Source organism: Physcomitrium patens, chromosome 3 (genome assembly GCF_059467195.1).
Source record: "Physcomitrium patens ecotype Gransden chromosome 3, ASM5946719v1, whole genome shotgun sequence".
NCBI classification, from domain to species: Eukaryota; Viridiplantae; Streptophyta; class Bryopsida; order Funariales; family Funariaceae; genus Physcomitrium; species Physcomitrium patens.
Window position 1 is genome coordinate 7067225 of NC_143412.1, and position 140409 is coordinate 7207633.

Genomic DNA, 140409 nt, shown 5'->3' on the forward strand with positions numbered 1-140409 from the left:
CGTACCCTTTGATTAAGCTCTTGACCGTGGTTTGTATTATCAGCAACATGCAAGCAAAAATAAATAACTTCTACAACCCAATATTTTAAATCCCTTGTGATCTGAAATGGTCGTTTGTTAGTGCCCTGAATTGTTGCACATGTGATGGACATTGTCGTCAAAACCCTTGCAACGTTGCAGTATTGTGGATTCCATATTGATTGCATGAATCTCAGTAACATGTAAAATGAATAATCGTTGTTGTATCAAACTATTAGGTGCAAACAGATGCAGTTCAAAAAAAGAAAGAAAAAAGAAGCTTACATTCTTTAAAAAATACAGCATGTTGGATGAGCCGTACATGTATTTTTAGAAATTGTTTTTTAAGTGTTCTGTTATAGGGTGTCGAGACAAGAAAAGGAGATTTACAAAAGCATGGTCAAGCTGCAGTCCAGTCTTGCCACGCCGAGCTCCGAATCCTCACCACCCAAGAATAAAACTATAAAACACGTTGGAGCAGCGAAACCATGACCAGTTTTTCTGTGTACAAGGGGACAGACAGCCTCGTGTTGGACTAGAAGAACTTCATTCAGTCAGCTGAGAATGGGACGAAGTTTATCTATATGAGAGAAGCGTCATAGAAGTCGCTAAAACGAGGCCCTGTAAAAAGGACCTTGAGCAGCTGATGACACGGCACCAGAGCTTGCTGACGACGATGACGAAAGCAGAGCAAGAGGCCATGTTCCTTTGACCATCCATGGCGCGGGATTCGTGCTGTTGCACCTACCGACTACAGTATTCTAGTTTTGCAGTGATCCACCACAATCTCAAGGTCCTAGACCATGCCGTGTTGTTGAAGATGTGGGTTAGGGCCGATGGATTCTTCCATGCGGTCCTCGTTGTGTAACTTTACCGCCTGGTGTAACCGAGCTTTGCACTTTGAGTAGAAGGGATATTAAAAGGCCCTAATATGCATCACAGGATGTCTTGTTCAAACAAGGCACATGTGTGTTGCTGAGAGCAATCTCACTCAACGAAGAAGATGTCTGCAGTCATCGGGCAGCTAACGAATCCAGCGTCACCCACCCTCCACAATCTGGAGAAGCAAAATTCCATAGCTAGAAACATCCACCCACAAACTAATTGGGAAACATGTTGAAGAGTAATCCGGATTTGAATCACTCCTGTGCTGCTCAAAATCAGTAACAACAACTGGGGTCATTCCTCTGGTGACTTACGCATATGACGAAACTTAAAAAAAAAACGTAATTTGGCAACAGTTCACTCTACTACGCCGAAGTGAGTCAATCCAGACACACGTTCGAAAATGCAACACCAGCCTTCACGCAACATGCATTATGTCTAGGATCTGAGATGTGACGTATTCATAATTGGTATTCTAATGTATAATCCTAGTCTTGTTTGACGAGCGAGATCAAACCTTGAACAGTGAAGTAGGACACTACGCTAAAGAACAAAGGGTCATAATATCGATACTCTAAAGATTACCCTGTCCTTGAATTTGAGAAAACCCTGAATCTGATCAGGTGCTAACGAAATAGCAAGCTTTTCGAGGAGATGTACAACATTTTCCATAAACGCAGGCAGAGGCTCCTGTTCTCATGTACCCGGAATGCTCAAGATGGACTAGATTATTTTGGGGCACCAGTGATAAGAATTCCATCTCATTTTTAAGTGGCCGTTCGAATAAGTGACCGTTCGATGAGGTACTTTGTTCTATTGCTTTCACTGCAACCATCGCACCTGCTATCGTTAAGTAGCCATTGTGTACTTGCTCAAACACAAAGAATCTAACAGTTGGTATGAATTTCGCTAATGTTTCCATACAAGCCTGTAAATCAGGGACTAGCTTGGTAGTCGACGTCCGTAGAAATCAACATGTATATCCACTTATAAATTCATGGCGTCCGAGTATTTACAAACTGCGGTTCAAAACTTGTACGATTCTTCATTACATCCCGCAATTCTTAGTTGGAAAAGAACGGGCAAATTTGACTTCTTACAAATCAGTCACGAGCGCAATTTGTGTCGCACTGTACTGTGAGCTGTCTCTCTGGTCGCAACTACTCGTCATTCTTGTGATGCGGGGACTGTTGAAACAATGAACTGCATAACTGCGCATGAATCCACTCGTAGTTGAAATTTTTGCGCAACTTCGATGGAGTGTTTAGTATCAATCGTCAAATGTTTTTTTTTTTTTTTTTTTTTTTTTTTGTGCTCAACATGAATGTCTCTTCCGACTGGATTCAGAGCTTGTTAACATATTTAATGAAACTCCTGGACTGGTCATGAATTTGCCAAGTCTTCGAAAATGATCTGTTGAGATTGTGTGAATGCAGAAGATGGCCCAAGAATGATCTTAATCAAGATCTCATCGCGAGAGTCATGCTGCTGCTCATAAGCAACCCTCTACAATCAACTATCCATTCATCTGCCGAGCTCTGAAATCTGAGCACGTTAGTTGCTTCAAAAGTAGGTGGAATTTTATAGCGCTGCTCAGCGAAGGTTGCTGTTTCATGCCCTCGACCTGACAACTATTCCTATGAGGATAGAGTTTTGTGCCATTAACACAGTCCCTAACTGGAATTAGGCCAGAATATTCAAGCAAAAGTTTGAATTCAATAATCAATGATCAAGGACAGTTGTTTTCCAGATCCTCAAGAAACGGATTTTTGATGTAACTGTAAATCCCTTATACCATTTGCAAGCATCAAAATCAAAATAGCGTAAGGGGTGAGATGAGATTTGGAATCTGCTGAGCACGTTTGCGAAAGTGCTAGCCACCTGAAACGTGATATTTAGCAGAAGAGCTTAGAATCAGTATGCAGCAAAGTCCAAGTACAACGTCCCGTTTGTTGAGTGTGTAGATGTGCCAACTGCATCCGGATGTTGGAAAGGGTAGGTCGATGAGCAGGGACCTCGTGTATGCAGGATACCGAAAGACCTCTTGACAAATGAGGGCATGCAGAATGTTATCTTGACGATCCACTTCATTTCTGCAACATTGTAAGTTGCTCCAGGCAGAGTACCAGACACAACTGTATCAACACAATTGTTCCTCTCTAGAATTATTAGCCTTGATCCAGCTTAAACACGGGAGAGAGATGTTTGCAGAATGAACTGTATACTCCAAAGCTGTATACTCCAAATCTTCAATTTGTTGCAAATAATGAGATATTTTCTTGATCTCTTACTAATGCAAAACATATGGGTATGTCATGTATTGAGCAAAGTGTTGATAAGCAAATGCAATGTTGTATCTTGTAATATATGTTGTATCTTGTAATATTTACAAGCTACAATAACAAATCTAAAGCTTTTTTATAAAGCTTTATAACTTATGTATCAAAAAAATTGTCATTTTCATGTTTAGTAAGATGACCTTATACCATTGGTGTGGCAATTGTTTTTGCATCTTTCATCCCAAATTCTTCTAATTTTTAATAAATATACTTAATTTAGCTCAAATTAATAGTAGATTTTTTTTTTCTTGCAAAAAATCAATGCAAAAGAAATAACTAGGTTCATTAAGATCTTTCATCTTGTAGAACTTTCACAATTTATTCTTGCATTTCATAAAGATCTCAAAGTTCTTGTAACTAATGAATATATTATTGACATAAATAATCAGTGTAAGGACTATCTTTTCAATGCATATTGAGTATAAACAAGGATCTAATTTTGAGCGTTTTCAATTAAGATTCAATAAATATCTATCTAAATTTTTATTCCATCTATGTCTAAATTGCTTCAAATCATACAAAGTTTTTAGAAATGACAACACCTTGTCTTTGTATTCAAATAGAAGTTTTGAACTTTTTGAAAACTTCATATAGATGTCTATTTCTTTAAGTTCACCATTCAAATAAGCTAAAATAATATTAAGTTATAACATATTCCAATCAAAGATAGTAGCAATTATAACAAATATGAATCTTTTTGCAAGATGGACAAATAATGCAAAATTCTCTTGTTAATCAAGATCCTTCACTTAAGTAAAATCCTTTGCAACTAATTATGCTTTGAAATACTCAATAGAACCATCGCTAGCAAACTTCTTTTTAAAAATTTATTTTGAATCTACAACCTTTCTATCATTTGGTAAAAATAAAAACTCCTATGTATTATGACCTTTTAAAGAATTAAGTTCTTATTTTATGGCATAAGTCTATTTCTTACAAAGAAGCAAGTTCATGGCTTGCTCAAGGGTTTTTAGTTTTGTATGTTTATTAATATAAATACCATCTATTATTTCAATTAGTAAGTCATAATTTTTTCAAAAAAAATTGTTGTCATTTTCTTAAGATATGCAATGCATCCTATTACTAATGATATTTTTTTAGTCAATTCCACCTATATAACAACATCTTAGTAGTAGAGCTTGAATAATTGCCTCCACTTTTAGTTGATAGAACTCTTTTATTTTTATTAGTATAGAATTTATTTTCTGGTCAACTATTTATCTACCAAATATATTATATATATGTGATCTCAAGACTTGAGGTTTGGATATTTTTAATTCACTTAGATATTAGAGATTAAGTAAATCAAGTTTTTTTTATAATTCTTATCATTTCTACTTTTTTCTTGAGAAGCAACTCATTCTTGTCATTAAAGTAAGTCATATCTCAACTAAGACTCAACTTTTTCTCTTTAGGTAGGAAAATCTCATATCTTTTTGCCACATCTAGATATCCAATATATATATATATATATATATATATATTTTTATCTTTGTATTAAGCTTTTGATGCCTTTCTTTTGGTATGTGATACCAAGCAAGATAACCAAAACAATGAACATATTGAACAAAAGGTTTCTTACTATAAAAAATCTTAAGTGATGTCTTACTACTAAATCTTATAAATGGAAGGCAATTGCAAGTCCAAATCACAAACTTAGCATCAAACATCCAATACTTATAATCTAGGTTGATATTTTTTTAAGAGTGTTTATACTCCTTCAAAGCTAGTTTATATCATATGCCCTATCATGTTGACAATCTCATATATATATATATATATATATATATAAGAGTAATCACGTGTCAAATACCTTCAATCTTAAAGTAAGAACCAAGACTATAATTCAAGAATTTAGTGTATTGATTACTAATAAAAAAAATTCACCTTTCTTTTGATTCTTCTTTGTGCTTCTACTTCCCAAGTCTTGTTAACAACATATATCTAATATTTACTTTGAAGAAATTCAAGGCTACAATAAACAAAGTATTTATCAATCTACACAACTAATTATTTGGCACCACCAAAACTAATTATTTTAGAATAACCAAGATTAAACATTATTACATTTAAAACACTATTGGCATGCTTGTATTTATTTAGAAAAGGTTGCCTATGGGTCTTACTAATAATACACAATTCACATGCTGGTATCTTATCTTTTCCACCTTTGATCTTTAAATCTTCAATATTATTCATTTGCTTCACTTCTTGTATCATATGTATTGAAGTATGTATTAATATTTAATATCATTCAATCAGTGTATGACAACAAAATAGATGAACTATCAATTGTGAGAACTTCTTCAATTTCACAAGGCATAAAGTAAGCTTTATTGTTGAGCGTACCTCCTAATATTAAGTTACCAAAAAGAAGAATCCAATTGACTTTATAGTCATCCAAACTAAATTTGAAAACATTCATACATAAGATTGCGGCTACTAAGAGAATATCATGTACTTAAAGAATTTAATGTACATTCCTAAGAACCATAATAATGTGTTTTTTTTTTTAATCTAAAATTGGAAGATGTATTTTTCTTGAGCCTTGTAATTTGCTAATGGCACCATTGTAGCCTTAGAATTAGATAGTCTCATTTTTATTAAAATTCAAAAACTTACTCTTGTTTCTTTGTATGTGTATATTTGCTATATTATCAATACAAACATAATGATGTGATTGAATAAATGGTATAATTATTATTTGTAAGTTACATGATGCCTCTTAGATTGAAAAAATAATATCAACTCCAACATTTATTATATCACTATTGTTCATTCTAGGATACTTTGCATCACCTTGCTAATGTTTTTTTTGTTTAGTAATCCTATAATTTCTTTTAAACTTATCAATATTAGACTTCTACTTTTATCATAGATGGTACTTCTTCAATAAATATAAGAAATGATATGCTTTGTTTGCCCATTTCACTACTAGATTGTATGCATTAATTCCTAAAATAAAAAATCTCTTAAAAAAATTCTCCATAGATTCTCTATTAATATATCAAAGATTGTAAAGTATCTTCATCAAAACTATTTAAATAATAATTCTCAAGGGCTTGTAGATTCTAGTTAAAATATCCCACATCTTCTTTTCACTCTTATATTTGCATGTATAAGTCAATTGCAAAAGCTTAACATTAATGTCTTGTCTAGATAAATGTAGAATTTACAAATACACATCAAATGCTTCATAATAAATACCCATGTCTCATAGTTTTTCTCATACAACCAATCAATGCAATGGTCAATTGAAAATAATACCATTGCCAAAAAAACAAATGCAATATCAACAAATAATAAGATCATTCAATAATAATAAATCTTATAGTAGCTATAGAATAGCAATTAATAATTATTGTATAAAATACAATAATGGAGGGTAGTGATAGTAAGATATGATGGAATAAAACAACATTTCTTTGACACCAACAATAGATCAATTCTAGTAAAAGTTAAAATTGACAACAATAGCAAAGCAAGGCTCTAATGGCAATGCAACTATAAGGCTCCGACAACAACATGAAGAGAGTACTTTATTCCACAAAAAAATTATCCAAAAATATTATTCATAAAATTCATCCAAAAATTTTATCCAACAATTTTCATCTACAATACTTATTCATCCATGACTTTGATACCATGTTATAAAAATGGAACTTAATTCTTATTACAAACATTAATGTGTCGGAACAAAGGGAGAGGTGGCACTTAGTGGAACTTATTATATACTAGATAAGTACCAGCTTGCAATACAAATAATATGATATCATTCAACAAAAACAAACACACACAAAACTATTCAACTACTCTTGTTTTATTTCTCATGTACCTAAAATATTCAACTTTTGGCATATTTCTTCTTCAATCAATTTCTTCCGCTTTAATCTTTACTATTCTAGTACCTTGAAAGGTGAAGTTACAAGATCATCTATATCAACATCAAATGAATAAATTAAATGCCATACATTGTGGAAATGCAGGAAATAACCATAACAATGCGAGGAATATTGAACTTGTGGTGTTTGCATGGGAGAAAATAAAAAATAAAAAGAAAAATAAAATCTATTCTAGAAATTAGAAGAATGAGCACTAAAGAGCCGCATTATAGAAACTCAAGAATTAGGTGTCATTGACTTTGCAATTATCGGTGAGAAAGCCAATAGTGAATGATCTTGAATTTGTACCTGTCCATGTGGCTGTCCATTAGAATCTCATTTTGTACTCTAGAGGATGTTCTCAGATCTTACCAATAAACTAGACTATGGAAAATTATAATAATAATAGAAATAATATAGAAAAAAATTCAACAACAACAAAGTAGGATTTTCATTATGAGTGAATAATTATATAAGTCTTAAAAAATAAATAAAAAATAAAAAGTAGAAGTTGTTAGGTAGACATTTTCTTTTTACTACATAGACACATTCCACATAAATATTTTTATGAACAATAAATATTTTAAAATTAAATATATTTTTTAGTTATATATATAACATTAAAAAAATAAAAATAGGAATAAAATATAATTTTTTATTTTTCAAAAATTAATTTCACCAAGATTTATAAGGACAAAAAATTAAAAATTAAGATAATACAAAGGCATAGAATATGTATGAATAAGAGAGTATCAAATTTTATTATTAAATTAATTAACATAATATGAATCATGATTTTAAATCACAATTAATTATTTTTTGTATGGGTGTGTATGAGGGGACTATCTACAAAGTAAAAGATGGGTGTCTATCTAGCAAGTTTGGTTCCTTATTTTTTCAATGACATATATTATGCATACTCTTTACATTGTTCTCTTTTATTAAAGATATGAAAAAGGGTTTATGATTTTGAAAAGAAATAGCACTTAAACCGTTTTTTTGCAAATTTTCAAATTTTCATATTTCTATTTGTGATAATGATTTTGATTTGTTACAGTGTAATGATTTGTGATAATTTGAATTTCTATTGTATTTATAAAATCAGCTAGAGTATTGATTTTGTATGTGTTTATTTTCTTTTGAAGATCTAAGTCATATTTATAGTTTTGATATTTAAAAAAAAAAAAAGAAAGAAAGAAAGAAAGAAAGAAAGATAGTCAACTTGAATAAATTAAGTTGAAGATTAGTTTTTATTTAAACGTGATTACTATTTAAGGCATCCGAATGTTGAGATTTTTAAGTTTTAAAAATATTCATAAAAAAAAATTAAAAAATTCTTAAACAATAATTTTATAATAAAAAATGAAAAAAGAAAAAAGAAAAAAACATTCAAAATAATAATATTCTTATTTTTATTTTTAAAATATATACATAAAGCTGAAAGCAAACTAATATATTTTATTTTATTTATTTTATTTTTTGAAATAGCTTTATGAACAACAACTCAATTTATTGTCAAGATATCAATTGTATTGTTGACATTAGCCCATGCAAGTTAATGGTGTAATAGCACCATTGTAAAACTTGTAAAACCAAAAATAAGTCAAATTATTTTAAACATACATGAAGTCTTTTAAATCTCCATCTACTTTTCAAAAAGGTTGGGAAAAACCTCTTCTAAACTTGTATTAAAGATGTATACAATGTAACAAACCAATCTTTATAAAGAGTCTTATGTAGTCTATTATCCACTTGTTGGCTTTAAATAGTATGTTAGTTATACTTATTTTTCTAATAAACATGGTAAAATTTTAAGGTCCTTTCATCAATTGTACTTAGTCATTCACTTTTAATGACCACAATCTAAAGCTTTAACAAGAATCCTTGCTTGGTAAATAAAATTATACTTTTTAAGATTTTTAAAAAGTATAATATTATTTTATTTTAGCAAGTTTTGACACTACTGCTTGAATTTTGCTAAAAACCACCACTTGACAAGGACCCAATGGACTTTCTAGGAGATAATACTATTCGCACCACGTAAGAAAAGAAAAGAAAAAAAGTACATGCTACCTCATCTTTTCCTTTTAGGACCTTCACATTGACTTTGCCAACTACAAAGCCAACTAAATGAGGCTTCTTGATTTCAAGCAATCAAAGGATTTAAAAAAATACAAACCTCTCACCTTGTGTCTTAGATATAAAGACCCCCATAGTAACACTTTGTCTTCTCTTTCTTTCAATTTCCTTAAATCCCTATTTACTTTTTCCTCAACAAATTTCCATCTTCAAGTCTGCAAAACCAGTTTTTATTTTCATTTATTAATGAAACCTACTCCCATGAGATTTTGCAAAAATAGGAGGAGCCATCCATCATTTCGGGCAAAGGATAGAGCTGGGTAGTTGGTCCAGGGCCATGAAATGAGGAAAGGGAGAGGTCCAGTTGTTGTTGAGGCTACAACAAGGGGCAAAAACACATACAAAATGGGGAACACTTGTCTTAGAGGGAGGGAGGGAGGGCAGGATACTCATGGAATTTGCAGGGGGAGCTTGGGGTTCCGTTTCCACCTACCCTTGTTTAGCCCAGCTTATTACTGCTACCCCTACCCAAGCCAGCATTTTCATCACCAGCATCTCCTATATAATCTTACACCCTCACGCCAATAGGCTACCCCACACGGCAACAGCTACTACAGCTCGGGTGAGCGTGGAAGACGGTAATAGACCAGCAGTGCAGAACTCTGCGTGACGAGACCTGGCGCGACGACAGCAACCGTTGGCGCCGTCCGGGACGGAAGCGCGCGCAAGGACGGTGGGTGACGTGGCATGACGGTCACAGTCCACGTCAGAACGGCCTAAGCTGTGCTAGTCATGAGGCGAGGGTGACAACCAATTGTGAACGGAGGATGAGAAGCTCCACGTAGGAATATATATATATATATAGATGTATATAAGTAGCCAGGGAAGGGGTTGCTATGGGAGATGTGGCTTTCGAGTACGAGCTCGCTCGCTCGCTCTTTGTTTCGCTCTCTCTCTCGCTCTCGTCACTACCTTCGCCGTAGAATTCTCGCTCGGATTTATTTACAAGTGCCTTGAAACCATGGTGTGGATAGAGACGGCGTCTCGGTAAAAGGAAGAAAGGCAGGCGCAGCGGAGTGATCGTTCCATGATCAGGTGACCGGAGTGTTAAATCGTGTGCTTTGGTGCGAAGGGGACGACTGGCTAAATGATATAAACATGAATGATGCATGATTTTGATGCATACGCGTTTTCTGGACCTTGTGTGTTGTGGAGGCATCGATACGCCGATGTGCTCGACACTCTTTCTATGTCTGATTTATGATAATGGCTGGTGTACAGTATTGGAAGATTGAGAGGTGCTGGAGGAGTGAGTAGGAATTTTAGGAGGTTTGTTGTTGATCGTTTACTGGCGGTCTTGGTTCAATTGCAGGATTTTTGAGGAAGAAGTGAGGCGGTTGGAGAGGTGGATTTGACGGAAAGGTTGATGATCCAGGTATCTGGTGCGGGCTTTAGTTGTTGTGTGAGTCAAGCCCACGGTGAGGGGAGTTGATTGCTGCAGGTTGTTGCAAGATATTAAGTCTCATTCGAGTTTAGTTGGCGTAAATTTTTTTATTTTTTAAAATTTTCTTTGTCGGCTGCGTTTTCATGGACTGAGACTATTTGCTTCGATGACATTGTCAATCCAGTCCATGAGACGTTTCTGCAGGATAAAGAACGGGGTGAACGGCATGGGCATTACCATTGAATTTTCGCGACTTATCTACTCGCCAGCCTACAGAAGTTGCAATGTAGTGTGCCATGTCCTAGTCCTGCAAATGGCTATCTCAGCAACAGCGGCGCTACAGCGTGCTCATCCTCCTGTCGTTGATGTGAGCGTATTTTCACACGTACTTGAGGTAAATTCGTCAAAGAAGGCACAGTTTGTTCCTATGTTTGGAGAGCCTGGAGATATTGACAGCTCTGTCAATGATGGGAGTGAGATACGTTTGCGTTTGGAAGGCCACTCAGGTACGGCTCTTGTGACTGATGAACTTTACATAGGAATGTCACGTTTGTTTAGATCACTATGCTAAGAACAAGTGGTTAATTTCTTGTGCTTCCGCCTACACTGGGTGATAAAGAGAAACCATTCACAGCCAACATCCTTAAATTCCGCTTCATGAATGGTTAGGATATTCAGGATTCTACTAACTAAAGATACACATCAGGTGCCAAGAAGGATCTCTTGGATGTCTCCTCTGTCCTTAAAATCCCAGTGCACCGTGGAATTTAAAGTCTCTAAATTTCATATGCTCCATGCATACAACTACGATTGCTGCAGGCTCAGGAATAAAGTCACAGAACTCTGTTTTCCGTGGATTCTTCAGTGCGGGAATTAAACTACCATGCGGTTTCGGCGGCAATTCAGCTGGCATTGTTTCAGCCTTCTACGTGAGTATCTTGACCCGATTCACTAAAGAAGTGATTGTCGATGTCACTAATCCGTTCCACTTGCACTCCTCCTAAATAGTCAATGCCCAGCTGCTTCGTGGTGGAAAATCGCATCCATCGTTGAATACATTCTACAAGATATGTGTTGACGACAGGGCAACACAACAGTGTAATGAAATTAATCTGTTCGTCATAATTAGGCGGTCGTTATGGTGTTCAATACCGTATGAATCTCTTCTTGGTCGTCATTTTATTTGTGAAGAAATGGTCAGTTTTAGTCGCTTACAGAGTTCACTCCGGGTAGTACAACCAAATAATTGTTCTGATTGGTTCTTGGTACACAGTGGCCGCTTTTGTCGACATTTTTAGTGCAAACTGAATTTCAAAATGATTTTTTGCAGGCTTCAAATGGAGGGTCTTATCCTTCCAATCATGACGAAATTGATTTGGAGTTTCTCGGAGTTCGACCAGGCCATCCATATGTAATCCAGACCAACATCTATGCGGACGGCAGCACTGGAACGGGCCGGGAGGAGCGCTTCAACCTTTGGTTTGACCCCACAGTCGGTTTCCATAATTACAGTATTCTTTGGACTTATCACCACATTGTGTGAGTTTCATTCGGCCGATGTACAGAACACACCGAATGTTGCTTTCGGAATCAAACAAGCTTGTCTCTATATCTGAAATTGTTGCTATCCATGATGGTGCCTTGGTCTAAATCTTAGCATGTGCATGGAGTTGTCGCTCATATCTTCCATGTTGAAGATCTGCAGATTTTTCGTTGATGATATCCCAATTCGAAGGTACGTCTCTCGTCCAGAGCTAGGGGTGCCGTACCCAACGAAGCCAATGAACGCATTTGCAACAATCTGGGATGGTTCAACATGGGCCACAGAGGGTGGGCAGTATCATGTAAATTACACTCAGGGCCCATTTGACGCAACGTTTACGAACTTGAAACTGGAGGGCTGTGTCTGGGACCCGAGGCTGCAAATCGCTGCCCCTGAATGCGCATTGCATACTTATAAGGCGTGGTTTAACGACAATGCAATGCAAGAGATGTCTGCCAAGCAAATGATTGCTTTGGAGTGGGCGCGATCAAATTTTATGTGGTATAGTTATTGTGATGATCTAGAACGGTGGCCTGTACAGCCTCCGCCGGAATGTCCTAAAAAATTAGGTTGGTCACTTCCCCTACTTTAATTTACAGTATCGTTCCTGCATACAACTGCACTTTCTTTTTTCCTTTTTTTAATTTTTTTTTTTGTTTTATTTGAGAATATGGGGAGGCGCACGTGCCACAAATGATTGGCGTTCGCTTGTCACCAATCAACCCTGTGGTGAGGATTTTGTGATTGTTCTGTAGTGATTGAACTTCACAATTATATCTGCGATGATTCAGTGAGTTTGGCACCTGCAACAGGGAATTTGAACAACCTAGTCACCAGCGGAACGCCACCATCACCGAGGAAAGGACCATGGCGAAAGACTCCGAAGTCCAAACCTTTTGCTAGGCATCAGCCGCCAACCCTTCCTCGGGTCCCAGGGCAGAAGCACAAGAGAAAAATTGGCTCCAGGACGAAGTTGGATGCTTTTCACCAACTCCCATTCTCTCTATGGAAGACGAAGTGAAGTAAAGTTGCTGGAGGAAAAAATAAAACATTGATTAAAACTTTCAACTTTTATCTTGGTGATTCCGGTAAGAAAATACAACATTATATTCCGCCAGTGCCATTGCACAAAATTGTAGTCTTTTTTCTTTTACAGATAATTGCTTGACTGCTCAGAGTGACGCGAAGGCACCGGATCAAGATCGCATGCTCAATTGGTCGTTTACGCAATCATCTGATACTGGAGGTGCTTCGTCTAATTTTAAGAATCTTAAACCATAGATAACATTTACATGTGAAAAAATCTTCTCGATTAGCAAACAGGAGATTCGTAAGTGCAGTGTTTATGACAGATATTCAGATGTGATCGCCTCATTCCTGTACCATCGCTTAAGAATCTACAATTGGCTGTATTCTGGACGACTTCGGGGCAGCAAGTATAACCAATGCCCTAATCCGACATGCCACGCATATCTATTGCGATGTATTTAAATTTGGAGAGCATCAAATAATACAACTCCTGATCAATCCTGTCAATTTCGTAAACAGAGGTTCTGTGCCGTTGTCTCAACTGCAACCCACTCCTTGTCTACAATCCTGCATAATCGCATGTGTCAAGGTTTTCCACATGATTTTTTTTTATTTGCTTTGGTAATCCATCCAAAGCTAAATGAGAATTGTGAGTTTTTAAACAAGTCAATTATTTCATTCGTCATATTAAGGTGGAAATATCTAAGAATTTTTGTAGATCATCACTCACACAGATTGGTTATAATATCAACTTTGAGTTCCTTTCAGCACATTGGGGAAGCCTATCTTAATTTCTTCCTCTAATATATCACAGCCACTAACCAACTGAAAAATTGTACCCAAAATGTCAGAGTAAGAACAATAGATGCTGCCATTAGATCAGAAGATTTTGGCCAACAAGACCTCGGTAACAACCCAGGAAGAAAACTACCTCTAAGAATCTCATGAATACCATCTACAGAGCCTCAGTTACCATTAGTACGAAAACTTTACAAAGCAGGGACTTTCTGTGATCAACTTAAGCAACCTTGTTGGAATTCCACGTGGAATAAAGCCACGGAATCTGGATCAATTGCATGGCCAAGTAGAATGTCCATACAATCGTCAGAGCCTTAATTATGAACGTTAATGGAGCTCCTCCTCCCATTACCATCACAAGCTCCGCAGCTCTTGCTAATTGCTTGAACCTGAACATTGTGTACACGATCGGGACGAGAGGATAGGCTGGCACCCTGTCGTTAATGAGTAGCTTCTCATATGCCACCTGCAATAGCCACCTCGCTCGTTAAGTCATAATCCTTGGTGAACGTGTTTCAAAATTGGGTGCGTTATTTTGGTGTGGGGAGGGAAAAAAACAAAAAACAAAAAACAAAAAAATAAACAAAAAAAAAAAGAAAAGAAAAAGGTGAGGCTAAACTATGTTAATCACATGTATTGCCCTAGATGAAGTACTACTATCCGCACGGTTGAAACCGTACGCGACCAAGTTAATCCATAGGCATAGATCCATGATATAGTGGTGTTACAGCAAAAGATATGGATTACATATTACAAAAAAAGTTGACCCCATCTACTGCTGTGGGCACATTGAACCGAGAGGTGATAGAAGGGTTTCCACTTTACAGAAATTTTAACAATTGAAAAGACATCCTCATAGAACCGATCAAACCAAAAGATAGTGATTTAAATACACCTCAACATATCAGAATACGCAATCACATAATCAATTCGGTGAGAGAATTTATAGAGTAGACCCGTATCACACCGTAATCGATCTCATACTCCAGCAAGATTCTGGGAAGAAAAAATTACCTGAATAAAAATCAAGGCCAAGTAGGAACCAAAAGCTGGTAGGCCCACTGCTAGTTTGCCAAGGAAAAAAGACAGGATCACCCCAATGACACCAATTGCCACCCCAGCGTAAGCAACGACTTTGGTGAGCACGGGCTCGCCCTTCGGGTACCCAGTGTACTCCCATGGGCCAATCCAGGGAGGAGACCCGCCGGAATTTGTCTGATGGTGGCCAGCTTTATCCGCCAACACGAAGAATAAATCTGCTGCAAAAACGAAGAGGGCATCCAGACCAAAGGTGGCCAAGAGACCAACCAAGAAATTTTTCTGCAAGAGTAAGATCAAAGGGATGGTGGCTGGTGGAATGAAAACTGCAGCTGTAGCCACGATTGGTCCACCAAGCCACAAGTAGCCCCAGTACTTGTCTATGAAGTTGTTAAGCTTTTCTCGCAAAGTTGCTACATCCTGTTTGGCACGCGTCTTTGGCTTGGCTTTCTCACCCTCCGAGCTGCCATTTGGGCTCCCTGAAGCAGCCGCAGCGACTGTCAAGCTCTTGGCTCTTAATGGTTTTCCATATAAAGTTTGTTTAGTGATGCCATCTCGGAGTGGGTTGAACTGCAGTGAGCTCCAGCTACGGACATCTCTACGCCACAAAGTAAGAGCTCCGGAGGACGTATGGGAATGTGAGAGACCAACAATGTGAGGTAGTGTGCGCCCTTGATTTTTCAATGAGGGAACACGTGTCGAGGCTGCTACATCGGGCGGTTTGGCCTGATAATCTGCGAAGCGCGTACCTTTCAAAATTGATATCACAGAGCAAATAACTAGTCATGTAATGTGGATTACATATTACAAAAGAATGGAAAACAAAACGTCGCTCTGGGTCAGGATTGACTACCCTAAACTTGAACAATATCCTTTTCAAAATTGAAAACATAGCATCAATACGTGCTGTAAGGTTTGTATTAGATGTACTCTGCGAGCCCTAAACACTACTCAGCACACCATGTGAGCTATACAAGCTCTGTGCAGCCTCGGGTATGTGATAAAGGATTTGACATCTCCAACACATTCCGCAAAAACTTCCCCACACCAAAATTAGAACCACCATGTCCACTGACGCACAAAACAACACCAGATCACGGCAAAATTCCAAGCATATCATCCACCAAAATTTCACGAGCGGAACGCGGGACTCACTGTAAGGACCAGCGCCAGGAAGAGAGCGATGCAACAAATCTTTTACTCCCATAGTCATAGTCACTTTGACAGAACAGCTCACTACTCCGCAAAATTGACAACCCAAAATTCTTTCCCCAACCAAACTGATATCTTCAAAGCCTCCCCGAAAAGCCTAAAAAACTCGACAGATTCAAGACCACCAAGGCCACTATATCTTGGTTTACGTATGCCCGCCAACCCAACTATTAGAAACAGTTCCTTCTCCAAATGTAGAATTGTCAACCTGCATGTTCAAGCTCCCCAATGCTCTGGTGGAGAGTGAAGCTTCGTCAGGGGGTTATGCAGAGCCGTCCGAGCATTTGCCACGTGGTAGATTCCACTTGGCCAAGGGAAGCTTACAGGCGGACGCGTGTCAAAAAACGCTGACGTGGGTTGAGCTCAAAACCATGCATTACGTGTGCAGTCTCCATATGTATGCTCTTGCATCGTCGACTTGGGCCGCGATCAGGCAAATTTGCAAATCAGCTTTTGATTGTCGATGAGACCCATCCATCTGCTGGGCCACAGGAAGATAAAGAGTAGTAGGATGCGCTCTAAGATGGATCGATATGTCGATGAACACCACATAATCCTGGAACACTCTGCAGGGGTCCATCACGGGACCGAGAATTCCTTTGCCTTCTTCTACAAATCGTTTAACTCGCGGTTTCGGAGAGTACTTTCCTGCCAGGTTGTAACAAAGCTTTCTCCTATTCCGGAGGCAAACCAGAGCCCACGCTCTTAGAATGCACTATCATGATTCCATATAATATACAGGTCGAAATGGAAGAGTCTGGACTTCTGTAACATCTTCGTAAGTCTATTACAGCTCGTTGTTTACTTTATTTGGTAATAAAGCTTGGATACACTGATGGTAGACAGATGAACATATAAGAGTTTCTATTATGTATCACTACGCTGTAACATGATCACGATATTTTAGGAGTTCAAATCCTCATTGAGCATGTATAATTTCGGCTCTGGAGCAAAATTGATAACATATTACTGATGTTGGAAGCTCTCTTTGGACATGCTAAGAAAAGAAAGGATTACTTTCAAAAGATACTAAATTAGAATGTCACCATGGAAATTGCTGGTGAAAAATTGATAGACCATACAAATCTGGTGCTAGTCACTCGAAGAAATCACAAGAGCACTTTGCCGTGCTTCAACTACATAAGTTAATGCTAAAATGTATGAATGAACAAGGTGCTCATGAAGAATTTCAAGAGGGCGCGTAACTAAGTGCACCTCTTCTCAGAGACCCTGCAGACAGCGCACACAACCACTGTTATATATTTGCGACTGTAGTGCCATCTGTATTTTGCAGTGTCTTACTGGTAAATACAGAAAACCACTCACCAAAGACATTCATGACAATCAAAAGTGTACACAGAAGATGCGTACCAAGAGGGTTGGGAGTTTCATGGCCAGCTGAGCCACTACATACAGGCTAATACATACAATTGCCCCAGCTGTAGCCATCTGGTACAGTCGTGCATTGTCTTTGTGAGGAACAAATGCATTTTTCAACTGATTCGTCAACTCAAAAAATCGGTAAGATACCTGTAACATATTGGCATCCAGATATCAGGTGATAAAAAGATGATTACAAAAAGCTCACACAATTCAATCACATGTCGAACGTCAAATCAGCTTGTAAGATAATTACCAACACATAGATAGCAGATGTTGCCATGAAGTTAAGAAGTGGATAGTCCGGAATAAGGGACAGCAGCAGTTTAGGTTGTCCGTTAGACACGCCAGTCCTAAAGGAGAAAAAACATACACGAACTCAGAACGCGGGTACATTAGCATAATCTATGCAACAGAGTACAGAAAATGGCAAAAACCCCTGCAACAACAATAGGTGCACTCCCAAATGTAAAGATGTAGACGAATATACTTGAAAAGATGCTTGCCTGAGCCATATGTGAAATTGAGAGATATATGTCTCCAGCGTAATTTTTCCTAACCACCTGTAATGGCAGAATTAGTAAAGCAGCTGGAGACCAAGCCCATTTAAGATATTTCAGTACGGACAAGCATCACAATCTCTCTTATGAACATGAAACACATACTAACATTTAAATCTGATGCAGAAAATAGGACAAAACGAAGTATCTAACATCTCCAAGAGATACTTACGCAAAAAGAGTAAGAGAGTAGTTGCGGAGAGACTGTGAAAGATTGCGGAGGATAATGTATACCCTGCGTTCAGTTCAGAAGTCAAGATAATACAATCAATTTTTTCGTCTTGAATTCTGAACGAAAGAATTTTGATCCTCAATTACATTTGAAAATAATTTTGAAGGCCTACTGAAAAAGAAACATCATTGAGGTTAGAAATAGAAAAACAAGATACCAGTAACCATGAGGCTCAATCGTGACGATTCAAGTGAAATCAAATAGAAAAACTTACGTAATAGGAATCCATGATGTGTAAGGGTGAAGCTTATTGTACGAAATCTTATCGAGGGTATAAATGTGAACATACCACAAATAACCCATCTGCGGTAATTAGCGCACGATATCAAAATTTAATAATGACACATCATTTCAACACTTTTTGCGAATAAAAACCAAAAACGAGTAGGACTGCAACAACTTCATAATAATCTTTTGACCGTAAATTACACAAACATACCAGCACTGCAGCAGAGACAACTGCAAATTTCACGACAGACTTGATTTTATATTCCATCTCTTCAAGCTTCTCAAGCCACGTTTCCACCTGGAAACATGTAGTTCACAAATAAAGATGTTCAATCATGCGAAACTTACAAACTTTTGCAATAAATACAATTCTGTAGTAAGTCACAGCGGAAAGGCAACACTCACTCTTACGGGATCTAACCAAACCATTTTTCTACGGTTAGAAGGTGGTCAAAACGACATACCGTAGGATGAAAATAGGCATAGAGCATGCCAATAATCCAGATATATCGGTCGAGCCCAGATCTGAAATGCCATTCGTGAAGCAAAGGCGCAGGGCTCTTTGCCAAAGGATCTTGATATGCTGCACAAGTAACCAAAATCCTGCGTAAGCTAAATAATACCCTAATGGGATTGTACTGGCATCATATAGACAACCTCGATTTCTGAAGTACCAAGCTCTGTAAAACTGAAAACTAACTAAAACTACTGAGCTGCGACGATGTAAGAAAATACAATAAGTACTCCACAAAAAGAATCGATATACAGCACTTGGACTTCAGTCTAGGAGGTCTACCAAGAAGAAAAGTAAGAGGACTCCAGAGGAGATCAAACACGCCCGGAATCTCCCAGACGATTACCACCACCAGAAATGAGAGGATCATTTTTATAGTCATCACAGCTGGCACTTCATTATACTTGGAATAGATGCCAAGGCACCCATACACCATGAGTGTGAAGAGAGTATGCATTGGACAGATGTAGTAAAGCATGTAATCATTGTTCAGCACTATGCAGCAAAAAAAGACCAGGAAATTGAGTCGCCACATCATCTGTCATGGCACTAAAAACCGTTAACGTGTGCTAACAATTCCTTAAAAACAAAACAAGAAACAATGTATGATGAATTAACACACATCCTCATAACTGGTTTGCAGTACACCTCATAGACCAAGATAATCAACTGGTACAGATAAAGCGAACTGAACAAACCTGTGCAAAACGACCCAAGCTAAAATCTTTTCGAACGTAATAGTACGAAAAGTTGCCAAAACCCGTCATCCAAACGTAGGCAGCAATGAACACCCGAATAGCATTGTAAAACTCCTTTGCTTCGAAGTAGTGATACATAAGGAAAAGGACCTGAAATTTTAGACAAGTAAATAATACATTATAAATTCAGTGAACAGGTTAAATCATCGAACTAACGATAAACTTTCTTCTTAACAATTCACAAGTCGCAAACAACCTGGATTTGGTACCGAAACTTAGGTGATGATCGCGAGCTGTAATCTAACAAACTGTAGCGAAGGTAACATTAGAAACACAAAGTAAGTCCTCTGGATGAAGTGAAGAAGGCTAGTAAAATATCGCACTGATTCAGTCAAAAGTCCAGATTTTCATGAACTAGGCACACCTGCATCCAGCCCTTCCATTCTTCTGTTTGATGACGATTTAAGTAGAAAATAGATTTTCCAGCTGCAGCTGATTTATCAGCATGCTTCTTCAAGGAAGTAAGAGCTGACGCTAGAACCAACAAGAGATACAAAAATAGAAACAAGTCCCTGCTATAATGCTGCACAACAAAGTTAAAATTCGGTTTAATCTTGTCCCAGAAACAGTAAGAGAACTTCGGTGAAATAAAATTCAAACCCTGATAAACGACCAGAAGCACTTCCCCTCCGCAATCCCATTGGATAAACGCCGCCAAAAATAGAATCATAAATTATATGAGACGAATCAGTAATTACCTTTCTAGATGCAGAGAAGGTGTTGGTTCGATCGCAAAGGTAAAGGAAGCAGAGAAGGCCCAAAAATTCAGCACTGCAAACAAAAGAAAGTAAAACAGCTTCTTCTTCAGGAAAACTAAAAAATTGACGAACGTGTGCTCAAATCATCAACATAGCACAATGGAATTCGACAAAGAGTTGATTGGTCACCCACTATGGTCACTAGTGGTTGGTTACAAGAAAATCTCATAAAAGTTGGTTCGACTCAGGATGAGAAAGACTTGAAGCAATATTTAGCTAATTATTATGGCAGAAGAAGAAAAGCTTTCAATAAAGCATAAAGCAAATTTTGAATGCTAACTAGTGTGAGGACCAAAAGAAGACACCACATGCAAAATACATCTGACTAAATGGCACATTCCTCTCTGAATGTAAGAACCCTTACATAGCTCTCAAAGTGAGGCGGTTCTCCACCAGAAAGGTTTCATTCAAAGTCAAAAACCTGCACATACATCGATAAATTTAACTTCATAAGATCAGATCTTAAGAATTTTAGTATCCGAATTCAAGACCTCATTCTGACTATATATCAGAAAAGTGAGCCACATATTCAAGTATGCAACTAATATCGATATGGTTTCCGAGTGTTATACTTAATTAAAGATGCTCGTACTGAAGCGGCTTCAGCTCTACCAGTTCCACTTATAGGAAGACCAGCTTCAAGTAGAGCGGCTTTCTCCTCATCTTTGGAGGATCCATCTTTCAACACCTCCAGTTTTATGTCATCATGTCTTTGACAAACAAGTGCTAAATTAGATAGTTACCAAAAACGTTTTTGCACAAAAGTTCAGAAATTGAATATTTTAAACCTAACCTTCACATTTACTCAGAATGTGAGTACACACAAAAGCAAAGGAAAAATCAGCGGCAATCACAAAAAACTACAGCTAACATAAAAGTATGAATCCTACATGACGCAATTGCAAAACATTTAAGCTAATATGCATCAGGACCATCTAGGATGATCTCTACGTGGTCTTGATGCCAAAACCCAGGCTGAAATGTGACGATAGTGTGGAACTTACACTTTGATCAGAGGTGGATGTTTCTTATAGTCCAGTATTTCAGCATAGATCCATGAAATTATCAAGGGCATCAATCCAAGAAAGAACGCCACCTGGTCGATTCAGCAGACAACGATCACAAGCGAAGAATTAATCAGCACAATGAACCCTCACCATACAGGCATCCGATCAACAACTGTAAAATCATTTGACACATAAAACTCAATTTCTTGGGATCTGAATTTGACATCTTCAAAATCTCTATGAGAGAAGTTAACATCGACCAGTCACATCATAGAAAAAAAAAATATACTCTCATCTAACCATATCCAAATGTAAAATACAACAAAGATGCATTCTACATGCTCACGGCGATGAACGTCATGGCCACAATGTACAGCCATCACGCACTGTCTAGAAGAACTGCTGATAAGAGTTATACTATAACAACTCAACGAATGGACTGCGTAATTCACAGAGGCACATTACGAAGCCACATTTCCTATTCTTTCGTTTAGAAGAAATAAACCTATGATCAGTGTCTCTCAAACATTTGCTAAGAGTGTAATCCCAAATTGTAAAAGTAGTGACCGAGGTCTCTGGACAAATAAGAAATATCGGAAAATCCTACTCCCCTTGTAGAGATAATGAAACCTCCAATATGTCACTAGAAAAAAATATATACAGAGAATAAAAAATATCAGATCGGAAGTGGCCTGAGCACATTCAGATGCTGATCCTAAATATTCGAAATCGTTCACCCGAAACATCAATAGGTTAGACGCCGAAATAGCAGCTTCACAGTCTAGCATCCGTATCAGCGACTCAAGTTCCATGTCCTGAGGCCGTTGTGATTATGAACGAATTATCACTCAGACTACAGAGGTACTACAATCTTGCCGATACGGCGAAAGGTACTCTTTCGAGAGTTCACTCAAATCCGATCCACTTCACAAGTCGAAAAACGCGTACTAATTCAGAATTTTATGCTAACTCAAAATACGAGGCTAATTCGGCAACCTGTCCGCCTTCACAGGAGAAGGAAAAAATGACAGGGGAGATGCCCTTCGAAGATTAGTCTCTTTCGTCGCACTGCTGACGTCCAATTGAATTGCACAAATAGGACCTCTATAATTCGCGATTTCTGAGAGCATATATACATGACGGCCTAAACATCCCTTCGGAATAGTACACTACGTTAAGCTCACTCCAGCCCAGAGAAGATACAAGGTCCAACAACACAACGCAGAAGCACAAACCTGGCAAGCTTTAATATCTTCCATTGTGACTCCCTCCACGGGAACACGTTCGAGGGCGTCCATTTTGCCAAGCGCTCTTATCAGTAAACTTAAAAGCGCAGTCAAATCTTTCTCAGATCCACCTCTTACGGCTCCACCAAAGTCACGAGCACTACAATGCTGCTGACGCCACTCCGACTGGCTGTATCAAACGCGCTACTCTAACCAAACATTCCGAAGTGGCATTCCTCCCTGCGCCAAATCCAAAAGCGCGCACAGACATCGCCAGACAGCTGCTGCAGGGTCTCCATGCCCACACCACTCCATACACAACAACTCCGCATCATTCCTTGACACGACGCATCACCATCTCTCCTTGCCAATCCCAAACACTACCAAAATAGGTCAAGCGAGGGAGGTGAGAGGCACCAAAAACATGGCCAAGCAGCAAATTGATGTACACTAACTGACTCGTGATAGCGTCTATACTCTCGTGGAAGGTCGCTCACATTGCTGTCATGGCAAATTCCCCCTACCGCTCTTCGTCGCCTCTCTCTCTCTCTTCCTCCCATCTCCTGTTCACAAATAATTGCGTCGAACGATCACGTATTCCCTCCTCAAACATCCCCGATCGTCCGAGACGACGGAACGACGACGACGACGACGACGACGGATCCGAAAGCACGCTGCGGATTGTTCACGGCTGAGGAACGAGTTTAATAAGACGTCGTCTGCAAAATAAAAATAATAATAAATTAGAAGCCGATGGATGAGATCTTCCATGATGTGCGCATGTTCCCAATTAATAGATGAAGACGTTCATCTTGTCGTCGTCAATTTTGGTGCAAGGGATAAAGGAAACATTTAATTCCCCTCTAAGCTAACTGTTCATTGGCAGCAGGATAAGCCACTTCTTGAGCTTGTTGTGGCAGAGGAAGGTGGATAACAAAAGGATCACATGTTCTCTTTCACTAATGTGAGTTATTTTGAGACCTCCATTGTGCTGATTTTAGAACCCACACAATCCAAATAAAAGCCAAACTTGAGTGCCATAGAGTTACAATTATTGGGAGTGTATTTTTAGGGGGAGAGTACAATGAATGACAGTTAAATGATTGGGATTGTATGAAGTAAGAGAGAGAGGTGGGTTGGTCAGTGAGTGAGTCAGTCAGAAAATGTGCTGAGCTAGGCATGTTTTTGCTCATTGACTAGGGCAAGCAATTGGGCCTTTTGGGTTGTACAATAGCTTTGCTGGAATGATTTGGTGGGCCTGATGCATAATTCATGTAGCTGATGGGCACTTCACACCAGGGAATAACAATAGGAATGAAAATGAAAGTATTTCTGGCAAGTTCAAAATACCCAACTTTAGGGTGCCTGTCTGTATGAGACTTGGCCTTTTCGACCACATCCTCTCTCTCTCTCTCTCTCTCTCTCTTTTCCCCCATTCCAACAGGTTTTTGTACTTGTATGTGTGGTGCACTGTCTGTGAGATAAATAATAATAATAATAATACAACCGTCCATCTATCAGTTAGTAATTCATTCATTCGTTTTGCATCCAAGGGGGGAGAAAAGGGTGTCAAAGGTGAAATAAGATTGTAATAGACATGGCCACTCCCTCACCCCCCCCCCCCTCCACCATACGTACAAAACCACCTCCTTATCTTTTTGTCCATTTTGTTATTGTTGCTTTCAAGGAGTGGGAGGGGTCAAGTACTACAGACCAATTAAAAATAACAATAATAATAATAATACTAATAACAGAAATCTGCATGAACATGGGTTCCTACAACAACAACAACAACAATGCATGGTATAGTTATACTCCCACACATTCATGTGACAGTTACTTTGTAGTCAAACAAAAACATGTGTTTGTGTTTTTATATAAAAATACCTTTACCTGCTTGCCCTACATTGTGCAAATTTCAGGTAAATTTGAAACTCTGAAGCAAGGTTTAAATAATAATAATAAAAAAAAACATTTAAATTTTGACAATTATTTTCTGAATCTAATGCAGCTAACTAGCCCATTTTTTCGAAAAACTCTAATGTAAGAGGAGCTTCAAGGGACAACCTTGATTGGTATATTCTACAAATTAGAAAAATCACAATGAAAAATAAATGCAATATATATATATATATATATAATTTTTTGAAAAAAAATATAACTTTGAATACCAATAAATATTTTTTTTTTCAAGAAATTGTATTATATTGCCTCAGACATTCCTTCTCAGACCAATTTTTTGAATTTTGTTTCCAAAAACTTAAAGAAAAACTCTAATTTGCAGTAAATATATATATATATATATATATATATATATATATTACAAATTTATTCTAAATATTTATCTAATAAAATTTTATTTATTTATTTATAATAAGCACATGTCAAAATCTATGAATATAGAGTTGTATGGCAAGCTTAACTTTGTTGATAAGAATTAGACTTACAAGGTTTGTATGGACTGAGAGCCTATTTATCACAATTTATGCAAATGTGCTTTTTCCTAAGACTTTTATTTTGTTTAAGGAGCCATATGACACAATGTTTCAACTTTTTTGAAAAGCTCTTTATAGTTGATGAAAGTAGTTTGAAATAAGAAGACATTGTAAATCCAAGAAGAAGCTTTTTCTTTATATACAATCAAATATATGTAGATAATTGTAAGTCTTATATCTAAAGTAGACTTATTTGGTGATGTTGCATTGAATGGAGGTTTAAAATGCTTCTAAAATAACAAATTTTCTTACATCTATATTTAAGTTTTTTATAACATAATTTCAAAGCATGATTAAACTTTATTTTTTACTATACATATTTAATTTTTACGTTGGTTTGGTATTATAATTCCAAAAGTGTAAATTTTTTATAATTTTAATATAAGTTTATTATTGCATTTATTTTTGAATGAAAGGAGTTATATCACATATGATTTTATAGTAAAGTACTTTTATATTTTCTAAAAATTTAGAGGTATATAAGTGTGAAGGACATGAATCTCAAATAACCAAAAGCAATAAACTATTGCATTACTCAAAAAGATTGAAGAATCATTCAAAGATGGTATATTATTAAACTAGAATGGCTATTGCAAAAGACAAGAAGACTAGAAAGACTTGAAACAAGACTAAGGATTAGAAGTACATTACCAACTCTTGTCTCCATATATACTATCTAACTAAGAGCTATATCAAAATGTTCTATAGAATCTCCAATATGTGTTGACTTTACAAGATACATATTTTATCTTGTAAGATAAATTTTCTAAATATGTACTACATAATTAGTTTATTCCACAAGCAACCAACATGTGTGATATGTGGTTAACTTTTTGACCAAGCTTTAACCTACCAATCAACTATAAACATGTATAAAGTCAAAATTGCACCTATAAAGCTTTTAAGAAGCTTTTCTAAAAGATATTATGAAATTAATTTATTTTTATCTACTTCTACTTAATAATATAGATAATTATTGAAGTAAATATTTATGTCCATGATAGAAAGTAATATATTATTTATTATCTAAGACTAATATCTTGAGATTGGAAGTGAATCAAATAGGTTAAGCATGATATTTTTTATAAGTTTATGATTAAATTCTCATATAAACTTGATGAAGCAATGTCTAAATGATTTGTTGAAATATTAAAAATTTATAAAGAAAAATATATATAAATAATAAAAATATATTATTTTAAATATAAAGGTTTCTATTTAGTATCTTAGAAATTATTAAATCAAAAAATATATAGACATGCATCTATAGTAGATATAAATTACACGATTCTATTCTTACAACAATAGTAGGATTTAATTTGGTTCAACAAGTAGCAAATATAGATGTTCAATAATCCACTTTAATTATAATATTATGATACAAGTAGTATTAATCTAAGAAATATTGTATAAAATATGAATAAATATAATAAAATTAAAAAAATAGATAATGATTTTTTAAAAAATATTTTAATATTATAATTAAAATGATAGATAGTTTTATATTGAATCAAGTCTTAAAATAATCCAATAAGCTCCAACATCCTCTTTCAACAAAAAAAATAGAGATATTTTGTAAGAAAAGAATTTAAATCCTTAAATAAATATATAATCTAGAAATTTATAATTTTATTCCATGATAACAAAGTAATTGATTTGAAGTGAGTTCTTTAAAAAAGACTTGTATGTAATTAATATATTTATTTTAATAAGATACAAATTATTAAAAAATTATTTTTTAATAACAGATATAAATTATTATAAGATATTTCTATATTTAGTTTAATTTTTTATAAATTAAATATTTATTATAATTATTATTAGCTTTTTTAAGAATATAGAATAATTTGATAATGCTTCAACTTACTTGAATGGTCAATTGATGGAAAAATACATATGCATGAAGATTTTTAAAGAACTTGAATTCAATTAGAATGCAAAGGAAAGAAATTGTAGTTGTAAAAAACCTTATATGGTTTAAAGCAAGATTATAGAAAATAGATAAAAACTTAAGTAATTTTTTCTTATTCTTTAATTAAAAATATTTAATTTTTAATCTTTACCTTATTCATAAAGCTTACTAATGAATTAGTCTTTGTATCTATTATATATATCAGTGATATATTGATTAATTGCAAGAGCTTTAAGATTTTTATAACATGCATGGAAGAATTGTTGAAAGACTATAAGATGAATGACATTCGTGAACTAAGCTATTGTCAAGCATATGAATCTTGAAGAAAGAAAATCCTCAATACACTCTTGTGTTATAAAAAAAAATAGAAAGTCACTCAAAGATGATATAATATTGCACTAGAATAGCTATTGCCAAAAACAAGAAGGTTAGAAAGTCTTGAAATAAGACTAAAGACTAAAAAGACATTGATAAGAATAAAGAAGGCTTCACTCTTGTCTCTATATATACTCTTAATTAGAAGCTACATGGCAATGTCCTATAGGACATCCAAAACATGTTGAATTTGTAAGACATGTATCTTAACTTGCAAGGCAAGTTTTTTATATGTATACCACATACTTAGCTTGTTCTACAAGCTATCAATACATGGTTAACTTGTTGAACAAGTTTCTAGCCTACCAATCAATTATAAATACATGTAAAGTCAAAACAACATCTATGAAGCTTTTAGAAAGCTTTTCTAGAAGATATTATAAAATTAATCTATTTTTATCTATTTTTACTTACTTCTACTTAATCATATAGATATTTATTAGAGTATGTATATATATCCGTGACATTACTTCTCTTTTTAAAGATGACTTCTACAAAGTGTAATCATCATGTATTAATAAATTCTAAGATGTTGCAAATTGTATTTGCCACATAGTTTGATCTTTGTTCTCTTTTACAATGGTTGATAGGTCCTCTCAGCCATTGATAATTTCCTAAAGCAAGGCTAAAAGACCACCTTGTTATTTGGTCATTGTTGAAGCATTTGTAACTTTGTTCAAATAAAACATTTGAAACACTGTCATGAGTTGTTCCTGTCTCTAATAAAATCACCAAATATTTGGAGTCCCTTCTAAGGTTGTAATATCAAAGATGTTGTATCTTGCCATCTATTTGTGGAAGGACATGTTGTTCTTAAGGATCTTCATCTTGATTTTGTCATCTTTAAGGTTGTAATAATTGCTATGCTTCATTTGATAAATCCACAAATAAAAGTTCTTGTGTAATAAGATATAGATAAGATGATTATATAGATAATTAGAACTATGGAATTTTTTAGAATTGGAGTTAGGTTAGTAGACTAAATAAGATCCATTGTAGAAAATTCTAGAAAGAATTTAAGGTGATTATTTAGATGGCACTCACTATAAAATCTTTTAGAAAAAAACTTAGGGTGGTTATTTAAGTGGAGCCTATCACTTAAGAACATTCTAGAAAGTCTAAGGTGGTAGGACTAGGTATAAATAGGACTAGCTTGGGCCTTTTGAGGCATCTGATTAAGTATGGCTTCAGACCTTTTCTCTTAGTAAAGTTTGATTCTACATCTTTCTGTTCAGATCTATTTTGTTATGTTTTAGTTTGCTCCATTTTATCTTTCATATCTTCTTTCATTTAGTTCCATTCAATTTTGTTCTAATCTATTTTGTCCTATTTTGTGAGGATGCCTTATGTTATTATAGACTGGAAGGATTTTGAGTTTTTGAGATAGTTTAGTCTAATTTCATTCATATCACAGTGAGTATTAGATTGTTTACTTTTGGTAGCATGTCAATAGTCATCATTTAGTTCAAGGTCAATTGTTATGGTTATATTGGATATTATGTTGAGGCTATCATAAGTTATTCTTAAAAACTCAATTCGAAAGTGAACAAACGTTACAATAGTAGAGTCCAGTAGAAAAATTATAATATGGGAGATATGACAGAATAATCCCAGATAGAGGCTCAAATACAACACCTCTTAGGCCAGATAGCTACTTTGCAAGGGCAAATAGAAGCTTTGACGACAAGAGAGTCAACATTTGCTAAATTGAAATTGAATAAGCCCAGTATATACTCTGGAACTTCAAGACAAGAAGATGTATGTCAATGGCTCTTCAATATGCAACAATACATCAAACTATTTGAAGCAAATACTAGTGAAAGAATTATATATGCAGCCAGCTATTTGAAAGATGTGGCAACTGTTTGGTGGCGACATCGAGTTCAAAGTTATGGAACTTAAGGTAGATTTTGTGACTGAGAGGAGTTTGAGACTGAGTTTAGGAATCAATTTTGGTCTATCAATACAAAAAAGATAGCACACAATTACTTAGCAAATCTTATACAAGCTAAGTTGCTGCAAGATTATGTCTCTTGATTCAAGTCCATAAGTCTCTAAATTGATAATATTTCAAAGGTGGAGATGATGGATCAATTCTTACAAGGTTTGAAACCTAGAGTCTAGAGAGAAGTAGAGCTAAGGGATCCACAAACATTCAAAGAGGCAATTTAGATTGCAAAGAGGATTGATGTTATAGATTTCAGAAATTGTGGAGCACAACCTATAGTACAAAGTCCTATGTTGCTATCTCATATTATGATACAACAACCAACACTAATGGAGATTGATGCCTTACAAAGATCATTGAGACTACAAAGACAAAAAATATTGGTGCAAAAAAGATTGTGTTTCTATTGTCGAGAGTAAGGCCATCAGATTGGAGGTTGTCCAAAATGTCAAAGTGCAAGTATCAACAAGATAAGGCTAGTTCACAAACTCCAAATTCACCAAGTTGATAATGAATTAGAACAGGAAACGAGACTTTCTAATAAAGGCATCAGAAGCTAGTACTAGAGATAGCTATTATCTCTCAAAGACAAATGACATAGCTTCAGATAACTATAAAAAAAAGTCGACTGATGCTTCTTATGGGACTATTAAGAGGATAACCATGTCAAGTGCTTATAGATTGTAGCTCTATAGAAAATTATATCTCTACTAAAATTGTTGACTGACTTGGAATTAAAACCAACAAATTCAAAGGAAGAAGTATATACCTTACAAATGACCAATAGAACATATTAAGTGAGACATGTGAAAAAAAAACTTTAAGATTTACAAACACCTATGTCTTAAGAGAGAATTTTAAGGTAACAAAGCTAAGATATGATATTATTCTTAGTATGCCATGGCTGGAGATGGAAAATAAGTAAGTTGATTGGGTAGCAAAGACAAATTTTTTTAAAGATAGAAGATGCAAGGTGATTCTTTGCACCTCTACATTAAATAAAGAAAAAAGACAATTTGCAATCAAAGACTTATTTGAAGGGACAATTGTTATGAAGAAACAACTATAACATTAGCAACCATTATATATGGTGGTTCCAAATCTTGCGTTCGTGGTGGAAAAGAGATTCAAAGGGGCAGAATAAGCAAAGCAACTTATATGGGAATATCGGGATGTCTTTCCAACTGACCAATCTAGTGGCATACGTCTTGATTGAAGTGCCATCTTTCATATAGAACTATTGCTTAGAGCCAAATTAGCAAGTTGACTAATTTATTACCTAGTACCAAAAGAACTTCAAGAGCTATAGAAGACATTGGATAAAATCTTATAGTAAGGCGTCATTTGAAAGAGAAATCACTATGGAAAGAACATGTACTCTAGCACCTAAGAAAGATGGTACACTTTGCTTTTATATCAACTATCAAGGTCTCAATAAGAAGATTGTTAAAAATACATATCTACTTTCATGCGTAGATGATCTTCTTGACCAACTTTGAGATATAATTATCTTTGGTAAATTAAATCTTTGGAGCGGCTATTAGCAAACACCTATTACAAGAGAGGATGTAAAAAAGACAACATTTTGTATATGCTATGGATATTTTGTATTTGCAAATGGCTGGTTTTATCCTTTGGCCTCACCAATGCTCCAATATCTTTTATGGGTAATATGAACAGATTATTTTAAGACCTTTTGGACAAGTATATAGTCCTTTTCATTGATGATATCCTTGTATATAATAAAATCTCTAAAAAATATGAGCAACACCTATGAGAGGTGTTGTATCAATTACAAGATAGTTGATTTTATTGCAAGCAATCAAAATGTGAACTTTGAAAGTTGAAAGTCATCTTTTTGGAGCATGTGGTATCCTTCGTAGGTATGCATATGGAGCAAGATAAGGTGAAAGTAGTAGAAGATTGGCCAACCTTCAAAGATGCTTTTGAAGTTCGCTCATTTTTAGGCCTTGCTAGATACTATCGCCATTTTATTCAATGATTTTCTTACATTGCTACATCATTGACAAACCTATTGGAGAAAGATGCTTCATTTGAATGAAAATTGGAGCAGTAAAATGCCTTTAATAAGTTAAAAGAGGCACTTATTATTGCTCCAATATTGCAATTGTATGATCCTAATTTCCCTTGTATACTTGACATTGATGCTTCCAACTTTGATATTGAAGTGGTCCTTCAATAAGACTTTGGTAGAAGCCTTCAACCTGTGGTGTATAAATCATGCAAGCTCAAAAGAACATGACACAATTATTCTACACATGATCGAGAGCAATTAGCAATTGTACATGCTACAAAGATGTGGCAATGCTAACTATTAGAGAATACCAATGGTTGTTTGGATTGACCATCGACCCTTGCTATATGATTTGCATCCCAACAATATAAAATTGTGGCATTATCATTGGAAAGAACAGTTGCAGCTTTTTGATATTCAGCTTAAGTATAAACGAGGAAAATAACATAGTGTGCTAGACAGTTTATCAAGGAGACCAGATTTGAAGGACAAATTGAAAGATAAGACAAAAGTTACTACCATTAGTAGTAACATTTCAGATTTAATCAAAGAGGCAAAATAAAAAAAAGCTATGCAATAAGATGCTTATTTTAAGATGGTTAGCGATCGATTGAAGGTGGACAATATACAATATCAAGATTACATTCTTAGTGAAGGCTTGTTCTATTTCAAGAAGCAAATTTATGTACCCGACAATGCTAAACTCTAGAGGTGTATACTTCAAGAAGAATATGACATTCTAATATGTGGATATTAGGGACAAGAAAAGATCCTAGAACGAATCTTAAGAACATGCTTTTGGACATGTTTGGTTTATGATGTTTGAGCCTTTGTATGCTACTATGAGTCATGCCAATGTAACAAAGTACACAATGCATCGTTTCTTAGATTATTATATCAATTTTCATATCCATGATATATTGAGAGTAGGTGGCTATGGATTTCATTACATGTTTGTTACAAACGCTTCATAATCATATTGTAATTGTTATCTTTGTGCATCGACGTTTGAAGCAACTTCACTTGGCCGCGGGTGTGCTTGAATATCAATGTCTCAATGCTTGCACGAGTCTTCTTTGATATCGTCTTTTGTCACCATGGATTATCCTATGTCATCATTTTAGATAAAGATCCATGCTTCAGAAGAAGTTTTTGGCAAGCCTTATTCAAGCTACTAGTTACATGACTTACCATATCTACAACTTTCTATCGTCAAACAGATAGGCAAATAGAGCATGCAAATTGAACCTTGGAGGATATACCGGAGGTATCTATGGCAATTCATCATAATGATTGGAATGAATACTTGACACCCTTGGAATTTACCTATAATGATAGTATTCAAGCAAGTACCAATCATTTATCTTTTTTCCTTAATATTAGTGAGTAATTGATTATATTAACAACTCTCTATTGTGCCATCAATACTAACAATCCGACAATGAAGGAATTTATATAACGACTTACAATGGCCTTACAAGAGGCACAATACCACCTCTTTATTGCATAAAATTGACAAAAGTAGTATGTGGATAACCATTGGTAATACAAGACCTTTAAAAATGGTGATTAGGTATTGCTCTCTAATGTTGTCGTATTATATGGCATTTGGCTTGAGAATGCATTAGGTACTTTGTTGTGGAAGATAAAAGAAAAATTACAACAATATGTCCTAAAAACTCTAATAGATTCTTAAATAAATTATAATTAAAAATTAGCAAATATAATCAAACATTAATCAAATTCAATTTAAATTTCAAAGAAATTATATAAGAAACACAATGAATTCCTAGAGATCTTTTAAAAAAATCATAAAAGAATAATATAGAAATTCAAAAAAAATATTAAAATAAAATTTTTAATAAAATATTAAAATAAAAACCTTAATTAGATTTCAGTCAAATCTAATCAAATCTTTGTCAAACTTTAGTCAAATCCTTGTCAAATCTTAGTCAATTCCCAAATAAATCTTAACTAAATCCTAAACAAATCCTAGTGAAATCCTAATCAAATTCTAATCAAATCTTAAATAAATCTTAACTAAATTCTAATCAAATCTTAAATAAATCCTAATCAAATCTTAATAAAATCCTACTCAAATCCTAGTCAAACTCTAATCAAATCTTAATCAAAATCTAATCAAATCCTAAACAAATCTTAATAAAATCCTAATAAAATCCTAGATAAATCTTGAATAAGTCCCAACTAAATCCTAGACAAATCCTAGTCAAACTCTAGTGAAATTCTAATAAAATCTTAAACAAATTCTAACCATATTCCAAATAAATCCTAGTCAAACCCTAGACAAATCCTAAATAAGTCCTAACCAAATTCTAAACAAATCCTAATCAAATCCTAACCTAAACCAAATCCTAATCCTAACCAAACTTTAAATCAAATCGAAAATTCTAATTGAAATCTTAAATCAAATTCTAATCAATCTCAAGTAATTCCTACAACAAATTTAAACATCAATAACTAATGAATGAACCATTGATTTTAACTCAAATTTTGTACACTTCTTAACAATTAAGTTGACAATAAATAAAAAAATTAAAATTAAAATTAAAATTAAAAATGATCAAAATTACCAAATAGACAATAACCTCAAAAATGTGCTTGAGTCTAAGCCGACCTCCTTTTCCGACCTTGATGCCAATCTTTCAAAGCCAATTATTCCTGATTGAACTATTAATTTGCTTCCAAACTTTATACACATATTAGAAATGAAACTGACTACCTTTGTGAAAAAACTTTGCTTCAATCTAACTAGCAAATTGATAGATATGTAAGAAAATCTCACTGGTCTTCAAAATCCTAAATTTTGATATCATAACCTACAAAAACCTTCATACCTTTCAATCTAATTGTTCAATCAAATCCAAATTCATAGCACACATGAAATACAAATATATCTACAAATTCGGAAAATTTTACTTATCAATGTCTAAAGAAATTCCATCAAGTTAGCTCTTAGATTTTATTCTCTAATTTCCAAAAAAATCCAAAAATTATTATCGAGGCTTGGTTTTGTGCCTCAAGGTCTGATCTAACTCTGATTGATAAACAATCTTCTTTAAGTATCAACCCTTTGATTTTTAAGGTAATTTTTACTATAAACTATTCTTAATTTCTTTTAAAAGGTATTTATATTGTTTATTTTTCTATTCTATCTTATTTTGCTCTATTTGTGGTCTTACAAAGTGAATAGAAGCTTATTTTGTAAAAAAAACAACATTAGCACCTTTAATTTTTCTATTCCTTGATTATTATCTATTTTTTCAAGATAATTTGTTACAATATATTTAAAAGAAGATCTTAAAAAATATGATATTTTCTTCACTTTTTCACATATTAGCCAATTTACATCATGACAATGCCAACTTACCACTTGCAACATCAATCCAAATCTGTAAACTAACACCTTGGTAGCTTGGACCTTTCTGCATTTCTGCAATGATATCTGATGTCGCATATCACATTAAACTCCCGCCACATGTTTGAGTCCATCTAGTCTTTCATGTTTTGCAACTGAAAGAATTTCATACCAAGCCAAAGTGCTTTTCAAATCGATATCAACTACCATCACTACCAATTGTAGTTGATGACTAATAAGAATATTAAATGGATAGTATTTTGGAGCATTGCTACCTCTGTCATGGTAGTGGATATCCACAACTTTAGTACAAAGTTCTTTGAAAAGGTTATCCCATTCATGATGCAACATGGAAATCTCTACAAAATCTCATCCATTACCAAGAGATAATTTAGAGATGCCATTGAGAACAAAACAAAGACGTTTCGCATTAATATTTTTTCTTAATTAAGTTTGATTCTGTATCTTTCTGTTCAAATCTATTTTGTTATGTTTTTGTTTACTCAATTTTGTCTTTCATGTCTTATTCTATTTAGTTCTGTTCAAATTTTTTCTAATCTATTTTGTCCTATTTTGTGAAAAGACCTTATATTGTTCTAGATTAGAAGAATCTTGGGTTTTTGAGATAGTTTAGTTATGTTTCATCTTAAGTTGAATGTGATGGTTATTGATTCTCTATCTTCTGAGCATTATAAATACATAGATGCTATAAAGAAGGATAGAAAGTAGAGTATTATTTTCCTTTGATCTTGTTTCTTTTATAGCAAAGATTTGCTATTCTTCATCTTGATTTTGATAGATGTCATCAATAAAAAGTTTCAACTCTCTTTGTTGCATTTGCATGATTCTTTACTAGCACCCATGTATGTTCACTATTATTATATCCATACTAATGAACATGATATTGTAATCTATTTCGATGTTGCCTTAAATTTAAAACTTCTTCTATCTCAAACTCTTGATTATTTTTTACTTCTATAAGAGGAGGTAGCATTTTTCTTCTTTTTAAGATATTAACTATCTTATATGGTTCAAGAAAGGATACATGAAATACGGGGTGGATCTTCATAAACTTTGGTGGATATAATCGATATGCAACAAGATTGACTTATTTATTAATAGGAAAAGATCCAAGCCTATGATAGTCTAACTTTTCACAAAGATGAATAGTCTTGATGTTGCGACAAAGTAGTCATACCATATCATCCACATTGAAATATAGTTATTCCTTACAATAGGCATTCACATTAATTTTTTGTTATTCTTGAGCTTCCTTCAAATGTGCATTTAATGTTGCATATAGCTTTAACAAACGATTTGCCACATCTTCCATTGCGAGATTATGAACTTTTGAAAAATCAAAAGTATCAAATTGTGGATAAAAACCATAATTGGCAAAGAAAGATATTTATTGTATGGAAGAATATACCAAATTATTATACGTAAATTCTACCAATAGTAAAATAATTATCCAATCATCTTGATGATAATTAATGGTATACCTCAAGTATTACTTCAAAACTTCATTCATTCGTTCTGTTTATCCATTAGTGTCAAGATGAAAAGCAAAAAAAGGCTTTATATCCACCTTTAAAATTTTAAAAAGGATTCTCCAAAATATTGACATAAATTGAGTCTCCTTAATCAATATAATATCTTTAAGCAATCTATGATAGCGATAGATATTGTTAAAAAAAAGCTTAGCCTTTTCTTCACTTGTAATACATTTTATACATAGTATAAAATGTACTATCTTAGTAAATCAATCAACTACTACAAATATAAAATCATACAAATCTGAGACTAAAAGATTAGTAATAAAATCTATAGAAATAGAAGACCATAATTGTTTTGGAATAGGTAATAGTTGAAGAAGTCTATAAAGTCAATGTCAAGGAGTTTTAGATCTTGAATAAATATTACATGATTGTATAAAGTCTTTGACTGCCTTTCACATACAAGACAACCTGAAATCTCTTAATATTAGCTCCAAAGTCTTATTATATCTAAAATACCCAGCAATTAGAAAGTCATGACGAGTTTGAAGAACACGTAATTGTGTCCTACCTTCTAGAATGTATAATGGTCCCTTCAAATAGAGTAGGTTGTTCTTGAACTTGAACTTAGAAGTATTATGAGACTTAAAAGAATTATTCTTAATATCATAGATAAGAGGATCAAAAAACATACTTGATTGAATTTTCTTGACAAAGGTTGAATCAACAATGAATATTGATTTTAGTGCTCAAAGGTGAAAATGCTCTAGCTTCAAGAGAATCATTTTTTATTGATCAAAAGAAGCATCTCCTTCTTTTGATATAAGATAAGAATATTTAGAATGGACATCTGATAAATCTTGTTTTTTATCAAGTCAATAAGTGATCTTGATAATGACATGCTCTGACAAGTTTTGCAATGTTCAAAATATACCTTGACATAAAATACTTGAGGTTCTTGTAATCTATATATATAATGATTAGACTCAAGAGGCTTTCTAAATAATGATGCTATTCTCAAAATGAATCTATAATTGTAAGAAACTATTTATCATAAATCTCATAATAAATCTCAACTGTTGAAATTTTTTTGGAATAAAAAGCTATTAGATGGACTTCATCATTTGCTCTCTTATGTGATAATATTACATCTAAGACAAAATTTGATGCATTTTTTTTAATAAAAAATACCTTAAATAAGTCAATATGATATAAGATTCATGTAGAAGTAAATTCCTTTTTTTATGGCATCAAATGATGCTTCGGCTTCTTTATTCCATTCAAGTTTGTCTTTATAAGTCAAATATATAAGTAGAGCTACAACTTGAGAAAAATTCTTAATGAGGATTCAATAGTAATTAGCAAAGCTTAAAAACGATAGCACGTCTCATATTATTCTTAGAATCTATTAATCTATGATAGTTTGGATCTTCTTTGGATTCATGTCATGGACATACCCATATAAAATCAATAATTATTTGTATGATTTAAATAATAGTAGATAAAAGTAGGTCAATTCAATACTATCTTCTATAAAAGCTTCTTAAAAGCTTCAAATATATTACTTTCACTTTATAGGTGTCTTTAATTGACTTTTTAGATTAGAAACGTGGTCAACAAGTTGGCCATGTACCACACATGTTGATAGCTTGAAGAACAAGCTAACTATATGGCTCACACATAGAAAACTTGTCTTATAAGCTAAGGCATGTGTCCTACAAAGTCAACACATATTAGAGGTCCTATAGAACATCACCATATAGTTCCAAGTTAGATAGTATATATAAGGGCAAGAGTGAAGCCCTCTTTACTCTTGTCAATTCTTTTCTTGTTTCTAGTCTAGTTTCAAGAGTCTCAAATTTTCTTGTCTTTTGGCAATAAGCCATTCTATTTTTTTTTTAATATAAGTACTCTTTTATTTCTATTTTGTTGTTTTTTCTTTGATACCAATTGCATTGATTTATGCATCATCTTCTAGTTTATTTTCTTAATAGATTGATAAGACTACACTTACAATAGCAGAGCTTTTTTTTAGCTTAATTTAGAGTAAACTATCTCTTTCTTATGATAAGACATAAATATATTAGAAGTTGCAGATAATCCTCTTTTAAATTGATATTATTCTTAGTATTTTCTTTGTCCTCAAGTCCTTTCTTTTACTTGTCTAGAGTGGTATTAGATATTTTTTTTAAGTGTTATTATGGTAGAGCTTGTTAAAATGAATAAAGTAATGGTACAAATGCAAGACCAAGTAAGAGAGTTGATGCTTGCGATGCATCAACTTAGCTTACCACCATAAGGATCAACAAAAATAGTACAAAGTGAGGATATAGAAATGATTAGAATTGCTTCAACATCTGTACCAAATCATATCCCTCCACCCATAGTGGAACATCTTTCAAGTGTTAGAAAACTAGTGATTGCTCTATTTGAAAAATTTGATGGTATAAAATCCAAATTTTGAGGATTTATCAATCAAGTACAATTTGTGATTGAACTTCAACCTCAAAGCTATCCAATTCTAAGATCACAAGTTAGTTTTATTAATACACTTCTTTCAAATTCAGCACTATCGTGGTTTTTATCTTTTTTTGAACAATAAGATTTAATATTGGATAATTTGGAGGCATTTTTGGCAAAATTTTAGTCTAAGTATAGAAAACATGATGCAACACATATTACAACCAACAAGATCCATATTTTATGATAAGGCTATTGATTTGTAATATTATATGCTTCGCAATTTTGACAACTTGTAACTGATATCAAGTGTGATGATGTTGTACTTATTAGCCAATTTTTCTATAGATTATAATATAAAATAAAGAAATTAATGCTTAATTTATCTAATCTTCAAATATTGAGTCAAGTAAATAACTTTGCTGTGAAGTGCAATAATTGACTTTTTGAATTTTGATTTGAGAGTTGCACAAATGGGCCTCAACGTTATTACAATTCAATGGCAATACCAACATCTCCTCAACACATACATTCAAAATTAGAGGATATGTAAGTTGATGTGATATGGTTTAAACCTCTTACCAAGCAAGAAAAGACTCATTGCCATCAAGAAGGATTGTGCTTATATTGTGAAGAACCTAAATACACTAGTCAACATTGTTCAAAGGAGCAATGAAACTACAAAATGAGGAGCACAACTGACAAAGAAGACAATGGGTTGGAAAACAAATTTGTTCACCTATAATAAAGAATCTTGTATAATTTCTAATAAAGATCCTATCTTCTCCTCAAAATCCTCTCCTTATTTTACAATAGATATGTATTTAGGATCTATTAATTATAAAGTCTTTATCTTGATAGATTCAAGAGCCTTAGCTTGTTTCTTAGATGTAAAATTTATTAAGTCATAAAATATCGTTAGTACAAAAAACTAAACTTGTTCATGTAGAAGTCATAAATGGTCATCCATTGTCTTTCAGAGATATAACTCATGAAATACTTCCTATAGATGTAGCAATAAATAGTCATAGTAGTTGCATAATCTTTAATATTATTAGATCTCCCTCTGTCAAGGACATGAATCTTGAAGAAAGAGAATCCTCAATATACTCTTCTATCATTGAAGAGAACTAGAAAGTCACTCAAAAAATAACGTAATATTAACTAGAATGGCTATTGTCAAAAACAACAAGACTAGAAAGTCTTGAAACAAGACTAAGATTAGAAAGATATTGACAAAAGTGAAGAAGGCTTCATTCTTGCTTCTATATATACTATCTAATTAAGAGCTACGTGGTGATGTCCTATTGGACCTCCAACATGTATTGACTTTGCTAGACACATGTCTTATCTTGCAGGTCAAGTTATCTATGTATGTGCCACATAGTTGCCTTGTTCATAAGCTATCAATACATAGTTAGCTTTTTAGCTAAGTTTCTAACTTACAAACATATCTAAAGTCAAAACCGCATCCATAAAGCTTCTAGAAAGCTTTTCTAGAAGACTTTATGAAATTATTTTATATTTATCTACTTCTACTTAATCATATAAGTAACTATTGAGGTAAATGTATATAACTGTGGCACCCTCTCATCCAATCATTTTAGGTTTATTATGATTAGAAAAGTATAATCCTTACATAGATTGGATTTTTTGTACTCTTGATTTCTCTAAAAGTATAATTAAGAGTAAAATTAATCCAATACAAAGTCATAAATCTAACACAATAAAACTTGTGTTTATAGGTACTAGAACTTTCTTTCATGCTACAAAAGAAGGATCACCTTGTGTTATTTATACCACACTTATTTCTAATGATGTAAAGACTTCAAGTGGCATTCCAAGCCAATATCAAGAGTTTCAAGTTATATTTAAAAAAAAGAATGTGGATACTCTTCTAAAAACATCGTTCTTATGACAGCTCAATTGATCTTCAAAAAAGAACACAAGCACCATTTGGACCAATCTATAATTATCACAAAATGAATTGGTTGAACTCAAGGAATATATTGAAGTAAATTAGGCCAAGAATTTTATACACCATTTCAAATCACCAATAGGAGCTCGAATCTTATTTGTGAAGAAGAAAGATGGATCATTGCGGATGTGTGTTGATTATCAATGACTCAACAAGATCACCATCAAGAATAGGTACCCTCTATCTTTGATATCCAAACTTCTCGATCAATTGAATCAAGCTAAGTTCTATACAAAAATATATCTACATAGAGCATACAATGTAGTACGTATTAAAGAAAGTAATTAATGGAAGACCACGTTTTGAACTAGGTATGGATATTTTGAATACAACCTCATGCCTTTTAGACTTACAAATGCACCGGTAACTTTTCAACATCTTATGAATGATATTTTTTGAGAGATTTTGGACGATTTTATTGTTTATTATCTAGATGACATCTTGATCTATTCTAAGAACATAGATGAACATGAACTTCATGTTTGTCATGTGTTACAAAAATTAAGAGATGTGGAAATCTACACAAAGAAAGAAAAGTATGTATTCTACACTACTCAAGTTAACTTCTTAATTTACATCATTTCCAATAATGGACTTATGATGGATCCTAAAAAAATTCAAACTATTATGGATTCAAAGTTTCTAAAAACAGTAAGAGATGTCCAATGCTTTTTGAGCTTTGCCAACTATTATCAAATCTTCATCAAAGACTTTTCTCGAGTTGTAGCCTCACTTATATATTTGACTTGTAAAGAAAAACTTGAGAGGAACAGAGAAACTAAAGCATCTTTTAAAGCTTTGAAGTCAGCTTTTATTTCTACACTAATATTAAATCACATCAATTTTTCTAAGGCATTTTTATGGAAACAAATACATTAGACTTGCTTTACATGCTATATTATCACAAATAGAAATATATGATAAACTTCACTTAGTACTTTTTATTTCAAAAAAATTTCAATCACCAAGATTAATAATGAAATCCACAATAAAGAGCTTTTTACAATTGTGGATTTATTTCAAGAATGGCATCATCATCTAGAAGGCACTTTCAATCTAATCTCTAAATATACAAACCACAAGAATCTCGAGTATTTCATGTCAGCATGTAATTTGAACTGTTATCAAGCCCATTGGAGCATGTCTTTATCAAGATTTGATTTTAAGATCACATATCGATCCAAAAAACAATAAGGTTTGTCAGATGCTCTTTTTAGATGTTCTTATCTTACACCAAAAGAAGAAAATGCATCTTTTCATCAACAAAGAATGATTTTCTTGAAACAAGAGTATTTTTATTTTTGAGTAATGAAATCAACATTGACTGTTGATTCCACCTTTGTAAAACAAATCCAATCTAATATGTCTTCTAATCTTCTTATTTATAATATCAAAAATCATTCTTTTAAGTCCCAAGATACTTCTAAGTTTGAGTTCAAAAACAACCTATTCTATTTTGAAGGTCGATTATATGTTCCAAAAGAAGAAGCACAATTACATGTTCTTCAAGCACATCACGACTTTCTAATAGCAGGATATTTTAAATACAACAAGTCTTTGGACCTTATATTTAGAGATTTTTGATAGCCACAAATGTGAAAGGATATGAAAGACTTTTTTCAATCATGTGACATTTGTTTAAGATCAAAAACTCCCTGTCATCGACGTTATGGGCTTCTTCAACCATTATCTATTCCAAAACAACCATGGTCTTCTGTTTCTATGGATTTCATCATGGATCTTCTAATCTTAGGTTCTTATGATTCTATATTTGTGATAGAAGATTGTTTTACCAAGATGGTATATTTTATATCATGTACAAAATCTATCACAAGTGAAGAAATAACTAAACTCTTTCTTAACAACATCTATTACTATCATGGATTATCCAAGGATATCATATCAAATAGGAGAACTCAGTTTGTATCAAGATTTTGGCAGACTCTTTTTAAGATTCTAAAAGTAGATATAAAATTGTCTCTGATATTCCATCCTTACATTGATGGACAAATGGAGCATATTAATCAAGTTTTGGAGCAGTATTTAAGATGTATCATTAACTGCCAACAAGATGATTCGACAACTCTTTTGCCATTGGTAGAGTTTGCTTATAATAACATAGTACATTCTTCTAGAAACCTTTCTTTGCCAATTATGGTTATCATCTACAATTTGATACTTTTGACTTTTCAAAAGCTAATAATCTTATGGTGGAAGATTTGCCAAATCATTTATTAGAGCTACATGCAACAATGAAGGCATAATTAAAAGAAGCTTAAGAACAACAAAAGATCAATGCAGATGTTTATTAAAAAGAACAATCACTATTCCATGTGCATGACAAGATATAGTTACTTCATTATAATATTAAGACTAATCATCCTTATGACAAGTTGGACTATCATAGGCTTGGACTATTTCATATTTCTGCACAAATCAATCTAATTGCATATCGTTTATACCTACCACAGTCAATGAAAATCCATCCAGTATTCTATATGTCTCTTCTTGAACTATATAAGACAGTGGACATATCAAGAAGAAGATAAGTGCCACTTTCTCTTGTAAAAGTGGATAATAATGAAGAATTTGAAGTGGAAGAAGTCTTAGACTTAAGGTGATACCAATATAAGTTGAAATATCTTGTCGATTGGTACAAATACAATATTAGTGAACGCACAAAGAAGCCAGCAAAGAAGGTAGAGGCTTTTCATCAATGACATCCATCAAAATCAAGATGAAAACCTTCTCTATAAAAAAAATATAAGATCTACGCAAGATAACATTTTACTTTCAATCCTTGTTTGCAGCTTCTTTATATTTGTGATACTAAAGAACTAGAGAATCAATAAATAGTGGATTTGACTAAAGAGCCTTCATTTGCTGATCTACTAGATGAGACATTGCAATTGTCACAACCTTCAAGATGACGCAATTGAAATGAAGATCCTCAAGAACGACATGTTCTTTCTTGAATAAATAGTCAGATACTATGTATTTGGTATCACAACCTTGGAAGGGACTCCCGATGTTTGGCAATTTTATTAGAAGTAAAGACAACTCCTAACGGTGTTCCAAATATTTTTTTTGAAGGAAGTTATGAAGGCCTCAAAAACTATCAAATAACAAAGTTATCTTCCTACCCTAGTATGGGATACTATCAATGGCTGAGAGGGCCTATCAACTATATTTGAAGAGAACAAAAATTGAAGTATGTAACAAATATAATTAGCTGCATCTTAGATTTCCTCAATATATAAAGACCGCTCCTCATAGAACTCGTCTTTTGAAGGGAAGGTAATATTACAAACATACACATATAAAATCAATAATTATTTATATGATTTTGATAATATTAGATAAAAGTAGGTCAATTCAATACTATCTTCTATAGAAGCTTCTTAAAAGCTTCATATATATTGCTTTTACTTTATAGGTATCTTTAATTGATATTTTAGCTTAAAAACGTGGTCAACAAGTTGACCATGTACCACACATGTTGATAGCTTGAAGAACAAGCTAACTATATCGCCCACACATAGAAAACTTGCCTTGTAAGCTAAGGCATGTGTCCTACAAAGTCAACACATATTAGAGGTCTTAGAGAACATCACCATATAGTTCTAAGTTAGATAGTATATATGGAGGCAAGAGTGAAGCCCTCTTTACTCTTGTCAATTCTTTTCTTGCTTCTAGTCTAGTTTCAAGAGTTTCAAATTTTCTTGTCTTTTAGCAATAAGCCATTCCAGTTTTTTTTTTTTAATATATGTACTTTCTTATTTCTGTTTGTCACTTTTTTTTTGACATCAATTTCATTGGTTTATATATCATCTTTTTGATTATGTCCTTGACAATCCATCATTAATAAGTCATTAGAAATAATGTATTGTCAAGGATAAGAACTCGATGAAAAAATAATTCAGACAAATGAGCCTTCACTCAAAGAGAGGTAACAAAATATATATAAACAAGGATATATATTGAAAGAGAAACTAGAATAGCTATTGCCAAAAGACAAGAAAACTAGAAATCCTTGAAACTAGATTAGAAGCAAGAAAGGAGTTGACAAGAGTGAAGAAGCCTTCACTCTTGTCTCTATATATACTATCTAATAAGAGGCTACGTGGCGACGTTCTATAGGACCTCCAATATGTGTTGACTTTGTAGGACACATGCCTTGACTTACAAAGCAAGTTCTTCTATGTGTAGGCCACATAGTTAGCTTGATCTTCAAGCTAACAACATGTGTGGCACATGGTCAACTTGTTGACCACGTTTCTAATCCAAAAAGTCAATTAAAGACACCTATGAAGTCAAAGCAGCATCTATGAAGCTTCTAGGAAGCTGCTATATTAAATACTATAGAATTTACTTACTTTTATCTACTTTTATTTACTTCTACCTATTTGTATATGTAATTACTAGCTTACATGATTATGTCCGTGACATTATCCTCCTTTCTAGGGACGAGTTCTACGAGGGGCGGTCATCATATGTCGAGAAAATCTATGATGCGACGAATTCTATTCGCCACATACTCTGATCTTTGTTCTCTTTGAAGATAATTGATAGGGCCTCTCAACCATCGGTAGTGTCTCATACCAAGGTGGAAAGAGTACCCAGTTATTTGATCATTGTTGAGGCCTTCGTAACTTCCTTCGAATAAAATATTTGGAACACCATCAGGAGTTGTTCCTACCTCTAGCATAATCACCAAACATTGGGAGTTCCTTCCCAAATCGTAATACCAAACGCGTTGTATCTCACCATCTATTCGAGGAAGAACATGTCGTTCTTGAAGATCTTCATCTCGATTGCGTCATCTTGAAGGTTGTGATAATCGTAATGTCTCATCCGGCAGGTCAGAAAATAAAGGCTCTTGAGTTGAATCCACTGGTTGTTGGTTCTCCATCTCCTGAGCGTCACTACTACAAAGAAGCTACGAACAAGAATTGAAAGTAGAATGTTATCTTGCCTACATATTGTTTCTTTTATAAAGAAGATTTTCATCTTGATTTTGATGGATGTCATGGATGAAAAGCCTCCACCGCCTTTGCTGCATTTGCAAGATTCTTTATTAGCTCCCATGTGCGTTCACTAATACCATATCCGCGCCAATGGACAAGATATTCTAATTTATTTCGACGCCGCCTTGAATCTAAGACTTCTTCTACTTCAAATTCTTCATTATTGTCCACTTCTATAGGAGGAGGTGGAGCTTGTCATCTTCTTAGTATGTCCACTATCTTGTATGGTTCAAGAAGAGACATGTGGAATACTAGATGGATTTTCATTGACTCCGATAGATGTAAACGATATGCAACTGGATTGATTTGTGCAGAAATAGAAAATGGTCCCAGCCTTCGATAGTCCAACTTGTCACAAGGACAAGTGGCCTTGATATTACGACAAAGTAGCCATACCTTATCACCCAAGACGAATGATGGTTGTTCCTTTCGATAGACATCCGTATTGATCTTTTGTTGTTCTTGAGCCTCTTTTAACTGCGCCTTCATCGTTGCATGTAGCTCTGATAAATGAATTGCCAAATCTTTCGAAGCAAGATTATCAACTTTTGAAAAGTCAAAAGTATCAAGTCGTGGATGATAACCATAATTAGCAAAGAAAGGTGTTTGTTTTGTAGAAGAATGTAACGTGTTATTGTAAGCAAACTCTACCAATGGCAAAAGAATTGTCCAATCATCTTGTTGGTAATTAATGGTACATCTTAAATATTGCTCCAAAACTTGATTAACACGCTCCGTTTGTCCATCAGTTTGAAGATGGAATGCCGAAGATAGTTTTATATCCACTTTAAGAATCTTGAAAAGAGTCCGCAAAATCTTGATACAAATTGAGTTCCCCTATCTGATATAATATCTTTAAGTAATCCATGATAGCGATAGATATTGTCAAGAAAGAGCTTAGCTGTTTCTTCACTTGTGATAGATTTTATACATGGTACAAAATGTGCCATCTTGGTAAAACGATCTACTATCACGAATATAGAATCATAAGAACCTGAGATTGGAAGATCCGTGATGAAGTCCATAGAAACAAAAGACCATGGTTGTTCTGGAATGGGTAATGGCTGAAGAAGTCCAAAACGTCAATGACAAGGAGTTTTCGATCTTGAGCAAACATCACATGATTGTACAAATTCTTTAACTGCCTTCTTCATTTGACGCCACCAAAAATCCCTAGATATCAGCTCTAAAGTCTTATTATATCCAAAATATCCTGCTGCTGCGAAGTCGTGACGAGCTTGAAGAACACGTAAATGTGCTTCTCCTTCTGGAACATATTAGCATCCTTGGAAATAGAGTAAGTTGTTCTTGAATTCAAATTTAGAGGGATCATGAGATTTAGAAGAATTATTCTTGATATCATGAACAAGAGGGTCTGAAGACATACTTAACTGGACTTGCATAAAAAAAGTTAAATCAACAGTCAATGTTGATTTTATTGCTCAAAGATGAAATTACTCTGGCTTCAAGAGAACCGTTCTTTGTTGCTCAAAAGCTGCATCTCCTTCTATTGGTGCAAGATAAGAACGTCTAGACAAGGCATCAGACAAACCTTGTTATTTTCTTGGCCGATAAGTGATGATGAACTCGAATCTTAATACAGACATGCTCCAACGAGCTGGGCGATGATTTAATATGCATGCTGACATAAAATATTTGAGGTTCTTGTGATCCATATACACGATGACTGGACTGGAAGCGCCTTCTAGATAATGACGCCATTCTTAAAAAGAATCCACAATTGCAAGAAGTTCTTTGTCGTGGATCTCATAATTGATTTCTGCTGCTGAGAATTTTCTTGAATGAAAGGCTACTGGATGAAGTTTATCATCTGTTCCCATTTGTGATAACACCGCACCCAGAGTAAAGTCCGATGCATCTGTTTCCATAAAGAATGCTTTGAAAAAATCAACACGATACAAGATTGGTGCAGAAACAAATGCTGTCTTCAAAGATTCAAAAGCAACTTCCGCTTCTTGATTCCATTGGAGTTTGTCTTTACAAGTCAAACGTGTAAGTAGAGCTGCAACTCGAGAGAAGTCTTTGATGAAGATCCGATTGTAGTTGGCAAATCCCAAAAAACATTGGACATCTCTTACCTTTTTTGGGATATTCCAGTCTATAATAGTTTGAACTTTCTTAGGATCCATCATAAGTCCATCATTTGAAATGATGTAACCTAAGAAATCGACTTGAGTAGTGAGGAACACACACTTTTCTATCTTGGCATAGAGTCCTACATCTCTTAATTTTTGTAACACATGATGAACATGAAGTTCATATTCTTCTGGATTCTTAGAATAGATCAAGATGTCGTCTAGATAACAGACCACAAAATCATCCAAAAATTCTCGAAAAACATCATTCATTAGATGTTGAAAAGTTGCTGGTGCATTTGTAAGTCCAAAAGGCATGACGTTGTATTCAAAATGTCCATACTTAGTTCGAAATACAGTCTTCCATTCATCTCTTTCTTTGATGCGTACTAGATTGTATGCTCCCCGAAGATCTATTTTTGTATAGATCTTAGCTTGATTCAGCTGATCAAGAAGTCCAGATATTAAAGGTAGTGGATACTTGTTCTTCATGGTAATCTTGTTGAGTCCTCGATAATCAACACACATCGGCAATGATCCATCTTTTTTCTTCACAAATAGAATTAGAGCTCCTGCCGGAGATTTAGAATGGCACATGAAATTCTTGGCTAGATTTTCTTCAATATACTCCTTGAGTTCAGCCAACTCATTTTGTGATAAACTGTAGATTGGTCCGAATGGCAGTTGTGCTCCTTGAAGGTCAATTGAGCAATCATAGAGACGATGTTTCGGGAGTGTATCTGCATTCTTTTTTTCAAATACATCTTGAAATTCTTGATATTGGCTTGGAATGCCACTTGAAGTCTTTTCACCAGTAGAAATGGGTGTGGCATAAATAATATATGGTGATTCTTTCATAGCAGCATGCAAGAAAGCTTTTGCACCTATAAATACGGATTTAATTGAACTGGATTTATGACTCTCTACTTGATTAACTACACTGTTAGTTATACTTTTAGAGAAAGTAAGAGTTTGGAAAATCCAATCTATTTGAGGGTTGTATTTTTCTAACCACGATAAACCTAAAATGAGTGGATTAGAAGGAGATCTAATGATATTAAATACTACAAAACTATTATGACCATTGATTATTACTTCTATAGGAAGGGTTTCATGAGTAATATCTCCAGAAGACAATGGACGATCATCTATGACTTCTACATGAACAGGTTTAGTTTTCTTTACTAAAGATATATTATGTCTTTTAGTAAATTCTTTATCTAAAAAACACGCTGAGGCTCCCAAATCTAACAAGGCAGAGACTTTTCAAAAAGGCAATTGTCACACTTCACAGCAAAGTTAATTGCTTGACTCAATGTTTGAGGACCAGGTAAGTTGAGCATTAATTTTTTTACCTCATATTGTAATCCGTAGAGAAATTCGCTAATAAGTGCAGCATCATCCCACTTGATATCAGTTGCAAGTTGTCGAAATTGTGAAGCATATAACGTTATTGATTGATTGCTTTGTCATAAAATACGGATCTTATTGGTTGCAACACGAATTGCATCATGTTTTCTATACATGGATCGAAACTCCGCCAAAAAAGTCTCTAGATTATCCAATATTGGATCTCGTCATTCAAGAAAAGATGAAAACCACGATAGTGCTGAACTTAAAAGAAGCGTACTAATGAATCTAACTTGCTATCCTGGAGTTGGATAACTTTGGAGTTGAAGTTCAGTCACAAGTTGCACTTGATTCATAATTCCTCGAAACTTGGATCTGGTACCATCAAACTTCTCGGGTAGGACAATTCTTGATTCTCTAACATGTGAAGGGCATTCTATCATAGGAGAAAGGACATAGTTTGGTGCAGATGTTGAAGCAGCTCCAACCATTTCTATATCTTCACTTTCTGCCAATCTTGTTGCTCCTTGTCGTGGTAAATTGAGTTGATGCATCGCAAGCATTAACTCCCTCAATTGCTCTTGCATTTGTGCCATTGCATTCTTCATTTCAACAAGTTCTGCTATGATAACACTTAGAAGAGAGAAGATGTCTAATATCGCTCAAGACAAATAGAAGAGAGGACTTGAAAATAAAGAAAATACTAAGGACAATATCACTTTAGAAGAGGGTAATCCGCAACTTCTAATATGCTTATATCTTATCAAGAAAAAGGGGTAATCCACTCTTAATCAAGATTAGACAAAGCTCTAATATTGTAGGTGTACTCTTATCAATCTGTCTAGGACAAGAACTCGATGAAAAAATAATTCAGACAAATGAGCCTTCACTCAAAGAGAGGTAACAAAATATATATAAACAAGGATATATATTGAAAGAGAAACTGGAATAGTTATTGCCAAAAGACAAGAAAACTAGAGACCCTTGAAACTAGACTAGAAGTAAGAAAGGAGTTGACAAGAGTGAAGAAGCCTTCACTCTTGTCTCTATATATACTATCTAATAAGAGGCTACGTGGCGACGTTCTATAGGACCTCCAATATGTGTTGACTTTGTAGGACACATGCCTTGACTTACAAAGCAAGTTCTTCTACGTGTAGGCCACATAGTTAGCTTGATCTTCAAGCTAACAACATGTGTGTCACATGACCAACTTGTTAACCACGTTTCTAATCCAAAAAGTCAATTAAAGATACCTATGAAGTCAAAGCAGCGTCTATGAAGCTTCTAAGAAGCTGCTATATTAAATACTATAGAATTTACTTACTTTTACTTATTTTTACTTACTTCTACCTATTTGTATATGTAATTACTAGCTTACATGATTATGTCTATGACATGTATCCTAGGAAGTTAACTTGAGTACTATAAAATACATATTTTTTTAATTTGGCATATAATCTTACAACTCTAAATTTTTGTAACACATGATGAACAAGAACTTCATATTCTTTTATATTCTTAAAATAGATTAAGATGTCATCTATATAACAGATGATAAAATCATCAAAAAATTCACAAAAAATATTATTTATTAGATGTTAAAAGCAAGTGGAGCATTTGTGAATCCAAAAGGCATGACGTTATATTCAAAATGCCCATACTTGATTCAAAACATAGTTTTCTATATATATCTTTTTTTTAATGCATATAAAATTATATGCTCTTCGTAGATCTATTTTTTTATAGATCTTTGCTTGATTCAATTGATCAAGAAGTCCTAAAATCTAAAATAGAAGATACCTATTTTTTATGGTAATCTTGTTGAGTCCTCAATAGTCCACACTCATTTATAGAGATCCATCTTTTTTCTTCACAAATAAGATAGGAGCCCCAATTAAAGATTTAAAATAATGTATGAAATTTTTAGCTAAGTCCTTTTTTTGCGGCATGCATTAAAGCTCTTGCACCTACCAGTAAAGATTTGGATATACTAGACTTATGTATTTTTACTTAACTAATGGAATTTTGAGTTAAATTATCATAAAAATTAAGGTTACAAGAAATCCAATCTATATGAAGATTATACTTTTTTAACTAAAATAATCCTAAAATAACTTGATTGAATGGAGATCTTATTATATTAAATATTACTATGCTATTATAGGCTTTAATTGCTACATCTAAAGAAACAGTCTCATTTATAATATATCCAAAAGATAGTGAACGACCATCTATGATTTTTACATATATATGTTTAGTTTTTTTGATGAATAATATTTCTTATTTTTTGACAAAATCTTTATCTATAAAAGAGGTTGAAGTTATTGAATCTAATAAAGCTAAGACTTTGTGATTTTTTGGTCCTAAATAAACTTCTATTGTAAAACAAGATGAGAGATTTGAGGAGAGAATAGGACCTTCACCATGAGTAACATAAGATTCGAGCCGCATGGTCTTTATTATAGTTAGAGAAACTAGTTTTCTGATACATTGTCTTCTTTGGCAACCATGCTTCTTATTTTGTGGTTGCGTTGTTTCTTTGGAAAATGTTGAGTAGTGTCTTAAGCTTCTCTACAATATAAGCATAAGTCCTCTTAATGTTGTCAAGTCTTTTCTTATTCTATGAGGGATTTAAAACATATTGTATCAATTTGCATTGGTTCTGGCATTGATGAATAAGTGATTGAAAATTTAGAAGTTTTCGTCATTATTTGATTTGTTCCTCTCCAGCCAAGTCTTTATTCTTGACATCTTTCAAATAATTGATTGTCACATCCAATTGCTTAAGCAATAAATTGTTCCAAAGATTTTGACTTTGGTATTGTTAATGACAAATCTTTGACATTATCCTTCAATCTCTATCAAAATTGATTGATAAAGGCTTTACTATTCTAATCCATGTCGCAAGAAAGGTTTTAGAATTCAGCAGCATATATAGTGGCTGACTATGATCCTTGCTGTAAAGATAAGAGTTTGGTCTCCACTATTCTTTTTCAATTACTTTTTTTAAATGTAGCCATAAACACTTCTAGGAATGAATTTAAATCATAAATGATTCACAAATCCTTTTCCATTAAACATGCAAACCAAAAGAAAACACTTCTTGATAAAAGTACACCTTTGAATTTGACTTGAGTAAATCCATTGAGATATTGGAAGAGATACAACCTTAGATAGAACTTGACTTGTTGCAGAAATCCTCAAAATTTTGATCTTATTCCATCAAAATTCTCAAGCATGCTCATTCTTGTCCCCGTCATACTTGTAGAAGTAAAACTCCTTAGATTTAGTTGTGAGGTCGATCTATTTGCTTCCTTCAACTACACAACTTGTTGCTCTAGACTTTGAACTTCTTCCATAGGTGTAGACATAGTACCTCTATGATTCATGTTGGAAATACATGAGATTTTTATTCTTAGAATGTTGACAAGCTCATGAAGATTTGTAATAGTTGCAAATCTATTCTTCTGAGAGTAGCATCTATAATCTTTTCTTCTATAGACAATTCAAACAAATTTAAAAAGTTAAATTAGAGGAAGATAATCCATAATGTCTAATATCAAATAAAAATTTCTACAAAGAGTGATAATCCACTCTCTTTTATGAAAAGATCAGTGTTAAAAAACAAGATTGTTTGTTTAAAAGTAGGTAGTTTGTAACCTTTAAAATACAACAATAGAAGTGGAGTAATCCACTCACTTCTAAAATAAGACAAAAACAGTAAGTAAGCACTCTTATCAAATTGTCGAGGACATGAATCTCAAAGAAAGAAAATCCTCAATAAATTCTTGTGTCATTGAAAAGAAGTAGAAAGTCACTCAAAGATGATATAATATTGAACTAGAATGGCTATTATCAAAAACAAGAAGACTAGAATATCTTGAAATAAGACTAAGGACTAAAAAGGTCTTGACAAGAATAAAGAAAGCTTCACTCTTACATCCATATATATTCTTAACTAAAAGCTATGTAGCGATGTCCTATAGGACTTCCAAAACGTTGACTTTGCAAGATACATAACTTGCAAGGCAAGTTTTCTATATGTATGCCACATAGTTAGCTTGTTCTACAAGCTACTAATACGTGGTTAAGTTGTTGACCAAGTTTCTAGCCTACTAATCAACTACAAACACATGTAAAGTCAAAACAGCATCTATAAAGCTTTTAGAAAGTTTCTCTAGAAGTATTATGAAATTAATCTATTTTTATATATTTTTACTTACTTCTACTTAATTATATAGGTATTTATTAGAATACATATGTATATTTGTGACAATTTCTTGCCATCAACTTTTTATGAGAAAATTCAATATATATATATATATATATATATATATAATTTAAGTAAAAATAAATACATTTCTTAGAAATTATAAGAATTTGTATTGAAATATTTATAAAATCAATAAAACTTGGTCATTGTACCAAACAAAGCAACAACAAATAATGTGATGTAGATATAATTAAGCTTTTTATATACATATATTAAATTTTAAAAAAACTATATATTTATTAATATATCTTTTAATTTATATAAGATCTTATATCACTTTTTTATATAATTTATTCAACATGTGATACAACTTTATGTTTTATATGAACAAGTAATGACAAAATAAGTTATTAATTTCAAGGAATAAAAAAATAAAAAAATATTAAATTGATCTAAAGCTCCTTCCAGCTATTGTGAATAATCTCAAAAGAATTGATTCTCTAACCAACAAGCCAACAAGGTTTGAATACTTAGTATAACACTTGTATTTTATAATTTTAGCATATACAAAGAGCTCTAAATTATATTGGTGTGTATTGAACAAACAATTGATAGAAAGAAAGATTTGAGTATTTTTGTGTATTGAGTTCACAATTTTTTTTTTTTTTTTTCCTCCAAATCCAAAAAGTAGTCACAAAGATTAAACTCACCATTAAAATAAGATGGATTAATTTAAAATTAAAATGGATTGGTTTAATACTCCTCTATAAAAATTGGTATTGTAATATAGTGACAAAGTTGGAATATTATGCTAGAAAATAGATAGTTGTAGATATCTCTGCCAAATTACTAGCTAGATCTGAATTTGTTACTCCTAGAAATATGTTACAATTTGTTCTAGCAAGAATATGAGCAGTAAATCTCGTATGTTTGAGCAGGCAGCAAACAGAAACCACTTCAGGTTCATTGAAGCAGAAGTGAATCTCATGATAGGCAAAATAAGCTGCACAAGCAGCCCTATTGAATCGTTTAGCCTGCTGTTACAAGGTCACAAGTGCGTTGAGTACCGCATCACATGAATCTTTTCATGAGAAAAATTATCAAGAACTACGGCGAATTTTGTAAGATTCTAAAAAAGGTGCGCTGCACTGAATGTCAACTATGCTTAAATCTCTACGAAGGTGAGGTCATTAATATTAAAATAAAAATAAAAATAGACATCGGGACTATTTCTTGGTCTTAGACTTCTTGGATATTACAGGAACTGGCTTCAGAGATTTCTCGAGTTTACTTGGTTTACTTGTCTTCCTCGCGTTACTCCTCTTTGTGGTTTCTGCCTTGATCCCCTTATCCGTCTTCTTCAACTTGATTGCCTTCCTCGCTAAGTATGTATTAAGCAGCTCAATACGAGCAGTAACTCTGCTATGCTCTTTTCTCAACAGTTCGTTCTCCCTAAAGTTTCTCAAAGTTCGAAAATCTTTCGCTAGACGTTTACGAATTTCCACTGATTCCGGCTCAGAAATTACGCTGATTTTAGCCTCCTCTAAATCGATACGTCCACCAGGCATAGCTAGATCGTCAAATGATGATACTGAGATGGGTCCTACATTCTTGAATGCTTTCCTCTTTGCCAACTTCGGAGGAGGCTGCACTGGAGGTCTGAAACCACCCTCCCTGGTTGAATATATATCGATGACATCTGATGGAGACAAAGACACAATAGAGGTAGTATCCGTCATCGCCGACATACTTGAAATCTCTGTTGCAATCTTTGCCACTCCAGGGTGCGTATGCTTCCGCAGAAGAGTCACATCCCACAACACAGATGATAGAGCACCACTGACGTCTGGATCATCCCCATCTGGTTCATAGTTCTGCATGTCACAATCCACGTATTCATCAACAAATAACGTAACATCCACCCTCCAAAAATCACCGCTTTATGTCAATGCAACATTTTGAACTTCACGCCTATAACGACAAATTTCAAGTGTTTATTCTTTCATTTAGAATCACATCAAAAGTCGCAACAAAAACAACTTTATGTTCATTATTGAGGATGATTCATGGGAATGATACATTCAACCGTTAAAAAAAGTGATTCATAGCATATTACACACAATTATTGTTTGTAAAGCTAAATACGTGAAAGTTCACTAATGGATCAATAAGTAAGTTCACTTGAGGATAGTTACCGCCAAATTCCCGCCAACAGCTCCGCCACCTCCATCATTATCAAGTAGGTTTCGACATTTCTTGTACCGTTGAAGTAAGTATTGAACGGTGACAAGCGCTGCAAAACCAAAAGATTAATTCTCAACACTACATCGCAAAGAACTATCCTAGTTACACTAAAAGATTCGAACAGGTGCAACAGCACATAGGCATAGGCCTACTTTGCTTAACTGGATGACCTGATATAACCTTACAGCAACAACTGGGAAGTTAGAAAACTGTAACCCAGCGCTAGCTTTGAAATACGATCATGTTAATAGTCGTTTATAAACATTAATCACACTAGGAGACAATCTTGGGTTGGTTCATCCAGCATAAATCTTCAAAAGCACATGTTAGCATCAAAGCCAAGAAGTAGTCTGCAGCGTTACGTACCAGACATAGCCTCAGCAGGTGCAAGGTGAAGTGCAAGCGTGGCAAGCCGCTTCAAAAAACCAGCTGCACGTTGCATGTCATGTTGCCGACTGTCCCAAAGCATCACTTGAAGGGCTTCAGCGAATACCTTCGAGTACTTCATATCCTGTCTGAAAAGCACGAGGCACATATGATCCTTCTGTTAGTAACATGCTCTTCAATCAAAGTAATGCATGCTTTCAGAGCCTAAATTTCAGAGAGTAATATATTTGAACATTGAACTATTCTCCGAGCCAAATACATATTGCTCTCGTAATTTTGAATCATTGCAAATAACAAGTCGGCATACTCACCTAACAGAGTTGAATTCAAAGAGAAGATTATAAAGCTGAACGTAAAACTCTCTCAAATCGATTGTCAGAGCGTCCAAGTTGCTGCGAACAATCTTGAATGCCACCATACAACACTGCAACCGTTCACCAACTGAAAGCAGATCCTCAGCAGGCCTTGTCTCGGCATTCTTGCCTCCAGCTGCCGCTACACCAAGGGTACTCAGGAGATCAGCCATGAAATCAACGTTTATCAAATATGAGAATTTGCCAAGGCCATCGAGAGAAGGACCCAGGAGTGGTCGCAAGCCAAGCGATTCGTGACCCTCATCAATCTCTCGTGAAACTGCAGCAAGTATCCTGCACAGCCGTCGTAAAAGTTCAATGTTGTGATCTATATTACGAGAAAGCGCCCAGAAAAGCTAGTCCACTGCAAAAACACAAGACTGCCCATATTACGAGGCTTACTTATCATCAGGGGGCTCCAAGCTAGATTTTAGAACGCCGAAATATGTTTCAAACATGGCAGCCAAGGTCTGCGTTTGGAGCTTCTTGCGCAGTATAACATCGGGTGCACTTGACGCTTCTTTAAAATCATCTTTCACCTACACACAATAAACTGCCACTTCAGCAATGCTAAATCTGCAAGATATAAAAATTTAACCAAAAATATATTATACTAATTAGCATGAAGTCTAAATAAGAATCAATTCACCGATGCTTGGAAGCAGAGACATTCACAACTTGTATGTCTCTCGAATCGACATTCAGGCAAACCCTGAACAGATGGACATCAATCTGCTCTTCAAAGTCAAACCAACAGGTTCTCCTATGGGAAATTCTAACAACGAATTGACAGGTTCCTCAACGCTCACCTCCTTTCTCAACTGCTTGGCAAGTTCTCGTTTTTTTTCTTTTTTGTCTTTTTTCTGTTCGCGCTTCGACTTCTTAACATTGGCTTTCTCGGCCATCTTCGTAGTAGTGCTTGACTTTTCTATGTTATCATCGAAAGATAGATCCATGAATACCTGAAATAATACATCAGAAAGTTGGGAGGTATTGAAATGCAAATTAACTGCAAGGTCGAATGAAGAAAGTCGAGACATAGACAACAATATTTTTGGAGATGTTAACTGAAGTTCATATGCCGGGATCAACACACCTCTACAACACATGGGCGTACTCGATAGCGGCGCGATTTCACAAGCTCAGCAATCAACTGAACAGCTTCCACAGTGGCTTCTCCTCCATGCTTGGCCTCGTTTTTAAACAGGGACCTCACAGCATCACAAGCCAATCGACTGTATAGAGATTCGAGTCAGAACATCTAATATTTACGGTTGGTTCAACATGGAAGTAGCTCCAAATATTATGATGGGATCACAGACCTGATATCGTCATCGAAAGACATCGTGCGCGGAACCACAGCCTTAAGCATGCTGTCACGATAATTAAAATGGGGCGCGGCTTCTAGAAGTGCGCACATACACTTGAGAGACGTAATGCGCCGTGCTGGTGACTTTGCTGCTCGTATCAAAGTTTGAACGTATTTCTGTGTCACATGATAAAACAATATCAAAACGGAGTTAAACATAGATTATCAACAATGGACGTAAATTCCAGCCACAAGAAGCAGCAGCAACATACGAGGGAATACAGAATCGGCAAAAAGAAACCACCTGGTAATGCTTCAGAAGAGCAGTTTCGAAATCTCGTAACTTGCGGACATCCTTGGACACAACCACCTCCAATTCCTTCTCTGTGGGCAACCTTATGCGATACCTGCAAAAAGAGACATAGGGCAGCATTTAACCATCAAGCTAAGGAAATGGCACAGTCATTCACTTACGATGCAGAAAATTTACAAAAGTAACCCATGAGAAGCTAATAGTGGCTAAATGCCACATTTCTGTTCAGTTACATTGATACAAACGCTTCCATAATCAAATCGCAGAAAGAAGTAGAGTTAACTGACCCAGGTAGAATATCTTTGAAAACAGCCATTGAAGATAGGAGTGCCAAACTGGCAACTCTGTCATCACGATCTTCACACATTTCCTGAAGTTCCTTCAAGGATCCTATATTGGTTTCAGGATTTGCAAGCAGCCCCATGCCCAACTCAGCCATGTGCGACTTGAGTTCTATCCGTCTTTGTTGCACCGATATGTAATTTACCTCCACAGGCTATAACACGTGAAGTAAGGACAGTCATCAATTTACGTGAAGATACATCACGCTAAAGACAAAATCTCGCGACAATCAGACACAGGTCCGATTACCACTGCTACTACATGTCCCAATGTGAGGTCCCTTGCCACCATTTAGAAAAAATGTTCCCAATCCCATGCATTTACAGTATGTAACAATAAATACCAATGACGCCTAAAACAAACCTCCTCTTTGCTGGCGTCCGCTCGCTCAGCTCTTTCTGCTTTTTCCGCATCTTTTTCCTTCTTTCTTTCTTCCTTCTTTAGTTTCTTGCGTTCTTGCTTAGTAAGTTTAATTTTCTCTTGCTTCTCTACTGGAAGTGCTTCTTTTGCAGGAGCATCTACATGACTCTCACTTGGTTTTTCTTTGATTGTACCATTTGCTTTTTGTTTACGCTCCTCCAGCAGAGCATTTCCATCTACAGACCAATAGAATCGACAAAGAGTTTCAAAGAAGATCTCAGTTGAGTGGCTCAAAATTTAATTTTCGGCATACATACATCAGTAACTCAATACCATCAATTAATGAATTAAGCATAAACTAGATATGTAGAATGAAGGCACCGTACGAGGCATACATACCAGAGGCTTTCTTGGGTGCAGAGAGATAGCGAAGCTCGCCCGTTAGCGACTTCACCGGCAATGCGTCCATCTCTTCGACGTCCATAGCATCCTCCTTCTCATCAAGCCTTGCTGCATTGCGTTCCGCCCTTTCCTCATACCGGCTTTCAATGTCTTCTCTCGGTTTGTCAGCCTTCTTCGGTGGCTTTTTAGGCCCCTCAAAAGCTCTGTTCACAACACAGATGTCACTAATCCGAACGATTGCCTGCCTAATTACAGTCACGCAAGAACACACTCCAACACTTAAGAGCGATTGAGGAAGAAAAGGTAGACATTGCTTGCAAAAAAATCAATAACCAACCCCGAACTTCAAGTGATTAAAATTAACAAAAGAGGCCAGCTCTAGAAAGATGCAAAACCAATCAATCTAGAGGTTGATTTGGACATCCTTTATAGATAAATACTCGTCCAATTCATCAATTCCCCGTACGTCATTACGAAAATACAACGTGAGAGCATCTTCGAGATCGCATGCAACTGTCATCTAACAAGTACGCGAATCATCAAAATAACAAGGTTTCTCTGTATACAATACACAAGCGTGTAATTTTGAATACCACTTCCAAACGCATTTGCACTACAACTTCTACCTACGACAAGGAGTAGCAATCAATGAACCAATGGTTTTCATTGATCTCGAGTAAAAGTGCAATTGAGTACATGTATTAACAAACGAACAAATCAAAAGAAGCTCCTGCAAACTTCTGCCGTTTGTAAGCAAGGGAAACGACTCACTTATTTATAGTGGCTGTGTCCAAGTTAGCCATGAACCCAGCATACAGCGCGTGATTCTTAATAAACTGCAAATCTTCATCGGAAACGTACAAGTCCTCTTCATTGACTTCCGGCGGTAATGCGGCAACACCAGGAACTCCTTTCTGTAATAGCTAAAAAATCGTCAGATATCTCGACATGTTTGCCAAGGGTTTAGACAAGGAGAATATAAATATATATATATATATATATATATACCCTAAGATAAGGCCATCTAGAAAAATTGTGCACACACAAAAAAAAAAAAAAAAAAAAAAAAAAAGGTGAAAGCAAGGATATCGCACCTGTTTGCGCTTGCGCTTCCCCCCTGACGACATGGTTTTCGAATTGACAGACACTCCAGGCATTCGAAAATAAACTACAAACGACCGACAACGAACAACAAAAGTTGTGCGCCCGAATATGCTACGAATGGCTGAGCGATTTGAAGTTGACTATAGCTCCCTGGAAATTGAGATGATGGATCTAAGATGCACAAATTCCTCATAGCTCTCACGGCTCAGCGAGTAGTAACCAATCCGACTTAAACCCTAAACCCTAAAGGCTTCACGACGCTGCTGCACTTGCACTTGTAACTCCGCTGGAATCGTTACCGCGGTCCCTTATTCCGCGCGCTTGGCTTCGGCCTAAGACAATGTCCAATTATCATAACACCCGGATAAGAACCGTTATGCCCTTTCTCGGATTTCTCTAGCTTCTGGGCGATACCCTGCAGGGAAAATAACTGGGACCACCCAATGTAGATACCCGGTGCTTTATAAAATGTTTTGGAGGAAAAAGTCATAAATAAACACCTATAAATCACCCATCATTATAAAAAAATACATAATACTGAGTATGTTTTTGTGTATGTCATTTTATCTTATTAGTTAGTATATTTTGTGCGAATATCTTCCTATATGTGATTATTGCATGAATTTCTTCTCTTAACTTTAGAATTTGGAATGTTCAAATAAAGAAATAAACACTTAGTACTAATTTCTTTCATGTACTACTAACTACTTTTATAAAATTGATTACATCAAGATATTTATATCTTTATAGATTGTGATGGAATCAATTCAGCTTTTTAAAATAAATAAATAAATAGTTGTTCAAAATCATAGTTTAAAAATAAATAAATAAATAAAGAAGTTTCTGCTTGAGAAATGTCTCTTATTGTATTAATGTCTCAACCTAAAAGCAGTGTTTTGTTACTGTTGTTTTACATAAAATTACTCAACCATTCTAACTATAATAAAAGGTCAATTGTGTCAATCTTAATCTAATAAAAACCAATTAAAGCACTGTTTAATTAAAAAATATCAACCTAAGAAACTTTTTTTTTTTTTAATCTAATGTCTTCTAAGTATAATATATTATTATCAATTCATCTATCTAATTATACCAAGTCTAATTTCCAACGATAAAATAGGAACATAGCATGCATAACCAAAACATTAAATCAAAAAGAACAAAAAAAAAAATGATGGTTATGATAGGATTGGCAAAAGTTAAAACTATATATGTATACTTTTTAGAAATTATATGTTTTAAAATCTTAGTTAAATATTCATATTACAAAAATGTTTAAAAATGTTGCGTTTTTTAATTTTTTTATTCCTAGGAATATAAATAAGAAATTCTTTAAATTAAGCTGTATAACTTAAATTAAACTTGATTAATTTCGTGTATTCATTAATTTATGTATTTAGTGTATAGTAAGCTAAGAAAATTAAACTAATAATTAATAAAGTAACCAAAAATCATTCTAAAATAAATTAACACTATAATATTTGATTGATTTATATTTATTAGTAATGCTGTAAGTATATCTACCTATCTGTCAGTTACAACATTTATAAAAGCAATAACAAGATATAACAAATTTATATAAAATGTTTTGTGAAGTAAAGTTCTTATTATCTAAAACTTAAAAACTATGATATTTTAACCATTTTTATATTGAAGTTATTTAAATTTTTGCACAAAAATATTTAAATTATTGAAAGTTATACTCATTTAATTTTTTAATTTATCAAAACTACTTGAGTGCTGAAGTTATTCTATTAAGTAAACTACTTGTGACATTATTATTTTAGCAATTGTGTGAAGTGCACACACACACACACACACACACATATATATATATATATATATATATATAAACATATATACATATGTATTGAATACTTTTAAAACTCTTGTATTTTTCTTGATTTTTCAAATTATGGTATCAATTTTCTGGTAATATATTAGATCCAACATTAAAAACACTTGTTTGCATTTGGTATCAATTTACAAAAATAAGATTAGTAATCTTGTAAACAAATAACTATTTTATTTTATTGCAAACAAAAACAGCTGCACAATGCATTGTAAATTCATGTAACAGATGTTGTATGATCCAAAGATATTAATATTTCGTGATTTATTTAGTGTTTCTTTTTCAAAATTATTTGGTAATGTCTTCTAATGTTAAAGTAGGCAATTTCAAACATGAAGAAAAAAAATCAGAAAATATCCCATGCTTCAGTAAAAATAATTATTTAATAGGACATATATATATATATATATATATATATATATAAAATAGAAAAATTAAAAACAAGAATTTAAAATTATTTTAATTATTTTCCAAGATTTCTTGAAATTTTAAGCCCAATTAGAAATTTTAATAACTTAATTTGTGAGCTCAAAAAGTTTATATTGTGGATTCACAGAATGATTACAATGTAGAAATTTATTGAAAACACGATTTCCACCATTTCACGTTTCCATAGTGTTTTGACCCATGTCGTTATTTATTTTTTGGTATAATACTTGCAACTTGAATGAATGAATTTATTTGGTTAACTCTCTGTCCATACGAATTTCCTGGGTTCTTTCATTAAAGCTGCCCAACGTCGGCGGCGAGTGCCGCCAGTTTGGACGCATGTAGCCGCAGGGAGACGCCGAAGGAGCGTCAGCGTCGGAGGCCGCTACATTCGACACCGCAAGAGGGGTTGCGGGGGGGAGGCTTAGAGAGACAATGGCTTCTGTCATCGTTCTCGTCAGGATTCTTCCCTCTTGTTGCTTCAAGTGAGTGTGGACGAATTTTGAAGGCTTTCACGGTGCGTATGAGAGAGTGAAAGAACTTAATCGAGAAGGTCTTAGATTGTTCGTGCAATGCCAAGTTAAGTCAGTCGTTGGTTCTTGAGCTTGAATGATAGGCTCAACTGTTGATGGTACGCAATCACGGTGTGTGTGTGTGAGAGAGAGAGAGAGAGAGAGAGAGCAGGAGAGATTGATTGTAAGAGTTTCTTTCACGGGCGTGAATTATTGCTCGTTCCATGTTTCTGGCCATAGCTCCCGCGTCTATGCCCTGACGTAGTTTGCTTTCAAGCAGCTTAGAAACCATTGTGTCGCGTTGGGGGCGGCGTGGAATGGTTTTCTAGGGCGATCGCGGAATTTTGAAGGCAGAGGATTGGGGGATTGTACAGTGATGAAGTGGGGCGTGGCATGGCGGAATATTAAGCGCTATGTCAAGCACGACTTGAAGGAGATCGCTTTCCCCTCGTCTTTGCCTGACCCTCCTCACCTCAAGGCTAAACCTAAGACCAGGAAGCTGACAATTAAAGATTATGTATATGTACGTCTTATTCACCTTTTTTCTTTCTTACTGTCTTGACTTCAATAGCTCTCAGTAATTGACTTATCTTTTTTGTTTTGTTTTGTTTTGTTTTGTGGCGAGATCTTCAAATCTGTATGACCTCAAGTACACCAGAGAGAAGAGGGATTTAGAGGAATAATTTTTCTTTTCAAAAAATGAAATCAGTATTAGTAGAAGAAGAAGGAACAAGAAAGTGTGGTAAGAGCCAATCCTGTTTTTCGTCTGACTTTGCAAATTAAGCACTCGTGAGAATTCGTATCAAAATGTGTTTCTTCTTGCAGATAGTGAGAACAGCGGCCAGCCTTCATGCAAAGAGCTTTACGAGAGAAGGACTGACAAAGGAGGATTGGAAGAAAGCTGGCCTTGATGAACAGGAAGATCCAGAAGTTGCAGAGAGGAAGGAACCAGCTGAGCCATCTTCAGTAGAGGAACTTGGTATGCGATTGCTAGCCTTACAGAGTTCAAATGTGTACGAGCTTGGAGTTAGGTACTTAGAATGCGACTGTAGCACGTGCAGTTGGAGTACGAGATATGAGTTGTAGGGTCTATTATTGGAACTTATCACCTCGGATTTTCATTCGCATCTTCTCTGATCGTAGAATTTTCTCACTTCTTAAGATCGACCATAACAAGATGATTAATTGTAACTCACATTTTCAGGGGCTCCGTAGTGTTGATATGCACTGTTCAGCTGGGTCAAATAACCTTTTACATATGACAGTCTAGAAGATTTGATGAAAATCCTACTGGATTGTGCAGCATTGGCAGCTCGAGCGGGTGTAGAGCATATAAAACCTGCCCTGCAACGTATCTACATGACACGTGCAAGCGCCTACAGAGATGCACTTAAGAGCTTCGTAGAAGGATATCAAGAGGGGGTTGCTGAAGTGGTGGCGAAGAACTCTCAGGAAGAATCTGGAGGTGGTGGGCGAAGATCCAATGAAGAAGATATTGGGCAGTCAACACGGCCATCGTTTGTCGAGGATCCCAAGAAGGAGAAAAGTCCGTTCTAGTAGCTAATAATATGGGACGGTTCAAGCACTCTCCGATATGTAGCTCGGTTACTAGATTTACATAGTTAAGGGCAAAACATTCCAGAGTTTATGGAGTTAATGATCATTTCTTCATTCAACACTATCTAATAATAATGGCAGAGCTTCAGTTCGCTAGCCATGTTCTCAAGTTGTACATTGTTGAGCTGATTTTCGCATTCTACTCATGTACTGATTTTTTTGCCTTTGAGGGCTGGGGTAGTGACTACTTTTCAGAAAAATGACGCTTGTATCTGCTCTGGTATATACAAAGAACTAGATGATTTGTACTACTGGTTCAACAATAACAATGACCAACTTATCTGATTAATGTGATCCAACGTTCAAAATTATAAACGTCTCCTTTCAATGACATTGTAATTTGAAAGATCTTCAAACAGCACAGTGCACATACTGACAGAGCTGTAGACGCATTCTTTCGTCACAAGACTAGAGTACTCATCAGTCTCGGCAATTCTAGCCGCATGGGCTCCAAAGCCTGCTTTCGGAGCAGGTCGATAAAACTACAGTGCAGTTCTCCTCCGAGGGTATATTTCAGGTGAAATATCTTATTATTTATGGGTCACTGCAACGACCAAGGAGTGTTCTGCCAACCACACACCATTAACAAATGCTGACAGTGTCAGCCAGGAGGTTACATGTCATTAGTAGCATTTCCAGGACTTGAATGCATCTTCAGGTACTCACTGGGAGCAGTTGCAGACTGGCATTTGGCTGGTTTCACGATGGATTTAATTTGAAATGGATATTTAGAAACATTCTGAGTGGTCATTCCAAATGTATTTTTACACGAACTCAACCGCAGTAAGCTGCATAGACTCATGCGACATAATTGTGGAGTTGTGCTGGTCAACTACCACACCGATTTACTGGTGAACGTATGGACTTGACCGAGAGTGGAGAATGATACGATTTGCTAAACAGACCAAGTGTCATTAAATAGGTCGGGAGCTTAAGCATGCAGGTTACAAGTGGGTCTTCGTTTCTAGGATTGTCAGAGTACTTGCGGAGCTCTCTCGACAATATTGCAGCGCCAACTTCTGCAGGTCACATGCATCCGTTTCCTGAGAATCCGTACTTGCTGAGAGGGTTGTGGCTTTTTAGAATGAAATATTGGCAGCAGTCCATTCACTGCCATCTTGGTCTTAACATAGTTGTGCGAGCTGGGAAATGGAGGTTGATACATGCATTGTACATAGCTTTCGAGCATGCTTTGGTACAGACGAAGATTATGCTGAGGTGTTGGAATCTGTTTCTCAGGAGAGACGTAGTTCTGGTGTTGACTAGCTCTGTTTGCACGTTTTTAGTGTGCATCTGATTTCCTGCGACATGCCCTTCGTTGTAGCTCCGATCGATCGCTGGAATCTGTGCAGTCTCTGAGTGCTAGTTAAAAATCTTGACGTTATGTGGCTCGAAGCCCTTATCGGATGATCACCACTGAATTGGGTTCACCACTGATTGGGATGGATGATGGGTGGACATCTTGTGCAATTGCATCAACGCTGGAATCAAATTGGCACTAGGCGCCTCTTGCATCATTTACCGTAAGTCACATAGATATCGTGCGAGCCAGCAACTCTGTTGTAGTGTCAAATTATCAAATCCCTTTAGCAGCCGCTGTTTGCGGCGCCGCAGCTCTCTCGCATCACCTCGCATCGTCACTTAGGTGGTTGTAACCTATCCTGAATTTAAGATGTCGACAAAAGTGCATGATGAGGATGATGATATATTTGATCAGGTTGACGCGATTTTAGAGAATGCCAGGGCTGGACTTCATGCTAAGAGAAGCTTGGAGAGAAAGTCTAGACGCAACATCAATCTCTCCGACATACCCGAGAACTTCGCCCACGTTCCTGCCTCCAGCAGGAACATCGATCACATTAACACACCGTCGTCTTCCACAGCTATAGAGACACCTCCACCACGGCTGCAACAACCCGTTGCGGGCAACAGGACGCGCTACAAGGCGCGGCAGAGGAGTTTGGTGCAAGCCACCTTGAGATGGTTCCGAGATCGTCACAGGAGCTGCATAAGCGGCGCAGACAGAGCTGGCAACATGTGTAGATGCAGCGTTGTGACATCTGCCGCCTGTGTTACGTCGAAAGAAGTTAGTCATGGTCATCGCCCCTGATCAGTGGCATGAATCCTTGTGATTCCTTACCGGCATTCGGTGCTGTCAACTGATGACTATCATGTCTTCATCGTCGAGAAACTGTTGAAATCTGAAAGGTCGAATTGCAGGTCGATTGTTGTTCTCTGCATCAAAACCATTCAGGTTAACTGGTTGTTGCGATCTACATGTGCTGGGAAAGACTCACATTTTTTCACAATCAAGTTTGCCGATCAGCAGGCCTATTGTGCATGATAGGCTCTAATGAAAACCATACCGAACTTGTAAGTTGTGCATGCTTTTTAGTCAGTGCAATTTATTTCGTCAGTGTGAATAAAGATATTCAATACAGTGCCTTGCTGAATTTAATTGAAAAAATAAAACGTGAATGCTTTTTAAAAAAAACAAGTTATGCTAATGTGTAGATGTAAATTTAAATGTAAACTTAAGGATCCAGTATTAATACGTTGAAAGATTGAAAGAAGGGAGGAAAAGAGTGTCAAAGTTCTAATATTCAATTAAATAGTCTCTAACTGTTTTATGCATGCAACAATTACCTGTATTCTAATCATCATGTTGTACTCATGATACACAATCTTATAAAACTCGCTTTAATACTTAAGTTGCATGGGAACTAATCTCTTGTCCCTTGTAATAAGCTATTTGCATATCCCTCAAACGGCGTGCGAAATCCACTTCTTTCTACAGTCTTCAGCTCGTGAACTTCATCAATCGTCCATTCAAATTGCACCAGACTGGACAAAACACTTAATCCTATACTTCTGACAAGAGTAATTGAGATCTAAACGCTCCACTCATTTTGTGTTGCATGACCATATAATGAGTTCAAAACAAAATTTCGATTCATTACTTTCATTGTTCCAGCTGAGTCATTTGTTACTGTTGCTCCCACTCAACGAGCTCATCTTCGTGAAACCAAAGCCCTAGAATTCCTGAACCACAACTATTGATTAGAACATGAGGGCATGGCAATGTAGCAGATAGATTTTGGATCAGAATTCTAGATCGCACATCAGAATACATGAGAAAGAGTTGGACATGAGACGTAGGAGAATAACTCGCCGAGTTCCTGGAAACCATTCTCAGGGCTGTCACTTCCGTGAACGACGTTCCTTCCCACGTCGATAGCGAAATCACCACGGATGGTGCCTGGCTCTGCTTTCAAGGGATTGGTTGCGCCGATGAATTTCCGCGCCGCCGCCACAACGCTGGAGCCCTCCAGGGCCTGCGAAGCCAATCAATTCAAAGTCCACATGGAACGAGTGGACTTAAGATATATTCAATTGTAGAAGAGTGCTATGCAATGTGAAATTTCCGACTTTTGAGACCAGTCCAATCGATGCCAACGTCGGATCTTATTCTCATTGTTACCACCTCATGGACATTTAGGAGGAGCACACTTGCGAAACAAAGATTGGAAGAGAAGTGCTGAGTGGATCATACGATGCAGACGACAGGGCCTGAAGTGATGTAGTCAACTAGGTCTCCATAAAAACGACTTTTCTTTCAGATCTCTGTAGTGCTCTTGCGAGGCGGCAAGAGGCCTGAGATGAGGATGTTCTTTCCTTCAACAACATGGTCTGAACCCTCCGTCTTCATCGGCACTCAATCCCACACAATCACCCGCAGCAGTACTACGATGAAAATGCTTACCTCGACGAGTTCTTTTGGGGGCCTGAAGAGCTTGAGTCCAATGATCTGAAAGCCTTTCCTTTCAAACTTTGAAATAATTTCACCAACCTGCCAGGAGAAACACAAACTCGCACTGACGAAGAGCGCCTTGGTCTTATGTCTTTAAGCATATCATGCTTTCTTACCTGCCGAATCCTCTATTCTAAACTCATATTGCACGAGGAAACAATTGGATCTTCGACAATACGTAAGATTACCTTCATGCCGCCGAAACGTGACCAAAATCTGTCAACAGAAATTATTAGACACACGAATATTTTGTAAGCAACTCTGTACCAATGGAATTCTGATAGTGCAGAGCTTCTCAATCTGCCTTGCAGAGCTCCTAGAATTATTCGAAAGGAGTAGGTTGAGTATCAAAATCAAGAACAACCTATCAGAACTCAATTTCATGCGAAACACTCAAACTCTTGGGGAATTGAATTTTACTTTGACATCATTGACTCGCAACGACAGTGATACGTGCAAACGCAATGGCTCGACGACAGTTCAAGACACGGAGACCTCGCGGATCCTGGCGTCCAGGAACTTAGAGCTCCGAATCGAACATACCTTGCATTGCGGAGGGTTTGAGGCTACAGCAGTTGCCATGCCTCCCTCCTGTTTCTCTCCTTTATAGCAATTGTCAACTTCTCTGCAACTGCTCTCACTGCAAAAAGTCGACTTCACATGAGAGTGTAATGTCCACTGAGGATCGGCCTCTCCTGAAACCACGAATGGAATTACCTTGACAACAAAGCGAAGAAGTAGGATGATGAGAGGCAGACGATCAGGCACCATCTAGACTGCAGCTAAGGTTGTGTTTCAAAGTCCATGCAGTTCCGAGCGCTGGACTCACCCTGTAGCTCAAGAGGTGCTCTATTGTCACTTGTGTCCTCTGCGTGTCTCGCTAACTTCCCTTAGCAAGTTAAATCGATGTCTAAAGGCTAGAATTGCGCTAGCACCTACGTCTGATGCCATGCATGTCTGCCGTGTGGCAGATATCAATAAAGCGTTTTAGGTTCTAGATTTTGTAGATGCATTCTTTTCAACTTTGCTCGCTGACACTAGTTCCAAGCTTTGGAATAAGCGGACTGTTTCTGAGGCGTTGCGTTCAAGCTAAGCGCACATCCCACAAGCGCAAGACTCCTTCAATTGAACTATCACCAATTCTCTCTACCATTGATTCTTTGAAGTTGAAGTAGGACTTGCTGGCAGGAGTGGCAGATGGAAAACAGACCGGGTCTTCGCCTAAACCAGCATGTCAGTGCAATCAGAAAGATGTTTCGCAAGTTATTGAACGAGGGAGATGAAATTGCAAGGATACTTGAACCAAAGACTTGGTTGAAGATAGTTAGACCGTCTAAAGTTTCTGATGCGGCATTTTGGGGGAGGGTCCCACTACCTCTTGGAGATCAAAATCTTGTGTATATCAATTCCAAGGATCTGCCATTGGATTGCAAGCAGTTGGAAAAGTCTCTTCAAGAGGATTGCGCTAGCTGAATCTGCCCTGTTCCTCTCACTTTACTTTGACAAGAATATGATCGACTGTCCCTAGTGATCGAGACAAAAACTTTCATGGAATTTTACACCAAAATGCTTCAGATGCTCGACCGAAAGAAGAGACGAATATTCCAATTGCCAGAAGTCCGAAAAGTCGGAATGTGACGATGACAAAGTATTGAACCGAGTATATGAGAAGGTTTGTTTATAAACAATTTCACAATCTAGGAAAGCATGAAAAGAGAAGCAGGTACACCTAAACACCTCCTGCAGCATCTCATCCCGAGGCTGCAAATCTAAAGGTCTGAATCCCGAACACAAAACACAATCTTCATGTAATCAGCAAACTATTGTAGACAACAGGTATTCCATTACCCTAGGGTTTTAAGTTATCAGAAAGGATTCTTCTGCCTCTCATGAAGAGAATTTGAAACACAACCCTGTGTATCAAGCCCCACAGAGCAAGCACACCTCAAGTGCCATCAAAGAAAAATGGAAGTACACTCTTCACTAACAAATGTCTAATTGCTGGCAGAGCAACCTCAGAAAATGAGACTGTTCGGTTGATTCTACAACTTAATATAATCACAAGGTGGCACAAGTGCACTATTCATGCATCCGTGCCGATTGCAGAGGCTTCAGTGTTTGCGGAGGACCGCATTGATACAAACACTTATTTGTACTCATGAAGCTACCAGAATTTTGCAGTAATAATCTCAGCACTCTCAGCCACGACAGGTTTTGGGGTTTCGAAGCATGTAATGGTCGATGCGACCCACGTTGTCCATCCAACGGCATACTGCTCTGCCATATCCTGCTTCACCACGTCCCGTTAAACCTCCATATCCAGAACTACAACCTCCGCTATTATATCCAAGGCGTCTATTTACCGAATTTCAGTGAATTTCAACCTCTTAAACCCGACACTCTTCTCCGTATCCACATCCTTCAAGGACAATGAATCATCGGGTCATGTGTAAATTGCTGCATGCAACATTTGCAAGAATGTCATTGCTACATGCTCAACACTAAATCTGACCGAAAAGATAGCTCTGAAAAACAAAGACATCTAATCGATGAGAATTAGATGCACTTTCTCGGCGATGCGCCATCTCCGTGACTGATTTATCGTCCATACTTTCCCTGAAAAGCCAGTGCCTAAAATTACTCTCAAATGCTGAATCCATCTCTCAGAGAAATTTGTCTGGTTGACCTTCACTGCCACGACAGCATGAGAATGGATGGTGAAGAACTTTCGATGCGAGAGACATCGACATTCGTCCTTGACCTAGCGCGGTTATGGGCTACCGTCAGAGGATGTCTCCGAAACCTTCGCCTCGGTGATTCGGGTGAAGCTTATTGATGAGAGGTGGACAGGTGCATGTTGTGATTTAGTATTCCATAGCGAGCACTGATGGCGATGGCGATGGCGATCAACTCACTCTCCTCCACCGTGGCTCTCCGTCACCGATGTCCACACGCTCTTGTAAGTAACTTTTATCATAAACCTTAGTTTCATTGACTGATGCTTGTTTGGGATGAAATTGGCTTTGCGAGACAATATATAGCAATCTACGTTGCAAAGTTGGGCGCGGAAAACTAGTCTGTTAGAATAGCTATGAGGTTTAGAGCTGCGGGGGGTTTGAAGGTGTGGGTAATGCTTACTCCTTTCACGGAACTGCGAACTGCATGGGAGGTCACCATTCTATTCCTTGTTCTTGATGGGTTTGTCTCCATTCATTGTCATGTACGAGGCCTTCGTCTGGGCAAGTCTGGTTATGGGCAAGTGAGTAAGAAATTTGAGTTCGGTGGATTTTACGTTCGACACTTGGGTTACAGACCTTAGGATATTCGACGATATGTTTATGGTCATGCAAACAGGGAAGAAATCCTAAATTTTGCTGAATATTGTTCCAGAAGTTACTTCGTCTTGCAATGAGTAAGGGTCAAAATCCTGTAATTTTGCATCGAATAGTGAGTCTAATAAAGCTGGTGTTGAACTGATGCACCTGAATATTTCTCATTGATACTTCGTCGAAGACTGAGTTATAATTTACGTTAATGGATCACAGATTTAAGTTGGTGTTTCTGAAAAGAGTTGAGTATCAATTTCCTCTACAAAAGTTGGTAAAATGTTGAGTTGGACTATAGAGCAGCGTCTGGCCAAGGGGCGGTACTAGTAGGGTTCTTCTTGGTGCGCGGACAAACAGCCAATTCTGGGGTGGCATCAAGAGGCAGTTCAATAGTGCAACTATTACGCAAGCTGCGCTTCAAATTGATCTTGTACTCATCTTCTCCTATATCCTGGCTGTCTTTCGGGAAGCGCCATTGAATATGCTGATATCGTGACTAAAATATGTGGGCTCTTTTCTGTTTTTTCTTTCTTTTCTTTTCTTTTTTCATTTGTTGAAATCCAGTTAGCTGTCCACAAGTTGCTCTCATTAGTACCCAAGTTTCAGTGTCCATTGACCTTTTCGTGTTAGACGACTCTTGAGGTAGACTTCTGTTGTTATAGTTCATTTTACATGTCACTCAGGATAAACTCTTCCTGCATTGAATGCTCATACAGGTTAAGTGTTTGGTGGACAACTATGCTTACTTGCTCCATGATACAGCCTCCGGCACCACTGGTATTGTGGACCCTTCTGCTGCTGGGCCTGTTGTTAAGGCTCTGAAAGAAAAAGGCCTGTCCTTGGACTACATCTTAAACACTCATCATCATTGGGACCACACTGGTGGAAATGCAGATTTGAAGAAACAGTATAATGCAAAGGTATTTACCTCTAGTCATAATCAAAAAAAGTTGCAGCACATTAGAAACCCGTCATTAATGGAGTGCACGTCCACAGAGGGATTAATGTAGACATGAAAGTGCAATGACCATCATCGTCGATCTTAATTATAGCGTAAGCTGACATTTGGTTGTAGGGTAGGTGGTAGGGCCAAGAGCAGACCAAGAACGGATACCAGGCATTGACATTGCTCTTAGAGATGGCGAGACATGGATGTTTGGCGAGCAGCTCATGCGTGTTCTTGATACCCCCGGTCATACTCGAGGTGATTGCAATCCATAAATGAATTACAGTGGCTACTCGTTCAGATTATGCTCTGCATGTAATAATATTTGTTGGGCCAATAATTTCTAGTATTGAACTATTTGTGAGCAGGGCATGTTAGCTTCTACTTTGAAAGAAGCAAGTCTTTGTTCACTGGAGACACTCTCTTTTCAATAGGATGCGGCCGCTTGTTTGAAGGTTCTCCTGAGCAGGTGCTGAACTTTGATTAGTGATTAACGTGATTTCAGATGAATTTTGTTCGATGATTATGCAACTATTAGTCTGTGCAAGTTTTTATATTAGTTCCTGGACTATTTAGTAGGATAACAGGTCTCACATCTGGATACGGAATGTATTTCGATGGCAATTTACAAATCGAGTATGAGTATTTTTTTTTGAGAAGGTATTTAATCTATTGTAGTTTTGAACGCCTGCAGATGTGGATTTCTTTGTCGAAATTGACAGCGCTGCCGGATGACACACTAGTGTACTGTGGTCATGAATATACAATGGTGAGCGAATTTCTTTGTGGGAAGTTTATGTGGGTTAAGGAATGAAATTAGGTCTTAAAGAGAAAAATGACTGCGAGGCTATCTACCAACTCACAACGATTATCCTTGATGTTGTTCCTGATGTTTACGGCGGGGGATTCTGTGTACCTGCCAATCGTTCTGAAATTCCGAAATCTTCCAGTATCGTTTGCCTAATAATCCTTTTCCTCTGTATGCAGTCGAATGCAAAGTTCGCATTGACTGTGGAGCCTCAGAATATTGCTTTGCAGTCACGAGCTCAGCAAGTGAAGGAGCTTCGTGATAAGGATCAACCAACGGTGAGTACAAAACTCACGTGCAGCAGAACGTATTCGTTACTATGCGTTGTAGTTTCCTCGTCTCAGTCTAATTGAATGCCGTCGTTTCTGAATCTCATAGATGCTCTGCTTTATTGTCTTATCAGATTCCCACCACATTACGAGAGGAGAAGGAATTTAACCCTTTTCTGAGACCATTTAGTGCTGAACTAAGGAAATCACTCAATGTGGCGGCTGCTGCAAGTGACATCGATGCATTTGCTGCAGTTCGTGCCGCTAAGGACAGAGCATAACCAACCTCTAGTAAATAGCAACGGTATTTTTTTTGCCTTAGTCAGTAGACTGTCGTTTCCAAGGCAGGAAACCCACATGGATTCCAATGCTCAGATTCATGTCAGTTCCCTTTCAAAGTACAATTCAAGTCCTTCCACCCATTTCAGTGTTCATAGGATGAAACTTGTATAGTGATATTGGGGTAAGTTTGAATATTGCTTGTGCCACCAGAGCTTTATCTATGTTACATGGCAATGTGTTAGTTAAGGCCTCTTGTTTTTCACTCTCTCCTGTTAATATTCTATTGAAACACGAAAATTAGTAATAATGTTGTTGTCATTTATATTATTTTATTTTAATTCTCGGTACTGGGTAGATCTTAGTTATTGCATGGTCTAATTTTACTTTCATTGTGTTGGTGAAGTGGCCTATGCTAAAATTCAAAGGAATAAAAATTCCATTTTATTTTTATTTTCATGACCTTTGTTTCTTTAACTTAATTCGAATAATGTTTACTATTTTTCTAATATCTATAATATCGAATCAGTTTTTTTTTTTTTTTTTTTTTTTTTTTTTTTTTTTTCCCTTCTTTCTTTGTGTGCTATTTATGCAAGTTTGAGTATTATGATTGTAAAGCAAAAATAATACAATTATGTTTTGTAGAGTTTTTTTTTATATATTATTTAGTATGCAAAAATTTCTCTTTTATAGAGTTCTTAATCCATATGTAGATTAATGTAATAAAAATCATGGTTTTGTTGCCTATAAATAAAAGTTACATTACAACACTTGTGTCACATATGTTACTTGTCTTGACTTGTCTTACCAACATAACCAAATGAAGCAAAACATTTTATAATAATATTCAAGCATACGTTTAATTTGAAATATATATAATCTTTTCGTATGAAAAAAACGAAAACATCTAGGATGATGATTTATAAAATAATTAGATAAAATCATAAAATATATAGTGCACAATTTTTCAAAAATTAAATGTAGAATTTGGAAATGGTTTTAAAGTTTTTATGTAAAAAATAGATTTAGAAATTTAATTTTAAAACATTACAAAATTTAAATTATACTTTTTTTATTATATCTATGAGTAACAACCATAATCTCTATATAAAAAAAATTAACATGGCTCAATTTTTTATTTAATTTTTTTAATAATACATAGTTATTACTATATATAGTATTTTATTTTATACTATTATTAGAAGTACTACTGAATATTGAACCATTTTAGATTCTAAATAAATTATTGGCTTTGATGTTTATAGGTTTAAATATTAATCTCTAAATATTGATTTGTATTAAATTTGTACCAATTTTATGTTTTTATTTGACTAATTCAAATTTATGTTTATAAATATTATTATGTTACAAACTAAAAATAATGACTGATTGATATAATAGCTTCAGTGTACTTCGTTTGATATATATTTACACATTGATATTGTTTGAAACATGTTTTTAGTGGTACTCCAAATTTTATGACCTCAAATTATAATTAATTCTAAAGTATGTCAATTTCATCATAATATTATTTCTTTCATAGATTATTTTACTTTCAATGATATGAAATAAAAATATTTATTTAATAATTCATTATCCAAAAGCCAACAATTCAAAACCTCTTTTTTCATTCACATCCTCAACATTTAAATAATTTAATCCATTCAAAAAAATGAAATCTATGTTCCATAAATAAAAACTTACATGTTAATAAGTCTATAAATCTCTTTCACAAATCCACCAATATAGTCATTTCCTCATTTAACAATAAGCACAAAAATAAATAATTATATAATCTTTATCTATTAAAAAATATTACAACAAACCAAACAAATATTAAGATTAATAGAGATTTTTTCTTCACATGATAAGACTATTTTATGGATTTTTAACCATACACTACATTTGCCACTTCTAATAATGTTATCTAACAATGCTGCTTCAAATATTAAGTTTAGGTGACATGCACACTCCAAATTGCTTTACAAACACCTATTATGTCTATACACACACCCAAAACCTTTGGTTGGCAAATCCAAATCCCTTCATCCTTGTCCTAGCCCAAGACAAGGAAGAGGAGAGGGATAGGACTTGCTCTAGGACAAGGAAGAAGGGGAGGAGGTCCATGACCAATGCTAGAACAAGGGATAAAGAAAAAAAAGAAACACAAAAGAAAGATTTGGATGAACAAATGAAAGGATCATGTGTATGTATAGACACAATAGATGTGCACATAACAATTTGGCATGTGCTAGTAGCTTGAGACACGATATTATGATTTTCACACCATAAAATATTAATAGTAAGAATATAAAATATTGATGGTAAGAACAAGTAATATCCGTCATTTCACGCACGCTTCCTGACTGACTAACTGGCCCACCTAGTAACTTACTAACGCAGCCTCCCCCCTCCCCGCGCCTGGCACTTACGAGTGGGCCGGGATGACGGCTCCCCATTATAACACCACGCCGCGCGCTTTCATATGCCCGAGACGGGAGGGCATTTGAGCCTCGCTCCCATGTCAGCACCAGCAGCAGCATCCTGGCCCGATTCCACCTTCCACGCTCGTCATTGTGTTGCTGCATTGCTCATGGAGGCTGCTGATGCAGGTACTTAAGCGCATCTTCTCACTTTGTGCTGAATTCCGTTTTGTGACAACGTTGCGGGACATGTCTCGACGTGGTCACGAGTCAGATGAAAGCAGCATGGTTTCACTGCAAGGGTTGGATCTTGAAGACCCGGCTGCACCCTGCCCTTTTCTAATTCGTGTGCTGCTGCCTGTGATCTACTCGCATGCCATTGTCAGGCTCGTACCTCGCTTGTTATCTATTCCCCCTACTGTTCTACGTCCGTGTCAGTCGAGCGTGAGTTTGAGCGTACTTTCGACCGCTGTGTAGTTACGGTTCACCGTCAGCGTTTTCTGCTGCGTATTTGCGTGTTGAGATTTTGTTCTTGCAGCTAGTTGTTGGTCACTATCCGCGTCTCCATAGTTTCTGAATGAGCTCTCTTCTTGTGAGGTACGGTTTATGTGCACATTCTTGACCTGGCCCATCTGGTTGAGAGAATCGAGTTTGCAAGAAGAGAGAGAGAGAGAGAGTCTTACGTGACCTCCACACTTGTCTGCTATGTTGGCTCTTTCTGTCCCTTCCGCCTGGCTGTTCATGGGCTTGGTTAGTAGAGGAAATCGACCTCTGGCTTCAACTCTACGCACAGTTACGTTGGATGTATTTAGGTGATTCAGATCAATCTCTAGAAGTTCGACATTTTGGATCCACGATTGTCATGACTTAGTTTAGCTTTCGCGAGTTGTAAGGGCTCTAAATTATACGATGCCTTCTCTTCACGCTTTGTGGTAAGATGGATGTGCTTGACCTGCAATGATCGTTTAGGCAGAGTCTTCACAACGTTTCGGGGCCGCCATTATCTCCGGAATTTGCAATTAATTGTCTTTGAGATTTCTTAACCTCAATTTTATTGTCCAGATGTTCGCGCAGGACGAAGGAGGATTGAACTCTTCGGCAGTGCATCCCAAGTTTCCAGAGTTGATACTGTCCTGGTGATTCCATGGTGCAGAGCTGCTGAGGATGCTGACCTCAATTATGATAATCTTGATGTGGTTGTGTTAAGAGCATTGCCTCATTAATTGACTGATTCGCTTAGAGTTCTTGGTTCTACGGTGGCACTACCGTTTTCCATGGTAACTTCCAGTGCAGTTGTGGATGGTGGGCAGTGCAAGGGCAGTGATGGTCTGGCCAAGCTGCCTTCTAGAACTCTGGTGTATGACACAGAGACAGGAAGCCTTCGCTATCCCAAATCCAGGACTAACTTCAAAGCCCATCCGAAATCTCCTCAGCTCACTCTTAGGTCCTCCATTTTCGAGGTTGATAATGACCAGTTTGGAGTGGACTGCTACTTGGGCCGGGATCACCACGGAGCAGGATCAGGTAACTTTTCGAAAACGGAATGCTTGTGACTTTCATGTATTACTGAACTTGACCCTAGAGTTCCTTTAGAACACGAATCTTTATCTGCCCATGTACGTCTACGATCAGTAGTTTGGAGGTTTTCTTTCTGAGTACAAGATCTTTTACAAATGAAGGCGACAATAGTCCCACATGTGTTATACAAAACTCGGCCAGACGAAGCAACTCCAGCAGTCCTACAATGTCCATAATATCGAAGGCATCCAGTGAATCAGGCAGAACATTTGAATCAGAAGGAAGCTTTAGAGGTACAGGGCGGGCACGGACGTCCCCTTCAGAGTGTGAGGAGAGTTCCTGTTGTGCATTCCCTGGGTCAGAGCCTCGGAAGGTAACTTGCAACCGTACCTTGACCAAGTTGATGAATACTAAGTAGAAATTCAAATTACATATTTAGCCATGCTGGTGTTCAAGAGATAACTTTGTTTGTCCGCAACGCTCTAAATTACGTCGGACCTGATTTCAGACTGGAGATGCTCAAGGACCAAACAAGCAAGGCGGTAACACTCCCCGAAAATCAGGAGTGATAGGTATAGCCAAATGCTCTCAACTGGATTCCAGCTGCTAGCATACTATTCCATGATAACGATACAAGCATTTGAACACTTAAGAATCCGATCCTTTGTCTTTTATCTGCATTGAAGGGAAAACGTGACTCAACTGTGGTGTCCTCTCAGATTCGTATGGTTTATGACGCAGGACTATCTGTACAACCCACGGAGAATGCTTTCAGCGGTGCCGAAGGGAACGGCTGGTCAGCTTCGCACGATGCTTCCAGCGGAAAGTCAAAGAAAACAATAACGGCTCCTCTCAGACCCACTCTGTTGGCAGGTGCAGATAAGACGGCCTCAGAAACTGTAAAGAAGAAAAAATATGGCGTTTTCACTGCGTCAAAACCTACAAATATCAAGAGCAATCCCTCAAAATTCTTAACCTTCAACTCAGCCTACGTATCCAACATGGAGGATTTTGACAGAAGTCATCACGACTGTGCGAAGGACTCTGACCTGGGTTTGAGTCGCCACGTTCAGAGGACTATTATGACTCCTCTGCTGAAACCCATTCCCTCAAAATGGGATGACGCGGAGAAGTGGATACCTAGAGGTGATAAAATCAAATCAATGAGAGCGAAAGTGCGAAGTGGTCCTCCCTTGATCCAGATGGTTGCGAGACAGGATGGTGTAACAACACCCTGGAAGAGTTCTTCAACTGATCCACATCCTGACACACACTTGAGACCTGCGCAACGCTCTCAATCAGAACTCGGTGAAAATGCTGGTGATGGTGCCGGTACTTGCGTCTCACTTAAGTACGTGACTGAAGTTGCGGAAGAAGATATTTCCAAGGTGGCAGCAGATGAAAAGGAAAGATTGGATTCAATTTGTCCACTCCGGAGTGTGCAGTCATACGGCGGAAGCTCATCACCAGAATGTACTGGTAGCTTCTTAAAGCTTGGGGCACGAGTAAAGAAACCCCTTGAGGAAACCTCACCTGCCATGAAGGATGTAGGTACTGCAATGACACCGACAGCATCGGTGGAGCCCTCACGAGCAGGAACCCCTATCGGAACACCAGGTTCAGGGAACAGGGCTGATATGTTGCAAGTAAGTTCGCTCCGCCATCATGAGAATGATGCTGCGCCCACGGATAAAAGTGGTGGTGCGGAGTCTCTGAGGGTATGGACTGCGAAGGAATTGCAGGAGAAAACGAGGCTTGAAATTGTGGCACTAGGAACCCAGCTTGGCAAGGTGAACATTGCTGCCTGGGCTGCAAGAGATGAAAAATATTTGTCAACTCCCGGAAGTAGATCCAAAGATGCACTCGAGGTGGAACATATTTGGACAGATGCGGTTGCAACTAAAGCTGCCGCGACGGAGGAAGCGGAAAAAGCTAAGCTTAACTCGAGGTGCAGCTTTCATTCGAACAACATAAGACATGTGTCGTCATCGTACTATTCTTAAAGTTCTGTACGAATGGTCACGAGGTCAGTTGACGATAAAAATTGTGATAATTAAATGATGAACCAGTTGTGTGTACTGGATGTCTATCAGGTTCCAGCTGGAACAGGCTAAGATTCAGAAATGGGAAGAGCATGAGAACACGAAGGCGGAGGCAGAAATGCGCAGTGTAGAGGTATGTGTGATGCACAATGAGACATGACACAATTCGTTTACGGCCAGTTATTCTTCTGATTCTATCGCGGTTTACTAGTTTCCTTCCACAATTAAAATGTTTTGTGAACTGCAGATCAAAGCAGAGCACATGTTATCTCAGGCTCATAAAAAACTGGCGAACAAGATGGCCGCTCTGCAGCACCAGGCAGCGACTCTGAGATTAGCAGCCGAAACACAAAGAGTAGAAGCTGCTGCCAAGGCAGCCAAAAAAGCCAAAGCCATGAAGTCTACTGGCAGATTCTTAAACTTTCTAATCCTTCCTTCATTTTGTAAATAGCACAATAAAGTCGTAGAACTTCGAATTCCCGGTTGTTGATGGATTGAGTGCATCTGTTTGTGCTTGGTGATGATGGAGGTAGTAACAATTCAAAGCATTTGTCCACTGTTGCCACATCTGGAAAGGTGCATCCTTGGAGGTGCTTGTGATCACCAAGGGTTGACAAGACACCCTATTGCTGCTATGTCAAGAAGGCGAATCGTTTAGCAACTTTTGATAACTCCGCTTTCATGCCCAGGGCTACATGTGGCCTCCTTGTTTCCTAGTTTTGATATATAAGTTGGATTTTACTGACAGGCCGTGTGTCCAGTGGTGGCTGTCGTTGCTAGCAAATGAAACCTCGATGCAGTTATTTTCAAACTTGACGTTTTGGGTTCCGGTGCCACAAAGGCCTTAAACACGATCGAAGGTTACAGCTGACTTGTCAAAGTTACATGTTTGCTGCAGCAATCCATCAAGCGACTACCTTCGTTGAGACTTTCAAACAAAATTAAATCGTGTCTGGATCAAGTCTGAAAAAATATTTTTTACTGCGAAAGAGATGACATGTATCTCGGGTCCCTTGCTGGATGACAAAATTACCTATTTTCAACCAGTTCACCGTTCTTCGAGGCACATATTCCAATTTTGATGAGCAGTTCAAAATATTGACGTGAAATTGTTGCTGTAGATAATCCTTTAAATTGCTCCGGGAAGTGGTCTTGTCAACGCTCTTAGATAGAGAGCTACCTTCTCTCATGTCGACAATATTCCTTGAGGATGAATTAGGAATCGCCGGTACGAGTTGCAGCTAATATCGGACTAAAGCTACTTCATGTGACTTTCGTTCAAATGCAAGACTGCACTGACAATCGAGCAAACTTCGCCCATTGCCGCCGCCACTGCAACTAAGAACGAATTCAACACTAAAACAGCGAAGCATGTCGTGTGACACACCTAGCAAGACAAGGAACATTGTAATTTGCAGTTATACCCAGTCTTGTCCTCCATGCTCTACACTATGAATTAGGCGTGGAAAACTTTTTCAAGGAACCGTGCACAGTTGCTAGAGCACCGAGTTAGTCCCCGAGCGAGACATGCGAAGCCGGGATAGATAAAACATCTTTGAGTACTGTGACAACATTCATGCATATTAAACTTGCAACCTGTGAACCAATTTCCTGGAACACATAGTCAGGGCTCAGCTGAGACATGTTTAACACTCCGACTTCAAAAAGGAGAGGGCTTGGAAGGTGCAAGACCTCCACGGATGATCAGAGTGAAGGAGAGGGATTGGATTCTGATGGCCCATATACTTCTCGAAACAGCCGGTGCAACTGTGCTGTTTCGACATATTACTTCCTTCCGTAGAAAGTTGGAGAAGGCAATGAACAAGTTCCGGTTTCCAGTATTGCTTCCAGCTGCTCTAGAACTGGTAGCCCAACGGATTCAGTTCTAGTCACCGCAGGGTTATTAAAACAACCTTCACAATATTGAGATTTGAGGAGCAGATCCCATATTGACTGCTTAGTTGACCTCTGTCGAACATCCTGAAACAGTACATTCACTCTGTTCGCTATTCTACACAAAATTGGAACATATTCCAGGATTCTACGCCTTGCATGAGGAAACTGGTCAGCGTCACAGATAGTTCGGCACGCAATTTTCATAAAATGTATACTCATGTAAATTGCTTGTCAAACTGACCTGAACTTGTTTTCTTTTACTGAAATGTGAGTTTAACACAGTTTACTTTGTGTACCCATTATAGCTTGTCTCATTGTTGCCTCCGAAACGTTTCCCAGGTACGATTTACTCAGTTTTGAACTGATCAAAACCCTTGCTACAACAATCGCACCATCATCTTTTCAACAAACAGATGCCCACGGTGACAGGCCCCTTGCGATTGGAACCCCTGGGGGATGGAAGGGGCCTGGATTAGTTAGGTGGAGGGAAGGAGCCACGAGGGGTACTGCTTATAAATGACTCTGCCGCCAAATTTCAGAGAGGGAAAACATAAAAAAGGAAGCAAGAAGGAGGAAGAAGAAGGAAAAAAAGAGGGAATTAGCGGAACATGATTAGCGGTATCGGGCAGTGTAAAAGGAGGGAGATTAAACAGGAAGTAGCGCATGCCGAACCGCCTCCTCCTCCACTACCAAAGCTCCCTTCGCTCCCCTTATTGGCCTAAACCCAAACCGAAAATACCAAAAAAAGAACCCATCTCCGCATTCCCAGTTGCTCCCACCCACTGTTCCCATCCCAGTGTGGAGACGAGTCCCTCCAAGCAACTTAGGGTTCCCCTAAATTGGGCACATCTGAGTAATAGCGTTGGCTGTCAGCACACGAACAAATTACCTAATTTTGGAAATGGTGTTGAAGGGGGGAGGGGGTCGCAGATTCATGTAGATTAGGATAATCGGACCCATGGGCTTCTTCTTCTCCTGTGGTAACTTAATTGCAATGCCCCCAACTTTAAGGACAGAACACATGCAGAACAAAACTGGGGTAGAATCTCGGCATGGATGAGTTCATGGATGGAAGAGAGAGAGAGTCAGAGGTGTGCTTGGGAAGAACGAAAGGCTTTGGTGACAAAACACACACACTCTCTCTGTGAGCTGCAACGGTGCTTTCCCATGCCAGATTGGAGGTGGAAACACAGACTGTTCCAGTTGTGTTGTGCTGAAGAGACTCGGCTGGATTTTGGGGGAGAGTTGAATCCCTCTGGATGGGACCTCAGTTGGCCTCTGGCTGCCTGTCCAAGAATGTGGAATCCGTTGTCCTGTTGGAAAAAAGTAATAATGTCGCACTCTCATTGTACAATGTCATTTTATCTATGAAAAATCTATGTTCTTATTTCTGCGAAATGCATTCTAAATGACCTAATTCATTTACTTCTTGGATCATGAAAGGTCACTGAAGTGGCAATACCCAATTTCAGAGAACATTAAATTGGAGAATGCCCTGTTGGGTTTGTGGGTATGGTGGATCTTAACTTGCTCAGCTTGGCTCCATCCATCCTCGGCCATAGCCTTTGACCCTCCCCTCCCCCTTGTTATATGAGCCTCCCCCCCTATTTGATAATAACTGCACCCTATCCTATCCTATCCCTACCCCAACCCTACCCTCACCAATTCCAGATTTCTACAGCCCCACATTAAAGCCACCCCCCTCATGGAATTTCTTACAAAGCCCTGCCCACGTCTGCCCATCCATTGGACCAATACACATGGCCCATTTGCCACAGATTCCATCTTTTGCCTCCAAACCCTAAAATCTGCACATGACTATTAGACACTGCATGTCTACAAATAGGAGTGTGAAAACAAGATGGGGAAAAAGGCTTCATTTGAGGAACAGAAACTTTGACATAAGTCTAAAAGCCAAAAAGAGCCAATTTGGTATGCCTTCATGTCCATACTTTGTATGATGTAGTTATTATGTTCAATAAATGTAAGAAATGTAGTTGATATTCCTAAATAAGAAATTTTGGTATGGCTCATCATATTTTGTGTGATTATAATGTCAAATTTGTTACATGTGTAAATAAGAGTTTATGTGTTTTTGTGGATGTATGATAGTTGTGAATAAAAGGGTAACAGATCAAGAAGAACACATTTAAAAGTGCTTACTTTTTACTTTGAAGTATTTCATTCAATTCCCTAGAAGATTCTATTTTCATTCTAATTTTAAAAAGACAAATAAAAAAATAAAAAACGTCAAATGTTTAATGTTAAATCGCAGTATATATATATTCTTTTTGATGAAATCCAAAATGATGTGGTTTAACAGTATATTTTTCAAATTCTCTTGCCAAAAGAAGAGGTAATGTTGTGTATTTAGGAAACAACATTTGGACAGGATTAAAGGAACAGTATTACTATAGTAAAAACCATCTGCAAGTTTCTTCGAGCATTTACACTCTTATTAACAGTTCATATCAATCAAGAAATTGATTTCTGTAATTAAGTTGGAAAGGTAAATTTTACTTGCATTATCTGATACTGTGGGATTTTCTTCATTCACATGTTGGTTTGTCCAGTGGAAGCAGCTTTACATTGTATTTAGCATGTTACATTTGATTCTATATTTATTTAAAACGAACGAACGTTTCAGTTGTGCTCATGTGCTATAACAATATGAAGTCTATTATCAGCAATAATTTTTTATTCACTCACATTCAAATGTGGCAATTACTCTCCTACAACGAGGTTGATCAAATTATTATTACTCTCTCAAATTTATTTACATCCATTTAATTTGTGGTTTTTATTGAAGTCCAGAATGGAAAGTGCATTTTTTTTTTCTCAATGTCAACAGATATGCATTATGCTGTCTTTAACACATTTCTCTGAACCAGTCACAATTTTAAGACTTACCAACTTCATATAGTTTTATTTTAGATTTGGCAAGTTCATATATATATATATATATATACACATGTGTGTGTGTGTGTATCTATACATATTATGTGCATTTTGAGGTGTATCACCCAGTTTCGTAATGAATCTACTGATTCGGATTTCAGTGCACAAAATTAATACACAAAAATTCCTCGAAGTCATTTTCTCAGAGAATTTGAAATCGAGATATGGCAGCAGCATTGACAAGCGCAACAACCACCATGAGACAAATATGCTTATTGTCCAGTTTGAACGATGCAGCAGCGGGAACCAGTGCCCGCGGAACCACCCACGCGTGCACGGACCGTTAACTCTCGATTCGAAAGGGGCGGGGCAGACGGATACCGGTCCCCGTGAGTCCAACTCGCCGCACTCGGCTGCTTGTGGAAGAGAGGGGAGCCATTTCGGGGAGATGAATTGCGCAGGCTCCGCCGGTGTTACGCAGAATTGCATCGATCATTAAGAGTGCATTCTCTCCCGCTCTCTGATCTTGCGCTTGTCACACTCCCAGAACCCGACGGGATTCATGATCGGAATGTCCTCGTTGCAGAGTTTGGGGTGGGCAGGGAGGGAGTGAGGGCGGGAGGACTAGGAATTTGGTGCGATGGAATAGCGAGAGAGTTGATTCGTGCAGATCGACGCTGTGCTAGATTTTCCGCTCCAATCTTGGTAATCGAAGCTGTTTTGTGCTAGTGAGCTAGAGATTGCTCCATTGGTGATTGTTGTGCGTTTGCGAGTGCTACAAGTCGGCTTCTGCTCCGAGCTTGGTTGACTAAAGGGGAAAAGGGAAAGGACTGCTCGCATTACATTCTGTGCCTGTGTGAGCACACATGGGCTGAAGACGATGAATGTGACGTCGCGGATAGTAGTGTAGCTTTAGAGTTTTGCAATTTTCTCATTTGCCTCGTATTCGAGGCTGGCCATTACTGGAATGGTTTGTGAACAATCGTCTGGGATTCGTAAGCTCTCGTTTGTAACTTGGCAGGTTGCTGTGCCTCTATGTGAACGCGCGAGCGGTGTTTCTTGAGGATCAGCATTTGAAGGAGATGGTTGTACTTCGTTTCGTGTCCAGTCATTCGCAGGCATGAGCCCTGTTGCGAATGCTGACAGGAATAGATGGCGAATGACTCAGATCTTTCTACATGATCTTTTTGGGATTGGATGTAACCTCTAGAATTTTAGCCGTCCACTTGATTCACAAATCAGTGCACAAATGTGCGAAACAATGGAGAGAACCAACAGCCACGATTCGGGGTCCTCTGACGGCTCTGGATCACTCAATACATCTATGGACAAGGAGGCTACACAGGCTGTGCAAGTAGCCCTCAATGTGAGACCGCTAATCACACAAGAACGTATTCAAGGATGTAAAGATTGCATTCTTGTAGTCCCGGGAGAGCCGCAGGTATGTTTAATTGTTAGATTTCTGTTCCTGTCGCCTTCACCATTGCTTGTAAACCCACCGGGTTATTGTAACTGTAGCTACAATTGGATTGCATGTTGAATGAAACCTCTGACTAGGTGTGCTTTGAGGACTTGTAGGTGCAAATTGGGAGCCATTCCTTTACTTTTGACCATGTTTTTGGAAGCACTGGAACTCCATTATCGACAATATTCGACCGCTGTGTTGCACCTCTTGTGGAGGGACTTTTTCATGGTTACAATGCGACTGTCTTGGCCTATGGACAGGTGAAATTTGTAACCATATGGTCTTGTTAGTCGTCAGATATTCAATTGCCTTCAAGTCGATGCGTGATACATCTTGGAAGATTCCTTCGGTCACTAGTTTGTTCGATTGTTATTAGCGTCGGTGCTCCATGTATTCCTAGTTGAGTTGGCATGGATTTAATTGATATCCTTCGGCACAAGGAGTACCATGGTCTACACATATGTTCAAGAGTAAATTACGTGGTATATGCTTACTGTTCCTTATCTTGCTTTTTAAAAAAATTGGTGTTATTGTGAAGTGTAGACAGGATCGGGGAAGACCTACACCATGGGCACGGCCTACACCGTCGGAGGTAATTCAGATGGAGTAATACCGAAGGTCATGGAGACAATCTTTAACAAAGTTGAGACGCTGAAGGACAGTGCTGAATTCAACCTAAGAATTTCATTTATTGAGGTATGAGAGTGGGCATAAACATCTGCTTCCAGAGTTATTATTGATCATGTAAATGTAGAGGTCGTGACGTTTAGATGATTACCGCGCATATGATTGATTAACCTAGTCTGGAAGTGTGAAGGACACGGGTATGAGTGGCTAGATGAGTAGAAGTTCATACGATTATGCAGTGGCGGTAATGTGTGATCAGTTTTTGTTAATTACTCGGAGGTACCATGACCGCATCTAAATACTAGCTCGTATTTCCTCGTAGTATCTGACAGCAGTTGGTTTTACTTAAGTTTTTGTGACAACTTAATGTACACGATAACCTTAAATTTATCACAATTTTCATTCGTGGCAGATTTTAAAGGAGGAAGTACACGATCTCCTGGATTTCAGTCCGCCTTCCACAGAACTTCCTACCTCAAACGGAACTAATGGCTTGGCATTTGGCGGAGGGTTGAAAACAGGAGCAACAGTGAAGCCGCCTATCCAAATCAGAGAAACAGGTAATGGTGGTATTACTCTAGCTGGCGTGACTGAGACCGAAGTCACTACCTTAGCAGAAATGGCAATTTGCTTGGAGCAAGGTTCCCTTTGTCGGGCCACTGGGAGCACCAATATGAATTCAAGTTCCAGGTTTGTTCAATCTAATGGTTGTTGCTTAATTGTTGTATGATGAATGGTGTTTGCTTCCAAATTTCGCGTTAGTCAAAATTTGCGGTGTAACGTCACGATACTATTTTGTTTACTTGTTTTTCACCCGGATCAGTACGACGCTCAGACGATAGAATATGAAATATTCCAATAAAATATGGAATGTATTTTTTTTTTCTTGTTACCTCAAGGAAAGTTCCTTGTATTGGTTCAAAACCACTCAGTTCCCTGACGGTTTCTCTTTCGGCATGGCTCAGTCGGTCGCACGCAATTTTTACCATCACAGTTGAGCAGAAGCGAAAATGGGACTCGCCCACGGCTTGTGCAGGAGTATTGGATGACAGCAGTGACGATTATCTCTGTGCAAAGCTTCACCTTGTTGACTTGGCTGGTTCAGAAAGAGCTAAACGAACTGGGGCTGATGGCATGCGCTTTAAAGAAGGTGCCATTTTGCATCTTAGTTACTCTCTGAATCTTAATATACCTCCATCTGGCTTCATCAGTCGTAGTATGTTTCAATGAAATCTGTAGAATGCGTGCCACTCACTCTAATCATTTAAGAACAATCTGTAATGTAAGTTTTTACTCCTGGTTTCACTTCTGCTGTGGAATAGATGAGATCTGCTTAATGTGATCTGTATTTTTGATGCCAAGGTAGTTCATTTTGCTCTGGAATATGATGTACTCTGCAGTCGCATCAAACATTATTTCGGAAACTAAAATTTTCTGAATTAGACCAGTCTTTTGGTCAATATTGTGTGAATGGGACTCTACAATGTTGATTGATTGAGGCTCTTCGAAATTCACTTGTCAGGTACCTTGTCGTGTTTAGTGCCTAAGCTAGGTCACACGTTGTAATCTATGTTAAACCGCTTCTTTCGGTTGTGTTGATGGTAAGAGAGGCCGCTTAGCCCATCAGTATACTCATCACAAGAATACTATTCTGATATCCATGCAGGTGTCCACATAAATAAAGGTCTTTTAGCCCTTGGAAATGTGATCAGTGCCCTTGGTGATGATAAGAAGCGGAAGGAAGGAGGGCATGTCCCGTACCGTGATAGCAAACTCACTCGGTTGTTGCAGGCAAGTGCAGCCTCTTAAGATACCTGTAGCTGAATGGTTATGATCTTTACATTTGGGCTAGCTTACTTGGTTAGCGGACTAGATATTTACACAACGTAGGCATGATGCGAGTACTCTTCTAAGACCATTAGCATTCATCTGCAGGATTCATTGGGAGGCAATAGTCGGACTGTCATGATAGGTGAGTCTCGAGAATGGATCTTATTCATCACTTTTCTTGTGCATGACTTCACTGCGAGCTGCGTTACTTCGAAATGTTGCAATATCACCAGTATCAATATCCCAATTCTCCTCAATTTTGATTGTGATGTCGTGGTTCGTGCAGCTTGTGTGAGTCCAGCCGACTCAAATGCTGAGGAGACGCTGAACACACTGAAGTATGCGAATCGGGCCCGTAACATTCAGAATAAACCCACGGTCTGCCTTTTGTTTTTATTTTGTTTTTATTTTGTTTTTATTTTTTTCTTCTCTTTTCTTTTGTGATCTGTTTAATCCTCAATAAGAATCGTCTACGAAAGCTAAGGACTGTTTAAAGTGCACTAGTCTATGAAGCCCTTAGGATTCACATGTTTGTTATCACCTCAATTCTTCTTAGAACTTCATCACAACTATGTTACGACTTGTGAAAGAGCTGTCGTTCCGTCTAATCATGGAAATCTGGCTCACTGAGATGTCTTCTTTGCACTACGTGTTCCAGGTGAACCGTGATCCTATGGCTGCTGAAATGCAGCGCATGAGGCATCAGCTGGAGTTGATGCAAGCAGAACTTATTTGTGCACGTGGTGGAGGCCCATCTTCCGCAGATGTTCAAGTAAGATCGCTTAGATAATTGTCTCCGCAAACTACATGGCTACTTGAAACTTGCTCCTAAGTTAGCGATGCGTGAATTGCACTCGGCACTGTTGGCGTTTTTTGATTATATTTAAATGGTTTGATTCTAATATTGTCTTTAAATTTATTTTATAGCATAATGTCGATCGTGTCTGAATTTACGGGAGTTAGTGCAGAGTACTTTAGAAACCGTCGCCTTCAGTAGTCGAGCCTAGGTTAATGCTTTGACTGCTTCAGACTATCGTACTGACTCGCCACTGCATACATCTTCATTTTACGTATTTTGATTGTAAACTTAACAGGTCACTTGTTGTTGACAGATCCTAAAGCAGAAAATTGCCTGGCTGGAGACAAGCAATCTCGATTACCGTAAGGAACTTGAAGAGAATCGTGCACGTTTGGCACAACTGTCCCAACAAGCCGTAGAGTCGCAGGTAATCCTCTATTGCGAGGCCGGAGTGTAACTCAAGCAGATATTAACAACCGATTATGCTGAAGTTATTCTTCAAAATGTGGAAACACTGCCTGTGAAAACTTCGATTCTATTTACATCAGAATGTCTTCTGATGTACTTATCCGCTGTTGTCAATCCTGTGCAGGTTTCTAGGGATAAACTTCAGCTCAAACTTGATCAATTGCGGTCTGGTAAGACTTTTCAGGAGCTGGATGAGGAAGACAGTACCGCGGTTGGTTCCTATTCCTTAGTTATTGATTTCTGAACTTGGAATCGCGTATCCAGTAATATTGTTCTCGGACTTGTGGATTGCGGTAGTATTTGCATAGATCCTTGTTTAATGCTCTTGTACATTTTGGAGAGGTTGTATTCGGCTTGAAACAGTAGTGCGTGAATCCCTTTCTCTCGCTTTTCTTGAAACTGCTGATTTTCAAAGAGACTTATCTTAATCACTCTGACGCAGACTGAGGACATGCTCAAAGACTATGTTTCTAAGATTCAAGAACTGGAGACTGAATTACATCAGTATCGATGCTACCCAAAAGGTTTCAAGTCCCCCTCGGCTGCAAATCTTAGCGATATTTGTTCGGCGACGGAGTTCGCTGACGGTGTTCTCCCTTCAGGTAAAGAATATTATTGCGTAGTTTTGAAAAATCTATCTTTCAGACATTTCTTTGCCTCGCTCTCTTAAGATTTCATATCCTTTGTAAATCTGCTGTCTTCAAGAAAACTAGTTCGATATAAAACCTGCAGCGCAGCTCCTACTCATTAGTTTCATTGTGTCTGGCTGTTTGAGCATCCTAAGCATTTGTCAAACCTGGATAGAGTATAATATTGATAATTGATGAACCTGACTCAATAAAGCCCTATAAATGTTTTACAATGAATTATGCTTTGCAGCCAATGTTCCTGAGGTTGCCGAGGCAGAAGTTCAAGCAAAAGAATGGGAGCACACTGTGCTCCAAGAGAATCTCGATAAAGAACTTAAGGAACTCGACAAAAAACTTGAGCAGAAAGAGGTAAGACCATTCAATAAATTCCTGTTAAACTGTCGGCAATCTTCTAAATTTAATGACTTTTTGGTATGCTTTTAAAGTGTTAGTTTACTACATTGCATGTACACTGATTTTACGTAACATTGTGGAGTGCAGGCGGAGATGAAATCGTTTTCAAAACCTGAGACAGTGGTTCTGAAGCAGCACTTCGAGCGCAAGCTGGTAGAACTGGAAGAGGAAAAGAAGATGCTGCAGGTTGGACACTATGATTTCTTTTTCTTTATCTGATTTCACCTACATTACATTTCCTTCTTACATCAATATATGTTCAATTCCTGAACACAGGAATCCCGAATCTTCGCCTTGTACCTAAAGATGTTTTTATTTCTACAAATACCTGCTTCTGAAAATGGCGAATTGTAAATGTAGAGAGAACGTGACACATTGATGACGGAACTCGAGTCTCTAGCAACAACATCTGATGAACACACTCATAAGTTGCAAGAATCTTACGGTAACAAATTGAAGACACTTGAGAGCCAGGTGCCAGAGTATTTCTTACCCCTCTGCAAACTGAGCTTGCAAAAGCTGATACTTAAGATTTTGATTCCATGTTTATTATGGAGTGGAATGCTCTTTGATTCACATAATTACGTCGTGAGTGCAGATCGCGGACTTGAAAAAGAAGCAGGAGAATCAGTCTCATCTACTCCGGGCTAAACAGCGCATCGAAGAAAGCGCCAAGCGCCTGCAAGAGGAGATACAACGTATCAAAGCTCATAAGGTGCAGTGTTGCATTCTTAAGTACTTGAGCTGGAAGTTTGGATTTAGACCCCGTAACGTAGCGAGCATTGAGGGTCTTTTGAAATGTCGTGTCCCTGCGGTTCTTATGAATGCCTCAAAATTTTGAGATATTTAATTTGTGCAATTTTTCCGTTGATTGATTACTTTACACAAGTTGCATATTGTTGTCTTTTTCTCCCACTTCGATTAGTCTGGAACATTCTCTTTTTGTACCCCCTTCCTGCTTACCCAAGTTTCTATTTTTATGGTTACAGGTACAACTTCAGCAGAAACAAAAACAAGAATCGGAGCAGTTTCGCGTCTGGAAAGCACAAAGAGAGAAGGAGGTTCTCCAGGTTAGTGACGTCTATTTGAGACACAATTTCGCTTTACCACGTCGCGTCTTCCGGATTCCAAAGTTGACATCGTGTTAACATTTTACTTCAAGTTCTGCTTAGTTTTTTTTGATTGTTACGTTTTGAGAACAGCTTCGTAAAGAAGGGCGTCGAAACGTGTTCGAGATGCAGAAGCTTCAGGCTCTACATCAACGGCAAACCAAGGTGAAGCCTTATTTCTTGCTTTGAATGTTGGCTTTGTTTTCCCTTAGTCGGTGTTCCTGTGGCTTATCGTTCAATAGTTTTGTGTAAATGAATGTTATTTAAGTGCTTTCTGTATTAGTAGGGTCACATCATGAAAGCTCATATGCTTCTGAGCTTACATAATTCGGAAGGAAGGTGGATTCAAAATTATCTTTTGTCTTCCAGCCACTGAGTACAGTAAAATGGGTGATTGTCATATTCATGTCTAGTCTTGGAAACTGAAAATTTGTATATCCGGTGACGCAGGTTTTACAGAGAAAGACTGAAGAGGCTGCAGCAGCTACTAAACGACTCAAAGATCTCCTTGAAGCAAGAAAGTCCTCCAAAGAAAATTGCACCAATGGTATGTCTGAAGCTTGAACTTTCCTGTCACTCTTGTAAAGCTGAAACGGTGCCCGACATTACTCTATTTACACAATGAACATTCCATTGCGCATCTGTATTCTTTTGGAAGTTTAGGGCAGAAATGAATCTTTAGGGGAATGTTAAGTTTCATTTGAATAGGCTTGTCACATCAAATACTGATCACTATCTACGTGGTTTTCTAATGCAGGAGCTGCAAACGTCAACGGATCTGGCGCTCAGGTGCCAACTGTGTAGTCATATTAGGACGTCTAACTCTTGACTTTCCTGAATTTATTCAGTATCATTGAGTGTGTTTTTGATACAAGAGTTGTAACATTTGCTTCACTTCGTGCATTTTCAGAGCGAGAAAGCACTGCAGAATTGGTTGGAACAGGAGCTTGAGGTTGCAGTCCGTGTACACGAGGTTCGCACAGCTTATGAGAAACAAATGGCAGAGTAAGTATTGATTTTCTTAGTGTGCCCATATTTGAAGACTTGAATCGGTTGCAGGGCTTAGGATTTGGAATGGTCCTGGGCCCTAACCTTCATTGTCGGCCAGTGCTTTCATCCAAGCTAATGCAATTTAGTTTGTGCTGAACTGCAGGCGGGCAGCTTATGCTAAGGAACTGGCCGAGCTGAGACAGGAGGAAGATAAATCATCTAGCGACCCTGATGAGAATCCTACTTCTAGGTTAGCTTCTCTCGATTCAAGGACCCACATACTCTTCACATTCAAATGGTTTGTGAACTGAGAGGACTCATCGACATTCATCATCTGCTGGTTGCTTGTCCGCTATTGATTCTTCGTTGGTTCATGCAGGTCTGCTGACAAGGAGTGTGTAGGTTCCACTCGTAGTTGTAGAATTACCTTGCTGGAGAGTATGCTCACTTCATCCTCCAGCTCTCTGGTGGCTATGGCTTCCCAACTTTCGGAAGCTGAGGAGCGGGAGCGGAATTTCAGCGGGCGAGCTCGTTGGGCTCACCTGCGTTCTATGGGCGATGCAAAGAATCTTCTTCATCTAGTTTTTAATGCAGCATCTCTCGCTAGGTTTGTGGTCACGATTTGAAATTATGAATGTATACAACAGGGTCCTCAAACGCGTTTCCGCCAGCGCACTAGAACTATCCATGTGCAGTCCAATGCAGCAGTTATTAGTTTCATACATAGTACTTCCCTGTGATTTTTGTATTGAACCAGTGGATTGTGCCAAAACCGCATGGTTGTTCTTGTTCTACTACGTATTGAAGTCGGGGATTCTTGCTCTGGTGAAACGCAGGTGTCAAATTCGGGACAAAGAAGAAGAGGAAAAGGATACCAAAGAGAAGATTGCTGAATTGGAGGAAATATTGCGACAGAGTGAGATTGATCGACAGGACCTTGAACAGCAACATCGGTTGAAGGAACAGCAATTTACAGCTGCACTTGCTGCAGCTACGAAGGTTCATGTATGAACTTTTAGCACAGTTTGAACTTGGGTTCCTCTTTTGACTTTATTTTACATTGGTTTTGACACTCATCTAGTAAATGAGTTTTGTTGTTTAGTGGGTCGGGAGTGTCTTTTCTTTCGTATGCGATCATAAAACCGTAGGCGACTTTTTCAGAGTGGTTTCGGGGCTGTGAAGAGGCGAGATGTGGAGAAGGTATCTGTCTTGACTAAATGGAGACAGTCTTCAGATCCTTCTAAAGACTCTAGCTCAGGAAGCGAAAAATCTTCATATGCCCTTCGAAAGGTGCACCCTCGACCTGAATATCTTTTGGCTCTGGGTGGAATTAAGATTCGGGTTTCTTAGAATTGCGTGAAATCGAGGGAACTAATGTGTTAGAGTCTAGAATAGCAAGTCTCTGTGAGAGCACTAATTTTATTGGGGTCATTGGGCCCCATCAGAATGTCCAGAAGCTAACTATCCTCTTTATGTCCTATTACTTTTCTTTTAGGGATCCCGAGATGCACGACGTAATGTCTCGGATACTGAGTGGGATTCGGATGTGCACTTATCTGACAACGATCTGTCCATGGAGGATTCGGATTCAGATTGGCAAGACAAGTATGCTATTCGCAGGAACAACTCCTCATCAGGATCTGGTCGTTCCACTCACAAAGGTTATATGTCCAGAAAGATGATCAGCAATGGTGCTGGTCTTCATCCTCGGGGAAAAGAGAAAAATGGAGCGCCTATCGAGGGACTTTCTATCTCAAAAAGGAATCAACCTAATTTTGATAGTGGCGAGCATACCCCAATCCAAGCCTCCAAATCCGCATCCGTCCATTTTGGGAGTTATGTTATCGACGAGGAACCTATTACTCCTGAAAGGTTATGTTCCTCGCCGAGTTCTTCGAATGAGTTCCAAGGGTCTATTCCATTCTCATTTGAAATTGCTCAGTTGGAACAGTCCCCAGTAGGGGAAGGAAGCGATAGGCGTCTGTCGCTCGTCGGTATTCTGGATGAGGTGGAAGCAGGTGCTAGGCGTGCTGAACGCGCTATGGCTGCTGAAAGAGCTGCAATGGCTGCTCAAGCCGCTGCCTTGCTTGATTCTGCATTTCAGGAGGCAACCAGCCCCATCGTAGGGCGTGCTCAGGGTGGAGGTCATCTAGGTTCTGGGGAGGAAAGTGATGGCGAAAGAGCTCGTCGTCGACCTTTGTCTGATCTTGGAAACATTAAGGTGGGTAATTTACGTGGAAATCGTTTTTTGTTACGTGTTCGGGGCTCCTGAAGACCAGCTTTAATTTCTTCCAATGATGCATGAAGTTGTAGTTGAAGTTGAAGTTGAAACGTGCAGTTGAATTTTTAAAAGAACAAATTACAGCTTCTATTCTCTGAAGGTGTATTGTCCTGTGCTTACATTATTCAGTTATTAAACTTTAATTCCAAGGGTATTCTGTGGATCCAATCTTGACACATAACATTCTTCATGTGCAGATGCTCAGCAGCCAAGGCAAGCCTAAGCGTAAGCAACGCCCCACGTTCAATCTTGTAACCCAGGAACCGAACCTCCCGGCTCAAGCAGACCCGCCATCTCCACTTCCATCTTCTATTACGTCCCTCATATCGGCCCGGGCATCATTGATGAATGCAACTACACCGAAGAAGAATAACTCTAACGGTACTACTACATTTTCAGATCGCCCAAGACCAGTACCTCTACCTCTTCCCCCAGGGATTGACGCCCTGAGCACCTCCAGCCCCTCCCGTAGGCCTCCGCCACACGAGTCTGTGATCACTGCCAGCAGCCCTCTTCGCACGACCCCAGCCTTCGAAGCATCATCCTATACAGCGAGGAGCCCTTTACGTTCAGCCCCGAGCTTTGATCCAGCAATAACCCCTAGCACCCCTGTACGTTCAGCTCCGACTCATGAATCACCATTTATTTCAAGGAGCCCTTTACGTTCAACGCCAAGTTTTGAACCAGCGATGACTCCTAGCACTCCTTTACGTTCAGCTCCGACCCATGAAACGCCGTTTAGTGCAAAGAGTCCACTTCGTGCTGCTTCATCGTGTGAACCATTGATCAGTGAGAAAAGCCCTCTCCGTGCTGCTTCGTCATATGAGCCATTGATCAGTGAGAAAAGCCCTTTACGCATGCTTCCCAGTTATCAGCGAAGAATTACTACTCCAAGCGCGAGTCCAATGAAGCTCACGCAGAATGGGACTGGAGAAACAGATTCAAGGCAGCATACGCTTGGGGCTTCCGAATCGAGAGTCAGTGCGTTTGGGGCGACTGACTCTAGAACTTCTAAGCCTGACGTCGAGTCAACAAGGAGCAGCGTCCTTGCGGGTTTTGAATCTATCAGGTCTAAGAATGGGGCATTCTCAAGTATGGATCTGATGCGGAGCAAGAACACAGTTGCCGGGTCCACTAGCAGTCAATCCGGGAGTTCCAGAAAGAAGGAATCTGTGACCGCTAGTCCAGCTGCGAAACGGGAGAAAGAAAACATTCGTTCCACTTTACGGCGGTGATAAGCTGGATTCCGAATCTGGTTCGTATTTCGACACATGCAAGATTCCATAACATACGCCGTGTTTCGTAAAATGTATAAAAAAATTAGAGAAAATACGTTCATGGTTTGAGTGAATAGTGAAGTCCACGCTTTCCAAAGTGGAGGAGACGTCTCATCAATTCTTGCAGATAGGAGCACGACATTGTTTGGAGTGAGTACGTTGAACGACACATGACTCCTTGAGTGTTAATAGATCCGCCTGTCCATGTGCAGCTCATTCCTTATTAGATTAGTCATTCTTATCATTTTAAGTCTTATTTTAGGTCTTTTAAGTCCATTTTAGGACGTACATTGAATGGTTGATTGTTACCCCAACATAGCCGCTATATTTGTTTAATAGGTGTGATTATCCCTGTGCATGCCATGAAAGTATGGAGCATGTCAATGATCTTGTTCTCCGCATTACAGCATGTAGAGAATTCATTTACAGTGGGCTCTCACCTCATCATTTAAGATCACTTTCATGTTTCACTCTTTTGCATGGGCTTAATCTGGATGGTTTCGAACTTCGATATTTCTGTTTTTGAACGTCAATATTGTCAAGGTTGTGTTTTTGGCTAATTGACCCGGGTATTATCTACCAGCCCCTCAAACAGGTTGCTGGAACGACGACTTGTGTTTATATCTGTATGTCGCTGAAAAGAACAGACTTACCTTTACGGTAAGGAGTTAAGAGTACTGCAGAACTATTTCTTCCAAGCAAAGCCAGAAGATATCTCCACCTAGTAGTTCACCAGTGGCATGATACTGTTTGAGGTGATGAAATTAGGATATATATACCGCCGTACTGTCCCACGGGAAGAAGACTAGGTGTAAGTACTCTTACTGACAAGCCAATCATTTACTGAAATGAACTGTAAGATATTGAACTGAGAGAAGCAACTGTCCTCTTTGTTTCTAATTTGCAAATGAACTACGCAGCAACAATGATTCTCTTCATTATAAAATCCATTTTGCGTTGTACAATGGTCTGGACAGTCCTAAAATGCGAAATTCTTGAAAGCTACAAGAGTCTAAGATGCTGCAGAGAACGGAACTTGGTAGGCCCTTGTTTTGATTCACAAATCAGCTTTTTTGTTGTTGTCCCTGCGTCACATGTGCTACTACGTCTGTAGTGGGAATCTCTGAACAGTGTAAAGCCAATTGTGTGGTCTTAGCTCGTGCTTCCTGCGCTGACGACAAGCAAGTCTTCATGCAATAGCTGGGAAACAAAATCTCCCCATTTTTTGTTTGTATCTGCTGCCTGCTTTAGAACATTTGTCTATCGCATCTTTTTGAAAGTGTGAGGGGAAGAGTGACAGCATGTGACGCCAATTATTTCGTGACTCTCTACCCATTGCTTAAAGCTTCCCCTCTGCACTCAACGATTCATTGGTGAATCGCCACATATTGGGTTAACATCACATCATCTCACATTGAAAAAACACCGAAAAAACACTAACTATACACAGTTTAATGGGTGTAGGTCAAAGACGGAAATCAACAATTTGGCCTTTCTCTTCCCACTCAAGATTGATTTCCACTCATGCAATATTGGTAGTCGCCCAAATTGTACTCCCTCTCCCTCTCTTTTTCATTTTATTTTATTTCTATTCATTTTACTTTATTCAGTAAAAACTTCATATTCTTTTTGTACCCATTAATTATAATCCTACATTGCTGGCGCTACAATTGCTGTGTTAGTCATGTGGAAGAGCTGATACGCTTCATCAGCAGCAGTCCTGGAATCTGCCATCGTCCTATTCAGTTTCTAACTCCCTTTCGTCTGTTTTTTTGTTTTGTTTTGTTTTGTTTTTCCCCCCTCCTCCAGCATTCTAGATGTCCAGCCTGTCAGTTTCCTTTCAGTGGCTTCTCAGCATAGAGTACCTCGTTGTTAGCAGAGCTTGTCAAAGGCCAGGGGATCATAATGAGGGAAAATGCAGTCCCATCTCAGTATGCGTTTTTAATTCGAAGTTGTAGTCCTGGATTATGAGTCAGAAGCCGCGACAGCAAACAAGAACTTGTTGGCAGCAGATGCAGTGTTAGGTGATGTTGAATCAAATCAAATCAACACACACCGAATGATTTTCAACAAACCCATCCATCTCAATAGAATTGTAGGAAATCAAAGCTCATTGTCTCATAATCAAACCTTGTCCAAGGTACAATGTACAAAACTTCATGTATTCCTTCTGTCATTAGCTTTGTGTGTGTGTGCTTAATTCAATCATTTTGAACTTGGTTTTCTTTCCTTTTCTTTGTTTTGGGTGTGGTAAGCAAATGCCAACAATCAAGCCCATCATTGTTAGAGGTTGCCCTTACATGGGTACATCAATCAATGGTCCTTGTTTGGATTAATTTGACTTTGTCATTGACAATCCTTAGGGGTTCACACTGTATGCCTCATTCTATTCAATGATCTTGGATTGCAGTATTTTGGGTTTGTGCCATTCACAAAGTGACATTCTAGTCCTCAATTTTATGTGTTTCTGTGTTGAGCCCATGATGTTAATGTTTGGAAACTTACTGTAATATGAATGCCATGAGTTGTGTTTTGATTGTATTAGATTCAGGTTTATCTACAAAGAATAACTACTATTATTGAACATTTTTGGAATTGATCTGTTAAGTTCATAAGGATCATGGTTAATAGTAATTACAATTTGGAATTTTCATACAATTTTGATTTTTTTTCCCTTAAATTATGTGACTTCTGTTTTTTTTTTTAAATATAAATTTGTGTGTTGTAGTCAGTAAAAACGAGAGGAAATCAATAGCCATCATAATGCTTGTCAATCTTTCTTCTTAAGCAGTGTTCTTTAATTTTTAATTTTTAATTCTTAAGTTTTTAAAAAGTATTTTGAGATAAGAGAGTTTCAGTTTTTAAATTTTTTTATTTATCTTGTTCTCAAAAAGATAAATAAAAATTGTGTGTGATATGGTGTAATAATATGTTGATTTCTGCACACACACATACACATAGATACGTACTATTTGCATACATTATTAAAAAAGGAGAAGGAAAAGAAAAAGCAAATATCATGATTCTGTGGTGATGATACTAAACTAATGCACTGTTGAGTAAAAATCATGCTGAAAATATCATCCTTTGTGCCACTATTAACTTACATTGACATAGAAAACAAACTTTTATGTAGGCAAATTAGAGAATGGTATAAACAATGAAAAAGTTTCCAATGCACATCCCTATTGTAACTTATTCAATTATCTATCTTATTCATTCAAACATATGATTGAAACTAAAATTCCATTTTCCAAATAATCGATACTCTGATAGCTTAAAAAAGAAACATTTACATAAATACACACACACACACTTACATACACACGCACTCACTCACCATCACAACAAGTTTTGTAGAACTAAGGGTGGGTGAGCTAAAATCATGTACAGAAGACAAAATTGCAACACACATAAACGTGTTGCATCACACACTGAAGCAATGACGTTTTTCTCATTGAAACAGGAGATTAGTGTTGAGAAGCGCTTCTGTGGGTGTCACACTTTCCAGTCCCTGAAGTCGAGGTCAGCGTCATCCTGGCCTTGGCTCAAGAACATCTTCATTCTGGCAGCTTGGCAAAATTCCCCAATATAATGAACCCAACATGGCATGTCATTGCCATGGGTTTGTTTTGTAGCTTCCTGGGACATGGCGGAGCAGCTGGTGTTGTTGTATTCCATATCACCATGAAAGTACGGAAGCTTTCTGAGGGACTCGTCGTGATGGTGGAGCCTCAGGATCTTGTGTGAGGAAGTGTAAGAAACCCCACCTCCATGGGTGCAGGTTCTGTGCTGCCCTCAACTGCTTGCAGCTGGCCATGATCCAGGCGAGATCGAGATTGAGTTGCGATTAGGTGCAGCTGTCGCACATTGTGATTCGTGCTGGAAAGTGTTTTCGGGTCAGAGTGAGTTGGGCGGAAAGTTTTATTGACCTTTATTGAGTAGGGGAAAATGGTGGCGCTGGAGCAGGAGTGAACAAGGAGTCGTTGCGTAGCGATCGAGTTTGTGTTGGTTTTGTTTGTTTCGTTGGAGTTTCTGGGAGTTTTTGGTGATGGTGGAAATAGCTGCATCTGAATTTGGGTTAAATGCAGCATGAGCTGACGCTGGGAAGTTTTCAGACCAAGAACTTTTTATTTTTATTTTGATATGTTTTTGTTGAGTTTGGAAGGGGATAGCTACGTGTTTAGAAGTGAGCAATAAGAGAGACCAATGATTCATGTGCCTGGATGAAGCTTAGATGCATAGTGGAGTGGCCAAAGAAACTCTTTTTCTTTGCCTATTGAGGCTCTTAGAAAATTTGAAGGTCGGGCTCGTTAGGGAGATCTTTGCATCAGATATCTCTGGAATTACCACGGATGCAAGGATCCTAGTAATGGCAACAGGAGGAGACTTTAATAATCCTTCTGCTGTAGGTGAGTCCATGGAGTCGGGAGTTGCAGATGCAGGACATGGTCACATCGAAAAAGAGTCACCAACTGCGCGTGGAGGAAGTTGGGAAATAATGCGCTTGATGCCTTCATCGCTGTGGCAGGGGAATTCTGTATTCAATTCATGGCTTGTGGCCTCAGCTGCCCAGGTATCGAGATGTCCAGAATGTTTTTCGTGTTCATGCTCATCTTGGTCCTATATTGTCTGTCACTGCATCATCAAATGTAATTTCAATCAGGAAATTCAGAGAATCGTGACTATGATCTTTGAAAATACTTAAGCCGAGTGTTTTGCTTCAAATCCCCGACCTCAGACCCACTCTAGTTTATGGAATAAAATGACAGTAGTAACCATGCTTTGGTATCCCTCGTTCAGCCTCACTGCATTTGACGACAGTCTTAACGAAAATTTCCCCCGTCCTGACCGCCAGAAAAGTACAATACAGAAAAGAATCAAATAGGAGGACTAATATAAAAGCTGGAGCCAGCTTGTGATTTTGGAGATCTCTATATCTAATTCCTAAAATCATGCCATTCAGATTGGTCAAGTGCTGCTAACCTTGCCATATTCCATGTCGCAAATGGGTTATGCTTACGGTGCGTCCGCTTTGATTCTTTACGGAGCTTTGGGCGCTTGGTCCGTATATTTACTTGTGTGGCTTTACTTGGAGTTCAAAGCTCGAACAGAATTGCAAGGCAAAGTTCGTGCTGAAGGACATATTCTTCAGGTAAATGCAAATCCTCACATAATATAATACATAGTCGAATGCAGGGTGCATAAAGAATTTTGCTGTTTTGCATGGTGTAAATGCCTCGCCCATGTCAAGTTTATTAGTTTTTGCAACTTGATCAAGTTAAATTCCAGACAGCACTGATTATCAAAGTTACGAGGGCGTCATTTGATCAGGTTTCTGATGTGTGGCTATGCAGTATCATGAAGTGATCGGAGGTCTAATTGGGAGATGGGGTGGCAAAACCACCTATTTCTTTGTCATTTTATCATTAGCCATTGCATCTGTCATTCAACTTATTGCGTCTTCCAGGTGCCTGGTCTCTCTTCAATTCAAACACTAAATAATATTAATCAAAGGAAGAGTCTCCTTGCCGAAGTTATCGGCAAAATGGGTAGGTATAGTTTGCTCTCTTTCTCATTGTTTGCAACTTTTTCAGCATTGACTCACATGTTCACGAGTACTTTCGGGTACTAGGGTTATACTATTTCTCGTAACGTTCATATCTGTCGTATGTTACAATTGCAGCGACCTTTATTATGCAAATTCAAATCTGAACAAGCGAGAGTGGCAATATATCGTGGGAGCAGTGGCCTTTCTAGCTGTCTTTGTTCCTGACTATGCTCATTTCCGCTCAGGCGTTGCGATTGGCATCTTAACAACTACCATCACATCTCTCTACATGTTCATTGCTGCCCTCTCCGTTGGGCAGGTCTGTTCCCTCAGCTTGATCTGCAGTTGTATCTCCTTTCTCCGTGTCATATTGAGCAAAGCAAATATATGAGATACATTTCATTTATCTGAGTTAATAGCTCACTAAATTGTTGTCAAATTAATTTGGCTGGAATATATTATCAGATGACTGAGTGTGCTAGATGTTTGAAAAAGTGATTAATTGTTTGGGGGAAAAGAGCATCACCATCTCTCTCATGATGTAGGTAGCTGGGATCAGACATACAGGTGGAGTTTCAGACAAGGTGGAGTTTCTGACGGGTGCAACTAATATCCTATTTGCTTTTGGAGGGCATGGCATCACTATGTAGGCAATCCTAACCTGTAAACTATGTAGTAGCTCTGTAGGGAAGAGTTGGTCCTTTCACTCTCTCAATTTTAAACTCGATATCATACTGCTATCAAGCCATTCAATGTGAAGTATCACTAAAATTAATAAATCATTTGAAGTGGATTCTAATCGGTTTAAAATCTGCTATGATAATTTGATAGAGAGATTTTGGAGTCGATGAAGAGACCATCGAGATTCAAATTTGTGTACTTAGCAGTGTGCTTTTACACGCTGTGTATCACATTACCAAGTACTGTTGCAGTGTACTGGGCGTATGGTGATATCCTGTTGAAACGTTCCAACGCTTTTTCTGTTCTTCCTCCAAGTCGTTGGCGGACAGTTGCCATTTTATCTATGGTTGTGCACCAAGTGAGATTCTACCTGCTCTTTTGTATCCTCAGAATGTCCTCATTCACTTCAATGTATGCATCAGTCTTGGATTGTATCTGTAATGATCATCTTGTCAACATCCTAGTGTTGTGTTAACAGACCAGACATGAAGTGGTCGAAATCGCACACTATTGCTAAAGCAATGCTACTTTATGAAAGCAATAAAATGGACACATATATTGCAGTTCTTACATAGGAGTCAAACAAAGCATGCTCTGTGTTGAATATGGTCTGTAGAATTAATAGACTTACACTGGTTGTGGTACTTGTGGGGTGCTTCTATGATGTCCCGTTTTGATTGATGGTCACTTCCACAAATTATGCAGGCAATGGGATTCGTCGTCTTTACCCATCCTGTCTTCCTCGTCTGCGAGAAGGCAGTGGGAGTGCACACGAAGTCGATCTTACGAAGAGTTTTAGTTCGGCTACCTATTGTGGCTATAATGTGGTTTCTAGCCTTAGCTGTTCCCTTCTTTGGCCCGATCAATTCAGTTATGGGGGCACTCTTGGTAACATCATCAGTGTACATTATCCCGTTAGCTGCGTTTATCATCACTTACAGTACTAAATCAGCTCGCCAGGTAAGATCATCAAACTTCAGAGTTTAATTGACAGGTCTAAATCAATGGTACAAATATTAAGGTGAATGGAATCCCAGAAATGCACAAGTAAAATAGCGTAATTCATAGCAGATAACAATCGCAATTAGAACTGTATAGGTATATTACCTTTCTTACCATATCAGTGGTTAGGTGAAGATGTAGCAGTGCTTGTGTGATTGTGTTATCCTCATTTTTTCCGCTAAATTATTTTTGCGAGAATTAAAGGGGAAGTTGATCGTTTTCTGGGACAAAAATGCTTATTTTACGTCATTGGATGTGCAGAATTCAGCCGTTCAGCTGCCTCTATTCCTACCCAGCTGGTCATTTGTGTTTTTTGTGAATGCAATTATCATCTTGTGGATTGTTATTGTTGGGATTGGGTTGGGAGGTTGGGCGAGCATCACCAACTTTGTGAGACAGATTAACACCTTCGGATTTTTTGACGAGTGTTTCCAGTGTCCGTCAAAGTCTAAATAGTGTTGCAAGCAGTTAGGTTTTCTCAACACTCCAGTTCCACTTCTTTAATTGCTACTGTCAGACGTCACGTTAGGATCTGAAGATCTGTAATCATCAGTGCTTAGTGGGCAAAGAAGTTTATGGTTGCTCTCTGAACGAAGTTAACTTCAACTTTCAGGACTCACATCCCGCAACAGCTTTTCTTTGGTGTTCAGGTGCTAATTTATTATGACAAATTAGACATTAGACCTGCCCTTTTTACAGGAAGCTGGAATGAGTGTTCTATTATTGAAGTACTCATATCCTACTTGAAAGTAAACTATGTGTACTCACTTGCCTCCAGCAACACACACAAGCGAAACGACAGCCAGAATATAACAATCTATCTTAACCCTTGATAGTCACTTCACAGCACAATATTAAACCTCAGGTTCGGCAGGCTGAATTTGAGCATCCTTCGATAAGGGATTGCTCCACACGATGACAAGGACGGCAAGAGTCTGACAACGGTAGGAGTTCGTGCAGAAACCTCAGGGTCCACACTATAATGTACTCTTCATCCTACAACACCAAGTACACTCTTCTTCACATCAGATGGGTTCGGTTATTCCCAAGGTTTTTGTTGTTCTGACGATGAAAGGTGTTTTCTTGGTGTTAGATGTATTTACCTGAATGCGACAAGGATTGAAGTACTCCAGATTATTACTCTTAGTTAAAACACAGCGTACATTTCATTTTATGACACTTAGTAATCAGAATGTGAGGACAACCTACCCCAAGATTGAAGAAAATTATCCAGAACTTGACGTGCTTCACAAAGGTGCAATCTTTGCTTACATGAACAAAGTATGGCTGCTGCGCGTCTGGTTATTCGCACGCTAGTTTCGGGTCCAAGCTTGAGAGACAAATCGAAAATGCCTGTATTAAAGAGCGTCAGTCTATGTGCTAAAAGGGACTTGGAGCTTGCTGAGTAGGTTGCCGTGGTATGAGGCAAATGCAATGCTATTCTAATTTATAAATAGTGATGAGTATTCTCGGATACATACTTGTAAGGCCGACATGGGATGTTGATAGTCCATTGTGAAGAGATTTCTTCCACTCTGAACTCAAACAATTGACGACGACAGCAACAAATTAGAAAGTACCTATTTGGTGTAAGTTCATTATCGTAATCCTTTCGGTTGGTCGGTAGGAATTTATCCGGGATTTAAAACAATCTTTGTGAAAGATGTGTGCATTGACTCGATGTTGAATCTATTTAAGTAATGATGAACCCAAGGAGTAGTCGTAAGAAAGGAGCATTTCGCACCTTTCCGAATTGAAGGATTACAGTCTCTTTGTCCAAGTCTGGAACTAACTGCACGTACAAAGAATAGCAGGAAAAGTTATTAAAGGGGAAATCAGAAGAATGTTACACTTAAAAAAGAAAAATACCATAATTATACATGAAAGAGAACCCTTGATATGTTAAAAGAAGATTCATGTTGAGGAACATAACTCAACATTTCAGTTATTTTCATGCGTTGACTGAACTGGTGGTTCTTCAGGTTTAGGGTAGTTACGAATGTTCTTATCTCATATGCAACATTCGGCAAGGAATAGGTCCACTATTTGCACAGAAAAGATAGCTATAGTTGGTCCAATTGCACTGCTGACCATTATTAATGAATGGTTAAATCTGATGTGAACACACCTGAAAGTTTTTGACAGATGGTTTTGTTACTCGGCCATTGAAATTGAGGCAATATGCTGCAAGCTGTCGAAAAATGAAAAACACAAGTTATTGTACACGCAAAACAAGTGGAAAATTCACGAATCTTTACGTTCCCAGCTTTTGCACTAGTTGTCCCAGCAGAGTACTAGGGGCTGTGAGGTAGTCCGTAGAGTGCACGGAAGACTGGTATTGCAAACTTGGACTCAAACCAATTGCGTCAGCCGAATAGAGAAAAAACTGCGCATTCAAAGTAACCTGTTTATTAAAATGTGGTTGTTTGTTGTGCATAACAATCATCTTGTCTCGGTGATGACCACTTTTGTGATCGTCCATTAGAACTGGTCCACCATCAGCAGCTGCATGAAACACATAAGGTTTGCCATCCTCCTGCAGTGACGGTATGATCGCAGTCATCTTGCGCGGTCCTCCTATCCCAAGGACATTTACGTTATATTTGACGGCACCCATCTCCACTCTGTTCTTTGTGGTCGGAAGCCGCATAGTCCTGCCAATCAATTCCAGAATGTCTCTAAGTTTTTTGACGCTGTGGCAAATGAGGCCGTGAAGCTTAGGACCAAACACACTTGATGTAAAATATGATGAAGCATTTAGTTACTTATGAATTCATATCAATGTGAAGTGATATCTATATAGACTCGATGTGCAAAGGGTTGAGAATAAAGTGTGAAGGTACCCACAAACACCTGTGACTTGAACTGGAGGACTCCCTTTGTCATAAAACCAGTACTCAGAGCCAACGAAATTGGAGCGAAGCTGTAGAGGAAACATTAGAGGTAAGGTTGATGGTATTGGAGGTTCATGTGTCCTCGTTATTGTGCTATTTCTCCACACAATTATCAATGATGTAGTTGTTGATCACATCTGACCCTAACTAATAATTCTATCGGAGATAATACAAGCCGACACTCAGTATCTCTCAGGTCATGGTTAAAGTTAATCAAGATTAGCCCACCTTGCCAAAATAGTTTCCAGATTGTTTCGAAATGTCATTTTCATCCAGAGAGATAGTGTAGTTTGTCTTGGCCTTCTTTCTTTTCTTTGAAGATAGCAAAAACCGATCTCCATCAGAGAGATACAACCTGTAGCTGCTTTAAACATCCACACCAGGTGGAGTTAGTGTATCGTCCGGATGCTGTTGTCATTCATTAGAGAATTAAAAACATTCAGATCATTCACACCACCGTTTTCGACAACTCCTGCAGATCCAATGGGGCATGATAGCATTGATGTGATCACGGATATTACGAAATGATGATAAAATTACATTTCTCAACTGTTGAAAAAGAAATTACAAATCTGTGACAAAACAGAAGAACGAGGAAGGAAACCTTGGAGTCAACCATTTGGCGTGAATATGACGGCGTATGTGGCATTCAATTGGTCCATAACCTTGTGGGACAGGACGTGTCAGAAACAAGCGAAGATCCGAAATCAAACATGCCAAATTACCAAACCGCTTAACCTCAAATCTTGGCTCTGGGCAAAATACAGGAGTAATGCCCTGTTCTTCTAGTTTCTTTTCCAAGTCCTACAGGATCAGGCAATTCAGTGTTCGAAATTATTCTCAAAAGCATTCATTGAAATTATCCTTGTATTAAATAGCGCAGCAAATATAATGGAAAGAGAAGAGGATACACTTACAGAAGCAGCTCTACCATTTGCGGTATTTGGAGCATTTTGATGATAAGCCAGCGGCCTCTGCAACCGATTGCCGGTATATCTTTCCTTCACTCTGATAGCTCTCTCCAAAAATCCACCCGCCCAAGTTCCCTACATTCCAGTGCACAGATAAACCTTCCACAACTGGCACCAGGATATTATAGTTTTTAATAAATCATCAAGGTTCATATCGCCTGCAATAAATGATAAATTTACCACTTCTACATTGATATTCTTGCTAAGCTCCAGTAATAGACACATGCTCAGTTTATAGTACAAGCGCAAATAGACAAATTCGCTAACAGCAGAGTTGCTACACGTCTCTCGGTAAAGACAACGTTGCAACTTTCCATTCACACTCAGTTGATTGTAATGATGAATTTATCGTGCAAATATCAACCTCATTTCCTTACATCGTCTACATATATTAGCAGCATAGTTTATGGATACAAACCCTAGCAGTGCGAGGTGTGAATTGTCCTCGTAAGCTGTCGGCTAGTACTTCCTTCCTGGGAGTCCTAGGAGTTCCCGCAGTCTGATACATGTTCCTAGGAGTTTGTGACATCCTAGGAGTCTGGTGCTTAGTCGTTTCTCTATCCACCACCAATACCCAAATTACTCAACATAAAATTAAACTCTCGCTCTACAAGAGACATTCCCATCACCATACTGACTTCTCAAACGCTACTTAACTTCCCATTTTTCTTATGATTTAGGGCTGATGTATCTGATTAAGGCTTTGACAAAGGGAGGAGAAACTGATGACATTTTGGTCAGAGCTTCACCTTCCTGGACATGATTGCTGCAGGTAGACGCTTGAGGGAGTGAGGGGGAAGGGAATGAAGAAGTCATTGCTTGCTACCAATCCTGCACATTAATTGATTGTCATCAACTGATTTTTAGGGACAGTATCAAAGAGCCCAGAGAGAAAAGAAAAGGTTGATGGTACTCATTTAACATATCTAGACATGCAGCAATACCAGTATCTGTCTCGGAAATTGAAGAATATACATAAAATCCATGCTTTTTGCAAGAAATTGTGGAGATTTCAGAATAAGACCCACGATGATACTCGAGGCATTTCCAGGCCGAGGATAACATCTAGTGAAATAATACCTGTTAGAGAGCGAGACCTCTTCTTCTGTGGTATAGTTTGTGAAATGGTTAGTGGGGTGTTTTCTGGACTTTTTTGTGGTAGGGCTAGCCTTGGCACACGTTGAATACGCGCGCATCCTTCTACCACCTGTTTGGATCCACCTTGGTGAGATGGGACAAGTGTCATATGACCAGCTAAATTGTTCTGTTTCATTTTTGTTACTTTCTTGTCACACTTTGTCTTGGGTATCCTCAAGATCCGCAACTAATCACACGGTTGAATAATCAAAGAGGTCTAGGGATCATTGTAAGGCTTCCACCAAGCGAGTGGAAATTTATTACCAATTAACATTCACATTGCATCATCTCTGTACCTGCTGATATATCAGCAAGTATTGTAATTTTTGGCTGGATTTTAACATCTATTACTGTGATGCGGACCTTGGGGTTTTGTATGGCACTCGCTTTCGATTGCCTCAACCGGAGGAGGGGCTGCTCCTCGTCGTCCACAGCTTTGAGTTGGCATTCCTCCATTCTCACTGATTCTGCAGTCAGAAACCTCATGAACACAGGAATTCGGGAATGGTGCCTCGGGTGGTCGTGATCAAGATGTGAAAGAAACACTGGGTAAGTTAGCATCGTGAGCAAGTCTTAGACATTGAAACACACCAGGGCTGCTTAGAGGATCTAAATGTTGGATGTGGCGCACAGGAATATCGAAATTCATCCTCTGCAGTTGCTTTTCAACCTTGGGAACCTCCAGTCCGACTGAACTCCAGTTTAAACTTTGATTCTCCATGGCCTTCCCACAGTCTACAAACTCTGGAGTGCTCAGATAACAGCGACAAAATCATGGCAGAGGTACTCATTATAGTACATATTCAAATCGACATTTAAAAGTCTGATTGGACGCAAAAACCTATTTTGGTTTTAGTAAGCTATAATTGATAAATTGAACAGGCAATGAGAATTTCAGATAAGTCTCCCTCCCACCCTGATCAGATCCTAAGAGTGAAAGGACGTTAAAGCAAATGAATGATTGAACTAGGCATCCCGAGACAGTTTGAACTGCAAAAGAAGTTCGTTTACTGTAATAACCTAAATCAAGAAGACTAACAAAGAATAATAAGATCGATCCAAAGTAGTTGATGAACACCACAGCTCAAACCATTTGAGTTATTGGATTTCAATACCACCAAAACATTAACCGAAACCGAAACCAATTCACTACGCATTTGGAATATCGTACTGAAAGGCCTACTATGATGGTGTCAGCCACGACCACGTTAAACGCAGAACTCCAACAGTTGAGCACCATTCATGGACACGATCAGCTAATCCCACAATTACACAGAAGTCATGAAGCTTATCACGTAGCATGTAGAGGTCAGTGTATTTATGGCAAAAGAGCACCTGAAAAATGCTTGATTACGCTTATTTATGTCCAGCACTGGACGACCTCACACATAAAGTATATAACTGCAGGCAATCCATCAATCTCTTGTATAGCCATAGTCCTCGGTGACCTAAACTGGGTGTCACTCAGAGATCAATGTTTCCCACAATCGACCATACTATTTCTCCTCTGAAGTTTGAATCGTGCCTGCCTAGTGATGATGCTCTGCAAATCAGGCAGAAGACCTCGTCAGCAAAGAAGTAGATATCACCTGGGTTCAAAACAGCAGCGTTCCTAAGCTTCCGGCGAGCCACACAAAACCACGTGAGCTGAGGGGTTGTAAGTCTGGAGAGAGGGAAGGTTAGCTATGTCTGATAGAGAGTCCCAATTCAACAGACTCGTCTATAACCAACCCTCCTCGAGTTAGTCAGATAACTACCCGGCAGCTCTGCCATGCGGCAAAAAGGTAATACGAACCTCTTTCGGTTTTATAGGCATCCAAGTTTCAGGCACATCTTTGACAGGGTTCTGCGAAGTTATCGCTCAGATGTAGGGTGAGATTGAATCACAAATTGCCATTTCCTGTCTTGGAAACAACCACTTGGCAAAAACTTGAACAGTACACAAACAAGCTAATGAATTCTGTTTTTTCTTTCCTGAATTCACGCGATTACACAACAAGACTCAAAAAAGCATATGTGTGTGAATTCATCACATGACATTGATGCATTATTTAGTATGCTACTGACATAGCAAACTTCCATTGGCGTTGAACGCAGAAATATGCATTATTCATAGTCCGCAGAAAGTAAAACAAGGTTTCAAAATGCGAAGTAATCAACGGTGGCCACATTTCACTGTCAATTCGTCCTTAACACTTCTGTAGAATTTGAAGATACTTATCACATAGCTTGAGCACGCCAACTTATCACACATTAAAATCCAGTTCCAGAAGAAACAAAATTCTTGTAATTTGTAAAGCAAAACGCATCATCTCTGAATCTAGGGAGTATTTGAACCAGAACTTCACGATTTGAACAACAGAACTAAGTGAGCGTACCAATTTTAAGGACGACAAACCATAAAACATAACATGAGTTTCAAAATATTTCTGTCTGTCAGGAAGTTTCAACATGCTGGGAATCGAACTTCATATCAAAAGTGGGTACACTAGTATTTGTAAGCCCTGTAAATTCAGCTACCTAAATACGCGTTTGAAACATTGAACAAGAATTCAACACTAAGAAAGAGCTACTGCTGAATTATGTCTGAAAGAAAGGTCGTTGCAGCAACAGCCAACGTAGGTGGAATTCAGTAGAAACCGGCACATCAAAGACCTCAAAATTGGCCACTCTGAAAAATATCGAACAGAAATTGCATCATAATGTTTTAGTGTCTATCCCAATAGTTGTCAGAGAAGAATCTTCGAAGACAGTCCTTCTCCTCGATGAGTTCAATGGGGAAAAGTGTTAGAAGGATCATGTATCTTTGTATCAATGCAGGGCAATCCATCTCTCCACATATCCATTGCAGATGAAGCATTGGACGTTGTCCTGGTTACCGTGACGCATGCTGCTTTTGCAGACGGAGCACATATTTTGGTGGCCGCATGGTACTGCAACCCACAATGCTTGCCTCTCAAAGCACATTTCACACATTCCACCTATCTTCGAAAAGTCTTGTCCTGGGCTGGATGAAGCTGAGATGTATCCAGTAGGCGTACCGTAAGTTGATTCGTTGCTGTGAGGAGAGTCCTGACAGAGTGCCGAATACGGATTACAGAGTGTTGAAGTAGAGTTAGCAACGACAGAAATTTGAAATTAAACACACGAAATGCCTACCTGCACTAACAGGCTATGAAACGCAGCAATAATGTACATACTTACTGTGATTTCAGGACCTCGTGATTGTCAAAATAATATAACAGTAATAAATACTAAAGAACGAATCTCTAAATTTTTCAATATGAGATAAATGGGGCAGGCACATCTGAGGATCTTGAACTGAAATTCGCAAAATATAGCTCTAAAGAGAATGACTAGAGAGTGTGGGGAAAATAATACATTTTTCGATAGCAGGATTCGGACGATTATCTTCATATTTCCACGGACTTCGAGACAGTTAACATCCACTATCTATCAACTGTAAAACTGAATATATAAGCTAGTACATACCAATTCAAAGTATTAGGTGCTTAGATACTACCTCGTAAAACTGACTTGCGGGGACGTTGATGGTCTCAGCTGGGCGGCCCTGAAAGACATAACCTCCATCCTTAATTCTATTGCTGGTTACATCTTGTCCCCACATGCTTGAAGAGGGAAAACGTTCATGAAGAAACCCGCCGAAAGGATGATTAAGAGCAGCAGCAGGAGGATAGTTTCCGTGCTTTGGTGTCTTTGGTTCATGATCAAAAAATGTGAAGCATGTGGAACTTTGACTCTCAGTTTCAACATTGCTCATTGGCTCCTGAGACACTTGCCTTGGAGCAGCTTTGCTTTTGGACGGTGAAAGAGTAATATCGCGCATTGTCACAGGAGAAAATACTGGTGCTGCATGATTACGAGCTTGAAACTTTTCTATTCCAGTTCTTTTCAACCGCGATATCAGTTCTTGTAAGAGGACCAAATCCTCTTTTGAGAGTCCAGAGTTCACTTCAGAAGTATTCATGTCACCAGCAGTCGAAGTTCCAACATCACTTGAAGGGAGCGATGGAACATGACTGGCTCGACAGCTATCCGTGGAACTAGAATTTAAGATTTTAGTGGCATCGTTGGTTGAATCACTCTGGCCATATCCTTCAGCAGGGACTCCTGAAATTCTTGGTGACCTGTTAGAAGCTGAGATTAATCCTGCGCTACTGTCACCTGCTACAGCCGTGTAAGAGCAGCATCCACTTTCCTGTGAAGTCGTTCCCCGACGAAGACCGTCTGTGTAAGCTAGCTGATGATCAGCCGAACAAGTCACTTCTCTTGAAGGTGGAGGAGGTGCTAATTGCGTTCCCTGATGGCCAAGACTAGCACCACTTGGGCGAAAGGCAGGATTGGAAGATGGACCAGCTGCCCTACCAAGTCTAGCAACTGTCCCATGACAAGCAACATCAGCATAAGATCGTGATCCGTCCACGAAAGAACGAGTTGCAATGTTTGAAACAACCCGCCTGTTGGCTGTTGATGCAGCTGTTCGTGTAAGAGGTGGAAGGAGAACCATATGAGTGGCAGGTCCCCTGCCTACAGGAACGATCTTCATCCTGCAAAGGTCAGAGAAGGATCGAACAAAGTCGCTGAGCTTTTCGAAACCAAGGGAAACATGATCGAGCTCCATACCACATATTGCTCTGAAATCCCCTTTCAAAGAAGAGAGTGGATACCACTCCCCTTCCTTCAAGCGCATAGAGACTCTGCCTAGAAATCCCGGGAGCCACTCCTTGAAAGTGTTCAACCAGATGCATTTCCTTCCTTGCAAATTGTTGGGTGACGCCCCTCGAATGACTGGTTGAGAATATGAGTCTCGGAAGGCATTGGATACTTTTGCTGACGGAAGTTCATATGAAGAAGCACTTTCCGGTGATATCCCTCGAACACCAGATTGGGAATACGAATCACTAGAGACTTGGGACGTCCTTGCTGAAGAAAGCCCATTCGAACTAGACATAGCAATGCTTTCGGGGGGAGAGGATTGCTTAGCTTCAGACGTCGAACTCATCCCACTGCCTTGGGGGAGTTCATTCTTTGGTTGACAAAGCGTCGATCCAGGAGTCGCTACTTCGAGCACCTCTGCTTCATCTAAGTCCAACATTCTGTTCGCAGACATTGTCGTATGCGAATCCTCGGGATTGTCAGAGTCTGAAGCTCTTGGCCCTTCAAGTGCTGGTAGTTCTGAACGAGGAACTGCGCCCTTGATTTCCACCTGCAAGCCATGACAATAACACCAAAAAGAAAAAGAAAAGGAAATTGAGAATATAAGTAATTTGAGAATTAGTCTAAGCAGAAATACGGTGCATTGTTTGTAACATTTTGCAAAGCAACCTCTACCTCTCATCCGGACTCCATATTCGAAATTTCTTCAAAAGAATACCGCCCCAATTTCTCACCTTCTTTCCATAGATGTTAATGTAGTGAGCCTCCACAGCAGCTGAGACGGACGCTGCGTGCTTGAAAGTGACAAATCCAAATCCACGAGACTGCATGTGATCACCTGCCTGACTCCCAATGACGACTGCGTCCAAGACAGGACCGTAGTTTACTTCAAAAAACTCCCGCAAGTCATCTGCACAGTTAGCTTGAAATGCACATTGAGATAGCTCGAAGAGTCCGTCGCAGACTCTAATTCTGCACTAATAAGCCCTTTCGGCAACACTAAGGCCTCGCTATATATTTCTTCTGCACAGTATTGGTCTTCAATCAGCGAAGCCAAAAGACTATCTCCTTGGTTAGATATAACTGGAGCAGAAGAAATATTGCAGAAATTGTGCACGACACTAGTCCAGTTGGTCTAAAAGGACAACGTGTGTGTATGGATGATCAATTGAAGACCTGTACCTGACTATAAGGTGCCTCAAGATTAAGAAGCAGACATTGGTAACGTCACTATTCATATCGATCATACGAGCAGACCCTAAAACGCAGAGTGAGGTAATTACCTACAAACATAATTATCTGAATTGGCTAATTGTGAAAGACAAGAAAAAATAAATCAAATAATGTTGCATTAACGTCAATGGATTCAGGTTTCGGACACTAAGCGCAATTTTAAATTGCTCTAGCTTGGAATTGTGTCAGTTGATTAAGTCTTACCAGATTCTACTGAGGGCGACAGTCCTCCTACAAATATTTTCTTGCGCAAATCCTCCGCGCCGACCCGCTGCGTTTAACAATGTCAACGATAATTGTGTCACATAGTTCCATTGGTAGTAAGCTTAAAGGAATGCTGTCAGGTTCAGAGAGACTGCAGACAAATTCAGCCAGCAGGACAAATTCCCTTATTACGGCGTTGATTGTCAATTATTGTCCTCACTTTCAGCTTGTTGATTCTTTGCATGATCAGAAACTGTACGGGGGACGAAGTTTCTCTGTGGTGAAATCGAATAGGTGCAAACCTTGGAGCCTCCAACCTGCTTGGGGGCAAAAGATTGCCCCATTCCAGCAAGTGACATGAACTCCGCGTGTGACAATGTCTCCTCAGAGTGCGTAAAAAGACATTTCTCTCCACGAACACAGCCTCCAGGCATTGTGAAGTACCGGCACGTCGCTTGATCTGCTTTCGAAAGTATCAGTGAATTTGTTCTGTGCACAACAGAAAATGTACTTTACAATGTTGAAATATGAGTACAATTGATGTGCATGATTATAATACATTGGAGTTATTCCACATAATGGCTTCCACAAATCTTGAGGGTCGAAGTGACGTAAATATTTGTGAGATCTAAACAACAGGAAAGTTTATTATAATGTTTAGAGAGTGACCAAGAGGCATACGGTCCGCACGTGACCTCAAGACTGAAAATGCTGTAGCGGTTACAACCGTATACAAATATAATGGCTGTCCCAGCTCAGTGCCCTTGTTATTGTATACCCCAAGCTGAACGTGCTGAACAAGGATGTACGCATATAGGATTGAGAATGAAACCTCAGATTGCTGACTTGTCCGTCGGCTTCGTAATGGAAAAGTAATTGCATGCAGTCTATCAAAGGGTCTTTTGGATCTGCAGAGAAATCTCTATCATTAAGAATATCGACGTAGACAGCACTGTGCTTTTGCGCAGATAGTTCACGGGGACCCGGCTAACCGATTAAACGGCTTGAACGTCTGTAAGCCTCTTGTTGTTTTGAATTACTTTCATAATTTGACCAAACCAAAGATAGTTCTGACCTCTGCTGTGAACGTTAAAATTCACAGCGCTGCTTGACCAACCGTAAGTGAATAACATCAAGTTTCGTAAGCTAGCAAACCTCCAATGCGATGCTCAATGCCGTGACTGAGAAGGGAACGAATCTCCAAGGCCTACAGTAACATCCAAAGTCTTTTAACACATTGTAGAATGCCAACTTCGCACCAGAGCGCATCAACCTTCCAATACCTCTCAGCAGCATCTGAACGTCACCAAGGGGTGGCAACTTGTGCATGTGACTAACCTACTGCTTCTGAGTCATCAATTGCAGTTAAAGCAGAATGCCGCAAACTTGATCATGACACACACCAAACGCTTCAGGAATGTATTCTGTGAATTCAACACAACTTGGAAGAAATGGAACGAGCGGATTACGCCATTCAAAAATATGTCATCATTGCGCAAGGATAGCTAAGAACCTCTACAAATTTCTGTGTACGGTACACTTCCATCTACATAATCTCCAGGAGAGTATATTTTTAGGCTCTTGATTGACTATATTCTGCTAATGGAAAAGACGTCACGAACTCGAGGTTCAGCTTTCCCAGTGTGTCGGCACTGGCATCGCTATCTCATCTCAGCCTCATTGACGTCCACAAAATCTCCATGATATTTCACGGCATATTACGGCATATTTCACGGCATATTTCATGTTAACTTCCCCTATAAACTGTAAACTTCATAAAAAAGCACAGCATCCAAATTGCTCGAGTGAGCTAAGCCGTTAATTCCATCATCTTCCGCGAAACAGAATTCAAAAAATTCAATCGACAGGAAATATTTGCAGTCTCAGATTGACACACCAAGCAATGCGGAATCACGGACAAATCAATTTTGCTTATGGACACGGTGACTCGTGTTACGACCTTCTCTACATCCACGGCCAATTCCTGCTGCGTTTGCGCAGACATCGAAGGTCTTCTGCACCGAAATTTACGAAGCACAGAAAGGTTCCACAAAAATTTATTGAATCCAACTGACGTTGGGGAAGCAGAACCAGCTCGTCCGTCAGGCTGCTGCAAAGCCAAGAGAAGCGGAGAAGGTGACCAATCGCCTTCCATCTCTTATAGAGAAATGCGGGTGCCAATCGACATTCCAAGGTGGTCGACGTCCTAATTTGAGATCCCCAAATTTAAGAAAATAAAAAGCCAATCATTCTACAAGTTCATTATATTGGCAACCGGGTCCATGGTCGAGGATGGCATGTCACATCGACCCGGCCTGCTGGGGACCGACCCGTGCTTACCCAGTTTTTTTTATTTGAAAGCACTCAACTGCCTGTGATTGCAAGGATAGTGGCAGCAGCACGAGTACGAATTGTTAGGTCTGCAGATCTAATCAATTCTCATATATTCTTCCGTAACATTCTTCCCAGTTCTTGTTGAGGACATCCAGGATCATTGGCAGGCACTGTGCTCAAATTGCGATCTTACAATTCGCTGCATTCTGTACACGTTGTGCAATCGTTTGGAAATTCTGCTCCTGACATTTATGAAACCTCACTTGCAGAGGTATTAGTCCGATCGGCTTCAGACTTGCCTGCGGCTTACACATTCTCTACTGTTGGAACTTTTTCGCCTCGGAATAGGATAGGGCACTACTTCGGTGAATGTTGTGATTTAGGATTTTGTGCACATGTTATGCTAGATTGTAATATATTGCTGGTAGTGTCTTGTCCTGAATTGCTCGCGGTGCTCACGTAAGTGTCTTTCTTTTCAACTCATGTAGTGTTGAAGTGCGCATTCCTAGTAAGTGGCAAAAAAATGGACTTACGATAGCCACTTGTAAGAATGGAGATCTTTTCTCGAGCTGTTTTTGGTATGGTGTGAATCTAGAAAAAGCTGTGTTTGCCGAGCAAGGGTTGAGGGCCACCCTGCGGACATGGGCTGCGGGTCTGCATGTGTTGATATTTACATTGTGGAGGCGATTGTTCGAAAGGTTGCATTAAATCGCGATATGCTACATTTTCCAAGCGATTATACGGCTGCTCGACCTTTCGTTCCCAACATCTGACTCTCCAAACTCACAGCGAAATTGTTCTTTTTCACCAGTTCGAGATGCAGGCCAAGGAGATTAGTATTGTTCCGCAGACAACCTTTGATTTCCGCTCACATTATGTTGTTTTCTTGTTTAGTGTGAAGTTTGCTCAGGGCCATACAGAGAAGATGTATTTTCTCATTCCAGTAACTTTGCCTTCTTACTGTCACAATTATTGTACAAACAAGATCATGGTAGATGGAGGTTATCTTTATAAAACATTATAAATTCGATAGTGAATACATTCAAGGATACTAGTGTGCAATTAAAAAAAAATTAAATAATATATATGTTTTTAATAAATTATTAATTTTTAAAGCTTATACATTATTTAAATTTTTTAATTGTTTGCTTTGATTAACTTTGTGTCACCAATATTTAAGAATTGGAAGTTGTTTTTTTGTTGCTCTTTTATACCTTTTAGCCTCATTACTATCTACACTTTTGAAAAACTTTTAGTAGTGGTATATTATTGGTGTGGCATTAGAGATGTTCTCAAAATAACAAGAAACTGTCTAACTTATAGTATCCTAAATTAAATAACTATGTCTATGTTATTTGATTAAATATAATTTTTCATTTAATCTTATATATATATATATATATATGCATATGTTACTTAAATATTTATATTGTGTAATTTACAAATTATCTTCTTTCTTTTTAAAAAATAAAAATAAAAATAGACAAGTTTTAAAAATTATCCACAAAAATAAGAAAATAAAAGAGATTTTTTCTTATCAATATATTGATGTTTTTATACCTTTCACCATTATTAGTGTCTAGTAGTTGTGTATTAATGGTGTGGCATGGAGGAGTATCTATAATATAAAAGAGGGGTGTCCTCATAATAAAAAAAATGATGTCTACCTACAAATTTCCTTAATTTATAACATGTAATATATATATTTATATATATATATATATATATATATATATTATTTATAATTTTTTAAATATACTCTTTTTAAAGAGATAATAATTTCTATATCATTATGGATAGATAGATGTACAAGACTTTTAAATTCATTGATAAATATTCAAAGAATTAGGAAAAAAAATTGGAATGTAAAAAACAAATTCTAGAATTATTTTTTACATTAAAGAATCTATAAAGAAGTATAAAAATATATAGAATATTATAAGAACATTCTCTTATATGTTAGAAGTTGATTAAGATTACAATTTGTTATATGTCTATAATACAGCATTTCTTCTCATAATTTTTTTTAAGAAAAGTATCAATAATCTATTACTTTACAACTTGTTAAAATAAAATATCTTATAAAAAATTCATAAAATATATATACTTTTTTGATCTTTTCACAATAAATAGTCAAATCCATGTAACCAATTATAAATTATAAATTTTTGTTGTTGATAAATTTATTTTAAAACTTAACTTATGTTAAGGCTTTCAAATTTTTCTTACAAAACAGTTCTTCAATTATAGAATTCAATGCTACTAACATATAGTAGAGTAACTAAGACTAAAGCATCTTTTTATAAGATCTATACCAAAGTTACTTAACATAAAATATATACTTATATATATCTTTATATTGATAGGATCTACGTAATTGCCAAAGTTGTTACATCTATTATAGTTGATACAACATCACAAGAATAATAGATCAAGGTTGTAATCTTATGATATTATGAAGATTTTCTAATATGACTTAATAAAATAAAATTAGAAATATTATAAAAATAATAAATATTTTTAATTCCTAAAATTAATAATAAAAATAATATTATTTATATTTTTTATTTTTTATCTTTATAAAATTAGAAAATTCATTTTTCAAATTAATTTTATAATATCATTTGCATGTTATAATTTTTGATATTTTATAGATGTAAATAATTTAATATCTAAAAATACTATTTTAAAAATCAAGAATCTTTATAAATATAATATTTAAATAAAAAACTTTTATTTTTATTTGTTAAGAATGCATCTTTTCTAATAGATAATTATTTTTTAAAAATTTATATTTAAGTTATAAATCAAAAAATTATCTATATTTTATTATTTATATTACTTTTAATTCTTAAAATTAATAAATAATTAATAATTTTAGAAAAATTACATATATTTTAATAATATATATAATGTCACAAACATATGCATATAAGCCAATAATTACATATATAAATAGGTAGAAGTAAGTAAAAATAGGTAAAAGTAAGTTAATTCTATAATATTTGCTATGGTAGCTTCTTAGAAGCTTCATAGACACTGCTTTGACTTTATAGGTATCTTTAATTGACTTTTTGGATTAGAAACATAGTCAACAAGTTGGCCATGTGCCACACATGTTATTAGCTTGAAGACCAAGCTAACTATGTAGCCCACACGTAAAAAAACTTGCCTTGTAAGTCAAGGCATGTGTCCTACAAAGTCAACACATATTGGAGGTCCTATAGAACATCGCCATGTAGCCCCTAGTTAGATAGTATATATAGAGACAAGAGTGAAGCCTTCTTCATTCTTGTCAACTTCTTTCTTGCTTTTAGTCTAGTTTCAAGGGTCTCTAGTTTTCTTGTCTTTTGGCAATAGCCATTCCAGTTTCTTTCTTAATATACATATTGAGTTATTTCTATTTTGTCATCTTTCTTTGAGAGAAGTCTCACTTGTTTATTTGTCTTTATCAAATTCTTGTCCTTGACAGATTAACAAGAGTACACTTATAATATCAGAGCTTTGTCTAATCTTGATTAAGAGTGGATTATGCCTTTCTCTTGATAAGACATAAGTATATTAGAAGTTACGGATTACCCTCTTCTAAACAGATATTGTCCTTAATATTTTCTTTGTTCTCAAGTCCTCTCTTCTATTTATCTTGAGTGATATTAGACATCTTCTCTTTTTTAGGTATTATCATGGCAGAACTTGCTGAAATGAAGAGTGCAATAGCACAAATATAAGAGCAATTGAAGGACTTAATGCTTGCGATGCATCAATTCAATTTATCACTATAAAGAGTAATAAGATTGGCAGGAAGTGAAGATATAGAAATAATTAGAGCTGCTTCAATATTTGCACCAAATCATGTTCCTTCTTCTATGGTGGAACGTCCTTCCAGTGTTAGAGAACCAAGAATTATCCTACTCGAGAAGTTTGATGGCACCAAATCAAATTTTAGAAGATTTATCAATCAAGTACAATTTGTAATTGAACTTCAACTCTAAAGCTATCCAACTCCAAGATCGTAAGTTACATTCATTAGTATGCTTCTTTTAGGTTCAACATTATCATAGTTTTCATCTTTTTTTGTACGACGAGATCCAATATTGGATAATTTAAAGGTTTTTTTGGTGGAGTTTTGATCCATGTATGGAGAACATGATGCAATTTGTGTTGCAACCAATAAGATCTGTATTTTGCAACAAGACAATCGATCAATAATGTTGTATGCTTCAGAAACTTCTAAATTTTGACAACTATCAAGTGAGATGATGCTGCACTTATTAGCCAATTCTTCTACGGATTACAATATGAGGTAAAAAAATTAATGCTCAACTTACCTGATCCTCAACATTGAGTCAAGCAATTGACTTTGGTGTGAAGTGCGACAATTGCCTTTTTAAATTTTGATGTGAGAACTGTATAAGTAGACCTCAATGTTACTATAATTTAATGGCAATACCAACATCTCTTCAATACATACATTGAGAAGTAGAAGATATACAAATTGATGCCATACGTTTTAAACCTCTTACTGAGCAAGAAAAGACTCGTCGTTGTTAGGAAGGATTGTGCTTATATTACGAAGAATCTAAGCACACTACTCAACATTGCCTAAAGAAGCAACGCAACTATAAAATGAGGAATACGGCGATCAAAGAAGATAACATGTTAGAAAACAAATTTGTCCAGCTACAATAAGAACTGTGCAGCTGGAGCCTTGTACAACGCCTAGTGAAGGTCCTATCCTCTCTTTAGAACCCTCTCCATATTTTAAGATAAATTTTATTCTAGGACCTAAATATCACAAAGGCCTCTGCCTTGCTAGATTTAGGAGCCTCAGCATATTTTTTAGATGAAGAATTTGCTAAAAGACATAGCATATTTTTAATGAAGAAAACTAAACCTGTTCATGTAGAAGTCATAGATGGTCATCCGTTGTCTTCAAGAGATGTTACTCATGAAATCCTTCCTATAGAAATAACAACTAATGGTCATAGTAGCTTTGTAATATTTAATATCATTAAATCTCTTTCTAATCCAGTCATTTTAGATTTATCATGGCTAAAAAAATATAACCCTAAAATAGATTGGACTTCTCGTTGTCTTGACTTTTCAAAACGTATAACTAAAAGTGTAGTTAATATCAAGGATATGAACTCCAAAGAAAGATAATCTCAATACATTCTTGTGTTACTCGAAAATACTTGGAAATCACTCAAAGGTGATAATATATTGAACTAGAATGGCTATTGCCAAAGACTAGAAAATATGACGACTCTTGAAACTAGACTGGAAATAAGAAAAGAGTTGACAAGAGTGAAGAAGTCTTCACTCTTGTCTCTATATATACTATCTAACTAGGGGCTACGTGGTGACGTTTTATAGGACCTTTAATATGTGTTGACTTTGTAGGACACTTGCCTTGACTTATAAGGCAAGTTTTTCTACGTGTGGGCCACATAGTTAGCTTGGTCTTCAAGCTAACAACATGTGTGGCACATGGCCAACTTGTTGACCACGTTTCTAATCCAAAAAGTCAATTAAAGACACCTATGAAGTCAAAGCAGCATCTATAAAGCTTCTAAAAAGCTTCCATATTAAATACTATAAAATTAACTTACTTTTATCTACTTTTACTTACTTCTACTTATTTATATATGTAACAACTAGATTACATGAGTATGTCCATGATAATCAATCAAGTAGAAAGTTATAAGTCTAGTATAATTAAACCTATATTTGTAGGTGTAAGATCTTTCTTGTATGCTGCAAAAAAATGATCACCTTATGTCATTTATGCCACACCTGTTTCTACTGGTAGAAAGACTTCAAGTGGCATTCCAAGCCAATATCAAGATTTTCAAGATGTATTTGAAAAGAAAAATGTGGTTACTCTTCCAGAACATCATTCATATGACTGTTCAATTGACCTTCAAAAAGGAGCTTAACCGCCATTTGGACCAATTTATAATTTATCTCAAAATGAGTTGGTTGAACTCAAGGAGTATATTGAAGAAAATTTGGCCAAGAACTTCATACGCCATTCCAAATCTCCAACAAGAGCTCCAATTTTATTTGTGAAGAAAAAAGACGGATCATTGCAGATGTGTATCAATTATTGAGGACTCAACAAAATCACTATAAAAAATAGGTACCCGCTACCTTTGATATCTGGACTCTTTGATCTATTGAATCAAGCTAAGATCTATACAAAAATAGATCTACGAGGAGCATACAATTTGGTAAGCATCAAAGAAGGAGATGAATGGAAGACTATGTTTTGAACAAAGTATGGACATTTCAAATACAACGTCATGCCTTTTGGACTTACAAATGCACCAACAGCATTCCAACATCTAATGAATAATGTCTTTCGGGAGTTTTTAGATGATTTTGTTGTCTGTTACTTAGACGACATCTTAATCTATTTTAAGAATATAGACAAATATGAACTTCATATTCGTTATGTATTACAAAAATTAAGAGATGCGGGACTCTATGCCAAGATAGAAAAGTGTGTATTTTATACTACTCAAATCAAGTTCTTAGGATACATCATTTCAAATGATGGACTTATGATGGATCTTAAGAAAGTTTAAACTATTATGGATTGGAAGATCCTAAAAATGGTAAAAGATGTCCAATATTTTTTAGGATTTGTGAACTACTATCGGATCTTCATCAAAGATTTCTCTCAAGTTGCAGCTCCACTTAGACGTTTGACTTATAAAGACAAACTTCAATAGAATCAAGAAGCAGAAATAGCATTTGAAGCTTTAAAGACAACTTTTATTTCTGCACCAATCTTGTATCGCGTTGATTTTTTTAAGCTATTTTTTATGGAAACAAATGCATCAGACTTTGCTTTGGGTGCCATATTGTCACAAATGGGAATAGATGATATACTTCACCCTATAGCTATTCATTCCAGAAAATTTTAAGCAGACAAGATCAATTATGAGATCCACGACAAAGAACTTCTTGCAATCATGGATTCGTTTCAAGAATGGCGCCATTATCTAGAAGGTACTTTTAGCCTAGTCACAGTATATACAAATCACAAGAACCTTGAATATTTTATGTCAACACGTGTTTTGAATCATCGCCAACTTTGTTAGAGTATGTCTTTGTCAAGATTCAAATTCAAGATCACTTATCGACCAAAAAAACAACAAGGTTTGTCAGATGCACTCTCTAGATGATCTTACCTTGCACCAAAGGAAAGAGATGTTGTTTAATGAAAGTTGAATCAACAACAAACAATTCTCTTAAAGCTAAAGCATCTTCATCTTCGAGCAATGAAATCAACACTAACTGTTGATTCAACTTTCATTAAGCAAGTTCAGTCAAGTATGTCTTCTGATCCTCTTATTTGTGATATTAAGGAAAATCCTTCAAAGTCTGATGATACTTTCAAGTTTGAATTCAAGAAGAATCTACTACATTTTGAGGGATGCTTGTATGTTGAAGGTGAAGCTCGATTACGTGTTCTTCAAGCTCATCATGATTTTTCAATAGTAGGACATTTTGAGTACAATAAAACTTTGGAATTAATATCTAGGGACATTTGGTGGCCCCAAATGTAGAAAGCAATTAAAAATTTTGTACAATCTTGTGATATTTGCTTGAGATCAAAAATTCCTCATTATCGACCTTATGGACTTCTTCAACCATTATCCATTCCACAACAACCATGGTCTTTTCTTTCTATGGATTTCATCACGGATCTTCCAATCTCAGGTTCTTATGATTCTATATTTGTGATAGTAGATCGTTTTACCAAGATGGCACATTTTGTACCATATACAAAATCTATCACAGGTGAAGAAATAGCTAAGCTCTTTCTTGACAATATCTACCACTATCATGGATTACCTAAGAATATTATATCAGATAGGAGAACTCAATTTGTATTAAGATTTTAGCAAACTCTTTTCAAGATTCTAAAAGTGGATATAAAACTATCCTCAGCATTCCATCCTCTAAGTGATGGACAAAGAGAGCATGTTAATCAAGTTTTAGAATAATATTTAAGATGTACCATTAACTACCAACAAGATGATTAGATAACTCTTTTGCCATTGGGAGAGTTTGCTTACAATAACACGGTACATTCTTCTAGAAAACAAACACCTTTCTTTGCTAATTATGGTTATCATCTACGACTTGATACTTTTGACTTTTCAAAAGTTGATAATCTTGCTACGAAAGATTTGGTAATTCATTTGTCGGAGCTACATGCAACGATGAAGGCTTAGTTAAAAGAAGCTCAAGAACAACAAAAGGTCAATGCGGATGTCTATCGAAAGGAACAACCACCATTCCACATGGGTGATAAGGTATGGTTACTTCATTGCAATATCAGGACCACTTGTCCTTGTGACAAGTTCGATTATCGAAGGCTTGGACTATTTTCTATTTCAGCACAAATCAATCCAATTGCATATCGTTTACACCTACCAAAATCAATGAAAATCCATCCAATATTCCACGTGTATCTTCTTAAACCATATAAGACAATGGACATATCAAGAAGAAGACAAGCTCCACCTCCTCCTATAGAAATAGACAATAATGAAGAGTTTGAAGTGGAAGAAGTCTTAGATTCAACGCGATGCCAAAACAAATTAGAATATCTTGTCTATTGGCACGGATATGATATTAGTGAATGCACATGGGAGCTAATAAAGAATCTTGTAAATGCAACAAAGGTGGTGGAGGCTTTTTATTGACGACATCTATCAAAATCAAGATGAAAACCTTTCCTATAAAAAAAACAAGCTCTAAGTAAGATAACATTCTACTTTTAATTCTTGTTTGTAGTTTCTTTGCAGTTGTGACGCTGAGGAGATAGAGAACAAAAAACTAGCGGATTTGACTCAAGAGCCTTCGTTTGTTGACTTGTCGAATGAGACATTAGGATTGTCACAACCTTCAAGATGATGCAATCAAGATGAAGATCTTCAAGAATGACATGTTCTTCTTTGAATAGATGGTGAGATACAACGCATTTGGTATCACGACCTTAGAAGGGACTCCTGATGTTTGGTGATTTTACTAGAGGTAAGAACAACTCTTGATGGTGTTCCAAATATTTTATTCGAAAGATGTTATGAAGGCCTCAACAATGATCAAATAACTAGGTAGTCTTCCCACCCTGATATGGGACACTACCAATGGTTGGGAGGCCCTATCAATCATCTTCAAAGAGAACAAAGATCAGAGTATGTTGCAAATATAATTCATCGCATGATAGATTTCTTCAACATATGATGACTGCTCTTCGTGGAACTCGTTCTTAGAAGAGAGGGTAATGTCACGAACATACGTATATAAGCCAATAATTACATGTATAAATAGATAGAAGTAAGTAAAAGTAGGTAAAAGTAAGTTAATTCTATAATATTTATTATAAAAGCTTCTTAGAAGCTTTATAGACACAGCTTTGACTTTATAGGTATCTTTAATTAACTTTTTGGATTAGAAACATGGTCAACAAGTTGGCCATGTGCCACACATGTTATTAGCTTGAAGACCAAGCTAACTATGTAGCCCACACGTAGAAAAACTTGTCTTGTAAGTCAAGGCATGTGTCCTACAAAGTCAACACATATTGGAGGTCTTATAGAACATTGCCACGTAGCCCCTAGTTAGATAGTATATATAGAAATAAGAGTGAAGCCTTCTTCACTCTTGTCAACTTCTTTCTTGCTTTTAATCTAGTTTCAAGGGTCTCTAGTTTTTTTTATCTTTTGGCAATAGCCATTCCAATTTCTTTCTTAATATACATATTGAATTATTTCTATTTTGTCATCTTTCTTTGAGAGAAGTCTTACTTTTTTATTTATCTTTATTAAATTCTTGTCCTTGATATATAATGATTCAAAAAAACTGTTTCAATGTTGATATATTTTGGAAAGAATGATATATTATAAATGAATTATAATGTATATAGATACAAGGTTTATATAGCAAATAAAGTACTCTTTTATAGCTACCAAATGAGCATAGGTTGAAAAGAATCTATTTGGTAATTATAGAGCTATGACCAATCTAATTTGGAATAGTATTGAAACAATTTTTTGAATATGGTATCTAATTTTTGGATTATATGAATTATTCAATATTATAGCATTCTATCATCATTAGATTTACTATGAAAATATTATTACTAATCTAATGACATCATTAATACTTATTAGTAGCTAAAAAAATACCATTCTTAATCACAATTTTTAGCATAGACATATTTCAAATTACCACATTCTAAAACCGTCTAGAATCTTCTATAAATTTCTAGAACCTTGTAGATACTTGTAAGAACTTTCATAATCATTTAGAAAGTTCCATAGGCTTTTAGAAGCCTCTTTAGACTTATAGAAGCTTCTATAGACTTCTAAAAACTTCCATAGAAAGTACCATAGACTTCTGTAACCTTCATTATAGTATAAATAAGAGTCTTTAGAACCACTTTTGCTATCAATCTCATTCTTTTTCTTTAATCTTAACATATTTCTTTGTCAAATTCTTATGTCCTTGATAATTCCTTCAAAAACTATGAGACCCATTCCCTACTCTCTCCAAGACAATATCACCTTTGCTCTTTTTTATTCTCAAAAATCTTATGGCCAAATTACTTTTAAATTTGGCTACAGTAAAGCTACTATCTCTAAGCTAGCAAGAAAAGATTACTTTTAATAAAGAAAATCTTAAATTAGGCAAATCAAAGAAGTTCATTGCAGTAGATGAAAGAACAATAATTTACCAAATCAATACTAAAAAAGTTGAAAATATTGTTGAGGTTACTAAAAACCTTAACAATATTATCAATAAGCATATATCAATCCAAATTATTTAAAATGTTTTCTAAAAATGGAATATGAAAGCCATGGTGAAGAAAAAAAATCTACTATCATTTATCTACTATCGGAAATAATACTTGAATTTTGCTTTGAAGTATAAGAAATAGACTATGGAGGAATTCGAAGAGGATTATTTGATCAAATGAGACAAAAATCAATAGATTTGGATCAAATGGCAGAAAGTGGGTATAAAAATAAAAAGATTTGTCTTTGATTGATAAGAAAATCTAAAAAATAATTAAGCATGGAGGTGGAAATATAATAATATCGGGTTGTAAGGGATGAAATGGGATTGAAAGGATGATAGAGGCTGAGAGAAAGATGGATGCCAAGCAATTTGTAGAAGTTCTTGAAAAAAATCTACTCCCTAGCATTGAAGAAACTAGCATTTTTTAAGACAAGGTGAATTTTCAACAAGATAAAAATTCCAAGCATAACTCAAAACTAACATAGAAGTGATTTACTCATCATAGAATTAAAGTAATGGATTGGCCTATTCAGTCTCTTGATCTTAATTACATTGAATATCTTTAGAAGCACCTCAAATGTGAGCTCAATACCTAGAAAATACAACCAAAGGAAGTTTGGGAATTATGGAAAATAATAGCTGTGGAATGAAATAATATTGAAGCAATTTTGTGCCAAAAGTTAATAGAAAGTATATTTAAGAGGTTGAAAGCAGTTATGAAGGCAAAAGGAGGTCCTACAAAGTACTGATATGTAATTGGATACTATATTCAAAAAAATATTTTAATACTGTTATAAATTGGATTGGTCATAGCTCTACAATTACTTGATAGATTTTTTTCAATCTAGGCTCATTTAGTAGCTATAAAAGAATACTTTATTTGCTATACAAACCACGTTTCATTATTAACTATAATTTATTTATAATACACTAGTTTTTCTAAAATAGGTCAATATTGAAATAGTTTTTTGAGTCATTGTATATAATGATAATTTTAAAAGAATAAAAAAAATAAAATAATAATAATCAAAAAAATAATTATAATAGATTAGGACTAAAAATAATTAACTAATTTGATATAGATGATAATTATAAATAAATTTAATAAACGATGGTTAAATTTATTTTTATGGATATTTTTAAGAATTTTTTAGAATTTCAAATTCTATATAAGATTATTAATAATAGTTTTTATGACTTTTGTATCAAACTTAAAAAATTTTAAAAATAAAATACTACATCCTTATAAATAATATTATAAATTTTATTTAAATATATTAGAATTAGATTTTTAATATATTTTATTCATAAATTTTATTTTATTGATGATTTCTGTAATTATATATATATATATATATATATATATATATTTAAACTTCAAAATTCATAGTTAGTCTAATTGTAACATATCCTCATTATTAGAATAAGCTTCATTCATCTATAATTTTAAATAGCTTCATCTATTTGTTTTTGATTTCTATTATCTATTTTTTTTATATATTTAATTTTGTGTTAAGATCTTGTTAATATAGACAAAGAGCATAGCTCTTAATTGTCAATAGATGTATATATGTCATGCTAAACTTATGATTTATAACATGTTATAAGAGCTAGTCTAAAAAAGAGCTTAATAATTTAATTGTGATTATTAAAAATCTAATAATCTTAGTAATAAGCATGTAGATAGTTGTTTAATAAGAATAAAAGAAAAAGAAGGGAAATGAATCTAGCTATTATATTTGAGAGTAAGATAAGCTTAAAGGCTTAGCAAATTATTATGTTTAGAGTCATAAGATGAGAGTTGTCATGAGAATTAAAAGTTTCTAGTCTCTTATAAAAAACCAAGAGTAAACTTGTTATCTTTCCAACTACAATTGAGAGTGAAGAAGTTATGGAAGATGCTTTCAAGAAGAAAAAAAAGCTAAAATATGCAAGATTCTTACTATATCAATGTAAGATGATTTTATTGATGCATTAGTAATATATATTGGTTCTATTAATACTTGAAAGGCATTGAAGGAAGAATTTTAATTTAGAGATTAATCATAGATTCTATCACTCATAGAAGAACTATAGAGTATTATAATGAATTAAAAAAATCCTATTAAAGACTACTTGAAGAAAGCTTAATAAATCAAGAATTGATTGGTATATATGGAAGAAATAAAATGATAAAAGAATAGCACAACTTATGTTAAATGGTTTGCTTTGAAGTTTTGAAAGCACTATTCAAATATTCATTTATATAATTCTTCCAATGAATTTTGAATAGATAGTTGTAAGTTTGCTAATAGAGATATATTAAAAAGAATAGAAAAATTAAAAATTTAGAAATGAAGAAGTAATCTTGATCACTTATAATTATAATAATAATCAAACTAAAAATATGCAACAAGAAGATAAGAGCCAAGATTGGAGTTGAGGTAGCATAGGAGTTGATCATATTACTTATGGTTATAAAGAAATCAAGATAAGTTAGAATACATTAGAAAAAAACTATAAGAACTTACTTACAAATGATTTTGATATTTTTGATGTAGCTCTAAGTAAATACTATAATAATATACCATGGTATATATATATATATATATATATATATATATATATAGATACAATAGACCTACCTTTTATTTAGCTATTAATATAACAAAGTTTCACAATCTAAATTTAAGAAGTTCTAGTCAATGCATTCAAATAATTAGAGGAAAAAATCATTTCTCTAAAAGTTTTAATAGATCTTTTGTTAAAACTTCTTTTAAAAAAATAAAGCTCATTAATGTCAAGTATGTACTAAGCTTTAGAAAGAACTTAATTTTCGTAAGAATTATTATTAATACAAGTAATATTTTCTTATTTTCAAAATTACATTGTTGAATATTAGACAATCTTGATCCAAACTACATTGTAGCAATTGAATATAGAAATATGATAAATAATTTGTATAACTTTGAGAATACTTTTCAAATATTCAATATAAGCTAAGATAATAATAAAATATTGTGGCAATATTGTTTTAGATACTTAGGATTTTTTTTGTTTATGGCTTCTTGTGAGACATCATAGAGTTATAAGACTACTAAAGATCAATTTACATTATTATGATCATGAACATTGCTTTGTTAAAAGATAGAAGTGTAATTGGTTTAAAAACTTTTAGAAACTAGAGATTTATAGATTATTATTAAGGATATGAATCTCAAAGAATTAAAAGATTAATATAGTCATATGTTACTCAAAAAAAAAACTAAATAATTACTCAAGTTGGTATAATATTAAATTAAAATGGCTATTGCTAAAGACAAGAAGATTAAAAAGTCTTGAAAGAAGAGTAAGGACTAAAAAAGCATTGATAAGAGTGAAGAAGACTTTATTCTTGCCTTTCTATATACTATCTAACTAATAATTATGTGGCAATATTCTATAGAACCTCCAATATGTGCCCAATTTGTAGAATATATGTCTTAACTTGTAAGATATATTTCTTATATGTGCACCACGTTGATAATTATACTACAAGCTATCTACACATATAACATATGGTTGATTTCTTGCCAAGTTTCTAACCTTTCAATCAACTACAAACATATATAAAATTAAATACATGTCTATGAAGCTTCTAAGAAGCTTTGCCACAAGATAATATTAAATCTACCTATATTTATTTTCTACCCACTTTTTATCTAAGTAAATATGTATGTTTGTGATATTATCTTTTCTTCTAAAAAATGAGTAATAATCATATGTTGAAAAAGTTCAAGATACAACAAGTTGTATTTGTCACATACTCTAATCTTTATTTCTTTTGAAGATGATTGATAGGTCCTTTTAGCCATTGACAGTATTCCATACCAAGATAGAAAGACCACCTTATTATTTGATCATTGTTGAGGCCTTTGTAACTTCCTTCAAATAAAACATTTAGAACAATGTCAAGAGACTTGCCTACTTCCAATAAAATTACCAAACATCAAGAGTCCATTCAAAGGTTGTGATTATATTTTGCCATCTATTCAAAGAAGAACATGTCATTTTTAAAGGTCTTTGTTTTTATTACATCATCTTGAAGGTTGTGACAATTGTAATATCTTGTCTAATAAATCAACAAAAAATAGCTCTTTAGTTGAATCTGTAAGCTTTTGGTTCTCCATCTCTTTAGTGCTACAAATACATACAAACTACAAATAAAGGTAGAAAGTAGAATGTAATATATATGTCCATGATAATTAGTGAAAGAATATATTTTGATCTTATAAGGCTATTGAGACAATTGAATTATCTTTCAAAAAAAAAGTACAAATACTTGATTATTTTTGTAAATTCAATAAGTATATTGAATCTAAAATAAGATATAAGCTTAAATATTTAAAATTGGATAGAAGAAATCCATTAATTTTACAAAAATTTATTAATTATTTTCAAGAAAATGGAATAATTTAAAAATTAATAAAAGCCTTATCACCACAATACAATAGAATCTCACAAAGATGCAATCGAATTTTTATTGAAAAAGCAAGGGACATAGGATATGAAGCACCACTACCTAGATACTTGTAGTGAGATATAGTTTTACATACAAGTTATTTTCTAAATTTAAATTCCATATAGGCAAACCAAAGATATATACTTAAAGAATTATGTATATGTTAAACTTTTAATATCATTCATTTTTATATTTTTGGTTGTATGGCTTACATACGTATTTTTTAAATAAAAGAAAAAAAATATGAATAACAACATTTCAAAGTACATATTCTTGAGATTTTATAGTGAGAGCAAAGTATATTGTATCTATGATCTAATTACTAAAAAAATTATAGTAAATAAAGAACTTATTTTTGATTAAAAAAAATAAGTTACCATTATTTATTTAAAAAAATTAATAGAACTAAGGACCATATTTACAATCAAAATTAATAAAAACAAATTAGAAGACTATTTTAAAAAGATTATTATAGGACAAACTATTAAAATCTTAAAATTATCTAAAATGTCAATTGATGACTCTTTTGATATTTCTAATAATCTTCAAAGTAAAAGTACATAATATTTAATATAAGTACCTAAAAATATACCATTGCTTCTACCTATCATTATCTATAGCTTGCAAAGATCACTTTTTACAAATAAAAGTATTGAACTAGTTGGCAAAAGGTATTTGTTTTTAAAACAAAAGCACCATCTATAAAATTAAAAGATTTTTGAATCTTAATTTTTAAGATTTTAGATGAGCCTATAGCATATCAAGAAGAAATTAAGAACCATAACTGAGTATTAGGTGTGATTAAAAAAATGTCTCCAATTTTGAAAAAAAAAAAAAAAAAAAAAAAAAACTTAGAAAGGTATAGATTGTTTTAAAAATAAGGAATCAATAAAAACAAATTAGATATACAAAATAAAGCAAGATAATTTTAGAATTATATAGAATAAAAAAACATGCTTTTAGAATTATATCAAAATTAAAAGAAATATTTCTAGATTGTAATTTTTAACAAACAAAAAATATTGATTTTTTGGATATTTTTATATTAATTATCAAATGGTCCACCATACAAGCTATTATTGCACTAGTTACAAAATTCAAGTGGACTATAAGACAATTGAATGTTATTAAGGCTTTTTAGAATGGACACCTTAAAGATAAAATATTTATGGAGATTTCTCTTGGTTTTTTGGAGTTTTAAAATCTATCTAAAATATATAGATTATATAGAATTTTATGATTAAAGATATGATTTTAATCTTATTCAAATATGGTGCAAAAGAATCAATACTTTGTTGCCCAAATATGGACTACATAAGTGTGAGTCAAATTCAAATTTTTACTATTTAAGAGAGGATAGAAAGTATATTATTATCTTGATATATATAAATAATATACTTATTATTGATAATAATAAAGAAAAAATTAAGAATCTCTAGAAAAATCTAATAATTTATTTTGAAATGATGGATCTTAGAAAAGCATCTCACTTCTTGGAAACTAATATAGTTTATTATTCCATTATAATATTCATATATTAAAAAGGTTATGCTAACAAGCTATTATAAAAAAATTGAATAAACCAATCTAATACAAAAAACTTATCAATAGATTATGAGTGCAAATTGAGAAAAGAAATAGGAACCAAATTAATAGTTCCACAATTATATGTTATCAATAAAAAGCTTAATTTATACAACTTAAATACAACCAAATATAATTTATGCAATTAATTGTATTAGCTACTTCATATATAAACCAAAAGAAAGTCATTAGAAAGCTGTAAAATAAAACTTATGTTACTTAAAGGAAATTATTTATTTATTTATTTATTTATTTCATTAAAAAACTTATATAGATGTTGATTAAAAGTGAGGTTTAGCTACTATGTATTTTATATTAAGATTACTAGACAAACTTGGAAACTATTTAGTAGATTGGTCAAATAAGCTCTATCCTATTTTTCCTTTATCTATAATAGAAGCAAAATAAAAAGTATTGATTGATTTATCAAAAGATCTTCTATATTTATGCAAACTTCTAATTAAATTAGGCCTTGAGATCTTATATGTTACTCTAATTTTGAATATTTATTAGTCATACATCTGCCTAATTTAAAATCTTATATTTTATATTAAAAAAATATATTAAAATTTAGCATCATTTTATTACAAAATATACACAAATTAGACATGTAAAAGACACTTTTGTTGCTATCACAATATAATAGGCAAATTATTTGACTAAATCTTGATCTCATAAAAACTTCATTTAAAATAAAGTAGTAATAAGAATAATTCCATTGCCTTAATGAAATAGTTAACTAAGTCAATTAGTCAAGCTAAAATAATTATTAATCTATTTTAGAGTATACCACTTACTAATCTAAAATACCTTTCTGTCACGAATTTAGAATATTGATTGAAAATCTAAACAAGAAGCTCAAGAAGAATCGGCAAGAACTAGATTAATCAGATGAGTACAAAAACATCACTAGAGAGATGAGCTAGAGCTCCAAGAGGTGTATTGTCGAGACTGAGGATCCCTTCAATCTCGGTTCTTATATATACTACAAGCTAGGAAGCTTTTCAAGTAACTTCTATAAGTTAAGAAGCTTCTCAAGTAGCTTCTATAAGCTAGGAAGCTTCCCAAGTAGCTTCCATGAGCTAAGAAGCTTCTCAAGCACCTTCCACGAGCTTGAAAACTTCTCAAGTAGCTTCTATAAACTACAAAGCTTCTCTAGAACCTTCTAAAATCTTCTACAACTTCCTAGTGTATGTCCTTGATATCACTCCCTCTCCTTTTTAGCTTTGAGGTTTCCGAGAAGCACTCCTATTGCGAGTCAGTACCAACATAAGAAGTTGAAAATTTATTACATAGTGTCTATAATATACTCCAATTGTTGTTCACGTGGCAAGTAGTTCATTGGTCCTTGTAACCAATAATAGTATCCTATACCTTTGATTTCCAACCACGCATGAACTTTCGTATCTTCATTGTGAAAATGCCCTGTAAACACTCCTTCGGGAAGATCACCATAGGCAGGTTCTACCTCAAACACAATCACTAACAACTTGTTATTAGGTATCCTCCATTATCTTTGTGATAAATGCAGTTTTTCATCTCAGGGTTGTCTTCGTGAGATACTCGATTGAGAGGATATGACTGATATGGTATCTATCTCTTGGCTATCCATATCAGACTGAAAAAACAAGCACTAAACATGGAAGAATGGACTCATGTTACAGATTTATAGTCTCTAACTATTTCTTTTAGAAGTTCCTTCTCCCCCTTCTTTGTACGGCCGAGGATTAAAAGGCTTCAAGAAAAAGGAACTTCATTGAAAAACTTTCATCGAAAGGGCTTAAGTTTTTGAAGATAGCGTCGATGAAACTCCTGTACCTTTTGAGATGCATTGATAAGATTTTTCGCTAGTTCCTATGTGCGCTCATTGATATCATAGCTGCTCCAATGCACTAGGTACTCTAATTTCTTCTACTTACGCCACAAATCTAGTACCTTTTCTACCTTGTATTCCTTGTGGTTCTCAATTTTAATACTAGGAGGTAGACATTGCACTCTTCCAGGAAAAGACGACTCTCGATAAGGTTCTAACAAAGAAATATGAAAGACTAGGTATACCTTCATAGCAGCCAATAACCCCAGACGGTACGCCATTGGATTGATTTGTTCTGGATGACAAATGGTCCCAATCTCCAATAGTCCAACTTATCACATGGCCGCTTGGTTTTGATATTTCGTCGAAGCAGCCATACTTTATCTCTAATTTTGAAAGTAGGTCCTTGATTTCGAAATTTATTTGTGGACATCTTATAAGCTTCTTGGGCGGTTTGTAATTGAAGCTTCAACGTAGTTTGAAGCTCCGATAGTTATTTCACAAATCCTTCAGCTGTCGGGTTGTTATTGGTTGATGGATTCAACAAATCAAGCTTTTGATGATATCCATAGTTAAAAAAGAATGGTATTTGTTGAATCGACGCATGAAGGGTGTTGTTATATGTAAACTCGATTAATGATAGATATGCAATCTAATCATCTTGTTAATAGTTGATGTTGCATCGTAAATATTGCTCCAAAATTTGATTCATCCGTTTTGTTTGGCCATCAGTTTAAAGATGGAAAGCCAAAGAAAGCTTGATATCTATCTTCAATATCTCAAAAAAAGATCTCCAAAACTTTGATACAAATTGGGTTCCTCGATTCAACATTATATCATCTGATAAACCATGATATTGATACATACTATTAAGGAAGAGCCTTGATGTGTCTTTTCTTGATGATGTTTTCTTGCAAGGGACAAAGTGTGCCATCTTTGTAAGCCGATCTATCACAACAAGATGCTGTCAAATGAATTCAATGGTGGCAGGTCCATAATAAAGTCCATGGAAACTGAAGACCATGGCCGATGTCAAATAGGCAATGGCTGAAGAAGACTATAAGAACGATGTCGAGGGTTCTTGGATCTTGAACAAATATCACAAGAGAGGACAAAATCCTTGACATCCTTCCACATTTTGAGCCACCAAAAATCTGGAGAAATAAGTTTCAAGATCTTATTGAATCCAAAATGTCATGCAGCTGAAAAGTCATGTGAAGATTGTAGAACTCGGAGTCGTGCTAGTTCCTTTGGAATATACAATCGCTCTTCAAAGTATAAAAGATCTCCTTTCACCTTGAACTTGTCATTATTGACTTATTGCATGATATCGATGGCTATAGAATTTCCAATACTCACAGTAAGTACCTGATTGAAGAACTCAAAATCAATTGGCACTATAGCAGAGCAAAGCCTGAATTATTTCGGCTTCAGCAATGTTGTACACTGTTGATCAAATGTTGCTTCTCTTACCTTTGGCACTAGATAAGATCTCCTTGATAATGCATCAAATAGTCCTTGTTGCTTCTTAGGTTGATAAGTAATAACAAAATCAAATCTGGATAGCAATATATTCTATTGAACTTGACGATGATTTAGAATCCAAGCTGACATCAAGTACTCTAAATTCTTGTGATCCATATATACGATTATTGGATGTGTAACTCTTTCGAGAAAGTGACACCATTCTTGGAAAGAATCTACTATCATAAGAAGTTTTTTATCGTGGATCTCATAGTTGATCTTTGCAGCAGGAAACTTTTGAGAGTAGATTACAATCAGATGAAGCTTCTCGTCTGCACCTATCTTCAAAAGTACAGCTTCCATAGCAAAATCTAAAGCATCGGACTTCAAATAGAAGGCCTTTGTAAAGTCCAGATGTACCAAGATTGGAGCCGTAGTAAATGCCGCCTTAAGATCTTGAAATACTTTTTTTTCTAGAGATCTCCATTCGAGCTTGTCTTTACATGTCAACTGAGTGAGTGGAGGAGCAACTTGAGAATAATTCTTGATGAAGATCCGATAGAAGTTAGCAAAGTCAAGAAAGCATTCTAGATCTCTAATCATCTTTGGAACTTCCCATGATACGATTGCTTCCACCTTCTTAGGGTCCATCTTCAAGCCTTCTGTAGTTGCAATGAATCCCAAAAATTCCATCTCAGTTTGGTTAAACAAGCACTTCTCCAATTTGGCATAAAGTCCTCACTCATAGAGTTTTTCAAAGACTAGACAAACGTATTTCTCATGCTCTTCTACGTTCTTGGAAAATATCAAAATATCATCTAGATAGATGACAACAAAATCATCAAGGTGCTCCCAAAAGATGTCATTCATCATGTGTTGAAAGACCGCCGGAGCATTCGTAAGACTGAAAGGCATGATATTATATTCAAAATGGCCATATCTTGTACAGAAAGTTGTCTTCTATTCGTCTCCTTCTTTGATTTGTACGAGGTTGTAAACTCCCATTAGATCAATCTTTGTAAAGATCCTTGCACTCCCAAGTTGCTCTAAAAGACCTGATATCAGGGGTAATGGATAACGATTCTTCTTTGTCACCTTCTTGAGACCTCGATAATCCATGCACATCTGCAACGAGCCATCTTTCTTCTTCACAAATAAGATTGTTGTCCCCAGCTGGCAACTTTGAATGATGAATGAAGTTCTTGGCTAGATTCTCGTCAATATACTTTTGCAACTCTGCTAACTCCATCTACGACAAATTGTAGATTGGGCCAAAAAGTGGTTGTGCTCCTTCCTGCAAGTCTATAGCACAATCGTATAGTCGATGCTCTGATAGATTGTCAGCATTCTTCTTTTGAAACACGTCTTCAAAATCTTTATATTGCTTTGGTATATTTGTTGTCAAAATCTTCTCTCTGCTAGTTGGAGTCGCATAAATAACAAACGATGTGCCTTCCTTGGACGATGTTACAAATGCTCTTATTCTGATAAATAAGGATTTTTTGATTCGGGATCTTTTAACAGGCTTACTCCTGAAACGTTCTATAAGAAATTTCATCCTTCATAACCTCCAATTTATAAATGGATTATGTATTTCTAACCAAGAAAGATCAAGAATAAATGGGTTTGATGGGATTCTAATAATATTAAAAATAATATAACTACTATGGTCTTTAAACATCACCTCTATAGGTTCTGATTCACAGGTGACACTACTAGACAATAAAAGTTGTGCATCTATTACTTCTATATGAATGGATTTAGATTTTTGTACTAAAGTAATCTCGTCATGCTTAGCAAATCCTTTGTCTAAAAAGCAAGTAGATGCTTCTAAAACTAATAACGCTAAGGTTTTTAGTTTCTGAGGGCCAAAAGATAAAGAAATGGTAAAGCAATGGGCAGACTGAACAAAAAGAGAGGAACCTCATTGTTGTTGTGGTATTGAATCGTCAAGCTGTACAATCCCTATTAGGATTGGACATCTTCGTTTTCCTGAACAAATATGCATTTGGTCCTGACAACATGTCAATTTTGCTTCTTGGAGCAATTTCCAACTCTATGGCCTTCTTCATCGCAATACAAGCATAGTCCTTCCTCCATACGCTATTTTTTTTCTTCTAGTCTTAAGAATTTGATACATACTATGTCAATTTGCATGTCTTCCTCCTTTGAATGTGAATTCAAGCTACTTGCTAATATAATTGAAGTGTGGGAAGCCGTATGTTGTCTTGAGCGTTGATCTTGGTGACGTTGGAACAGGTGATTATGGTACTTTACAGCTTGGCTAATGGCTTCGTTGAGCATTTGTGGATCGAGAAGAGATAATAACAAATCCTTCACATCGTTCCTCAAACTCAAATAAAATTGACTCATCAATGCCTCCTTATCCCAGTTGATGTCGCATGCTAATTGTCTAAAATCTGATACATAGACTAATGCGGAGTGTGCCCCTTGTCGTAGGAACTGGATCTTTGTTGTAGCCCATTGCACCTTGTCATGTTTGCCAAATGCTTCCACAAATGCCTCCAAAAAAGTTTT

General features: G+C 36.5%; 12 protein-coding genes and 1 long non-coding RNA gene across 35 annotated transcripts; 7 read left to right on the forward strand and 6 right to left on the reverse strand.

Annotated features, from left to right (window-relative positions):
- The first annotated feature begins 10120 nt into the window (after positions 1-10120).
- On the forward strand, positions 10121-13734 carry LOC112280033 (putative xyloglucan endotransglucosylase/hydrolase protein 33). Of its 2 annotated transcripts, none has more exons than XM_024514954.3 (7): positions 10121-10297; positions 10575-10637; positions 10831-11152; positions 11466-11575; positions 11977-12185; positions 12352-12758; positions 13002-13734. In XM_024514954.3, exons 2-7 carry the CDS (start codon positions 10629-10631, stop codon positions 13208-13210), a joined length of 1266 nt encoding a protein of 421 aa, XP_024370722.1. In that variant the 5' UTR covers positions 10121-10297; positions 10575-10628; the 3' UTR covers positions 13211-13734. The 2 variants fall into 2 exon arrangements, with proteins under 2 accessions (XP_024370722.1, XP_024370724.1); XM_024514956.3 differs by having other exon boundaries at positions 10158-10297; positions 10851-11152.
- A 193-nt stretch (positions 13735-13927) lies between these two features.
- On the reverse strand, positions 13928-16365 carry LOC112280034 (uncharacterized). 2 transcript variants are annotated; one of them, XM_024514958.3, is made up of 3 exons: positions 16210-16365; positions 15031-15788; positions 13928-14482 (listed from the first exon to the last, which is right to left on the reverse strand). In XM_024514958.3, exons 1-3 carry the CDS (start codon positions 16265-16267, stop codon positions 14237-14239), a joined length of 1062 nt encoding a protein of 353 aa, XP_024370726.1. In that variant the 5' UTR covers positions 16268-16365; the 3' UTR covers positions 13928-14236. The 2 variants fall into 2 exon arrangements, with proteins under 2 accessions (XP_024370726.1, XP_024370725.1); XM_024514957.3 differs by having other exon boundaries at positions 15031-15803.
- Positions 16231-23616, reverse strand: LOC112280032 (protein REDUCED WALL ACETYLATION 4). The gene is made up of 16 exons (XM_024514953.3): positions 22939-23616; positions 21701-21792; positions 21269-21406; positions 21061-21117; positions 20637-20709; positions 20303-20461; positions 19879-20028; positions 19463-19718; positions 19131-19249; positions 18878-18964; positions 18653-18741; positions 18379-18441; positions 18153-18209; positions 17903-17999; positions 17638-17796; positions 16231-17496 (listed from the first exon to the last, which is right to left on the reverse strand). The coding sequence occupies exons 1-16, from the start codon at positions 22999-23001 to the stop codon at positions 17488-17490; spliced, it is 1668 nt and encodes a 555-aa protein (XP_024370721.1). The 5' UTR covers positions 23002-23616; the 3' UTR covers positions 16231-17487.
- Positions 23617-54686: 31070 nt separating this feature from the next.
- LOC112280557 (nucleolar complex-associated protein 3) lies at positions 54687-60816 on the reverse strand. The gene is made up of 14 exons (XM_024516166.2): positions 60501-60816; positions 60178-60320; positions 59404-59609; positions 59008-59240; positions 58590-58798; positions 58294-58396; positions 58003-58166; positions 57777-57915; positions 57490-57642; positions 57083-57219; positions 56639-56974; positions 56307-56455; positions 55892-55989; positions 54687-55570 (listed from the first exon to the last, which is right to left on the reverse strand). Exons 1-14 carry the CDS (start codon positions 60561-60563, stop codon positions 54923-54925), a joined length of 2781 nt encoding a protein of 926 aa, XP_024371934.1. The 5' UTR covers positions 60564-60816; the 3' UTR covers positions 54687-54922.
- A 2349-nt stretch (positions 60817-63165) lies between these two features.
- LOC112280099 (uncharacterized) lies at positions 63166-65035 on the forward strand. 2 transcript variants are annotated; one of them, XM_024515155.2, is made up of 4 exons: positions 63166-63308; positions 63584-63826; positions 64129-64282; positions 64607-65035. In XM_024515155.2, the coding sequence occupies exons 2-4, from the start codon at positions 63680-63682 to the stop codon at positions 64858-64860; spliced, it is 555 nt and encodes a 184-aa protein (XP_024370923.1). In that variant the 5' UTR covers positions 63166-63308; positions 63584-63679; the 3' UTR covers positions 64861-65035. The 2 variants fall into 2 exon arrangements, with proteins under 2 accessions (XP_024370923.1, XP_073388735.1); XM_073532634.2 differs by lacking the exons at positions 63166-63308; positions 63584-63826 and adding an exon at positions 63876-64045 and having other exon boundaries at positions 64133-64282.
- A 1608-nt stretch (positions 65036-66643) lies between these two features.
- On the reverse strand, positions 66644-71511 carry LOC112280100 (nucleoside diphosphate kinase II, chloroplastic). 5 transcript variants are annotated; one of them, XM_090248629.1, is made up of 6 exons: positions 70107-71511; positions 69275-69371; positions 68920-68947; positions 68684-68770; positions 67881-68255; positions 66644-67155 (listed from the first exon to the last, which is right to left on the reverse strand). In XM_090248629.1, the coding sequence occupies exons 3-5, from the start codon at positions 68923-68925 to the stop codon at positions 68043-68045; spliced, it is 306 nt and encodes a 101-aa protein (XP_090104755.1). In that variant the 5' UTR covers positions 68926-68947; positions 69275-69371; positions 70107-71511; the 3' UTR covers positions 66644-67155; positions 67881-68042. The 5 variants fall into 5 exon arrangements, with proteins under 5 accessions (XP_090104755.1, XP_090104756.1, XP_090104754.1 ...); XM_090248630.1 differs by lacking the exon at positions 70107-71511 and having other exon boundaries at positions 67881-67962; positions 68089-68255; positions 69275-69975; XM_090248628.1 differs by lacking the exon at positions 70107-71511 and adding an exon at positions 69561-69969.
- Positions 71512-71602: 91 nt separating this feature from the next.
- On the forward strand, positions 71603-74689 carry LOC112280098 (hydroxyacylglutathione hydrolase 2, mitochondrial). Of its 2 annotated transcripts, XM_024515152.3 has the most exons (8): positions 71603-71690; positions 72356-72487; positions 72774-72977; positions 73138-73261; positions 73372-73472; positions 73698-73772; positions 73991-74089; positions 74215-74689. In XM_024515152.3, exons 1-8 carry the CDS (start codon positions 71619-71621, stop codon positions 74359-74361), a joined length of 954 nt encoding a protein of 317 aa, XP_024370920.1. In that variant the 5' UTR covers positions 71603-71618; the 3' UTR covers positions 74362-74689. The 2 variants fall into 2 exon arrangements, with proteins under 2 accessions (XP_024370920.1, XP_024370921.1); XM_024515153.3 differs by lacking the exon at positions 72356-72487.
- A 2332-nt stretch (positions 74690-77021) lies between these two features.
- LOC112280173 (uncharacterized) lies at positions 77022-80818 on the forward strand. Of its 2 annotated transcripts, XM_024515332.3 has the most exons (7): positions 77022-77163; positions 77845-78306; positions 78462-78673; positions 78809-78872; positions 79042-80248; positions 80394-80475; positions 80590-80818. In XM_024515332.3, the coding sequence occupies exons 2-7, from the start codon at positions 78057-78059 to the stop codon at positions 80791-80793; spliced, it is 2019 nt and encodes a 672-aa protein (XP_024371100.1). In that variant the 5' UTR covers positions 77022-77163; positions 77845-78056; the 3' UTR covers positions 80794-80818. The 2 variants fall into 2 exon arrangements, with proteins under 2 accessions (XP_024371100.1, XP_024371101.1); XM_024515333.2 differs by lacking the exon at positions 77022-77163 and having other exon boundaries at positions 78169-78306; positions 78502-78673.
- Positions 80819-85604: 4786 nt separating this feature from the next.
- On the forward strand, positions 85605-97495 carry LOC112280172 (kinesin-like protein KIN-4A). Its single transcript, XM_024515325.3, has 27 exons — positions 85605-86577; positions 86715-86861; positions 87145-87297; positions 87641-87918; positions 88194-88378; positions 88895-89019; positions 89164-89200; positions 89345-89436; positions 89717-89830; positions 90171-90284; positions 90450-90536; positions 90768-90927; positions 91205-91323; positions 91456-91554; positions 91729-91842; positions 91967-92083; positions 92358-92438; positions 92571-92642; positions 92928-93024; positions 93235-93266; positions 93388-93482; positions 93631-93717; positions 93847-94074; positions 94304-94472; positions 94629-94757; positions 94963-95688; positions 95946-97495. The coding sequence occupies exons 1-27, from the start codon at positions 86386-86388 to the stop codon at positions 96981-96983; spliced, it is 4887 nt and encodes a 1628-aa protein (XP_024371093.1). The 5' UTR covers positions 85605-86385; the 3' UTR covers positions 96984-97495.
- A 2949-nt stretch (positions 97496-100444) lies between these two features.
- On the forward strand, positions 100445-105013 carry LOC112279293 (auxin transporter-like protein 2). 2 transcript variants are annotated; one of them, XM_090248634.1, is made up of 9 exons: positions 100445-100781; positions 100995-101601; positions 101992-102180; positions 102383-102495; positions 102712-102895; positions 103122-103222; positions 103408-103615; positions 103963-104217; positions 104521-105013. In XM_090248634.1, exons 2-9 carry the CDS (start codon positions 101263-101265, stop codon positions 104713-104715), a joined length of 1584 nt encoding a protein of 527 aa, XP_090104760.1. In that variant the 5' UTR covers positions 100445-100781; positions 100995-101262; the 3' UTR covers positions 104716-105013. The 2 variants fall into 2 exon arrangements, with proteins under 2 accessions (XP_090104760.1, XP_024369348.1); XM_024513580.3 differs by having other exon boundaries at positions 100445-101601.
- On the reverse strand, positions 104893-111068 carry LOC112279292 (uncharacterized). 6 transcript variants are annotated; one of them, XM_073532637.2, is made up of 16 exons: positions 110851-111067; positions 109853-109996; positions 109625-109728; positions 109205-109331; positions 108874-108955; positions 108543-108681; positions 108071-108199; positions 107758-107957; positions 107382-107514; positions 107103-107182; positions 106664-106913; positions 106388-106450; positions 106004-106051; positions 105741-105794; positions 105532-105612; positions 104893-105362 (listed from the first exon to the last, which is right to left on the reverse strand). In XM_073532637.2, exons 2-15 carry the CDS (start codon positions 109980-109982, stop codon positions 105562-105564), a joined length of 1590 nt encoding a protein of 529 aa, XP_073388738.1. In that variant the 5' UTR covers positions 109983-109996; positions 110851-111067; the 3' UTR covers positions 104893-105362; positions 105532-105561. The 6 variants fall into 6 exon arrangements, with proteins under 6 accessions (XP_073388738.1, XP_090104759.1, XP_090104758.1 ...); XM_090248633.1 differs by having other exon boundaries at positions 104893-105612; positions 110851-111068; XM_090248632.1 differs by having other exon boundaries at positions 104893-105612; positions 109853-110005; positions 110597-111068.
- A 595-nt stretch (positions 111069-111663) lies between these two features.
- Positions 111664-117492, reverse strand: LOC112279585 (uncharacterized). 6 transcript variants are annotated; one of them, XM_073532479.1, is made up of 8 exons: positions 117336-117492; positions 116531-116582; positions 116208-116283; positions 115678-115864; positions 115376-115442; positions 114673-114797; positions 112785-114488; positions 111664-112333 (listed from the first exon to the last, which is right to left on the reverse strand). In XM_073532479.1, the coding sequence occupies exons 1-8, from the start codon at positions 117378-117380 to the stop codon at positions 112073-112075; spliced, it is 2517 nt and encodes an 838-aa protein (XP_073388580.1). In that variant the 5' UTR covers positions 117381-117492; the 3' UTR covers positions 111664-112072. The 6 variants fall into 6 exon arrangements, with proteins under 6 accessions (XP_073388580.1, XP_024369950.2, XP_024369952.1 ...); XM_024514182.2 differs by having other exon boundaries at positions 114673-114848; XM_024514184.3 differs by lacking the exon at positions 117336-117492 and having other exon boundaries at positions 114673-114848; positions 115678-115835; positions 116531-116577.
- On the forward strand, positions 116764-118271 carry LOC141045137 (uncharacterized). Of its 3 annotated transcripts, none has more exons than XR_016502045.1 (2): positions 116764-116904; positions 117257-118271. It is a non-coding gene; the product is annotated as an uncharacterized LOC141045137 (long non-coding RNA). The 3 variants fall into 3 exon arrangements; XR_012217076.1 differs by having other exon boundaries at positions 116766-116904; positions 117221-118271; XR_012217077.1 differs by having other exon boundaries at positions 116767-116904; positions 117244-118271.
- Positions 118272-140409: the final 22138 nt, after the last annotated feature.

What these genes read in the sequence shown, in the direction of transcription:
- LOC112280033 (XM_024514954.3), top strand. An exon ending in GCGTTTGGAAGGCCACTCAG is followed by an intron (nt 11,153 to 11,465) that starts GTACGGCTCTTG and finishes CGATTGCTGCAG; the next exon opens with GCTCAGGAATAAAGTCACAG. An exon ending in GCATTGTTTCAGCCTTCTAC is followed by an intron (nt 11,576 to 11,976) that starts GTGAGTATCTTG and finishes GATTTTTTGCAG; the next exon opens with GCTTCAAATGGAGGGTCTTA.
- LOC112280034 (XM_024514957.3), bottom strand. Translation starts at nt 16,267, where the DNA reads ATGACTATGGGAGTAAAAGATTTGTTGCATCGCTCTCTTCCTGGCGCT. An exon ending in TCCTGGCGCTGGTCCTTACA is followed by an intron (nt 15,804 to 16,209) that starts GTGAGTCCCGCG and finishes CAATTTTGAAAG; the next exon opens with GTACGCGCTTCGCAGATTAT. An exon ending in TGGCCTTGATTTTTATTCAG is followed by an intron (nt 14,483 to 15,030) that starts GTAATTTTTTCT and finishes TGGCTATTGCAG; the next exon opens with GTGGCATATGAGAAGCTACT.
- LOC112280032 (XM_024514953.3), bottom strand. Translation starts at nt 23,001, where the DNA reads ATGGACGCCCTCGAACGTGTTCCCGTGGAGGGAGTCACAATGGAAGAT. An exon ending in CCTTCTCTGCATCTAGAAAG is followed by an intron (nt 20,462 to 20,636) that starts GTAATTACTGAT and finishes TTTGTTGTGCAG; the next exon opens with CATTATAGCAGGGACTTGTT. An exon ending in CAATTTCACATATGGCTCAG is followed by an intron (nt 18,000 to 18,152) that starts GCAAGCATCTTT and finishes TTTCTCCTTTAG; the next exon opens with GACTGGCGTGTCTAACGGAC.
- LOC112280557 (XM_024516166.2), bottom strand. Translation starts at nt 60,563, where the DNA reads ATGCCTGGAGTGTCTGTCAATTCGAAAACCATGTCGTCAGGGGGGAAG. An exon ending in CGGACGCCAGCAAAGAGGAG is followed by an intron (nt 58,799 to 59,007) that starts GTTTGTTTTAGG and finishes CACGTGTTATAG; the next exon opens with CCTGTGGAGGTAAATTACAT. An exon ending in TTCAAAGATATTCTACCTGG is followed by an intron (nt 58,397 to 58,589) that starts GTCAGTTAACTC and finishes CTCTTTTTGCAG; the next exon opens with GTATCGCATAAGGTTGCCCA.
- LOC112280099 (XM_024515155.2), top strand. Translation starts at nt 63,680, where the DNA reads ATGAAGTGGGGCGTGGCATGGCGGAATATTAAGCGCTATGTCAAGCAC. An exon ending in CAATTAAAGATTATGTATAT is followed by an intron (nt 63,827 to 64,128) that starts GTACGTCTTATT and finishes TTCTTCTTGCAG; the next exon opens with ATAGTGAGAACAGCGGCCAG. An exon ending in ATCTTCAGTAGAGGAACTTG is followed by an intron (nt 64,283 to 64,606) that starts GTATGCGATTGC and finishes TGGATTGTGCAG; the next exon opens with CATTGGCAGCTCGAGCGGGT.
- LOC112280100 (XM_090248626.1), bottom strand. Translation starts at nt 69,502, where the DNA reads ATGGTGCCTGATCGTCTGCCTCTCATCATCCTACTTCTTCGCTTTGTT. An exon ending in CAAACCCTCCGCAATGCAAG is followed by an intron (nt 68,948 to 69,274) that starts GTATGTTCGATT and finishes TTCTGTTGACAG; the next exon opens with ATTTTGGTCACGTTTCGGCG.
- LOC112280098 (XM_024515152.3), top strand. Translation starts at nt 71,619, where the DNA reads ATGGCGATGGCGATGGCGATCAACTCACTCTCCTCCACCGTGGCTCTC. An exon ending in TACCCCCGGTCATACTCGAG is followed by an intron (nt 73,262 to 73,371) that starts GTGATTGCAATC and finishes ATTTGTGAGCAG; the next exon opens with GGCATGTTAGCTTCTACTTT. An exon ending in TTGAAGGTTCTCCTGAGCAG is followed by an intron (nt 73,473 to 73,697) that starts GTGCTGAACTTT and finishes GAACGCCTGCAG; the next exon opens with ATGTGGATTTCTTTGTCGAA.
- LOC112280173 (XM_024515332.3), top strand. Translation starts at nt 78,057, where the DNA reads ATGGTAACTTCCAGTGCAGTTGTGGATGGTGGGCAGTGCAAGGGCAGT. An exon ending in TCACCACGGAGCAGGATCAG is followed by an intron (nt 78,307 to 78,461) that starts GTAACTTTTCGA and finishes TTACAAATGAAG; the next exon opens with GCGACAATAGTCCCACATGT. An exon ending in AAAGCTAAGCTTAACTCGAG is followed by an intron (nt 80,249 to 80,393) that starts GTGCAGCTTTCA and finishes GATGTCTATCAG; the next exon opens with GTTCCAGCTGGAACAGGCTA.
- LOC112280172 (XM_024515325.3), top strand. Translation starts at nt 86,386, where the DNA reads ATGTGCGAAACAATGGAGAGAACCAACAGCCACGATTCGGGGTCCTCT. An exon ending in AACTCACTCGGTTGTTGCAG is followed by an intron (nt 89,020 to 89,163) that starts GCAAGTGCAGCC and finishes ATTCATCTGCAG; the next exon opens with GATTCATTGGGAGGCAATAG. An exon ending in CATCTTCCGCAGATGTTCAA is followed by an intron (nt 89,831 to 90,170) that starts GTAAGATCGCTT and finishes TGTTGTTGACAG; the next exon opens with ATCCTAAAGCAGAAAATTGC.
- LOC112279293 (XM_024513580.3), top strand. Translation starts at nt 101,263, where the DNA reads ATGCATAGTGGAGTGGCCAAAGAAACTCTTTTTCTTTGCCTATTGAGG. An exon ending in GGAGGGCATGGCATCACTAT is followed by an intron (nt 103,223 to 103,407) that starts GTAGGCAATCCT and finishes ATAATTTGATAG; the next exon opens with AGAGATTTTGGAGTCGATGA. An exon ending in TATCTATGGTTGTGCACCAA is followed by an intron (nt 103,616 to 103,962) that starts GTGAGATTCTAC and finishes CAAATTATGCAG; the next exon opens with GCAATGGGATTCGTCGTCTT.
- LOC112279292 (XM_090248633.1), bottom strand. Translation starts at nt 109,982, where the DNA reads ATGGAGAATCAAAGTTTAAACTGGAGTTCAGTCGGACTGGAGGTTCCC. An exon ending in GTGCCATACAAAACCCCAAG is followed by an intron (nt 109,332 to 109,624) that starts GTCCGCATCACA and finishes GGATCCAAACAG; the next exon opens with GTGGTAGAAGGATGCGCGCG. An exon ending in TCACACCTCGCACTGCTAGG is followed by an intron (nt 108,200 to 108,542) that starts GTTTGTATCCAT and finishes ACTGGAATGTAG; the next exon opens with GGAACTTGGGCGGGTGGATT.
- LOC112279585 (XM_024514182.2), bottom strand. Translation starts at nt 117,380, where the DNA reads ATGTCTGCGCAAACGCAGCAGGAATTGGCCGTGGATGTAGAGAAG. An exon ending in TGGCCGTGGATGTAGAGAAG is followed by an intron (nt 116,583 to 117,335) that starts GTCGTAACACGA and finishes ATGTTACTGTAG; the next exon opens with GCCTTGGAGATTCGTTCCCT. An exon ending in TTAACATCTATGGAAAGAAG is followed by an intron (nt 114,489 to 114,672) that starts GTGAGAAATTGG and finishes CATGGCTTGCAG; the next exon opens with GTGGAAATCAAGGGCGCAGT.